Source organism: Lactuca saligna, chromosome 7, assembly GCF_052625555.1.
Source record: "Lactuca saligna cultivar CGN05327 chromosome 7, ASM5262555v1, whole genome shotgun sequence".
Taxonomy (NCBI): Eukaryota; Viridiplantae; Streptophyta; class Magnoliopsida; order Asterales; family Asteraceae; genus Lactuca; species Lactuca saligna.
This window is the reverse complement of record NC_136423.1, coordinates 47,043,546-47,187,724: the sequence shown is the minus strand read 5'-3', so window position 1 is coordinate 47,187,724 and position 144,179 is coordinate 47,043,546. Positions and strand designations below refer to the sequence as shown.

General features: G+C 35.5%; 9 protein-coding genes, 1 long non-coding RNA gene, 1 other non-coding gene and 1 pseudogene across 17 annotated transcripts; 5 read left to right on the top strand and 7 right to left on the bottom strand.

The window, feature by feature from the left end:
- Positions 1–51,780: 51,780 nt before the first annotated feature.
- On the bottom strand, positions 51,781–54,175 carry LOC145006398 (uncharacterized). Its single transcript, XM_078965482.1, has 3 exons — positions 53,869–54,175; positions 53,173–53,283; positions 51,781–53,051 (listed from the first exon to the last, which is right to left on the bottom strand). The coding sequence occupies exons 1-3, from the start codon at positions 53,941–53,943 to the stop codon at positions 51,981–51,983; spliced, it is 1,257 nt and encodes a 418-aa protein (XP_078821608.1). The 5' UTR covers positions 53,944–54,175; the 3' UTR covers positions 51,781–51,980.
- Positions 54,176–80,036: 25,861 nt separating this feature from the next.
- Positions 80,037–82,588, bottom strand: LOC145005306 (nudix hydrolase 19, chloroplastic-like). Its single transcript, XM_078964386.1, has 7 exons — positions 81,975–82,588; positions 81,351–81,491; positions 81,179–81,283; positions 80,835–80,934; positions 80,619–80,711; positions 80,308–80,534; positions 80,037–80,226 (listed from the first exon to the last, which is right to left on the bottom strand). Exons 1-7 carry the CDS (start codon positions 82,467–82,469, stop codon positions 80,221–80,223), a joined length of 1,167 nt encoding a protein of 388 aa, XP_078820512.1. The 5' UTR covers positions 82,470–82,588; the 3' UTR covers positions 80,037–80,220.
- A 3,197-nt stretch (positions 82,589–85,785) lies between these two features.
- LOC145007656 (U6 spliceosomal RNA) lies at positions 85,786–85,888 on the bottom strand. Its single transcript, XR_013663030.1, has one exon. It is a non-coding gene; the product is annotated as a U6 spliceosomal RNA (small nuclear RNA).
- Positions 85,889–86,753: 865 nt separating this feature from the next.
- On the top strand, positions 86,754–89,005 carry OTP82 (Tetratricopeptide repeat (TPR)-like superfamily protein). 2 transcript variants are annotated; one of them, XM_078964850.1, is made up of 2 exons: positions 86,917–87,062; positions 87,178–89,005. In XM_078964850.1, exons 1-2 carry the CDS (start codon positions 87,043–87,045, stop codon positions 88,961–88,963), a joined length of 1,806 nt encoding a protein of 601 aa, XP_078820976.1. In that variant the 5' UTR covers positions 86,917–87,042; the 3' UTR covers positions 88,964–89,005. The 2 variants fall into 2 exon arrangements, with proteins under 2 accessions (XP_078820975.1, XP_078820976.1); XM_078964849.1 differs by having other exon boundaries at positions 86,754–89,005.
- Positions 89,006–90,156: 1,151 nt separating this feature from the next.
- LOC145004003 (uncharacterized) lies at positions 90,157–91,515 on the top strand. Its single transcript, XM_078962908.1, has 2 exons — positions 90,157–90,338; positions 90,626–91,515. Exon 2 carries the CDS (start codon positions 90,632–90,634, stop codon positions 91,313–91,315), a length of 684 nt encoding a protein of 227 aa, XP_078819034.1. The 5' UTR covers positions 90,157–90,338; positions 90,626–90,631; the 3' UTR covers positions 91,316–91,515.
- Positions 91,516–92,001: 486 nt separating this feature from the next.
- LOC145006903 (uncharacterized) lies at positions 92,002–93,442 on the top strand (annotated as a pseudogene).
- Positions 93,443–95,938: 2,496 nt separating this feature from the next.
- On the top strand, positions 95,939–96,406 carry LOC145006902 (uncharacterized). The gene has a single exon (XM_078965925.1). It carries the CDS (start codon positions 95,939–95,941, stop codon positions 96,404–96,406), a length of 468 nt encoding a protein of 155 aa, XP_078822051.1.
- A 9,450-nt stretch (positions 96,407–105,856) lies between these two features.
- On the top strand, positions 105,857–108,068 carry LOC145004432 (deSI-like protein At4g17486). The gene is made up of 4 exons (XM_078963347.1): positions 105,857–106,357; positions 107,099–107,386; positions 107,508–107,585; positions 107,724–108,068. Exons 1-4 carry the CDS (start codon positions 106,204–106,206, stop codon positions 107,870–107,872), a joined length of 669 nt encoding a protein of 222 aa, XP_078819473.1. The 5' UTR covers positions 105,857–106,203; the 3' UTR covers positions 107,873–108,068.
- Positions 108,022–110,446, bottom strand: LOC145004431 (uncharacterized). 2 transcript variants are annotated; one of them, XM_078963345.1, is made up of 10 exons: positions 110,325–110,446; positions 109,642–109,726; positions 109,439–109,553; positions 109,286–109,322; positions 109,101–109,170; positions 108,910–109,014; positions 108,685–108,835; positions 108,532–108,611; positions 108,353–108,446; positions 108,022–108,263 (listed from the first exon to the last, which is right to left on the bottom strand). In XM_078963345.1, the coding sequence occupies exons 2-10, from the start codon at positions 109,670–109,672 to the stop codon at positions 108,179–108,181; spliced, it is 768 nt and encodes a 255-aa protein (XP_078819471.1). In that variant the 5' UTR covers positions 109,673–109,726; positions 110,325–110,446; the 3' UTR covers positions 108,022–108,178. The 2 variants fall into 2 exon arrangements, with proteins under 2 accessions (XP_078819471.1, XP_078819472.1); XM_078963346.1 differs by having other exon boundaries at positions 110,241–110,366.
- A 7,135-nt stretch (positions 110,447–117,581) lies between these two features.
- Positions 117,582–119,625, bottom strand: LOC145004128 (Protein kinase superfamily protein). The gene has a single exon (XM_078963023.1). It carries the CDS (start codon positions 119,231–119,233, stop codon positions 117,812–117,814), a length of 1,422 nt encoding a protein of 473 aa, XP_078819149.1. The 5' UTR covers positions 119,234–119,625; the 3' UTR covers positions 117,582–117,811.
- A 1,539-nt stretch (positions 119,626–121,164) lies between these two features.
- On the bottom strand, positions 121,165–123,539 carry LOC145004130 (uncharacterized). 4 transcript variants are annotated; one of them, XR_013662283.1, is made up of 6 exons: positions 123,218–123,539; positions 122,883–122,975; positions 122,721–122,757; positions 122,096–122,559; positions 121,683–121,762; positions 121,165–121,464 (listed from the first exon to the last, which is right to left on the bottom strand). It is a non-coding gene; the product is annotated as an uncharacterized LOC145004130 (long non-coding RNA). The 4 variants fall into 4 exon arrangements; XR_013662282.1 differs by having other exon boundaries at positions 121,683–122,559; XR_013662281.1 differs by having other exon boundaries at positions 121,165–121,762.
- Positions 123,540–136,262: 12,723 nt separating this feature from the next.
- LOC145003928 (Plant Tudor-like RNA-binding protein) lies at positions 136,263–138,804 on the bottom strand. Of its 2 annotated transcripts, none has more exons than XM_078962833.1 (4): positions 138,611–138,804; positions 136,928–137,704; positions 136,496–136,637; positions 136,263–136,393 (listed from the first exon to the last, which is right to left on the bottom strand). In XM_078962833.1, exons 1-3 carry the CDS (start codon positions 138,791–138,793, stop codon positions 136,539–136,541), a joined length of 1,059 nt encoding a protein of 352 aa, XP_078818959.1. In that variant the 5' UTR covers positions 138,794–138,804; the 3' UTR covers positions 136,263–136,393; positions 136,496–136,538. The 2 variants fall into 2 exon arrangements, with proteins under 2 accessions (XP_078818959.1, XP_078818958.1); XM_078962832.1 differs by having other exon boundaries at positions 136,557–136,637.
- Positions 138,805–144,179: the final 5,375 nt, after the last annotated feature.

Genomic DNA, 144,179 nt, shown 5'->3' with positions numbered 1-144,179 from the left:
GGACCCCGCAGTTGTGACCGGTACGTTCCTACTAAACCACGCTTATGCATGCATCTTATTTGATACCGGAGCGGAGCGGAGTTTCGTAAGCGAGAAGTTTAAACACTTATTAAAACAACAACCCCAAAAGCTAAATGAAACCTATACGGTGGAAATGGCCAATGGGAAGACCGAATCCACTAGGGAAATTTACACTGGATGTACCCTAACCCTTAACCAACACGTCTTACGAATAGATCTGATGCCAGTGTCAATTAGGAGTTTCGATGTGATTATCGGCATGGATTGGTTAAGCCCCCACCATGCTGAGGTTTTGTGCCACGAGAAGGCCGTTCGCCTTCGTCTCCCGAATCACGAAACCCTAGTAATTTACGGAGACAAGCCTAGCACGAATCTTCGTCTTATCTCGTGCATCAAAGCACAAAAACATCTGCGAAAGAACAACTTAGCGTTCTTGGCCCACATAGTGGACAAGACCAAAGAAGAAATTAACATCCAAGACATTCCAGTAGCGTGTGAATTCCCGGACGTGTTTCCTGAAGATCTCCCAGGAGTACCCCCAGAGAGACAGGTTGAGTTCCGAATCGACCTCGTCCCAGGAGCAACTCCTCTCGCTAAATCACCATATCGTTGGCACCTGCTGAAATGCAGGAATTGTCCAGTCAACTCAGTGAGCTTCTGGACAAGGGATTTATCCGACCTAGCTACTCGCCATGGGGAGCTCCAGTGCTCTTTGTCAAAAAGAAGGACAGATCTTTCAGAATGTGCATCGATTACAGAGAGTTGAATAAACTCACTGTTAAAAACCGCTACCCACTCCCTCGGATCGATGATCTATTCGACCAGCTCCAAGGAGCTAGCTATTTTTCTAAAATTGATCTACGATCCGGATACCATCAACTCAAGGTCCGAGAAGAAGATATCCCTAAAACCGCTTTCCGAACCCGCTATGGACATTATGAATTCGTCGTAATGCCCTTCGGTCTAACAAATGCACCCGCCGCATTTATGGACCTAATGAACCGAATCTGTCGACCGTTCTTGGACAACTTCGTCATTGTGTTCATCGATGACATCCTCGTCTATTCTCGAAGCAAAGAGGAACATGGCCAACATCTCCGACAAGTCCTAGAGACGCTGCGATCGGAAAGGCTTTACGCCAAACTCTCTAAGTGTGAGTTTTGGCTACGGAGCGTGAATTTTCTCGGTCACGTAGTTAGCCAAGATGGAATTCATGTGGATCCCTCTAAGGTCAAAGCTGTGAAAGGATGGGCAACTCCGACTACGCCCACAGAAATTCGTCAGTTCTTAGGCCTAGCAGGCTACTATAGGAGATTCATCCAAAACTTCTCTAAAATCGCCAAGCCACTTACCTTGCTTATGCAAAAGAGTGTGCCATTCAAGTGGACAGACCGACAAGAGTTTGCGTTTCGAGCCCTGAAGCAAGCTCTTTGTAGCGCTCTTGTACTATCTCTACCCGAAGGAACGGAAGATTTTGTAGTTTACTGTGACGCGTCAAATCAAGGCTTAGGTTGCGTTCTCATGCAACGTGGAAAAGTGATAGCATATGCGTCCCGCCAACTAAAGACGCACGAAGTAAATTACACAACCCACGACCTAGAACTGGGAGCTGTGGTCTTCGCCCTAAAAATTTGGAGGCACTACCTGTACGGTACGAAGTGCACCATCTTCACAGACCACAAGAGCGTCCAACACATCTTGAATCAGAAGGAGCTGAACATGAGACAACGAAGATGGGTGGAGTTGTTAAACGACTACGAATGCGAGATCAAGTACCATCCCGGCAAGGCCAATGTGGTAGCTGACGCATTAAGTCGGAAGGAGCACACCAATCGCCGTACGAAAACGCACTCGATAACCATTCAGTCTCATCTGACCACTCAAATTGCATCAGTCCAGGCAGAGGCTATGAAAGCGGAAAATAGAACTAGCGAGGCATTACGCGGAATGGAGAAGAACCTGGAAGTCAAAGAGAATGGGGTATACTACTTCATGAACCGTATTTGGGTTCCAAAGATCGGAGGATTCAGGGAGATCGTTATGAAGGAAGCCCACAAGACACGATACTCCATTCATCCTGGTTCGGACAAGATGTATTTGGACATTAAGCAGCACTATTGGTGGCCTAACATGAAGGCGGAAATCGCAACTTATGTTAGTAAGTGCCTCACGTGTGCCAAGGTAAAAGTGGAATACCAGAAACCTTCCGGATTGTTACAGCAACCGGCAATCCCTGAGTGGAAATGGGAGGGGATTTCTATGGACTTCGTGACCAAGCTGCCCAAGACGCCGGGCGGTTTGGACACCATATGGGTAATCATCGATCGACTGACGAAATCTGCCCATTTCCTGCCCATCAAAGAGTCCTACAAGATGGAGAGGCTGACGCGTTTATACCTACGAGAGATTGTAAGACTTCATGGAGTGCCAAAATCTATCATCTCGGATAGGGACAGTAGGTTCACGTCACGCTTTTGGCAGTCGCTCCACAAGGCAATGGGAACTCATCTTGATATGAGCACAGCGTATCACCCACAAACGGACGGACAAAGCGAACGAACCATTCAGACGCTTGAAGACATGCTTCGTGCATGTGTGATAGACTTCGGAAAGTCTTGGGATACCCACCTACCGTTGATCGAGTTTTCATATAACAATAGTTATCATTCGAGCATTAAGGTGGCCCCTTTCGAAGCACTGTACGGGCGTAAATGTAGATCACCGTTATGTTGGGCTGAAGTAGGTGACACCCAGCTAGCAGGAACACATGCGTCGAACAGAGCATTAACGGGACCGGAAATCATTCGCGAGACCACAGAAAAGATTGTCCAGATCAAAGCTCGATTACAGGCATCGCGTGACCGGCAAAAGAGCTACGCTGATAAACGGCGAAAGCCCTTAGAATTCCAGGTCGGTGATCGAGTAATGTTGAAAGTCTCACCCTGGAAAGGGGTTATACGTTTTGGAAAACGGGGAAAGCTGAACCCGCGATACGTTGGACCTTTCGAAATCGTCGCCCGAATAGGTCCAGTGGCATACAGACTACAACTACCCGCAGAGCTAAACGGTGTACACCCCGTGTTCCATGTTTCTAATCTGAAAAAGTGCCTGTCAGACGAAACCCTAGTCATTCCTCTTGACGAAATCGAAATCAATGAGAATCTCCTGTTCGTCGAAGAGCCAATCGAAATCATGGACAGGGAGGTGAAGCGTACTAAGCAGAGTCGCATCCCGATCGTGAAGGTACGGTGGAACGCAAAGCGTGGGCCAGAATTCACGTGGGAACGCGAAGATCAAATGAAGCAAAAGTACCCTCACCTATTCTAGTTTTCTCGAATCTAGCTTCCAAACAGAATTTCGGGACGAAATTCCCTCTAACGGGGGGATGATGTCACAACTGTAAATTTTGAGCCATGTAATCTATATATTCAAGTTAATGTGAATCAAAAACTTCAATCAAATACAACATGCTACTACCACAAATAGTCATCAAACAATTGGAGACCCTAGAAGCTCTTGTTAAGTCTATTTTAGACTAGAACTTCCTTATTGGATCCCAATGGACCAATAAGCTTCCAATTGGACTATCATGGGCTTAGGACCCTAATTGGGCTCTAATTGGACCCACATTCGTTTATTTCAATATTTTGGGCTAGGTAGAACCTAGAATGAAATAAATCACAAGTTTTGATCCATAATTTAACCTAACCTAGCTTAATAAAGCATAAAAATCACAATTTTATTTTATAAGGCCAATAAATACCCTAAACTACCTCTAATGTTGGGCTTAGGGGCAAAAAAGCCCAATTTTTCCTTCTTCCCTTCACATTCTCGGCCCAAGGCCCAAATCCAAGAGAGAGTTGACTTGTTGTGCCACCTCATTATTGTCCATTGGACATCCATGCATCTTTCTCATTCTTCCATGCACATCACCTCAAATATCACCTCTTCTTCTCTTCCCTCTCTCATTCTCGGCCGAACACCCACTCACACACACCAAAACTCTCTCAAAATCCTCTCTAGAACACTCAAGAACATCTCTCCATCTCCACTCAAAATCTCGAGTTCTAGGAAGCATTCAAGGGGAAATTTCCACAAAATTCTTCATCTAAGGTAAGATTATGCATAGATCCATGGTTTAAATTCTTTTGTTATCAAAATCCTTTCCTAATCTATGCAAAAATCGTGATCTTGCATCCTAGAACCATCTCAAAACTCGAGATCTTCATCAAAGGGAGCTAAGGCCAAAAACACTTCATTTTTCCTTCCATTTTTCTTGCAAAAAAACCGAACCAACACCCCAAGGTGAGCTTCATACCCCTATTTTCTGTTTTTATGAGTTTTGTGGGGGGGGGGGGAATACAAGTGAAAGTGTAGATCTATATGTGTTTGTATGCCTTGTATGATTTCCATGCTTATATGTATGCTTTTATGTGTTTTTATGTTGGATCTAGCCTCAAAACTCATCAAAACCGAGATATAACTTGTGCTACATGATTTTTACTTCAAATATATTTCTAAACACAAAGTACTTCAAGAAAAATGGCTAAGTAGTTTAGTAATAATTTCTTTGGGTTAAAAACACAAATTTTGGGCCTAAAATGTGAAAAATGCAAAAATAAGGGCCCAAATCGTCATTTCACAGATTCTGATGGATGAAGTGTGCCAAAACAGTTTTCATAAGTAAATTTCTGGAAATATACTCATTTAGGGGACTAAAATCATAAATTTTAAGCTTAATGGGCTAAAAATGTAACTTTCGGCCCAATAAGGCCCATTATGCGAATTTTTCTGTTTTGGAGGGCCAAAACTGTAACTTTCTGTAAAACAGTGGACTATAAGTGTTCCAACCCCTTTTCAAAGGTTAAAAATGCTTTTTAAATTTAAAAAGGACCAAAGTTGCAAAAATTTTCCAAATTGGGCCAAAATTGTAAAAGTTGCGAAAAGAAGGGGTTAAAACCGCGAAAACTGCATTTTTAAGAACTTAAACTGCTTTTTTTGAAAAACATGTTGAAAAATATTAATTTCAATAATTTTTGGTGTTAAAATGTCAAGAAAAATAGTTTAAGGACTAAACCGGGAAGTATTTAATATAAAGGGTTAAAAATGTAAATTTTACAAATGATGAGGGGCTGAAAACAGGAATATTTCAAGGCTAGTTCAATATACACAATTTGATCGAACGATGGCACCACGACTATCAACGAAATACAATACATTACAATACCAAAAGTCGTTGTTAAACGAATTGGCTCGGTCTCGAGCCAATAAAAATCTACAACTACTAACACTACGATTCATACAAGTAACGTTTGGTTATACATACACATGCGAGTGTGCACAGACGTCTATGCACCATCTTTGGGCCCCACAAGTGTAAAATCTTGTTCGTTGAGCCTAGCTAGCCCAATGACCTGATCTTAAGGCCCGAAGACATTTTTTTTACGGAGTGTTGGGTTTTACCGATCCGACACAACGTAAATGGACTTTCAATGGCTTGTATACCACCGGTCCCCAAGGGTCCTTTGGTCTTGCTAGTAAGGTCTACATTTCATGCGAGGCGGGTCTGGGACCCCTCGTACATTTTATCCCCAACCGGCTAATGGAGTTACCGGGGTCTTCGTGATCTCTTTCTCTTCGGATGTGGGACTACACCTAGTCAGGGCGATTGGATAACGCGATTAGTACTGACGACGCCTTCGGAGTCGTTAGTATAACTATAAACTGGGCGTTTGTGTAACGCGGGTTTGTAGTAAATAATCCTGCTCGAAAACCTTCCAACGTCGCCCGGGACTGACACTATACGCTATGCAATGGTTTCAATGTAACAACACGTAATTCAAGGAACTAGGAGAACATCGGGTTTTCCTAGGGTTTTCAATACACACAAATTCGAAAAGTATACAACTTCAATGAACATTTTTTTTAGTATAGAAACAAGCAAAGCATACCTATGGATCTTCACAAACTTTTTTTTTAGCTTTCCTTTTTAGAAAATATCGGATTTTCTGGTGGTTTTTCAAACAATACAAACATTCGATTTCAAACACTACTTATGAACTCACCAACATTTCATATGTTGACGTTTTTTTTCAAAATACTTGTATTCTCAGGGAGCCGGTGAATCAAGGGAAATCATATCCAGTGACGGTTGCGGTTTATTTTGTATGAATTAAACAACTTAATTTTTGGGAATGTAATGTTTAAACAATGTTTGATATGTAAACACTACTGGTTGTACTATGTTGATGAATGGTAACGAATGTTGTTATGTTTCATATATAATCAATGTTATGGTATACAATTGAGTCACGACAGCCCCCGGACGTTTCCGCCGTCTGGTTCGGGGGTGTGACAGAAAAGGGACTAGAATCGGTTTTGATTAAAATAATTAAACAACTATCAAAGAACAATCCAAAGTTCGACGATGATTGGTTGCTTGTGAGTAGTTGGAAGCATGGTATTGAATGGACAATATTGACATTATTATGAATAGATAAGATTCTATTAAGAATAAGTTGTCATATGGAAAATATGGAAGCGTGTCCATATTGGGAAGTAAATATTGAAAAATCTATGACTAGATTAGAAACTTTTATGCATAAGGATGTTCAAAGGAATGTACTTTGAGTGAGAGACATCATATCTAAGGAATTGTCTTGTAACAATCTCCGTTAGAGAACTTTGCAATATCATTGGCAATAGTCTTTGTGACTTTGATGCAGTGATGTTACGAAAGGATCGTTGCATAAAGTGTTAGAATCTAGCATATTCTATAAGTAGCGAGAATTTGATATTCTTTCACTTATGAAAAATGGATTTGGAGTTGTGAAATGAGAATGATTGGAAATGTGTCCAATGTGATCCATTTCACAAAGTAAGAACCATAGGTAAACATTGTGTGCATGCTAGGAGCATGGGACAAGTGTAATAATTCAAGTAAGAAGTTGATCACCCGAAAGGAAAAATAATAAGTAATCGATATGGTGATAAATAAAAGGTGTTTTATTTATGCTCAAAGGGTTGAGGCCATATGGGATTAGTATTATTATTGTGTTTCACCTTGCATGTTTTGACTTCCAGAATAATTGAATTTATTAAGAATAATCGAATTATTCAAACGGGCCACAGTCGTTCATATGTTGGAAGTAGATATGAATGAAGAATGTCGTGAATTGGTGTGTGGATTGTCTAAAAGAGTATTAGACATAAGCAAATGTTTGCTGCAACGTTCATGAGTGCTTATGAATATGAATTTGAGCATTGGATTAAACCCACGCTCGCTTGGATCACTCTATGAATTGTATCACGAGTGATTAGTGAGACGATAACATCTTATATTCTTGAAACCGAGATGTGTGAGTTGTATCTTGCTAATCGGTTGCACATTGATAATATGTAAACGCACTAGTAACTTGGTGTTATAAAACATATTGTTGTGTGTGATTTGGTTAGTAAGTGCAAGCAAGCATTGTATCAAACTTTATCCGTTCCTTTTATCCAAAGAAGGATAAAAGCGATATCTTTGGGCCCCTCGATGGTTTAGTGATGACAAACGTAAATGCTCAGCCGGGCTAGGGCTAATTTGATTTGTTCAATTAGTCTGTCATCATAAATCGGAAATCGAGATATAGTACAAAGAGAATGATTAGAAATCATATCTCAGACGATATCTAGAATGGAGGAATATATGATCCCTTATCTAAGGACACGCGTATCTGATAAGATCAGAGTTGACAGCGGCTTTGGAAAGCTATGATTGCAGATCAGGATCTGAAGTCATACGCATAATAGTTATTAGACTTATCCAAGTGGGAGACTGTTGGATTAGTGTCTAAGTCCATAACTATTTTGGTATGTACTTGACCCGATGGTGCATGGTCCTTTTGGGTTGCCTTCACCAAAGCAACTTGATTGGAGAAATAACTAAAGAGAGAAAGGTTCTTATGATTTATTAATATGTTATAAGAATAATATATTAAAGGAGAAATCATATTTGTTTAATTAATATTGGTCAATAATTAATTAGGAATTAATTTTGTGATCAAGTGTAATTAATTAAACTAGAGGGGCTGATTTGTAATTATGTGATAGTTACAAAATAAGGTAAGGATTATCTTAAATATAGGGTGAACGAATTTGAGGTGATAAGGCCTTAGAATTCGACTATGATAAGGATTCAAGGATTATCTTATGGGTTGCTTTGTGGATAAGCAACTAGATAAGGATAATGACTGAAACCCTATCTCTACACATATATAAACACCCCTTGGCTCATGAATTCGTGTATCCCTTCCCAAGGAGTCCTAAGGATGAATTCTAACCTCTCTCCTCTCTCTTTATACCTTCTCCATTTGCTCTTGGTGTTTGTAAGCCATTAGAGGAGTGACACTTGTGACTCTAAGAATTCCAAAGTCAATTCAAGGAGGAATTAGGATTGATATTACTCTATAACAATCAAGGTATGTTCTTAAACCCATTCATATGTTAATATCGATTTCATATACTATAATTAGGGTTTATAGTCTTGGATTCAAAGCATGTACAATAGAGAAACCTAGATCCAAGCATTAGGGTTTGTATGAGCACATATGATGTCTTATGACCAAAACCCATCAAGTATAGCATGCACTAGTCCATTCTAGTTATCCTTTCAAATATTTTGAGGGGTTTAGAAGCATAAAAATAGGGTCTTGGCTCTTAATCCTTTTCCATGCATGTGTTTGATTGTTTTAATGGGTTAAGAGGATGGAGATTTTAGCATTTAGCACTTATTCGACATGCAAGACCATAAAGTTGGAAACTTTATGGTCAAGTATGATATTTGGGACTTCGATATGCATTTTGGTCATTATAGCTCAAGTATTAAGCTCTTAACTCATTAAATGGAAGACCAGTTTCGTACGACGGGCGTACCAACTGGTACGATGTGTGTATGCAGCTTGAGCCCAAACTCCTCGGACAATGAGTACGCCCCGCGTATGAGGGTTGAGTTGAATCGACTGAGTTGACTCGGTTGGGTTGACTCGACTGATTTCTTTGATTTTGACCAATTTTGACCAAGGTTATTTTGTGAAATTGATATTAATTTAGATTGGGAAATATTTTGATTATTAGGAGTCGGGTAGAGCCGGTAATCGGAGCAGAGATTCATTCGGATTGTATCCGGACTGAGAGGTGAGTTTTCTTTACTGTACTTATGGGTCGAAGGAACCAAGACTGACCCATTGAATTAGATATCTTGTTTTGTTGTATGTTGTTATGTTGCGATATGTGTTTATTGGTTATGTGATTAGACTGGTAGATCTGTAGGACTACATGTGTTAATGAGTATTACGATAATGTTTATATCAATATATTTTGGTTATGGTTTACTGGGTTGAGTCGGACCAGCTGATACTGAAGGCCAAGACACCCAGGGTGGTCTGGATAGACTAAAGGCTTGTGAGGCAGTCCAATCAAGCAAAAGGCCCACATAGTGGTCCAGATAGGCTGAAGGCCCGGTGAGGCAGTCCAGTCATGTTGAAGGCTCTGTATGCATGTTGTTGTTTGTTATGATTATATGGTGGCACTTTGGGAGAACTCACTCAGCATTGGCTTACAGTTTTAGTTTTGTTTTAAGTACATGAGTATTGTGGCAAGGCGAAGGCTTGACTGCACATATCCTTGATTTTATGTTGTTGGATCTTGGGAAACTATGATTTTAAATTATGTTTTTAAGAATAATGGTTATGTAAACACTTTTTAAGTAAATGAGTTGTTTTTGAAAGTTTAAATTTGTTGTAATTTTTGAACGTTACACACTTATCGGTTTACTTTAAGTTATATTATTCAACATTGTAACATCCCAACCATACGGTTCAAAATTTTCATTTTTAATTTTTAATAAAACCATAGTTATCAAATATAACATGAAAAGCATAAGTCATTGTTTCTCAAAACATCATAAACATATGTTAAACATATCAGAGTAAAAACATCCCAGGCTAAAATCATGGTGTGTGCACTGCAGTCATCCCGAGCTCTTCCCCTTGCTACCGTAAGTACCTGAAACCAAAACTGAAAATTGTAAGAACAAAGCTTAGTAAGTCTCCCCAAACTACCACATACCATACACATAATCACATAATAACATAACTTAGGCCTTGCCCGCTACATCGGGCCCCGCCCGACATCGAGCAAAGCTCGGTATACATATAAACATATCAAGAAACACATATAAACATATTCACATAACATAAGCATATAAACATTCCTCGAGCTTTTCCTAACATCGGGTCAAATTCCGAAAACATATAAAACAAGTACATGCAAGAATCACTAAGACATCAAGCATATAAATGTTCCTCGGGCTTTCCGCAACATCGGACCGAAGTCCGGAAACATGTAAACAAGTACATGTAAGAATCACTAAGACATCAACCATACTGTTACATCCCCAAATTTATCGGCCATAAAAGACCAAATTAATTTATGCTTTTGAAACAAAATCAGAGTAATCTTTTAAAAGATGTTGTGGAATTTGTCCCCAAAAAAACATGATAAAAATTTATCAAAACATTTCTTAAAGAAATATGTATTTTCATTATATATCAAAACCTCGAGATGTCATGTTCTGATACATACCAAAAGCATAGATATTACATCTTAAGCCTTACATCAGTTATTTACAACTACTGCCTATGATCCAAAAATCGCTCTTCATCATCCAAACTATGATCTTGGTCCACTACCTGTAATATAAAAAGTTGAGTGGGTCAAACTTGGGAGCCTGATGAGCATATAAGGTTTTCAACGTACAAATAATAATAAATTTATTAATTTCATTAACCAACAATAAATTTATTAATTTCATCAACCAATAATAACCTTGATTACTTGTTCCCGTTATCCTCACTTTACGTCCCTAAACATCTATCACAGGGGACCTAGCCTAAGGATCATCATCGGGATGGACACTACTGCTAAGGGGATTCCTCAGCCATATATGTCCTTAAGGAAACCATGAGCGGGTGGAGTACACCAATGAACATATAGCTCACCAACACCTACAGGTTGCAAGCCTGCTAGCATTCCACTGGAATGTCTAGAAAGGTCCGTGATCGTCATCTATATTCCACTAGATGACAACAACAACATCGAGGCCTCTCATCATTTTAACACACATCAACTATTTCATCTACCAATGTTTTACCCAACATATTTGTAGATAAAAATACATATACAGTTTAAACTTGTATAAATCATCCATTCAACATCCATATCATATATAAAACCAATATATACACATAGCACGTATTTTATAGAAAATACTTCATATCTATGTGTAAGATGAAAGTAACTACACACTCACTTGATAAGACGGTGGTTGGACAACACTTCGTCTCTTAAAACAATCTTTTTCGATGAAATCGGGATGTTTCCTAAAAAAAACGGGTTTCACGCGAGCAGAGTTTCAGCTCGAAAAACTCTTTTTCTTGAAGACTTCGGGGCTTCGGGCTTTCTTTAGGTTTTGGGGGTGTTCCCGAGGCTTTGGTGTGTTTTAAGAGGACTAGAGAGGGTATAGAGAGTGAAAGAGTGAGAGAATTAGCAACCATTTCCGAAAAGCCTCTCATGCTATTTATAGGGTGATTTTTGGTCGCTCACGTCGTGAGCTCGATCCTGCTCACTTCGTAGACCCGCCATGTGTTCCTAGCTTCGAAATGTGGCGTTTTGACTCCCCACGTCGTGAGAAATCCTTGCTCACGTTGTGAGCTTTTGACTTATCACTTCCTAGACGTGTCATGCGTCTTCTATCTTCGAAATGTGGCGTTTTGACTCCTCACGTCGTGAGAATTAGTGCTCACATCGTGAGCCCAGTCAGATTAGGGTTTTCTGACTCATGTCATGCTCTTAGATAGTCGTATCTTCGGAATGCCATAACTTTTGCATACGAGCTCTGTTTTTGACGTTCTCTATATCCACACGAAGGTGGAGATGTAGTCTACAACTTTCATTTAGAACCCTAACGCTATAAAGTACTATGTCGTAAACTCACTTTTACGATTCCAGGTGTCGTGTCGGTTTTGTGGTGAAACTTCGACAGGTCATAATATAACTTGGATTTCGGTATTCTTTATATCTCTGGAATCCTTATTTCAACCACTGCAACTTTCTTCATAGATATCGGCTTTATCTAACATTTATTTTTAATGCTTATTTTTATCCTTAACTCATTAAATTATAATAATTAAGCATAAAACACATAATAATCAAATAATACATCTTTGTTATTTCAAAACAAGTTACCAAGGTTGGCCTAGACTATTAAATCGTTATTAGTGCCTAGCCCATAAACACGGGCGTTATACATACAAATTTTTCTCTGGCTTTCCCCGGCATTTGACCGAAGTCCGGAAACATATAAACCTACATTGGGCCTTGCCCGACATCGGACCTTAGCCCAACATATACTAACATACATAAACGGGCCGGCATTGGTGCCTTTGACCCGTTCCTACAAGTGGAAACTCACCTCACAAAGCTAAATGTTCTCACGGTAAGGAATCTCTAATGATTGCTCCAATGACTCCCTGACTATTATTACCACAATAACACTAAGTCAAAATCCAATAATCTTTTTTAGGGTAAAATGACCATTTTACCCCTGGTCAAAGTCAACATTCTGGGTTGACTTAACTCGCCGAGTTGACCCATCAACTCGCCAAATTCCATAAATCAGAAAACCCTGAAATCTTGATCTAACTCGTCGAGTTTCTCAGAATCGGGACTTTCCAACTCCACTCGTCGAGTCCGCCCTGGAACTCATCGAGTCTTACCTTTTACAGATTCGGGGCATTTCAACCCAACACGTCGAGTTCCTTTATGAACTCGTCGAGTTCTTCCGTCTGTTAAGCTATCTTAATAGATTAAGCTCCTATCTTTCAGATGTAAGTTCCATACTTCATATACATACTGAAATTTTCCTTTTATGGGTAAAGTTTCCAACTTTACCTATTAATGACCTTCCTTAATGGATTTAGCTCAAACCCTAACTCTTTAAGACCTATATCTTGATCCATAAGCCATTAATATTTCAAGCTAAGGCATAGAAACTGAGATATAGACGCTAGACACTACATGAACACGTAAAGTCTCTGACTTTCTCTCCATTGTCACACCCCCAAACCGGAACAATGGAAATGTTCGGGGGCGGATGATGTCATGAACAGTATCACAACAATTGTATAATAGTAATCAAAGCAAAGATAACCATTACATTGATAAGTAAAGTATTTACACCTGTTCGATACATAGTTTGTATGACATCCAAAAATGTATAACAAAGTTATAAAATACGCGACTCTAAAAGCTCCGTCTTCTCAAAACATGTAGGTGTACCTATCTACCGGTTCCCTGAGAATACAAGTGGTTTTGAAAGTGTATCAACATTTAAGTTGGTGAGTTCATAAGTATGTTTTGTGATGGAAAGCTTGTCTTTGTTCCTTGAAAATGTTATAGTGTATTTCCAGAAAATCCAATATTTTCTTTAGTGATGAAAAGTAGTCTTAGGCCTTAAGACCAAAATGTATGTTTGTTAATGTATTCTGTAATAGTATAAATCTATACGGGATTGAAAACCTCGCACCTAAACTGTTAGCTACAGTTAGGCCAGCAGGCCTGGCCTGACAAACGTTATAACATTCTGACGTCTGAAGAACGTCGTAGAGGCCACTAGTCAGTTTTGTATGGTTATATGAAACTCACAACAATATTAACTAAAATATTTGTTTACGAGACTAACACTACTTCAATGGTTTTATTTTAATTAATAAAACTATAGTACACTACTATACACTACGACTGGTGGTATCCATGTATACATACAAAAGGTTTTCATACAGTACACTACTATACATTGCAGTTTGAGGTATCCAGGCACACATACAAAAGATTTACATACAATACACTACTATACATTACAATTGGTGGTATCTAGGCTTTCATACAAAGGTTTTCATCACAAACACTACTATGATACACTATTTTCCTAGTATAGAGTACACTAGTACTACATATAGTTTAGGGAAAACATACATGATATGGTTTTATTCATTAATAAGACTACATATACTATTACAGAATACATTAACAAACATACACTACTTTTCATCACTAAAGAAAATATTGGATTTTCTAGAAGTACACTATAACATTTTCAAGGAACAAAGACAAGATTTCCATCACAAAAACATACTTATGAACTCACAAACTTAAATGTTGATACACTTTCAAAACCACTTGTATTCTCAGGGAACCAATAGATAGGTACACCCGCATGTTTTGAGAAGATGGAGCTTTTAGAGTCGCGTCTTTTATAACTTTGTTATACATTTTTGGATGCCATACAAACTATGTATCGAATAGATGTAAATACTTTACTTATCAATGTAATGGTTGTCTTTGCTTTGATTACTATTATACAATTGTTGTGATATTGCTCATGATGTCCCCCGCTCCCGAACATTTCCGCCGTTCCTGTTTGGAGGTGTGACAGATGGGTATCAGAGCATTGTTTATAGTGAACTAAGTATGTCAAACCTTACATGATATAAAACTATAAGCACTATGGGGCCGAAGTGCTCTAAACTAAAAGCATACTTTTAAAATCTAAGTATTTTATAAGAAGTATACAAGCATACATACTTGCTAGAAACAGTATCACAAGAAGAACAAAACAAAAGTATTTAGATATTGGACACTACGGTTAAACATGGATAGTTATGTAATCATATCTGGGATAAATATAGCCTGATCATCTATATTTATTTGAGATACGACCAACATGTGTTTGAGAGTGACTGTGGTGTTGCAACAAGTATAAAACTTACTGAACTCCATACAAAGGTAACACTAGAACCGAACATATAGTTAAAATACTATAGGAGTATTTTATAGCACTATAACACTAGAATCAAGCACGTAAAAACAAAGAACCTTTGCGAATAGATCTATAGTTGCTAAGTGTATACACATAAGTTATATATAAATAAGATTATATATACTTACAATAGGTTATTTAGCTTTACTTCATGTTCCTTGTTTGGTTGTGGACTTAGAGTAGGATCACTTAATCGAAGGCCTATTTGGTTTTAGTTATATATAATTTGTGTACACTATGTGATTATAGGGGGATCAGGCACAAATCACATCATATAAATTCATTCTGAGTGTTGCTATAAATTTCATGGCGATTGTTTACTTGTATTAGTAGACTTCCACTGTAAATCGCTTAATAGAACACTATAACTGTCATGATAAGATATACCTTGTTCAGTATCGCCTGAATGATGACTATTATAGAGGACTTATCATCATTTTCTCTTAAATCATTATAGAGAGAGATGCCTCCAAAGAAGTCCAATAGAAAGAACAAGAACCCACCATCGAATCCACCACCGCCACCACCTCCTCAGTATGGTCCTGTTGTCTTCCAAGCAGCAGTAACAACCGCCGTGGCTACCGCCATGTCACAAATTAATGCAGGTGGCACTAACGAGGCGGGTAGTGGTGCCAATCCATCTAACCACAGAGATAGTTGTGGACACCCGAGAGAGTGTTCCTATAAGGACTTCACGAACACTAAACCTAAGTCCTTCGATGGATTGGAGGTGTTATTGCCTTAACACATTGGTTCGAGAAGATCGAATCAATTTTCAAAATCTGTGTGTGCCCCGAGTCTAACAAGGTGAAATTTGTTGCATGCACTTTCACAGACGGAGCCCTCATTTGGTGGAACAACCAATTCAAGTCCCTGACTCTTCCGATAGCCAATGCTATGAATTGGATGATTTGAAAGAACTAATGCTAGCAGAATACTGCCCGAGGGGCAAGATGCAAAAACTAGATCAGGAGCTTTGGAGTCTGAAGATGAAGGGCTCAGATATCACTGCTTACACTGCTAGGTTCAGTTACATGGCTCTTCGGTGTCTCGGGATGGTCACCCCAGAGAACAAGAAGGTGGAAAGATACATATGGGGATTTACATCCTCTGCCCCCAAATGTTTCCGCCGTTTCGGTTTGGGGGTGTGACATCCATGCATGGCCTTTTAGAGCTTAAAAGGCCAAAATGACATCCTAAAGCTTGGATGGGGCTTCAATGGCCATAAAGTTTGCACCTTCATGCCATGAAAGCCCTTCAAGGTCCTAGATCTATAAGTATACTCACTTAGGACGTCCATTTCCCAAGGACCATGCTACTTGTACCAAAACCCAATAAAAGTGAAAATGAAGAGATCCAAGAAATCATTAAGCAAGTTTGAGACTTGGTTACCAGAAAATGCTGCAAATGGAGTGAAGTTTCTAGACCTGAAAGCTTTCTCTTAGGCCCTCAAGCTTCTCCTTCTTTCACAAGCTTCAATACATAATTTTCTCTCAAAAATGACTCACAAGCTCACACAAGGAATTAGGGTTTTGAAGTTTAGGGTTTGAGACTTGGAGGTTGTAAATGACGCCAGCCTATGGAGGTTAATGCGTTTAAATATGATGCAAAACCCGGAAATTAGGGTTTTATTTTGTCGGTCCTACTCGTCGAGTTGAGGTTCTCAACTCGTCGAGTAGACTTCACCACCCGCGTTCAAGTCCATTCCCTACTCGACGAGTTTGGGGCCTCCAACTCATCGAGCTTATATGCAAAAGTGAATAAATCTTTAATTAAATACATACTGGGAACTAGGCGTTACAAACATATATCTGTTTTAATTTTTTTTCAACAATATATTTACTATTTAAATAACATTATAAAGAATATTATAAACAATTCAAGTATATTTTACATAATTTCAAAACCATTTGGTAAATTTCGTATAAATATTTTTTTGTGTTACATTTTCTATAACCAAATATTAATAAATTATAAAGTCAATAACTAAAATTACCATATTTCTAGAAACTAACCGGAAAAATAATCATCATCTTCGAAAATTTAACAAAAATAAACATATTTTTTACTAAATTAACATTTTTATTTATTATTATTTAGCAAATATTATGTTCAATTATTTTATATAAACATCTTTAAAAATCATATCATCACAATGATATTTATATTTCATTTGTATATGATTAAACCGAATAAATTTTTGATTTAGAATTATTTTTAACTACTGTATAGTTAATTTCAGTTTATTGCAGCAGTCTGCAAACGTTAAAAAACAAATAGACTTCTTATTACAGACTGCAGTCGTTTGGTCCAAATCTTCGACTACAGAATGTTACAGATTTGGTCTGCAGACTTCAAACATTTTCACTTTGAAAAAAACAAACATCACCAAAAAAAAAAAAAAAACCTCTAAATCTTAAAGGTACAATCTATACATTCCCTTCCTATGTATCTACTCTTTATAAATTTTAAATTGAAAATGTATACATTCTATGTTGTATTCTATATTTACAACAACTAAAGTAATTTTATATTAGCAATTTAGATAATTATCGTTATTAATTACATAAAAAAATATTAAATATATAATTATCATATCAACAATATTTATAAGATAATATATTTTAACATAATAATATTTATAAGATAATGTATATTAACAAGTCTATATATGAAAAGAAATTTAATTTAAGATCATGCAGTATACTTATCATGTGGTTTGGTGTTGATTCGATACAGTAACCATACGAAGAAAATGTCCCCACCACAATGGTGGTGACGTGGCATGGAGGTATGTGGTGGTGGTTATGCAGTTACTGAAAAATTTATATGCATGTCTAAGAGTTATTATATAATGATATTTGCTAATGATATATGATTATATTATAGCAAGTTACTACTTATTGATTATTTATTAAAGTAATTTGATTATTAATAAATATAATCAGCTATTGTATTTTATTGGAGAATTATTATTTTATGAAAATAATATTTTAATAGAAAAACTATTGTTATATGAAATAATATTTTCTAGAGATAAATAATAGTTATTAATCACATGGTTGATTAATATGTTGTGTACATTTATTTTGGACCTTTGAAAGTTCATTTTATAACATGTAGATATAAGGAAATGACTTAGAGTATTTTGCACTCTTTCCTTCTCTTGCTTGTAAAAGTCATAGATGGCAATAAATGTGTAAACTTGCTTCTTTGCCTTGTATCTTATACACGATACCTCCTTACATTACCTTCCTTGGGGTTAAATAAATGCATGAACTTTCATACATGCATGTAAGTATATAAACAGAAGATAGGCTTGCAAGTTGGCTAATCTTCTTCTCTTTTTCCCTCTCCATAATCGAGAATTCCTCCTCTCTCCATCTCTAGTTGACTTTTGAAGAACACTTGGGCTTTTGGTGAATTAATGGGTACTTCTACCTAAGATTTATTTGGTATAAGTTCTTTAAGGCATTAGAAGCTTATTTATAAGAGAAGACGAACATCTTGAAGTGGTTTATTATTGTTTGGTGAATACATTATATGCTTGATGAATACATTATAGAGAGCTTCTACTTTTGAGTTTTTATCTCACTTCATTAACTTTCAATCTCCCATGAGAATCAAAGTTTTCAAACGTTGTAGTTCTTTTTCCTTCTATAATTGATTTAATCTTTCTATAATTTGCAAAATGATCATTGTTGAGTTAAAATGGTTTTAACTTTAATCATTTTAAAACCCTTCCTTTGTTAAACTCGTAGTTTTTATAGACTATTTTTGAATAAAACATAATAGTTACTTGATACGCATGGTCAAACAGAAACACAATCCCTTATCTCATTTTAAAACTCATACACATACTTCTCAAACTACACTCATTTTTTTCTTATATGCTAACTTATTTTCTTAAACAAGTGGAACAAAACACAAAGCACCACCACCCAACCAAAAACACAATTTGTTTTATTTTTCGAGATATAAATAAGGAAATCTCTGATAAAATCTCAGTATTTTTGGCCAATTTACGTTTTAATCTCAATATTTATTTTTTGAACAGAAAAAATCTCATTTATCTGATTTTATACGGTAACCTATCACTTTGTGAACAAAATATATATATATATATATATATATATATATATATATATATATATATATATATATATATATATATATATATATATATATAATAGCATTATTATTATTACTTTTTGGGATCAACATTATGTATAAACTATTGTCATTATTGTTTCTGTCCTTAGATATTTGTTTCCATTTGCTGCTTTGGTTTATTATCATCAACAGTACGGCCCCCCACACTCTCTAGTATTATATTTTTGAACACATTTCCTCTTCTTATGTTTTTATAAAAATATCAATAAAAATTTAGGTCTCAGGAACATGACAAGACTATAATTTTCAGAAAAAATATATATATTTACACAAATTTAAATGATTTAAGACCATTCACAAAAATAAAAAAAACAAAACCAGTTAAAGAAAAGGATAATGATAAAAGATCTTAAGTTTGATAGAAATGTATTAATTTACCTTTTTTATGGTCTTAAAATTCATTAAAATCGGATGTTTACAACTTTTCTTTTTCTAATTTTACCTTATTTGCAGATTTACCCAATAAAAACTGAATATTTATGTCAAATTTAAAAGATTTAATAAATTAGAAACTTAAACACAATAGCTTTTATGAACCAAAGAAATGATAAAACTGGATATTTTTGTCAAACATAAGGGTTTTAATAAACTAGAAATAAACAAAACAGTAAAAAAAAAAAAAAAAAAAAAAAAAAAAAAAAAAAAAAGCTACAAGCATTCCGTTTTAATGACCCTAAACCCAGAAAAAGATAAATTCTTAAATTTGTGTAATTTGTAATTATCCAAGAAAAGGTAAATGAAATGTCGTGTTAAATATTATTAGACATGTGTATGGCATCTAACAAGTTATTTGGTAACATGGCATATGACACAAAAGCCCTTAACTTTTCAAACAAAAAAATATTGGCTTTACTATTGGACATGTTTAGGTTCGGTAAAAGCGAATGTTTTATTTAATTTGTTTATTTATACTTTTTTAGTCGGTTTTCAGGTAACCTGTTGCTTACCTATTGTTAGTAAAGCCCTTAAGTTTACAAAAATGTTCGGATTTACCCTTACGTTTTAAAAAATGTACGGATTTACCCTTAAGTTTTAAAAAATGTTCGGATTTACCATTGTTATTATTATATATATTAAAGTTATTAAAGATTTTAACAGTAAAGTAGTTATTTTTTTTGGCAATTTTGGTCTTCCAAATTATAACATTGACCATTTATCGTTATGCTTTTGTTCATAAACAACCCTTTCACTTTGGTTTGAATTTTTCAAAACCCTCACATTTTAGTAGTTAGTCTTTTGGCAGAAATGGTCCCTCATTATTATTATTATTAGATAAAATTACACGATTGGTCCCTGTGGTTTATCATATTTAACATTCTCCTGTTGATTTTAAATTAATGTTTTATTTATTAGAAAATACTCACCCAATACCATAAACCCACCCACCATCTGTCATCACCACCACCACCACCGCCGCCAAAATTACATAAATGGTCCATATGGTTTATCCACGGTGACAAATTCACTTCCTACTACCTGAAAATGCCAAATTATCCTCACATTAACGGACAAAAAGCAACCGTCTATATTTCCGGGATGACATTGTTTATCTTCCTTTACTAGATTATCTCAATGCAATTCAAGATGCTACTTTACTTTACAAAGCAATATCTTCCGACCCCGGTAACGACGGGGAATCTTTTCTAGTTATTAAAGCACAAACATAATTGAATAAACATTAAAAAACAATCAACTTATTTATTGTGTTGTGCATGTGGTATAAGTTAATTCAACCATTTTACTTAAATTAAGTTTTAATAAGACATAAATTTTTAAACACTTTTATTAAAGAAAAATGGCAAATGACATAAAAGCGTTTGAGTTTTCAAAAAAAAAAAATATGGACGTGTTTTAGGTCCAGTAAAGCTAATTATTTTGTTTATTTATACCATTTTATCCTGTTTCCAGGTCACCTACCAGTTACCTGATGCCAGTAAATCCCTTAAGTTTTAAAAACGTTCGGATTTATCCTTAAATTTTCAAAAATATTCAGATTTACAATTACTTTGATTTTTATTATTATTATAGTTTTTATAATAATAATAATAATAATAATAATAATAATAATAATAATAATTATTATTATTATTATTATTATTATTATTATTATTATGTATTTTACCATATAGATATGTATAAATACATATCGTGTACATATATATATATATATATATATATATATATATATATATATATATATATATATATTTCTATCTTTTATACAATATAAAAAATATGTATTTTACATTTATATCTATGTAATATGTTTTTATATGAAATAAATATATATATTTATACACACTAAATAAAAATAAATACATTTTTAATATATAAATACGTTTTAAAAGGAATACATGGGCTTTCAAATGTATATTAATACTAAATACAAGTACATTTAAAAATATATGTATAACATATTTGTATACATTTAAAAATGTATTAAAAATATATAATAATAATAATAATAGTAATTCTAATAATAATAATAATAATAATAATAATAATAATAATAATAATAATAATAAATATGACTAAAAATAAATATCTTCTATATAATTGGTTTATTTTTTAAGATATAACAATTACTTTCTTTGTCGTCCATAATAATATTTTTGAAAAACTTTCTATCAATAAGATTAAAAAATACGTTTTATAACTCTAATAATTATACATATAATATATATTTATAGCAATCGGTATTTGCTTTTTTTAGAAGCAACCACTTATAAAAAAGAACACTAGTAAAGAGCTATAGCAAAGAACCAATTACAAAATATTTAAAGGTTGTTACAACCAACAAACTCAATTACTTGGGCATTTCAAATTCCTATTACTATACCAAAAAAAACGATAAATATTTAATAGAATCGAAAATCTCGTCCTTTATCAACTCCTTATCTGTAAACAATAAAGCTTTCATATATTTTTAAATATACGAGATTGTGGTACCAATAATAGCATCGACCAATAACTTCTTTTTATTTGCAACATTCCACCTGTTAATCAAAGAATATTATCCTCAGATTGTAATATGCTCTGTTGGTTGAATACCCAACCATCTATAAACTAAGTCCATGTTCTAGCTGCAATCTCGGATCTTAAAAACAGATGATCAAGTTGCTCCAGCCCTACCGTACAAATCGAGCAAAGAATAGAAGATACATCTAACCCACGATATGACATGCTCAGTCTAGTATGGATCCTATCATGTAATATCCTTCAAATCAACATGTTCACTTTTCTTGGCAAAAACGAATTCCACCTAGTATGAATATTTGACCTCGGCAAAGTGGTATCATCAATCCATTGACAAGTTTCACTAATAGTATACTCACATGTAGTACTAATGTCCCACCACCATTTGTCCTCATTATTTGTGAATAGAAATCCTCCAATATAATTCAAAAGTGTCAAAAATTGCAATATATCTTCACCCCCATGAATCGGACGTCTCCAACTCCAACGTCATTCTCCTTCCTATCTTCGTTGGGCAATAAAACAATCCCTATTAGTTTCCAATGTAAAAAATTTAGGGTATTGAGTCTTTAAAATCCGATGTAACGCCCGGTTCCTGGTACGTATTTTAAATATGTGTTTTGCATTTTTATACTGGGACTCAACGAGTTGAGGCCCAAACTCATCGAGTAGGGGCGAATCTTGGACGTGGGTGGAAGGGTATACTCGACGAGTTGGAGGCCCTGAATCGAGCAGTAGATCTGTCTGAATGAAACCCTAAATCTTAAGGTTTCCAGCATGTTTAAACAACTTATATGGCCTCCACTCCAGCCTCCATCACCCTCAGACCCTATTCTGGAAATCCTAATCAGTTGTGAGTGTTCATGAGCTATTTTGTGCTATTTTAGTGTTTTTGAAGCTTGGGAGATCAAGGGGAAACAAGTAGATCTAGATATTTTGTCACATTCCCAGCTCATTTGAGGTATAAAGTATGTACCTTGTTCATTCATTCATTAAATCTCTCCATGAGGTAGTTTAGGGCCATTTGGAGCTCATTATGGAATCAATCATGGATGCAAGGTTGTTTTGGTGTTAGGACTTCGGATCCAGAGTCTTAGAGGGACTCCATGCCATAAAGGTGCCAAATTTATGGCCATAGGAGTCCCATGCATCTTATGGAACAATTTTTAGGACTTTATAGACTAATTAATCCATGCATGCACGTAAAGTTTGTAACTTTACGTGCTATATCGATCCTAGGAAGTCAGATCTAGGTTCTAGATACATTAAGCCCTACTGAAATCGAATGGATAGACTTGGACTTTGGGGGACTCGACGAGTCGTTCATAGGACTCGGTGAGTTGGGTCATGGTTCCCCAACCATTTCTGAACAATCTGGTTGAGTCTAGAAGAGGACTCAACAAGATGGATGTGAATATGGACTTGAAGATCAAAGAACTCGACGAGTTCAAGGATGAACTCGGCGAGTTCAAGGCAATGTCCCAACTGATATGAAGAAGAACTCGATGAGTTCAAGGAAGAACTTGGCGAGTCAAGGGCTAAACGTCCCAACTAATATGAAGCAGGACTCGGCGAGTTCAAGGATGAACTCGGCGAGTCATAAGCAAAAGGTCTCGATTTTGTATGAAAGAGAACTTGGAAAGTTCTTGAAAGACTCGATGAGTAGGATCGAAGTTCCAGTATTTTGTGGATTATGGAACCCGACGAGTTGGTGGACCAACTCAGCGAGTTGAGTCGACCAAAAGTTGACTTTGACCAGGGTGTTGATCTTAACTTTTACTTTGACCTGATTTGACCCTTGAAAGGGTTATGAGTAAGAAATGGTAATTAAGGAAGGTTGTTATGTGTAGGAGTTTGAGGAGTTAACGAGGAATTGATCCCAGCACCGAGGATAGTTCAGATACTACATGTCATTGATGTAAGTTACCTTCCAGTAGAAGTAGGTCTAAGGCACCAAGGTCGGCCCACTAGTAAGAGTTATGGTAGAGATACTTGTCTTCGTGATAATTATCTGGTATGTTGTTATCTGTTATGATTATGTGCTAGCCTGATATGATATTATGTAATAGTAGGTAGTATAGGGAATAATCCCCGTGTTACGATCGTAAGGACTGAAGGGTAGGTCGGGCATCCCAGATATGATTGATAGTATGTTTATACTATGTTATTATGCGGTAGTAGTAAGGGGTGAAATAATCCCCGTAGCCAGATAAGATAAACCGGAGGGTCAGTCGGCGCCCTAGAATTGCCAGACAGGGTAGGTAGGCACCCCAGAAATGTCAGACAGGGTAGGTCGGCACCCCAAAATTACCAGACAGGGTAGGTCGAGCACCCCATAATTTCCCGGTAGGATGTTAGACATGTGGTATGTGGTATGATGGTGGAACTCACTAAGCGTCGTGCTTACAGTTTTCAGTTTTGTTTTTAGGTACCTCTTCATCGAAGGGGAATGAGCCGGCACGGTATCAGCGTATCACACACAGGATTTCCGCATTATGAGATTCTTGGGATTGTACTATGAAATTGTTACTATTTTTATGAGATGGTTTTGAGGCGTGTGATTATGGTTTTATGAAATGATGTGACTCGATGATGTTTTCTTATAATTGTTTTTCTAAATTATTATATAAAAATGAAATTTTTGGTCTTGAAAATTGGGATATTACATCTGATTACCTACCAAGCAATCTGTCCAAAACTTTGAAGTATCTCTATTTCCAATTCGTTTCTTCAAGGCCTACCTGTGAATAATCCCACGATCATCAATTCTCTTGATAGCCCCTAAAATACGAGCCCACAAGCCTAAACCACACTTGGCACCCACTTAACTTAGCCCACCATGAGCTCCATACTTAGCCTTGATCACTTGAACCCATAAGCAACTTGATTATGTAAAAAATGCCAACACCACTTGTATAATAAAGCAAGGTTAAAAGCAAACATACTACCAATGTCCAACCCTCCTTGGTTTCTAGCAGAAAGAGCCAAATCCCACTTTATCCAAGAATTTTTCGGTTTTCATTGTTAGCACCCCAGAGTAGCTTCAATTTGATCTGTAATCATTATCGGCATAAAAAAAGTGACAAAAAATAAACTCCAAGAGCTCCTAAAACCGATTTAATTAACATAGTCATGCATCTAATAGATAGGGTAGCACATTTCCAATCGGAAAGTTTCTTTTATAAATTCTATCAACAATCGGTTTCCAACCACTTATCCTTGTCATGTTTTGTCCCACTAGAAACCCCAAATATGTAAAAAGTTATTTTATCAGGTTTACACCCAATAACAAATGCGAAATTGACCACCTACGCATAAGAAACTCCAACACCAAACAAATTGGACTTGTGTATATTAATTTTTAGACCGGAAACTAAATAGAAGAAATGCAATATGTGGAAAATATTTGGACATTTCGTTTCTTCCATTGTCCTAAAATAATTACATCATCAACATAAAACAAGTGTGAAAACACCAAGTTATCAATACTAATCTACACCCCCGAAAACAAATTAGTTGCAATAGCATCTTCTATAGCAACATGTAAACCCTCCATAATTTTTTAGCTGTTTGTTTGAACGGTATATTACTTTGAACTTTGAAGATATTATGCAAATTTATTAAATTAAATTTTAAACATGTTCGAGTTTACCATAATGGTTTACTCTTAGACTTTTTTTAATGGAATTTTCCCAAACAAGGATTATCGGGTTAGCTTTCGTACACCGATTAATTATCCGTTGCGAACATTAAAATATGCAATATGTCTTAGAGTTACTGCAGACAAACTTCTATAACCACAATAATAACTTCAATTTTCTTCTTTATTAAAAAATTATGAAATTATGCAACATAAATAAATTGATGATTGCGTCGATGTATATATAAACATACTTTTAGATTAAAATAAGGGTAAAAAGAGAAATATTCTCCCATATGTTATAAGGAGATGCAATTATAAACATACGATCAATAATGCACAAGCTATAACATATAATAGTTTAGATGTTGGTTTTTTAAGAGAATGTACATGTAGACAAAACCTTAGAAACTCTATGCTGGGCATTATTGAGAGGATGACTATGCATTAACATGTAAATTAATTCATCAAAACTATTATTATATCTATTCTATAGCTGGACAAAACCTTCACTTCCATATCTTGAAAACAACAAATATTAGAGTTGCAAATATTAAAAGCTAACTTGATGCATGTATCTATTAGGTTTGATTTATTTTGAAGCATGTGAAATTACCAACTAGTTTGGAATTGTTTCGAACCATAGGAATCATCTTAATATTTTGAAACATGTTAAATCACCAACTAGTTTGAAACATCAAGGAATTTTTTGTAACATAAAAACCTTATATTTTGTATTTTTTTCGGATTAAATCTAAATTTTATTTTTTTCTTGAAGATACATTGTATTTTTTTTTTTCATGTGACAAATTTAGTTTTCATTTTAGGAAAAAACTTATATAATATGAGAGGTTTTTGGAAAAAAAAAAAACTAATAACGTTGAACATTTTTTCGGAAATGGTTAGAAGGTTGACGGGTTTGTCGGAAAAAAAAAAAAAAAACACAAAGTTGAAGGTTTTTTCAAAAAAAAAATAAGGAAAAATATAAAGTTCAGATTTAATTAAAAAAAAACACAAAATATAAAGTATTTTATTAGATAATCCATAATTTTATATTAGTCCTTGGTCTTCTCCTATTTACTTAACAGACAAAAAATTAACTGACAAAATCATGGATTAAATATTGTTTCAAAAGTATATTAAGGGCGTGTTCGGCAAGAAACGTTTATGAGCGTTTGAGAGCTTCTAGCTTCCAACGTTTGATAAAACGATCCATTTTAAACAGATTGTCTCGTTTGACACTATAAACTTCTAGCGTTTAGTTTAAACAAAACTCTACAAATCTGAAAGCTATTTCACGTAGCGTTTAACAAAACACTACAAGCTATAAGTTACATGTTACCAGCTAGTTTTGCCAAACACACCATAAGATGATTCGGAAGGTTTTACAACATTATCGGAAAATATCTAACCACTTACTTGAACGCAATCAAAACATCATATTTAGGTAGATCACTGCTACATCATCGGTTTTTTTCAAGATAATATCAACATATCCGTTATTATCATATAAAAATTTCCCCATTTTACAAGAAAATTATGTTTTTCAAATTAATAGGACGAGACTATCCAAAGATTTGTGTGCTCACTTTCATTGAAAGTGGTATATTATATCTTTAGTCTTTAGAGTTTAAACTACTGAATAATACATGAGACAAAGCTTTTATTGGACCATGGTCCATAATAGATCTTGGAGTACGGCAGCACCCCCCTAATCCTACACCTCCAAACTCCAAATTAAGCCATGGTTGGCTTAGCTACCCTACCGGCCACCACGCGACGCACCCTCAAGCTTTAGTTAGACCACGGTCCATGATAGACTAGGAATTTTGGCATCATTAAAAGCTTGAAAATAATAATATTCCTAATTGATTTATTATCATAGGTTATATTTGTTTCTTTCAATTATTATTTCCTATTTTAAACATTCTATCATTATAGCAATGGCATCTAACTATATAATAATTTTTATTATTATAACAAGATATGTTTTTCAAATCTAATGAATAAAAGAGAAATCTATAAAAAGAAAAGTCATTATATTTTAGCCTATCAATAAAAACAATCATCTTTGTTGTTGTTGTTATTTTTGTTTTTTTTTTTTTTTTTTTTTTGCAATTTAATTACTGGAACCGGCTATTACTTGCAATTTGACTCAGTTTGCAGGTTAACGCTAACAATAGCATATTTCCATGGTTAAACTGTAAACAAAGTATCAAGAATGATTTTTTGTCAATAGGCGAAAATATAAGTACTTTTTTTCAATGCATAATAATTTGTAAGCTCAAGTCTTATATATTTTAAAATTAAAAGAGTATTTGGGATTTCATTTTGAACCTAAAAATGATTTATAGAAAAAGTGACTTACTAACTTATAGTGGTAAGAAAATGGATTTTTTTAAAGTGTTTGGATTAATTTTCTTGTGGTGGGGAAAGTCATAAGTTAAAAAAAATTGTCTTAAGCTATACATGTTTTAAGAGGTATTTGATTTCTACAAACCAAAAAGTTATAAAGAGTTTGAAAAGTAAAAAATCCTAACGTATTGAAATCTTTTTTTTTTTGTTGAACCACTCTCTAAATTATAATATATTTTTGTTGAAACAACCATTACAATTTGTTTGATTTTTAATATATGATTATAAATAAATTATACTTCTATTTTGATGAAAAATAAAAGCCAATTAAAATGTAAAAATATATTATTATGAAATGTATCTGTCATGATGATGAAACCAAATCAAAATTTGATACGAAATATACATCCACATATTAAGTACTTAGTTGAAATCGGTGCATCAATTCATTCATAGATTGATAGAAAAGATGCAAAATAATCTCGTCTGCATGATATAGAAGTTCTATTCTTGCGATAATGCAGCAATAAGTATTCTTAATTTATATATAATATAAATTAAAGTATACCACATTGATACCAATATGCCTACGATTTTAAAAATTCAAACAATAAACGTCATACGATATTCTTTCTCTCTTGAATCTTCATATTGGTTATCAATGTCAATAATGGTTTTATAATTGTCTAAAAACCTATTTATGCAACCGGAAAAAAATTTATTTGTATATCATCTTCATTTTAATCGTGTTTTTGATACACACCAACTCACATAAAGATTTTTCAACCAAGTACTTAGTATGTAGATGTATTTCGTATCAAATTTTAATTTAGTTCTATCATTAAAAATTAACGATATATTTCATAACAATATGTTTTTACATTTTAATTGGCTTTTATATTTTATTAAATAGAAGTATAAATAAAAAATTGAATTTATTTATTATCATTTATTAAAAATCAAACAAATTGTAATGGTTGTTTTAGCAAAAATAGATTATAAATTAATCTTAAAATATAAGACTTGAGGTTAAAAATTCTTATGCATTGAAAACAAAAAAATATTCATATTTTAACCTATTGACAAAAAAGTTTACCCTTAATACTTTGTTTTACTATTTAACCATCAAAATTTGTTATTGGTTGCAGTAACCTAAAAATTGAGTCGAACTACAAGTAATAACCAATTACAATTGTTTAATATAATAATAATAATAATAATAATAATAATAATAATAAATTGAGCCAAACTTCAAGTAATAGCAGGTTCCAATGGTTAAGTAATAGCAGGTTCCAATGGTTAATCAAAACACCAAACCCTTGATTTCTTGTCACTAAGGATGAAGAGGAAAGGTAGGGGAGGAGATAGGTCTGGTGGGGAAGAAAAAGGGTTGGGGGTTAGGTTTAATATATTTATTTTTATTTTTTTAAAATAAGACAAAACACCATAAATGATCCCCTGTGGTAGTGAAATGGCGAAAATATCTTTCAGTTAAAGGACAAAACTTAACGGAGTTTGCATTAAGGATCAAACATCAAAAGTTTTATAAGTATAGGGACCATCTATGAAATTTTTTTAAACTTAAGAACTAAACTTTAGATATGGGAAAAAGACAAGGACCAAAAATGATGTTTTTTTTTCTAATAATAATAATAATAATAATAATAAGAAGAAGAAGGGATGATTTTTTTTATCAATAGAACAAAAATATAAATATATTTTTTTGTAGATTTTCCAAAATAAAAAATAAAAATGCAATATTATTCTTACATTTTTTTTAACAGTGGACCACTTCAAGATTGAAGTTTTTGAAATTCTAATATAAATCAACTATATTTTTGAGTGTTTTATAACGGGTGATCACCACTAGGCCATATTAATGGTAGTAAAGTAAGACAACGTTTATTTCTTACATTTAACCATGGTATAAAGACTTTTGCATCACCCTACTACAAATTAAACAATGGCTAGTCACCCCACCCACCCCTAAGCCTCTCACCAAAAGCTTTAGTTAAACCATGGTCCATGAAATATAATGAACTTGGCACCATTGCTCCTCCAAATTAAGCCATGGCTAGCCACTCAACCGACCCCATCCCAACCCTATCCTAACTTTGGCATCAACCCTCCAAATTAAGCCCTAATTTACTCCTACACCTTTCGCGGGCTCTTATAAACCATGGGCCATATTTGATAATGAAATTTGGCACCACCCATACCTTTGAACCAAGGACTATTTATTCAACATCAAGAGGAATGATAGGTTTTGGTGGCTTGGTTGTCAACTATAAAGAGTGGGGCTGGAATGTATTTGGAAAGAGATGTATGATGGCATTTGTTGGATTTCTTGGATCATTCCTTTAGTTGTTTGATATTTAATTGGTATTAATATTATTTGTCTTGTAGGGTTTGTAATTGATTTGTCAATATCCTATTTGAGGTTGACTCACAGTCTTACATTCTAAAACATGCATTGTGTGTATGTTTTTTTGTGTCTTAAAAATGGACAATTATATATTTAGGTGGCTGGTCATCATCAAAAAAATTCTTCTTGCATGCAAAAATTAGAAGAAAAAAAACAAAAAAACAAAAACAAAAAGTTTGATTGAATATAGATGTATTTTGTTTTTCTTTTATTTCATACAAAAGTAGTTTAGTTAACTGAATAATAAATAAATATATATATATATATATATATATATATATATATATATATATATATATATATATATATATATATATATATATATATATATATATATATATATATATATGAAAAAGTAAAAACAAGTTATTCTGTACGAAATTTATTTTTGACAAATAACTATTTATTTCAGTAGATTAAGTAACAAAAAAAAAACAATAATTTGTAGCTTTTAATTTCATACATTAATATTGTATTTGCTAGCTAAATAGAAGTCTTCTTACACAAAAACTTTAATTAAAATTAAAATTATATTATTATTATTATTGGAACGGCTGAATTTTATAAACACAAGCTAGCATGAGACTAACAAATAATAATTAGATTATGAGTGAGTTTTGCATCCATTCATTCTAGTTTTTTTTTTTTTTTTTTTCCTTGAGTTACGGGTTTTAGAATTAAACCAATTAAACCGGAGAAAACCAACAGAATCACATAACATATGATCATTTATTGATTTTCCGAATAAATATATTAAACTAGAGAAAACAAAGCAATTACCAGAGCATGTTTTTTTATTGAAGAGTGGAATATATCATTAAGAAAAAAGCTAAACAACCAAGTATAGGAACAACCAAACCATTACAAAATAGTCATCAGAGGATTATGAAGCCAACCATCAATCGGCGTCTTAGACCGTTTAACACACTAAGAGTATGCATGCATGCATGATTATATTATAAAAAAATAATTTTCTTAGGTTGCTTTTTATCAAACAAACGATTGTTCCTAAACACAAAATATGTCACCACATAACACATAAAACATCCTTTGAGAACAGCAAAGGAACCGTTTGCAAAACAGAGTTACATTACCCACTTTAACCGAGTTTTATAACCCATTGTAATGTGTACAAATTTATGTTCATAATTTCATTGATTTTTTTTATATTTGTCGTTATATTAAGGTCATTCATAATATTCACCACTAATCATTATAGTAGTTGGTGTCACTTCATCACCACATCTTACCACTAAAACCATGAGATACATATCACTGACACAACTCCACATCGTTTTTTAATTAAAACTAAATGAAAAATACAATAAAACATAGATTTTGTTTTTTTAACTATTTTTTATTTAACAAAAAAAGACGTTACATTAATTTTTTTAAACAAAAACAACAATTCAAAATAAAATGCAAGAAAACATAAAAAGTTCAAACATAAAATAAACTACCCCTACAATCCTAGTTTATTGTGGGCAAACATAAAAATTCAAACATAAAATAAACTATTGTTTTCATTTTGGATAATCCTTCAACTTTAGCTAAGCTTTGAAGTGTGAAAAAAGGTCTATTTATTGTGTTTTCATAGTGCTAAATTCTCTTTTTTCTCTTCCGACCAATTCATCATTTTGGAAATCATGATTTTTGAAAGAATAACACAAATGTATGAATGTGAATAGAGGGAGAGAAGAAGTGTGTGAAATATAAGGTTTGTAGTAGAATTTATATAGGTAAAAATTAAATAAACAAATCAAATAGTCGTAGAAAGAAAGGTCAAGCGGTCAAAAGAATATTTAAAAATGATTGGTCGTTGTTGTTCGTGGTTGGCATCACCATTGAGCCCAACCACAAAGGTCCGGGCTGGTGAGCACAAATCACAGTCGTGGCCACCTAGATCATGAAACCTTTCGTGGTATGCATTGCAAAAGGCCTAAGCAAGAAAGTGAGGTGTTGAAAAGAATGGTATGGACAGAAGGATTTTGCTTTTAGGGTGGAATCGAGGAGACAAAACGAGAGAATTTTCATGAAGGAATTTGATAATGCTATGATATCATGTAATCAGAATATTTTCTCATAAATATTTCCTCATATCCTCTTTAATAAATTAAAATATTTTTGTCACATATCATCCACTCGTTCATCTTCACACTACATTTTCAAATATTTTTGAATAAATGTTTTTCCATGTGTCATCTTCTATTTTTTTTTATCTTTTCTTAATTAACTAATACATTATATTTATACCTCAATTAATAATTATCTTAACTGAAAATAATCAAAAAAATTACAATATAACTGCTTATATATTGTATTTAATATGCATCCTTTTAATTTAAAATTTAAATATATTTTTATTTAAACCTTTATATTTTAACAAATCCATACACTATATAGGTTTCACAACTAATAAATTAATAATGCAATATATTTAGTTGTTACAAGATATGATTAGCTGAACTAACACATACGTATTGGCTGAGATAGATGAGGTCGGACTACGACAATATATGTAACATCCCGAAATATCAAGAGTAGAGTTGAAGGGCTAAAAGAGTAAATTGGAAAAGAGTGACTCGGCGAGTCCATGTGCGGACTCGGCGAGTAGAGTCGCGACTTGGTCGCGTGTTAAGTGGCCGACTCGGCGAGTCAGGGTAATGGACTCGGCGAGTAGGCGCTGAGTGGAGAAAACCCTAATTCTCGGGGTTGAGCCTTATATAAAGATCATTATGTTTCCCTCCCAGCCTCTTTATCACCCCTTGAGCCCCAGAAACCCCTAAATCACGAAGAAGCACCATTGTTGGATGGAGTGGAGCTTGGAGAATGTATTTGTGAAGGAATTTTGGGAGATTGAAGGCTTAGAGCAAGGGGCTTTGTTTGAATTCGAGTCTCATTTCAATTAAGGCATTCCTTTGAGGTAATATCTCGTTTTTTTTTAGCTGCTATTTCTTAGATGCATCATTTTGGGGATGTTGGAGATCATATCTTTGGATGTATTGGAGTTTAGAGGTTAGATCTGAGGTTGCTACCTCAGATCTGGAAGGGAGAAGGTCTAGAGTGCATGAAAGTCCCTGTTTGTGAGTGGTTGATGGAGTCATCTTGTCCCAAATCCTAGCCCAATGTGCAAACGGCTTAGATCTCTTTGGATTCACGTAAAGTTTGCCACTTTACGTGATGGATGGGTTGTAGGAGGCTAGATCTATGTTTTGGATCAATTGCATGGCCTGGAGTGCTTCTGAATGGATTCAGAACGGTGGTACTCGGCGAGTCACATGGGTCGACTCGACGAGTTGCTTGCAGATGGCCTGGAACTCGACGAGTTGGAAGAACAACTCGGCGAGTAGGTTGAAGATAGCCTTGGACTCGACGAGTCCATTTGGACTCGGCGAGTCTTGTCGAAGAGTCCCAAATATTCTCTGGTAGAGTCGAGAATCGGTGAGTTGAGGGATGACTCGGTGAGTCGAGTGCGAGTGGACTCAGAGTTGTTGGACTCGGCGAGTCTTGGGGTGACTCGGCGAGTTAGGTCGCAGATTGAATGAAGTTCTGATTATGGGAACTCGACGAGTCACAGAGTTGACTCGACGAGTAGGGTCAGTCAGGGGTTGACTTAGACTGAGGACTTTGATTTCGACCAAGGGTTGGTCGTTGACTTTTAGGGTTTGGTCAGCGATGTGGACTTTGGGCCAAGAGAGAGGTAAACTAGCCTTTTACCCATGAGAGGGTGTTATGAGAGGATTTATTCTAGTCTCGAGAGTTATATTCATGAGAATATTTGCTTTACGTGTTAGGCGGTGGCGAGTTTGAGATTCCAGTGTGGGGATATCTGCTTTCTGCTTGCCAGGTGAGTCTTCTCATTATACTTTACCTTGAGTAGGTAACCAGAGTTATGTGATAGAGTATTGGTATGCTATGTATGTTACGTGTTGTACTGCATTATTTCTATGTGATTTATGTGGTGCATATTTATCAGAGCTAGAACCTGAGGGTTCACAGAGTTTGGGTGCACGGACCCACAGAGTTATAGCCTCGAGTGGCTAATATGTGCCATATGTGGTATTTTGGGGAACTCACTAAGCTTCGTGCTTACAGTGTTTTGTGTGATGTTTTTTTTCAGGTTTCTTTCAGTATCACGGGACGGCACCGGCTTGATTGTACACACCAGAGAAAGAGTCATATTTTGGAGGATCCTGGTTTTCTATGCAAGTGAAAATGGAGTCATGTTTTGTAAATCGACTATGAATGAGATTTTAAACAAGTGTTTCTAAGAATAAAATGATTATTTTAAATGAAAAATTTGTCTTGAAATTTACGGTATTACAAGTTGGTATCAGAGCCTTGGTTTGAGGGATTCGGATGCGCCTTCGGGTAAATCTGGACTCAAACTGAGGAAGTAAGAAAAGTTTTAAGGAAATAATTTTCTAAAAATGAATAAGGGTTCAAAGAGGAAGCAAGAAAGAGCAGTGTGTACAATCAGCCTGAGCCCGAACGGTGATTTCCCAAAATACCCTTATTCTTTTTTTTGTGTTATGAGATATTTATGATGCACCTTATGAGATAATATTGCATGCTAGAGACAGTCTAGGTATTTCATATGTTAGGACTAGAGTGGCCTGATTTGTGATGCCTTAGTCTAGGACTCGTTGTTATATGTGTTATGCTTTTGAGTATGTGATGAGTGAGAGTATCCAGTTAGAACCCATGAGGGGTAGAGTTACAGAGTTTGGTGGTACTTTCGAGGATGAGCCGAGAAGGTGGAGTTATCACAGAGAGGGAGTCCTATGTATTCTTCGATGCTCGAATGCTGCTTGCTTTGTGCTTTGTGGAACTCTCGATGATGGGAGTCAGCTACCAAGTGAATATGACGATATTCAGGAGGTAGATGGCTGGCATCATTAGGAGCTCTTCAGCAGCTGATAGCAAAGAAGTGGGAGGACAACGAAAGAGCTTAGGGAGTAACCCGATCCAAGTGAGTGCGCTTGTAGAATAGAGAATTTCGCTGGGGAGCGAGCACGCGCGATGGGATTGGTGAAAGAGCAGGTCGAGCAGCTATTTAGAAGCTCTGGGATGGTTCGTGTGGAAAGTATGGGTAGATGTGGCAGGTAGTATGGGCCCGTACTACTAAAAGCAGAGGACCCATACTTGATACAGGGAGCATTCTGAAGGTTCTAAGGAGCGGATTGAGGAGTGATGTTATGGTTCGGGTACCATACATCAGAGCAGATTGAGGAAGTGATGTTATGGTTCGAGTACCATACATCAGAGCCGATTGAGGAGTGATGTTATGGTTCGGGTACCATACATCAGAGCAGATTGAGGAAGTGATGTTATGGTTCGGGTACCATACATCAGAGCCGATTGAGGAGTGATGTTATGGTTCGGGTACCATACATCAGAGCAGATTGAGGAGTGATGTTATGGTTCGGGTACCATACATCAGAGCAGATTGAGGAAGTGATGTTATGGTTCGAGTACCATACATCAGAGCCGATCGAGGAGTGATGTTATGGTTCGGGTACCATACATCAGAGCAGATTGAGGAAGTGATGTTATGGTTCGGGTACCATACATCAGAGCAGATTGAGGAAGTGATGTTATGGTTCGAGTACCATACATCAGAGCCGATCGAGGAGTGATGTTATGGTTCGGGTACCATACATCAGAGCAGATTGAGGAAGTGATGTTATGGTTCGGGTACCATACATCAGAGCAGATTGAGGAGTGATGTTATGGTCCGGGTTCCATACATCGGAGCGGATGGAGGAGTGATGTTATGGTCCGAGTACCATACATCGGAACGAATTGAGGAGTGATGTTATGGTCCGGGTACCATACATCGGAGCGGATTGGGGAGTGATGTTATGGTTAGGGTACCATACACCGGGGCATATTGAGAAGAGATGTCATGAAATGAGTACCATGGGTCGTAGTGAAGTATGTTTGTGGTTCTCCGGTTATTCGGTCATGAGTAAGTTCGTTGAGGCGTCCCTTGAGAGGGAGATCGAGAGTCCCTCAGAGTATTTTAGTAAGGAGTCAGTGAGAAGGGAGAATTTCGATCTGTGTTGGGCAATCAGTCGATAAAGGAGATGTCACCTCCTATGATCTGGGAGGTACTGATTATGCTCGTGTGAAATATGAGAAGCATGATGTTTTGGTTTTGGGTTTAGGGGTAAACCCTGCAGGTCGTCATTGATGATGATTTCCCACCAGAGTATCAGGTAGCAGGTGTACCGCGAGGCAGTGATTTATCATGAGCAGATAGTCAGTTGGGACTAAGATGTGTGAGGACCACACTACACCTATTTGAGCATAGTAGGAGGTATTGTAGTGGTATCAGTGGGGAGTTCAGTCGAGTTCAGCGGTGCAGAGAGTTTTCTATCCATGGGGTGTTGAATCTGGGAGTGAGTACCTGTTCTTGGGATGAACACGGTGTTGGAGTGTTGGTTGATGAGTTGAGGTGAGGGGTACGATGATTTTATGGTTCAGTCTATGAGCCAAGGATGTTATCGAGCAGTTGAGCTGTTTGGTACTAAATTGGTACGAGATTTGGAACGACTAGAGGCAGACGTGACGAGAAGTTCTTGAGGAGTTCACCAGAGGTTCAGAGTATATGAGGTCGATTCATTTCCTTAAGGGGGGATTATCGGGCGTTGTGTAGCACCTTCCGGGGGCCGGTGCGATTTTGCTGGAGAATATAGTTATGGGTTAGTTGCGTGCTATTTGGTGATGGTTCGAACCCTAAGTGGGGGAGAACCGGGTGCCGTATGTAAGAAAGCAGAGATTTGTCAAGAGCAGTTATAAGTGGAGTATAGAGATATGCGGTAAGAAATCATGAGATCAGAGATGTCGGTGATCGAGGAAAGGGGTCAGAGTGAGTTAATGCGGGAAGTACTTGTTTGAGAAGGATGAATGTCTCCACGACAGGTGTTTTTTTTAGTCAGGAATCTGGTATTGGTCAGTGTTGGGGCAAGTAGATAAAGAATGATTGGGCAGCCAACTCCTGGGTCAGTATGCGTATCCTTGTTTGGATTTTGAGCGGCGGGAAAAACGGTTTCAGAGAATTATCAGCGTATTTCGTAGTGTTAGCGTTTCTTCGTATTGCAATTGAGAAATTGAATACACCGAAGTTGCAACTTGAGAAAAATGAAGATCTAGTTATGGGGTTCAGAGGGAATGTATTATTGCATCTATATGGTGCTTGGGGCAGGAGATCTGTGGTTGTGGCGGGATCTTGTGATGTTCGGTGGGGGTGTTCCGAGGTATCCGGGTATTGATATCTTTATTTTGAAGTTATTCGTGAATCTTGAGTTGAGACGACTTGTGGTATATCAGGTATCTATGGATCTAGTGAGAGCCTTCGAGTATGGGCATCCAGGGAGATTACTTGGGAGAGTGGATCTTCGTAAGGGTGGACATCTGTTATGACGATTGCCTCCAGAGTCTGTGATGAATATTCGAGACGAGTATGGGTAGCCGCATATGATAGTCTGTGGAGCACGACTAGTGGAGTCAGAGGGTGTTGTGATACTGCGGGGAGCCGTAGTACTCACTAGTCAGAGAGTGTTGTGATACTGCGGGGAGCCGTAGTACTTGTTGGATAAGGTGTCTAAGTCCATAACTATTTCTGGTATGTACTTTACCCGACCCGGCATGGTCCATTTGGGTTGCATGGCACCATGCAATTGGATAGACTAAATGAGAGAAATAACACTTGGAGATTATTAATATATTATAAGTTCTAATATATTAATAATATTATTTGATTAGTTTGATCAAGAATTAATTTAGAATTAATTAAGTGATCAAAAGATAACTAATTAAATATATGGGTTGATTATGTAAATCATCCATATCTTGTATAGTGGGCTAAAAGGCTCCATGGACTATCAAGTTGGGTTCCACCCATAGGATGCTCCATGGATGCTCCATGGGAGTTACAAACCCATGGGTCATGGAAATGAAGAGTCATGACACATTAGGGTTTAACCCTAGATGTGTCAACACTATATAAGTAACATGTTCTCCACCTAAAATCGGCTACACTAAGAAACAAGAGTGCTTGGCCGATTTTGAAGAGTGTGTGTTCTCTCATAAGTTCTTCCAAGAGCATTTGGTGTTGTGTGAAGCATTTGAGGCATCACACTTGGGGTGCTAGGCTCACAAGGTTTCAAGGAACACAAACAACAACAAGGTAAGTTATTCTATCTATACTTTATGTTAAAATTGTTCCCCATGTATGCTAGATAGGAATATAACCTTGGAATTCAACTTTGCATGGCAATTAGACAAATATAGATCCAAAGTTATTAGGGTTGCATGTACACTTAGGAAGTGTTAGAATGCTCAAAACCCATCAGTGGTATCAGAGCCTAGGCTTGTTTGCTCTTATTTGTGCTTAAAAGTTGAAAACAGAATCGGAAATCTTGCTGTCTGCGAATGGACTCGTCAAGTCTATAAGGGGGACTCGTCGAGTTCATGAGTATCTTCAACCAACTCGGCGAGTCAGTTCATGCACTCGGCGAGTAGGGTCGACTGAGTGCAGAATTTCGATTCAGTTGCTGGAAATGAATTAGAAACATTACCCTAAACTGTTTTGGTAATTGAAAACTTGTTTTTGGTGGTGTAATGTCTTTGCTAATTCATTTACAACAACTAGTTATCAAAAATTACAAAGTTTTAAATGTAATTTTTGATTGTGTTCATATCCATGTTCTTGTTCTTATGATGTTTTAGATGATCATAGGAATTATTTGTAACCTATGTGGTAGATTAATTCTTGATCATAAGTTGTTTTAATGGAGTCCATAACTTATCCTTAAGTTATGGAAAACCAAGAGTCACACTTGAGTTAAAACCATTAAAACAAATACAAGAGTTAGAAAAATGAAGAGTCTTCATTTTATTACTCTATTAAACTCATAAGTTACAAGAAATGAAAAGTTTTGAAAGTTACAAAACTTGCCCTCAAGTTTTGGAACAAGTAAAGTTAAGTTAAAACTTTAAGTTCCAACCCCTAGAATTTTAAAAGTTAAAATTCAACCCTTATACTTATATTATGATGATTTAATAATTATATATATATGTATAAGAATAAAGTCGTCTTACCGCTAGTACGCCTCATTCACGAAGCCGGTCTATAAGGTGGGTATAAGGTTGTTGCCTATAAAATGGTGACTTAATGGGTGTATATTCTCACCCACCGCTTGCTTGACTGGTGGAGGGTCGTTAGCCGAACGGGTAAGACAAGGACTTATAAATTCTCATTCAAAGTATGATGAATATAATAAAGTAACTAAATGTTTATAAAATTCCCAATCTTAGTTACTTTAGGAAAATGTGAATAAGGTGCTAATCCATGAAATTACACTTTACACTTTGTCTAAGTCGTTGGTGGAGCGTGTGTGGTTAACCGGCACACTAACTTGGACATAACAAGGTAGGTAAAGGGTGACTTAAGGTTTATTATAGTATCGGTGGAGCGTGTGTGGTTTACCGGCACATCGATTGAGTGATAAACTTTAAGGGTACCAAGTGATTTGCATGGTTACTTCACACCTCGTTTTGTGATCCTCAGCACCCCGGTCACAAAACTTGGAGGGCACTCTCGAGATTGAAACATGCCTTTGAAAAAGTTCATTGGATCTCAAAGAATCTAGGAATTTCTAAAACCAATAAAAACTAAATATCTAATATTTCGGTTTTCGTGGTGGAAATTGGTGAATCGTCATTCACCTACCTTTCAAATATGGTATAGCTTAGATTACGGCATACCTCTTCTAAGTTATATTATATTGTGATTGGATCCTAGCCTTAATATTACATTTGGGTGTTTTATTAAGGACTCTCTTAAATCTAAACTAAACTTGTTCTTCTCTTTCAGATGTCTTCAAATAATGCTTCTGGCTCGAATCCTAATGGCTCCTTTACTCTTATGAGTTTGTGTGGGAAAGTCACCTTTGATGGATCCAACTTCAATAAATGGATCAGAAACATCAGGATGATTACCCGCTACGAGGACAAAGAATATGTCCTTGACAAGGAGCTTAAGGAAATTGATAAGTCCACTACAACTCCACAGGAGATCGATGACTTTCATACTCATGAAAGAGATGCAACCAAGGTGGCTTGCATCATGTTGGCCACCATGACAGCTGAACTCCAAAAGTCTTATGAAGATTTCTACCCTTATGAAATGCACCAAGATTTGATGGAAAGATACCATCAAAGTGCACGACAAGAGAGGTACGAAGTCATCTGATCCATGATAACAACCATGATGAAGGACGGAGAGTCCGTCACGAGCCACATGCAGAAAATGCAAAGGTATGTGGATCGTTTGCTGAAGCTCAATGTGAACTTCCCTGAGGAGCTTGCAATAGATATCATTTTGCACTCCTTACCATCGTGCTATGATCAATTCCGCATGACATATCACATGAACAAGGAAGAGGTCACCCTCAGCAAACTTCAGGGACTTCTCAAGACCGCAGAAACAGGTCTTAAGGGGAAGTCGGTTGCTATCACTCCTACTCCAGACTCAACTCCGGTCTTGGCAATCGGGAAAAGTCGAGGGAGGAAGAGAAAGAGATCTTCGAAGGGTACCAAGGCTCAGACCCTTGATGGCTCTTCTTCAAGTGGAACCAAGAAAGGTTTCATTACTCCTTCTTCTGACCCAAAAGAGGTTGAATGCTTCTATTGCCATGAAAAAGCTCATTGGAAGCGGAACTGCCCAAAGTACCAGCAGGATGTGAAGGATGGGAAAGTCAAACCCAACCATGCAGGTATTTACACTATCATTTCTAATAACTCACCCCATTCGAAATCTTGGGTCCTTGATACCGGTTGCGGTATTCATATTTGTTGTGACTTGCAGGGACTAGGAAGAAGTGAGAATGTGGAGCAAGGAAGAATAAACTTAATCATGGGGAATAGGAAAGTTACACCTGTCACCAAGATTGGAGTTTATACTTTATCGCTAAGTAGTGGGTTAAATTTAGATTTGAATAAATGTTGTTATTCGCCAGAAATGGCAAGAAATATTATTTCCTTTCATGCATTGTACAAACAAGGTTTCACCTTTTCGTTTGATAATGAAGTTGGTTCGATTAATGCTTTCTTTAATAATGTTCTTTATTTTAAAGCATTACCTTGTGATGGTGTGTATGAAGTTGTATCTGTTGTAGATAACTTAGGAAATAATGTTTTGTGTATTGATTCTATTAATAATAATAACTTGGATAAAGCATCATTATGGCATTGTCGTCTTGGACATATAAGCAAGAAACGCATAGGCCAACTCCAAAAGGATGGAGTCTTGGAGTCGTTTGACCTAAAGTCAAATGATAGTTGCAAATCATGCTTACTTGGAAAAATGACAAAGTCACCCTTCACATGCTCGTGTGAAAGGGGTGAAGGTTTGTTGGACCTTATACACACGGATGTGTGTGGACCATTCAAACATGCCACAAGGGATGCTAATCGTTATTATTTGACTTTTACTGATGATTACAGTAGATATGGATATGTCTATTTAATCAAGCATAAGTCAGAGACTTTCGAGAAGTTTAAGGAATTTAAACAGGAAGTCGAGAATCAATTGGGCCGGAACATTAAGATGCTTCGATCCGATCGAGGTGGTGAGTATCTTAGTTCAGAGTTCCTCGACTATCTAAGGGAATGTGGGATTGTCTCACAATTGACACCTCCCAGGACACCATAGTTGAATGGTGTGGCTGAGAGGCGTAATCGAACCTTGTTGGACATGGTTCGTTCCATGATGAGTCGAGCTTCGCTACCAATCTCATTCTGGGGGTATGCCTTAGAGACTGCCGCCCATATCCTTAATCTAGTCCCTACAAAGAAAGTTGCCAAAACTCCTTACGAGATGTGGACCGGTAAAGTACCTAAACTAGACCACATCAAGATTTGGGGATGCGAGGCTTTCGTGAGACGCGAGACTCATGATAAGCTCGAACCCCAAAGCGAGAGGTGTATTTTCATCGGCTACCCACAGCAATCCTTTGGTTACCTCTTCTACAGACCTAGTGACAATGTGGTCTTTGTAGCAAGAAGAGGAGTCTTTCGAGAAAGAGAGTTTATAAGCCAAGGAGACAGTGGGAGGCAAGTTGATCTTGAAGAAATTCAAGAGTCAAGTGGTGAAGGAACTTCAAACTCTAGCCCTCAACTTGAGGAGGAAACTCCTGTTGAGCCAATTGACGAATCTGTACCTCTGAGGCGTTCCACGAGAGTTAGGAGTGTACCTGAGCATTACTATGGATTCCATATTACTGCAGAAGGTGAGACACTTATTAGTGATGGGACACTAGTAAGTCAAGATGACCCTAACAGCTACGAGGAAGCCATGGCAGGCCCCGAGTCTGCTAAATGGAAAGAGGCTATGGATAGCGAGATACAATCCATGTATGACAATCAAGTTTGGAACTTGGTTGAGAATGTACCAGGTCGAAAGACTGTAGGGTGCAAATGGGTCTTCAAGAAGAAGACCAACATGGATGGTAAAGTACACACTTATAAGGCTAGACTGGTTTCAAAGGGCTTCTCTCAAATTCCTGGAGTGGATTATGATGAGACCTTTTCTCCGGTAGCCAAGATTAAGTCTATTCGGGTTCTGTTAGCCATAGCCGCATTTCATGACTATGAAATTTGGCAAATGGATGTCAAAACTGCTTTCCTTAATGGGAAGTTGGCTGAAGATGTTTACATGAGTCAGCCAGAGGGTTTTGTCAGCAACGAGTACCCTAATAGAGTGTGTAAGCTTGAGAAATCCATTTATGGATTAAAGCAAGCACCTCGCAGATGGAATCTTTGCTTTGATGAAAAGGTCAAGGAATTTGGTTTTTCTAGGAGTGAAGATGAATCTTGTGTATATGTCAAGGCTAGTGGGAGTATAGTTAGCTTTTTGGTATTGTATGTGGATGACATACTACTCATAGGAAATGACATTCCAACCCTGCAGGAAGTAAAGTCCTGGCTTGGAAAGTGTTTCGCTATGAAGGACCTTGGTGAAGCTGCCTATATTTTGGGGATAAGGATCTTGAGAGATCGGAGTAAAAGACTAATTGGACTTAGTCAAAGTACCTACTTGGAGAAGGTTCTAAAGAGATTCAGAATGCAAGACTCCAAGAAAGGAGAGTTGCCCATCCAGAGTAACGCCAAACTGAGTAAGACACAAAGCCCTAGCATTGAGGCTGAGATAGCACAAATGAGTCGAGTACCTTATGCTTTGGCTGTAGGATCGATCATGTATGCTATGACGTGTACTCGACCTGATGTAGCTTTTGCCCTGAGCATGGTTAGTAGGTTTCAGGGGAACCCTGGCAAGGCACACTGGACTGCGGTAAAGAATATTCTCAAGTACCTACGAAGGACTAAGGACTGGGTCCTTACCCTCGGTGGGAGTGATGACTTGAGAGTTGTAGGGTATAGTGATGCTAGCTTCCAAACTGATAGGGATAACTTCCGCTCTCAGTCGGGCTGGGTCTTTACCCTAAATGGAGGAGCAATTTCTTGGAAGAGTTCCAAGCAAGAGACAGTGGCAGATTCTACTTGTGAATCAGAGTATATTGCAGCTAGCGAAGCGGCAAAGGAGGCGTTATGGCTGAGGAACATCATTGGAGACCTTGGAGTTGTACCAGCTATTAAAGAGCCAATGGAAATTTTCTATGATAGTGAAAGTGCTGTTGCCTTAGCCAAGGAACCAAGGGATCACGGGAGATCCAGACACATCAACAAAAAATACCATTTCATCAGACATCGGATCGAAGAAGGACTCCTCGTGGCAAAGAGGGTATCATCAGATGAGAATCCGGCAGATCCCCTCACGGGACTGACTCGGGTTAAGCATCTCCAGCATGCTCGGAGCATAGGGCTGAAGGATGATATTAGATTTAGTAGTTAGATAACCTCGAAATTTGTAAAGTGTAATTGACATTTGATGATGAATAAAAGTGTTTTATTTATGAGTAAAGTGTTGCTATCTCTTGTCGATCGTTTACTATATTTCTTTTGCATGTTTTGACTTCCAGAATAATTTTGTTTGGTATAACATATTATTTAAACCTCCACAGTCGGTCATATGTCGGAAGTAGGTATGAATCAAGACTGTCATGTTTGGTTGTAGAGGTCTTGGACAAGACTACAACAATCATGAGTGCTCATAAGTTCTGAGCATTGGACTCAACCCACGCTCACTGGAATCACTTCATGGAATTCTATCTCGGGTGATCGTGAGACGGTAATATCATATAAGTCTTTAAACCTAGAGATATGATTTGTTACTTACAAGTTGGTTATGCATTGATTGTACGAAAAACGCATTGGTAACTCAATGTTATAAATCGCGCTCTTGTGTGTAATCCAATGAGTAGTAGAACAAACATATGAGTCGAAGTTTATCTGTTCCTTCTTGGATTAGAAGCTGATATCTGGGCCCCTCGATGATTTTGTTTTGACCTATGTACCGGGCCCGGTCAGAACTAAAATTGATGTGTTCAATGAAGTTCTTTGTCAAACAAATCGTAAATCGGGAAACAAATTGTTGGACAATAAGTAAGACATTGCTCCATGTATTTGTCCGACTGATATCTAGAACAGAGGATTATATGATCACTTATCTTAAATGGCGTACCATCATCTTCTCAGTTTCGAGAAACCTTGAAAAGAGCTACGATTGTCGATCGGTTCCTGAAGTCATACTTGCAGTAATAGTTATTAGACTTATCCAAGTGGGAGACTGTTGGATAAGGTGTCTAAGTCCATAACTATTTCTAGTATGTACTTGACCCGACCCGGCATGGTCCATTTGGGTTGCATGGCACCATGCAATTGGATAGACTAAATGAGAGAAATAACACTTGGAGATTATTAATATATTATAAGTTCTAATATATTAATAATATTATTTGATTAGTTTGATCAAGAATTAATTTAGAATTAATTAAGTGATCAAAAGATAACTAATTAAATATATGGGTTGATTATGTAAATCATCCATATCTTGTATAGTGGGCTAAAAGGCTCCATGGACTATCAAGTTGGGTTCCACCCATAGGATGCTCCATGGATGCTCCATGGGAGTTACAAACCCATGGGTCATGGAAATGAAGAGTCATGACACATTAGGGTTTAACCCTAGATGTGTCAACACTATATAAGTAACATGTTCTCCACCTAAAATCGGCTACACTAAGAAACAAGAGGGCTTGGCCGATTTTGAAGAGTGTGTGTTCTCTCATAAGTTCTTCCAAGAGCATTTGGTGTTGTGTGAAGCATTTGAGGCATCACACTTGGGGTGCTAGGCTCACAAGGTTTCAAGGAACACAAACAACAACAAGGTAAGTTATTCTATCTATACTTTATGTTAAAATTGTTCCCCATGTATGCTAGATAGGAATATAACCTTGGAATTCAACTTTGCATGACAATTAGACAAACATAGATCCAAGGTTATTAGGGTTGCATGTACACTTAGGAAGTGTTAGAATGCTCAAAACCCATCAGTACTCACTAGTCAGAGGGTGTTGTGATATTGCGGGGAGCCTTAGTACTCACTAGTCAGAGGGTGCTGTGATACTGCGGGGAGTCGTAGTGCTCACTAGATGGCAAGAGAGTGTGATGATGGAATGTTCTCCGATCAGTGTATGATGTGGAAGAGTTTTGGGCTTGAGTAGCCCTAGTATTGAGTTTTTGGAGCCTGGATGTTAGACCGGGGGCGAGACTGGGGTCCCCGTCTCTGTCGGGGAATGTGGTGAGATGCGCAAGGGATATGCGTAGCTAAAACCAGAGATCAGAGTGGAGACGATCCTCGGTTGGATTGTACTTTCTTGCATAAGGAAAAGAGAATTTCGTGACTTGCGTGTCACGAGGCCGGGATAGTGGTCACGGGGAGGAAGTTAGTGGGATATTTGGATCATGATTTGGGTGACCTTTGGAGGCTCAGTTGTGGAGTCAAAAGCTGACCTGGTGACCAGTCTCGAAGAGGGATATGAGATGAGCTAGAGCCTATCATGATGATGTCTGAGAACACCTCAGAGGGAATGAACGATTCAGACGCTCAAAGACATGCTTCGGGCATGTGTATTAGATTTCGGAGGGTGTTGCAGCACGTATTTATCCTTGGTTGAGTTATCCTATTTCAACAGCCATCATTAGTGCATCAATATGCCACCCTTTGTGTTGTTGTATGGGAGGAAGTGTCGGACCCTCATTTGCTGAGGAGAGTGTCGATTCGCGGAAGTGGAAGTTGTAGTGAGAATGGATGATTTGGAGTATGATGGTCGAACATTGTGTCTGTGGCAGTGGTATGGAATGACATTATGATGGGGTGTATGCTGAGGATGCGGAAGGGATTCCGCGGGTGTAGAGCCAAGAGTCTCAGGATGGATGTAGGGATGGAGTCTGGGACTCCCAGCTTGATTCTGATCAAGGGTCGTGTGCGTAGTGGTGGTGTCTCCTGGGGATGTTAAAGATGTCATCAGTGCGACGGGTTCTCCTAACCCAAGAATGCAAAGGTTGGTGCGCCTTGGGTGCTTGATTGCAAGAAGAGGACTCATGAGAGTTGCTCTGGGATTGAAGAGTGGGCCTTTCTGTCGTCACGGATTGGATAGGATAGGATTCGGATCGGGGATCCGATGGTTCATGGCTTCTAACCCTTAAGGGTCAAGTGATTGTTGAGATTTGGGTCAATGATGCTTCATGGGTAATTCTCGGATCGTTGAGTGTGGTTATCAGAGGGTACATCCGGTGCCCGGTTCGAGACAGTGGTCAGGACACCGTAAGGAAAGGGAAAGTGTGTTCGAGTTTCGATGGGTATGTCTTGTGAGATCCGGTCCGATTAAGGCCAGGTGGCACGTTGTGGGAGTATTTCTGGAGTTGAGTTGCTGTAGGCTTCGAGGGCGAAGCCTAATTTAAGTGGGGGAGAATTGTAACATCCCGAAATATCAAGAGTAGAGTTGAAGGGCTAAAAGAGTAAATTAGGAAAGAGTGACTCGGCGAGTCCATGTGCGGACTCGGTGAGTAGAGTCGCGACTTGGTCGCGTGTTAAGTGGCCGACTCGGCGAGTCAGGGTAATGGACTCGGCGAGTAGGCGCTGAGTGGAGAAAACCCTAATTCTCGGGGTTGAGCCTTATATAAAGATCATTATGTTTCCCTCCCAGCCTCTTTATCACCCCTTGAGCCCCAGAAACCCCTAAATCACGAAGAAGCACCATTGTTGGATGGAGTGGAGCTTGGAGAATGTATTTGTGAAGGAATTTTGGGAGATTGAAGGCTTAGAGCAAGGGCCTTTGTTTGAATTCGAGTCTCATTTCAATTAAGGCATTCCTTTGAGGTAATATCTCGTTTTTTTTTTAGCTGCTATTTCTTAGATGCATTATTTTGGGGATGTTGGAGATCATATCTTTGGATGTATTGGAGTTTAGAGGTTAGATCTGAGGTTGCTACCTCAGATCTGGAAGGGAGAAGGTCTAGAGTGCATGAAAGTCCCTGTTTGTGAGTGGTTGATGGAGTCATCTTGTCCCAAATCCTAGCCCAATGTGCAAACGGCTTAGATCTCTTTGGATTCACGTAAAGTTTGCCACTTTACGTGATGGATGGGTTGTAGGAGGCTAGATCTATGTTTTGGATCAATTGCATGGCCTGGAGTGCTTCTGAATGGATTCAGAACGGTGGTACTCGGCGAGTCACATGGGTCGACTCGACGAGTTGCTTGCAGATGGCCTGGAACTCGACGAGTTGGAAGAACAACTCGGCGAGTAGGTTGAAGATAGCCTTGGACTCAACGAGTCCATTTGGACTCGGCGAGTCTTGTCGAAGAGTCCCAAATATTCTCTGGTAGAGTCGAGAATCGGTGAGTTGAGGGATGACTCGGTGAGTCGAGGCGAGTGGACTCAGAGTTGTTGGACTCGGCGAGTCTTGGGGTGACTCGGCGAGTTAGGTCGCAGATTGAATGAAGTTCTGATTATGGGAACTCGACGAGTCACAGAGTTGACTCGACGAGTCACAGAGTTGACTCGACGAGTAGGGTCAGTCAGGGGTTGACTTAGACTGAGGACTTTGATTTCGACCAAGGGTTGGTCGTTGACTTTTAGGGTTTGGTCAGCGATGTGGCCTTTGGGCCAAGAGAGAGGTAAACTAGTCTTTTACCCATGAGAGGGTGTTATGAGAGGATTTATTCTAGTCTCGAGAGTTATATTCATGAGAATATTTGCTTTACATGTTAGGCGGTGGCGAGTTTGAGATTCCAGTGTGGGGATATCTGTTTTCTGCTTGCCAGGTGAGTCTTCTCATTATACTTTACCTTGAGTAGGTAACCAGAGTTATGTGATAAAGTATTGGTATGCTATTTATGTTACGTGTTGTACTGCATTATTTCTATGTGATTTATGTGGTGCATATTTATCAGAGCTTAACCTGAGGGTTCACAGAGTTTGGGTGCACGGACCCACAGAGTTATAGCCTCGAGTGGCTAATATGTGCCATATGTGGTATTTTGGGGAACTCACTAAGCTTCGTGCTTACAGTGTTTTGTGTGATGTTTTTTTTTCAGGTTTCTTTCAGTATCACGGGACGACACCTGCTTGATTGTACACACCAGAGAAAGAGTCATATTTTGGAGGATCCTGGTTTTCTATGCAAGTGAAAATGGAGTCATGTTTTGTAAATCGACTATGAATGAGATTTTAAACAAGTGTTTCTAAGAATAAAATGATTATTTTAAATGAAAAATTTGTCTTGAAATTTACGGTGTTACAATATAACATACGAACTAACACACATTAAAATATACTAAAAATTATTTTATAGGGAGATTACAACAAAATCTCACTCAAATATAAAAATTATTTGGTTCCTAATAAATTAGATAGCTATCACTATTTATAAACATAATTCTACAGGACGAAATTAAATTTATTGAACATATAACGGAAAGTTTTAAAAAAATACGTCTCGTGATTTTATTTTGCAATAGTAACCTTACATATTAAACCTTCTAATTAAATGTCATGTCACATATCAACCTATTAAACCTTATATATTTCTATTATAATAAAAGAATAGGTTGATTATTTTTGGGTCGTGTATCATCCTATTAAACCTTCTAATTAAATGTCATGTCACATGTCAACCTATTAAACCTTACATATTTCTATTATAATAAAAGAATAGGTTGATTATTTTTGTATCGTGTGTCATCCTATTGGTTCTTTATTTTAAATTTCAAATTTTAAATTTTTCATTCTAATTTATTAAATTAAATAACATTAAAATAAAAATTAAATAAAATTAATACATATTATAATATCATGTATTTATTTAAATCAATGATTATAATTTTATATAATTAAAAAATATCTTTTAATTAATAATTTATTTAAAATAATTCATTAATAATTTTAAATTTTTATTATGAAAATTTAATTAATTATACTACCATATTTCATTGTAAACTAATAGGTACATAAAATTGTAAATTAGGATCTACTTCCAAGTTAAATGTGTAGCTAAGGTCCATTTGTTAAACGCACATTTATTGGATTACAACTAATCAATTGGATCAAAACTTTGTAATATTTTATTTTGTACATTACTCATTATTCAGGCTAGAGTTCAGGCCCCAAAAAAGTAATCTCCCAAATCGTGTATTAAAACATAAACAAAATATAGTAACTAAATAGCCACATTGGATGAGTTGGAATAGGCAAAAAGAGAACTTCTATGTATATTGAAACGGGTCAGTTGACCCGACTCTTTTTCTAATATAGTTTTTTTCTTAATAACTAGTGTATTAATTTACAAATATATTATTATTATTACTCCATTATAATAACAATTTAACTTTAACGGGTTATAAACAAATAAATCAAAATTACCACCCCCATCATGGATCTAATATAATTCACTACGTTTCACCTGAATGGAGTTGGAATTTAATAATTAATTTACTTTGAATGAATTATCACAAAATCAACCAAAAAGTCGCAAATATTTTTTACTGAATTCAAACCCTAGATTTTCTGATAATCGTTTTGTTTGACACTTAAAATTAACATATCAAATAAATAAATAGAAAAACGATCATATATTTGTGGACACACTATCGTTCGATCACATATTTACAACAAATCCTAAGTTTTTATAGCCAAATACTTTTCCTCCTATTGTTACACTTAATGCATATAATCGTGTATACATCAAAATGTCATTTGGCATACAAGCCATTTCAATATTTATAGTGGGGTCAAACACATCCATAAACTTCCAAAGCCACAAAAACGTCCATATCTAATATAATGACAAAAAGATAAACATTGCAATATTACATTAAAATTGTGAACTAAAAATATCACATATTAAATAATTCTCAAAACTGATCGTCACAAGTCACAACTTCAAAATAACAAACAATAATAATAAATAAATCCAATATTTCTCACAAAAGAACACTATTTTGACAATATTTATAAATATTAATAACTTACAATATCTATATATCGGAAAAGCTAAGAGACTGATCGGAAAATATCAAAAAGTTTTCGGTGATCAAGACTTCCGGTGACCTCTTTTGTTTGGTTTCCTGGTGGTGGTTTTACTGAACATAGCACAGCAGCCGGAGACTTTTGGTGAGGGAGGGTCCACGGTGGGTTCAACCACCTGAGTCCGATATGGTTTTGGGTCTGACTCGGTTTTCACTTTTGGCTTAATAAGTTCCCCGGATGATAATTTATCTTCCCAAACTATCCCTGAAGAACCTATTCTTCTAAATGACACATCTGACCTTGGTAATACTATTCCACCCATCTAAATATTTCTATGTGGCTTCTTAACCGTTGGGTTTTGGGTATAAATAGCCCAAGAGGAAGGAGAATATGACAAAAGAAGCATAAAAATGGTAAAAAGTCAGAAGATGACATCTATTCGGGGTGTGAAATTACATTGTTGCCCTACGCCTATACAACTAAAATACAAGTCGGTGTAGAATGTTTCATAGTTATGAAGAGGATGAAGTCAAACGAAGACCAAGGTTTTAACATGTAGTATGTGGGTTTAAGTATGTACTTTATAATTTTTTTTTTCAATAATATTATAAGCAGCTACTCTTGAGTTTTTCCAATCGACATTATACAAATCTAGAGAATTTAATCAGAATATAATTTTTTTTTTTTTGTAATATTAACATGTGATCTTGAATTTGTCTCCGATAACTTTATAAGAATAAAAAAAACTTACCAAAGATATTAAGCATCCACATTGCAGTCAACCTATGATCATGTGAATTAAACAGAGCTTACAGAAACCATGTCAATAAAAACATTTAATTCACAAAATAAACTCAATTTCAAAACCCCAAAAATGGAAGGAAAAAAAAAACTTTCATCCCATGAAAGTAGACATGCATAACAAAAACTAAAACTGTACATCAAGAGCACAACACCCTCCCCCCTACCCCACTACCCAAACTTCCTTTTGTTCTTGAGAATCTCACTGAAAGGTCTAGGACCCTGAAAACCATATTTTCTTTCATTCAAATGTCTAGAACCCTGAAAATCATCATTTCTTTGAAGGGTATTCTTCTTTTGTTCTTTTATTTCATCAAGGCTCTTTGGTCCTGTGAAAATAGCATCTTTTTCCTTAAATCTTCTCTTGTGTTGCATCAACTGTGGCTTCCTGTATCTGTTCATAGGGACAGCTTTTCTTTGAGGATATCTTCTAAAATTACGATCATACCCTTGAGAAAAACAGTATGGAAAAGGAAAACCATCATTAAAAACCTTTCGTTTCTTCAAATGCTCACGAAGATCATGACCTTTTCTGCCATTAAATAACGGAGCTTCTGATTGTAAGTTTCTTTTCTTGAAAGAAAGCCGATAAAATATACTCTTTCTTGATTCCCCTTTATCTAAACATTCATAAACATCACATCTATCTTTTCCAATTCCATTTCCCAATTCAGGGTAAGTTTGATCATACTCAATAGGCTCTTTTTCACCTTCTTCTTCTTCTTCATGAACAGAAAAATACTCAACATCTTGTTCATATTCATACCTTTCAGATTCACCTTCAACAACAACATCAAAACCAGAACTTTGATCATTAAAAACATCAGATCCACTTTGAACAAATTCTTCCGGAAGATCCAATGAGTTTGATATATCAGGAGACTCGCTTCTTTCTTGCTTGGGATTGGGATCCTGTGTGGCCGTCCTCACATTGTTTGTGTGGTCATCTTTTACAGGTTCAGATGGAGTGGGGTGGATGTTGACTGGTGTTGACCTGGTTTTACTTTCTGTAGATAATTTTTCTACACAGGGGACTGGATTGTTGACCATGGATATGGGTTTAGAGGGTTTCAAAGCAAGGCTGACATCAGCAGATCCATGGAGAAATGAACAGTGTTCTCCTTTGTTACAAAACCCTTTTGAGTAAAAGTAACAAGGGATGTTTGTTTTCTCCACAGGTAAAGCAGGAGCATTGTTAAGGTTAGAAGATTCTAGATAGGCTTCCTTTAGTGCTTCTAATGGCTACAAAAGTAGCAGAAAATAAGTTCAGAATGCATATTGGTGAAATAACTAATAAGTAATAAGTAATAACACCTGATAGTATAGAAGAAGATAGAATATTGATTAAGAAGTAGGAGCTTACAGGATGTCTGAAAGCACAATCAGGGTTAAAACAGCACCCTCCCAACCAATACCAGCAATCTCTAGGGTTCAGTCTTGCAATCTCACTGTGTCGGTATTCACATTCAATTCCCTTGAAACACCACAATTGAAATGGGAGGGAAGCACAAAAAAGTCGATTAAAATGCAGAAAACAAGAACTGAATCAGCTACATTCTACAATCCAACTTGGTTTTGGAAGAATGCAATGTTTGAAAGCAATGGAAATGAGAAAGCAATATAGCACGAACAGAATGTGAAAGAAAACTGAGATAAATTTCAAAAAGAAAGATAGAGAGATACATAAACCCTAACTGGAACCAGTGGCAAATCCTCCAGAACATGGAAATAGATTTCGAGAAAAATGTTTGGAGGAAAGAAATTAACAGCAATCATCCTGAATCCCTAATTTAAGTATATCGATACGTAACATTATCTCTCTATAAACAGTCTAAGAAAAGGAAAACCAAAATAGTTTACAATGAAATAATCAGATTCGTAAAACCCTATGAACTATAGCCTCGTAAACCAGATAGTTGCAAAAGAACAGATTACAGAAAACCTAAAACAAATTTCCAAGAACGATAATCGCTACATTACGCAAACGCAATCGAAAGCATAAATTATAAACAAACAAATAAAGCGAAATTAAAAACACATTCGAAAACGGAGATTATACCTTCTTGCAAGTGAGCGGAGAGGCTAAGAAATAGACGCAATCAGTGAATCGCTTCTGTAATTCTTCTTCGTCCATTTCTTAAGACACACAAAGCGCAGGAATCAATGAAATCTGTAAGAAAGTTGCTTGAGATAAATGCTATGTTTCGTCGATATGGAAATGATCATATAATACTTGATTGAAAAAGAAATCGATAAATTTCTTAGAAATTAGGTTTCCATTTGATCTTTGTGGTGAACAAATTGGGTTTTCGGATTCTGAGTTTATGCCACTGTGTGTGTGTGTGTTTACGAGAGGGGGATTCTGTTCGTCTCAATCTTTATTTAACTTCGAGACACTAAATTTTCTTATTATAATAAAATATAGCTTAGTTTACAATAAATGGTCCCTAGAAAACTTGACTACTTTCAATTTCTTCCACTTCAAATTTATATTTTCACTAATAGTCTTTATTGCAACTATGGTTTATGGTTTCCCAAGTGTTCAACTTTAATGGTTCCTACTTATCTTAGCTACGTGAACTATGTGACTAGGGGTGTAAACGAGCCGAAATGAGCCCAAACCTAATGTTTCAAACCTTATTTGTCGTGTTCGAGATTGGCTCGTGAAAAAATACACAAGTTCGAGCTTGATTTGTTTTGACTATTGAACCTAGTCAAGTAAGTTTAAACTTGGTTTGAGCTCATTAAGAAGCTTATTTATAAATTCATTCATGAAAAATAAACATTAAATCTACTTAAATTTCAACCAAGATGAAGATGCAAAAATAAAAACTTCAAATTACATAATTTTTAAACTCCAAAATAAAAACCTAAACTGTAATTAAATCATCCAAAAACAAGTCTTTTATTATGGAAGTTCAAATTACAAAAATACTATAAAAGATCAAATTTTAACGTAACATATTATCAAAATATGTCTTCCTTAAAGCAAATTCTTATCAAAATATGTCTTCCTTAAAGCAAATTCAATCAAGCGAAGTCTACAAATTAAAACATTTTTTGAAATGTGCAATATATTGTAATTAAACCAACAAGATTACATATATATTAAAAAAGGCATACCTTTAACTATCATTTGTTCATGTAGGTAATAAAACCTCGGTAGGTATTTCATCCTTCGGTGAAAAGAAAAAGATCAAATATTAATAAATTTGAATAATCAATTGATAGTTCATGTGTTTTAAGTTTATCAAATGTGCTTTTAATTTTTTTTTTCTTAATTTCATAACGATATCTTATCCAATCTCCTACACAAATCAATTTTTGAACGGTGTCCGGTACCAATGACTGAAACTAAAGAATTACAAGCATATACCTTACACTTATGGTTGATGGTGATTGATTGAAGGTTGTTATTCCAATCTAAAGACCTTTGAAAATGGTATGTATTAACCTAATTTTGCCTTCAAAATCTCCATGTATTGTCCAAAACATAGATGATAGATCTTTTCCTATCAAATAGAACTAAACTTCCACTGACTTGGTAAGCGTACGTTGAGCATAAAGTGTGATGTAGTTTGCATGGACCTCGCAATGGAGCCATATAAAAAGTCATAAAATCTTTTTGCTTTTCATCATGCATGGATCCCACTTGGTGTGCTAAGGTCGAATTAAATACTAAATTTTATCGATTTTGACATAACTTTTATATCTCATGTGCAAATCACTTGGTTTTTATATACACTTTGTTTTGACTTTATATACACACAAATTAACTAGAACATTCAAATCCTACACTAGACTTGATTTTATAAAAGGAGCCAACGTAAGACATAAGACTTAAGACACTTGTAACATTTTAGTTTCAATACTTTAACAATATTACTTATATAATACCATATTACTATAACTGATAGTTGTTCTACATCTAAAACATGATTTTGCATAACGAAAACAAACACATATTCTTATGTGTTCATACAACTTAGAGGATCTAAGTTTCATACTATTACTGCCACAACTAAAGAAAATAAAGAAAACACATACCTCTTTTGATGTTAACGATCTCCTTGCTTGTGACATTGTTCTTGCCACCTTGTTTGGATTAAATGATCCAAAACATAATCTCTTTTTTGGTTCACACCAAAGATCAGAACAATATTAATTAGGAGAGAGGATGTTGGGTAAAAAATATGGTTTATACTTTGCTTTTCTAGGAAAATATATTTTTCTATAATTTTGTGGTTGTGTACGGCTGCACATGTGTGTGCGGCTGTACACTCGTGTGCAGCTGGTGGCCCATGTCTCATATATATAGGGTGAGGAGAGAGAATGAGAGCAGGAGCATATTGTAGAGAGAGAAAGTTAGAGAGAAGAAGAATGTGTGTGAGAGAATCTATGTATATGGAGCATCAATCATATTATTGAATACATCATTAGATTCATCTTAATTATTCTTCTCATTCTCTTCTAATTGATCTGACATCATCCAATTGATTGGAATTCCGTACCATCAATTGGATCTGATTGATACACAAACAATTTTGGGGACTTACAAGTGGTATCAGAGCAAGGTTGTATCAATCAATTTTGTCATATCTGGAGCTTATTTGAACTTATTTTGCGTTTTTGGATAGATCTTTGAAAAATAAGGAGGGTTTGTTCTTTTCATTTTTCATAAAAACAAGTTTTGATCGAGTTTTGGAGCAAAAATGGGTGAAAACGTCATTTTTCGCGAATCTATTGAAGGTGTGCGGCTCGGGTGTGGGGCTAGTGAGTGTGCGGTCGGCTCGGTGTGTGCGGCGTGCGACTCAGCAACTTCTCACGTATGCGGCTTCGAACGGTGTGTTGATCAGCTCACGTCTTCGCAACGTTCATTAAAAAAATTCAAGGGAGTTTTGGGGTTGCCGAGGATCAAACCATGGTCCCCTGGTTTATAATCCCTCCACCTTACCAGTTGGACTAGCAAGTCTTTTGTGACACTTCTTCCGTAATTAATTCATAAAGTGTTTTAACCCCAAAAATCAATTTCTTTCATTTTTAAATTACATTTTCAACAAAAAAATTTAGTTCTTAAATTTTGACTTATATTTTTGACTCTTTACTTAAAATTTTGACTTTGACTTTTAAAACTTGACCTTTGACTTTAAATTTTGACTTTCTCGTTTGACTTTAAAATTTTTAAATTTAGCTTTTCGATTTGACTTTGAAGTTTGACTTTTAAGTTTGATTTTTTAAATTTGAATTTTAAGGTTGACTTTCTCGTTTTGTTTTTTAATCAAAGGGCAATTAAAAAAATTATTAAAAAAAAATGAGTTCCACATCAATTCCGGTAAATGAAGTTTTATGTACTCTATCTTGTGTTAAAACTATTAAATTTTTACGAGAATCAATAAATCTATCAAGAGAGATAATGAGGACTTCAAATACGAAGGATATCAACTCAAGAAATGACAGAAACCCCTAAAAGCTCAATTAGAAACCAAAATTAATGATTTCCGAAAACTCCAATAAGATTACAGTAACAAATGTGAAAATTATGATTACATTAAGAAAAAACTTGTTGCTGTAACTGAAGAACTTGTCGCTTTGAAAATTAAATGTGGAAAAACATATATTAGTTTCAAAAGTTACAACGCGTTAAGTAAGACAGTCGAGTCCTTATTTGAAAACCAATTAAAATTCAAAGATAATCAAAACAAGGGTTTAGGGTATGATTGTGTTCCTCCACCTTTCAATCATAACTACACATCCATCCCTATGATACAGGAAGAAATTCACAAGGAGACACATCTCCAATATGGGAAACCTTGTGACATCCCCAAAATCTCGACCAGAAAAGACCAATTTTTCATTTATGCTTTTAAAATAATTTCAAAGTAAATCCTTTTGATTTGAAAGAGTTGCGGAATTTGTTCCCAAAAACAAAACATGATAAAGCAATGTTTACCAAAGCATTTCATAAAAGAAATGTATTTTCATTATATAATCAAAACTCGGGATGTCATGTTCCGATACAGACCATAAAGCATAAACGCTAACATTACAAGTCATTCAACAAATATATACATACACAGACTTGTAAACAAAACAACTTGATGGTTCATCCATCTTATGCCCTTGCGCCACTTCCTGTAATACAAATAAAACTGAGTGGGTCAGGCTTGGGAGCCTGGTGAGCATATAAGGTTTTCAACCCACAATAAATAATTAAATTAATTTTCATCAACCAATAGTAACCCAATTACCCATTCCCGTTATTCTCACTTTATGTCCCTAAAACTAAAATAACTAACACAAGGGACCTAGTCTAAGAATATTTCATCGGGGTGACAACACATGCTTCGGGGGTTCCTCAACAATATAAGTCAAACAAGGCAACCATGAGGGGGATGGAATACAACGAATGAACACCCAAGTTCATTAACACCTACATGTTATGAGCCGGCTAGCGTTCCACTGGACTGTCTAGAAAAGTCCGTGGTCGTCATCTAAATTCCGCTAAATGACTGGATCAAAACAACATCGAGACCTCTCATCTGTTTATTACACACCAACTATCTACCCATGTTCTACCCAACATATTAGTAGATAAAACATACATTTTTATACATAGTTTCAAAACCTGTATAGCATGCTCAATCAATACATTTTCCACATAACAGATGAGGCACACCCACATAACACGTATTTCATAGAGAAATAATCAGATCTATAAGATAGAAGAAAGTGAATATACATTCACACACATAATAACAAAATATACACATAACACGTATTTCGTATAAAATACTGCATAATTATGCGTTAGAAGAAAGTAACTACACACTCACCTGATCAGAAGATGATCGGACAGCACTACGGCTTGTAGAAGTAGTAATCCTCAGCAGATCTGGAAGATCTCTACAAAAATCAAACTTCTCGCGGGCAGAGCTTCGGCTCGGGAACCGCACTTCTCGGGATCTTCGGGATCTCGGGACTTGCTTCGAGACTCGGGAATATTATCGGGGCTTCGGGGTACTTCTGGCGTGCAAATCGATACAAAACACATAATACTCAAATAATAAACTTCTATTATTTCAAAACGGGTCACAAAGGTTAACCTAAACTATTTCATTGCTAAAAATGGCAAACCCGGAAACACAGGCGTTACAATTCTCTCCACCTTAGAATGATTCCGTCCCCGGAATCACACATTAACAAACAAATGCGGATAGCGACCCATCATGTCAATCTCCATCTCCCAGGTGAGATTCGGCCCATTCGTGTGTTTCCATCGGACAAGCACTAACTCGACTATCTTGCGTCCAACTTCTTAGTCTTTCGCTCCTCTGGTTCTTCAATCAACCTTTTTTTTCTCATCGATTCTCAACTCCGAAAGTGGAATCACGTCGGGAACTTCCCCCGTGAACTTCCGTAAATAACACACATGAAAAGTGTTATGAATTCCATTCAGTTCTTCTGGTAGTTCGAGCTTGTAAGCTTGGTTCCCAATCCTCTGAAGAACTTTAAACGGTCCAATAAACCTTGGACTTAATTTTCCCTTTTTCCAAATCTTATAAGTCCCACGGCGAGACTTTAAGCAAAACCGAATCCCCAACTTCAAAAGTCATCGGTCTTCACTTTTTGTCAGCATAGCTCTTTTGACGATCCTGAGCCGCTAACATTCTTTCCCTAATTATTTTCAACTTTTCAGCAGTTTGATGAACCAACTCCGGTCCCATTAACTGCTTTTCCCCAGCCTCAAGCCAACAAGACGGCGTACGACACTTTTGTCCATACAAAGCTTGGTAAGGTTCCATCTTAATGCTCGAGTGAAAACTATTATTATAGGAAAATTCTACCAATGGTAAATGTTCATCCCAATTACCTAGGAATTCCAAGGCACATGCTCTCAGCATATCTTCAAGTGTTTGTATCGTTCTTTCACTCTGACCATCAGTCTGCGTATGGTAAGTTGTACTTAAACATAACTTGGTACCCATTTCCTCTTGTAGACTTTTCCAAAACCTTGAGGTGAAACGGCTATCACGATCTGATACAATCGTTAACAGAACACCGTGAAGCCTCACAATTTCTTTCACGTAAGAATTTGCAAGCTTCTCCATAGACCATTTCTCCTTGGCTGCTATGAAATGCGCACTCTTAGTGAATCGATCAACGACCACCCAAATCATGTTGTGACCATTCTTTGTTCTGGGCAGTTTAGTGACAAAATCCATAGCAATGTCTTCCCACTTACCCATAGGCACATGAAATGGTTCTAAACTCCCGTACGGTTTCTGATGCTGTGTCTTGACTCTTGCACACGTCACACACTCAGCCACATACTTTGCAACGTCAAGCTTCATCGTCGGCCACCAGTAGTAGGGTTTCAGGTCCCTATACATTTTAGTGCTACCGGGATGAATCGAGTACATGGTTTTGTGAGCTTCTTCCATCAGAAGATCTCTGATTCCTCCTGTCTTAGGTATCCAAATCCTATCTTGGAACACCATCAATCCATGACTGTTTACACCGAACACCAACGTTTTGCCCAAACATTCCTCCTTTCGGTCATTCTTTTCAGAAGCTTCCTCTTGAGCTTTCTTTATACTTTCCACAATGGTCGAGACAACTTCAATTCTCAACGCTCTTGGCCTTTTCCTTTCAAGATTGACTTTCTGACTGAGAGCATCAACAACTACATTAGCTTTACCGGGATGGTAAAGTATCTCACAGTCGTAGTCCTTGAGTAATTCCAGCCAGCGTCGTTGCCTCATATTCAATTCCTTCTGATTAAAGAGATATTGGAGACTCTTATGATCAGTAAAAATTTTGCACTTCGTGCCATAGAGGTAATGTCTCCATATTTTCAGAGCGAAAACTACCGCTGCCAACTCCAAATCATGAGTCGGGTAATTCTTTTCATGCTCCTTCAGCTTTCGAGATGCATATGCTATCACCTTTTCTCTTTGGGTTAAATCACAACCCAATCCAACACCAGACGCATCGCTATAAACAACAAAGACTTCAACTCCATCAGGTAGAGAAACTATCGGTGTCTCTCATAGTTTCTTCTTTAGCTTCTCGAATGCTTCTTTATGCTTATCATTCCAAGCATAAGTAGCTCCTTTGTGGGTCAAAGCTGTCAATGGACTAGCAATCGAAGAAAAACCTTGGATAAACCTTTGGTAACATCCGACTAATCCTAAAAAGCTTCGGATCTCTGTGGGACTTTTCGGTTGTTCCCACTTCATTACAACTTCAATCTTTGCTGGATCAACCATTATCCCTTCTTGGTTGACCACGTGACCCAAGAATTGGACTTCACGAATCCAAAAATCACATTTGGAGAACTTAGCATACAACTTCTCCTTCTTCAAGACTTCTAACACTTCTCGCAGGTGTCTGTCATGCTCCTCCTGGATTTTCGAGTAAATCAGAATGTCATCTATGAACACTATCACAGATTTATCAAGGAACGGATTACAAACTCTGTTCATTAAATCCATGAATGCTGCTGGAGCATTGGTTAGTCGAAACGACATAACCAAAAACTTGTAGTGTCCATATCAGGTTCTGAATGCAGTCTTCTCTATATCCTGCTCTCTTACTTTCAGCTGATGATATCCTGACCTTAGGTCGATCTTCGAGAAATAGCTCGAACCTTGCAATTGATCAAACAGGTCATCAATCCTTGGCAACGGATATCTATTCTTTATTGTTGCCTTGTTCAGCTCTTTGTAATCAATGCACATCCTCATGCTTCCATCTTTTTTCTTCACGAATAACACCGGAGCTCCCCAGGGTGATGAACTAGGTCTAATTAAACCTTTGTCCAATAACTCCTGAAGTTGCATCATCAGCTCGTTCATCTCTGTCGGTGCTAATCGATAAGGTGCTTTTGCTATTGGCGTGGTTCCTGGTAACAAGTCAATTCTGAACTCCACTTGTGTATCAGGTGGTAATCCAGGAAGATCTTCGGGAAATACTTCCGGATAATCACACACCTCAAGAATAGTTTGCATTACCTTCTTTTCCTTCTTAGCATCAATCACGAATGCTAAGTATGATGTACACCCCTTGTTCAAACATTTCATGGCTTTCATTAGAGAAATGATTCCAGAATTTACTCTTCGTTTATCTCCATACACCATAAACGATTCCTTCCCTGGCGGGTTTACCTTTACTATCTTCTTCTTGCATAAAATTTCGACATCATTGGCGCTAAGCCAATCCATTCCCAACACGATGTCGAAACCATTAAGTTTGATAGGTAATAATTCTTTGTGAAACTTATTCCCATTAAGGTCGATTAAGATGTTTTTCATACGATGGCTAACAGGTACAAACTTGCCACTAGCAACTTCGACTAATAAAGCATTATCTAGTCTATCAATAGGCAAAGCTAGTTTTCTACCAAATTCATGCGATATAAAGGAGTAGTTGGCTCCATAATCAAATAAAATCTGGGCAGGAAATGTGTTTACGAGAAAGGTACCTGAAGCGACATCAGCTTCATCTTTCGCAGCCTCAAGTCTCATCTGGAAGGCTCTCGCCTTCGGCTTTGGTGGAATGTTGGGCTTAGCTGCCTCCTTCTTCTTCGGATAGTCTTTAAAAATATACCCCTCTTCATTTCAACCAAAACACATTCTTTTGTTGTTCGGACACTCATTGGCAAAATGCCCAATCTTTCCACACTTGTAGCAGGTCACATCCTCGCTACATTTCCCAGAGTGCTTTTTCTTACACTTATCACACCACTTCGCTTCGCCTCCTTTTCCTCCAAACTTTTTCGAATCGGATTTCGAAAATTTGCTTTTCTTACTGGAACCAGATGTTCCCTCAAACTTTCTCTTCTCACCAACCTCAACCTTGTCGGTGGTTCTCCCCTTAATCATGTTCTCAACAGACTTGGCAGCCCAGATAACTGCCTCTAGAGTAGGTGCCTGATGAACTGGCACTGCGTACTCCCATGAGAGTCCCTTTGCATACCGGTCAACCTTTGTCAACTCATCTGGAACGATGCACAAAGCAAACTCCATCTTATCGGTAAAGTTATTAGTGTATTCATCAACTGACATGCTGCCTTTCGTTAATGTCAGAAACTTGTTCTCCAATTCCAACAGATTTTGAGTCGAGCAGAACTTGCGCTTGAACTGCACCAAGAACTCTGCCCATGTCAATTGCAGTGGCTCATTTGGGCTTAAAGTCTTCCCTAGAGTGTTCCACCAACGAACAGCTCCACCTCGGAACTGACGCACTGCATAGATAGTCTGCAACTTGCCTCTGCAGCCACAAGTCATGAAGGCTAACTCCATTTTAGAGATCCAATCCATCACTCCTATCGGGTCCTCCTTTCCATTGAAGGTCGATGGTTTGCAAGTTAGAAATTCCTTGTACTTGCATCCCATTCCATCATTCCTTCCATCATGGTTGTTTTTCCTAACTATCGGTGGGTTGGCTTGACCAACTGATCCACTGAAGTTTCCACCTTCCGAGTACCCTTCATTTAATTCGGGCTCTTCCTCATGAATTGACAGTTCTTCATGATTCTGTTGAAGCAACCGCCTAGTCTCCTCCATTTGACGATCCAACATTGTTTGAATCATCATTTGCACACCAACCATGGTTATTGGCTCAGGTGTTGCTGCTACGGCAGGTCTTTGCTCTCACTGGTGGTTGATTCCTGTTTTCATCAGCATTTCCAACTCCACTTCTTGTTCTCACAATTTGTGATCTACACACCGAATAAGGTGAAATTAGATCCCCATTCACGATAGATATTCAAATCATCCTGATCACTCCAAAACGTTTACATGCTAATTCTAATATCGTAGACGTACGCTTAGAATCCTACACACATAAAGTTTCTAGATCCGGTTGGCAACAGACCATAGATCCTAACAAATAATATCATATATGGCAACATATAACATTTAGCACATAAAGCATTTTAGACAACTTTCCTAAAATAAACTAGTGCTCGTGTCTAAAATATAACAGACACACATCTCAAAATTCTACTTAGCATTCTAAGTTTAAGTCTAGAAATCCTACAAATTCCTAGTTCGCTTAAACTAATGTTCTGATACCAACTATGACATCCCCAAAATCTCGGCCAGAAAAGACCGATTTTTCATTTATGCTTTTAAAATAATTTCAGAGTAAATCCTTTTGATTTGAAAGAGTTGCGGAATTTTTTCCGAAAAACAAAACATGATAAAACAATGTTTACCAAAGCATTTCATAAAAGAAATGTATTTTCATTATATAATCAAAACTCGGGATGTCATGTTCCGATACAGACCATAAAGCATAAACGATAACATTACAAGTAATTCAACAAATATATACATACACAGACTTGTAAACAAAACAACTTGATGGTTCATCCATCTTATGCTCTTGAGCCACTTCCTGTAATACAAATAAAACTGAGTGGGTCAGGCTTGGGAGTCTGGTGAGCATATAGGGTTTTCAACCCACAATAAATAATTAAATTAATTTTCATCAACCAATAGTAACCCAATTACCCATTCCCGTTATTCTCACTTTATGTCCCTAAAACTAAAATAACTAACACAAGGGACCTAGTCTAAGAATATTTCATCGGGGTGACAACACATGCTTCGGGGGTTCCTCAACAATATAAGTCAAACAAGGCAACCATGAGGGGGATGGAATACAACGAATGAACACCCAAGTTCATTAACACCTACATGTTATGAGCCGGCTAGCGTTCCACTGGACTGTCTAGAAAAGTCCGTGGTCGTCATCTAAATTCCGCTAAATGACTGGATCAAAACAACATCGAGACCTCTCATCTGTTTATTACACACCAACTATCTACCCATGTTCTACCCAACATATTAGTAGATAAAACATACATTGTTATACATAGTTTCAAAACCTGTATAGCATGCTCAATCAATACATTTTCCACATAACAGATGAGGCACACCCACATAACACGTATTTCATAGAGAAATAATCAGATCTATAAGATAGAAGAAAGTGAATATACATTCACACACATAATAACAAAATATACACATAACACGTATTTCGTATAAAATACTTCATAATTATGCGTTAGAAGAAAGTAACTACACACTCACCTGATCAGAAGATGATCGGACAACACTACGGCTTGTAGAAGTAGTAATCCTCAGCAGATCTGGAAGATCTCTACAAAAATCGAACTTCTAGCGGGCAGAACTTCGGCTCGGGAACCGCACTTCTCGGGATCTTCGGGATCACGAGACTTGCTTCGGGACTCGGGAATATTACCGAGGCTTCGGGGTACTTCTGGCACGCAAATCGATGGAAAAGGGGAGAGAGAAGAGAGAAAAATAGCAAAGGAACTCGGCAGCCTCGCATCCTATTTATAGGAGGCTGGAGCCTCGGAGTACGCAGGGCGTAAGCCTCCGAATTCGTCACTGCATGCGTCATCCGAAGAACTCGAGTGCGAGGCGTGTCATGCTTCGTTGTACGCGGGGCGTACGCTAGTACGTTGGGCGTACTTCGGATCAGATCGATGACTCCCCTTCGGATAAGGCCGGTTTTAATAATTAAATTTAATTATTAATTATTTAGTAAACTTCGAAAATTCATATCTTCTTCATACGAACTCCGTTTTCGACGTTCTTTATATCCACGCGAAGGTGAGACTACGCTCTACAACTTTTGTTTAGACTCCGTCGGCTAATTTTGACTTTATTGTTTTATTATTTATTTTTAATAGGCCGGGACAGAAAATTTCGTTATAAATTCATAACTTCTTCGTTTGACGTCTGTTCTCGCCTAACTTTTTATCGCTTCGATACTAACAACAAGATCTTCGATTCTCGTTAAGATCACTAAGGATAAATATCGCTCTAACGTAAATTTCACTTTTTACGTCATTCAGCGTTGTCGGTTCTGTCGCGAAACTTCGACAGGTCATAACTTCTTCGTTATAACTCGGATTTCGGCATTCTTTATATCTTCGGAAACCTTGTTTCAACTACTACAACATTATCCAAAGATATCAAGTTTATTTTATACTTAAATTTTGATGCTTATTTTTATTCTTAATTAATCAAACCACATAATTAAGCAATTAAGCACAAAACACATAATACTCAAATAATACACTTCTATTATTTCAAAACGGGTCACAAAGGTTAACCTAGACTATTTCATTGCTAAAAATGACAAGCCCGGAAACACAGGCGTTACAAACCTGTTGTAATTGTGCCAGAAAAGGATGAAGTAAACGTTTCTAATGATTTTGTTACATGTGCAGGTAAAGTAGCAGAATATGAAAACAAGGAGAAAACTATTGAGCAATCCAATGACTCCTTGAACTCTGAATCTGTTGCTTCCAACTCAGTTGCTTCTGATCAACATAATGTTGAGAAATACAAGCCTCCAAAAACAAGCGAAGTCGACGGCCTGTTGCAATTATGCTTGTAAGAACAATCAGAAACGAGGCAAGGATACGCCACCAGGGGCAGGAAGAAACAACTTCACAGTGAAGAAAAAAGACTTGTTTCATTGTGGAAGACCTAGACACATTGCCAGAAATTGTCCTAATCGAGCATACGTTCCCTACTATGCACAAGGCTGACAGAACGCGCCAAGAGGGAGATTTTCTATAAGAAACCCCTCAAGGTCACGTTCAAAAAATGGTGACTGGAACTCACAGAAGGCCTAGAATCAAACCCACAAGGCCAAGAATCTGAATCCCAAAGGCATGAAGGGAATGTCGGCCAAGAAGCAAAATCCAATAGATGCTCCCGTGAAGCCAAAATCAAAATCCAATAGAAGATTTGGGAGAGAAGGCCAAGAATCAAATTCATTTCAATGGACGACATCAAGATCAAAAGCAAGTACTGAGCCACCCATCAGATCGAAAAAGAAATGGGTTAAACCCAACTACAAATGGGTTCCAAAGGCTCACTCTCCCAAATCTTCTAACGATTCTAATATTTCTACATCTTCTGTTTGTGATAAGCAGGACATGTCATGGGAGAGAGTATCATGCAAAGATGAAAAATGTCAACCCAGTTTCAAAATGGACTAGGTTCCAAAGACCAATTGATCCCGCTCTGTGTCGGAGCAGCTATGGAGGCATATCATCATATTTCAGTTTGTTGATAGTGGTTGTTCCAGGCACATGATAGGGGACATCTCTCAACTGTGCAACACTCGAAACTTTGTTTGAGAGTATGTGTCCTTTGTTGGATAGGAAGAAAGGAAGGGATCACACATTGGGGTTTGTGCTTAACGATGTGAAGAATTTTCGGATCTGTTTTGAGTTTATGCGTGTTGTTCTCAGACCTTCTGGATGCAAATTCAATCAGTGACTTACGATTTGAGTTTTCTTCTCTATAATCCTGAGTTTATCTTACTCTGATTCGTTTTAAAGACAATTCTTCATTATCTTAATAGTTTTTCGTTAGTAGTTATTATTGGGAAGTAATATCAACAAGTGATAACGGGCAATCTGAGTCTGTGTAAAGTACCAAAGCTGAATTGTCTAGGCTATATGTTCGATGCGTTGGTAGGCACGAAGAATTTAATGGTCTTGACTAGGTGCAGATGAATTTAAGGAATCTAGAGACTTGATAAATCTTGAACTAGATAGATCCGTTTAGCCTGACAATACAACGCTTGGATAGGTTGAGCAAAGAGATATACATGAGAATCCACCAGTCACATTAAAGAACTCGTATCTAGAACTGTGGTTTTACTTTTCCTCGATGTACGGATTCTATCCTTAATTTCGGTATTGATGGAGCGACTGGGGAGTTCCGATAAAGTAGGTCTGTAGAAAATTATTTTCTTTCTTTGTTACTGTTAGTCATATGTTGCCTCATTTACGTGATTGGAAGAGATCCGACCTGGACTGCAACATATGCAAATCTATTTCTCTGCATATTATATATATGAAAATCTTCTTATCTGTTAGCCATATGATGTCTCATTTGTGTGATTAACAATCCGACCTGGTACACAGCATATGCAACCTTCTACTTCTCAATCCCTCTAAAAACTATAATTAATAATAATCTGAATCTATCCTCTATATGAATAATAGTCCGCTCACCTAAAGTAAAGAGTATCTCGGAAGTTCTTGATTATTGGGGTATATCAGGAAGCGGGAAACATGTTCTAGTACATCTAAAATTCAACAATTCTAAATTGTCTGTAGATCTCGCTGCTTAACTTAGGTGGACAACGATATCCTTGGTTGTCGTCAAATGAATGGTCCTTAGGGAGTTTTATCTAGGAACTTAGGATCAATCTGTCCTGTCACTGATAGCATTCCTAAAACTTGTCACAATTTTTCGTGCCTAAGTGGACCATAATACCGGCGATCGACCAAATCTATTCATGACGGAGAAGGTACTGACAAACAGATTATGGGGCTAAAAAGAACAAAATTCCACATCTAACAAGATCACCAACAAGTTCATAGCTTTATACCTCGAAATGAAGCTTGAGGGTACGATGCTTCTGTATCCAAAAAGGTCAAGCTTCTAAGGTGAATCCACTTCCTCCTTCCTCTTTCAAGAACACCAACAACACACTCTAAGGCTTAAAATGCTCTCAAAGGTGGATTAGGGTTTGCAACATACGAAATGGTGTTGAAGGTTGATGAGAGAAGGAGACTTGGTGAGTTCATGATGCTTAAATAGGGTCTAAATGCTAAAATTTAGGGTTTGGCCTTCAACCACGTACGCCCAACGTACAAAGGGTACGCCCAGCTTACTAGGCAAAAAGGCGCCTTCCTCATTAATCCACCATGGGTCAATTTTGTAATAACTTTCATGCATAAAGGTCAAAAATGTAATTTACCTAGATTATGAATGTTACACTCCACCTATCACACGTGGCCAAATTGCATTGACTCCAAGAACGACTCCCTTACAAAATACCCGTAGCCTTAAACCATCATTTTTTTAAAAGATAAGTTTCTTCTAGATTCTAAAGCATTTTAATCTACCATTTTTTTAACTTTTTCTTGGTTTTGTACATTGTCTAACATAAAAACTGGCATTTGGAACCTCTCCACATGAATATTTTTCTCTTTTCCCATTGCTTCCAACAACACTCTTCTTTTTCTTTCATAATTAGAATACTCTCCCATTAAGTCTCATTCTTCATTATTAGTTACTTCAAAATCTTCCATCTCGTCATTTGCGTCATGTACATCTACTATATGCAACCATTCCATATGCATTCAACATCTTTAAGTCAACCATGTCCACATCAATATCACCCACTTCAATATCTTCATCCACTAGAAAATCACTATCACTAGAGTCTGAGTTACTTTCATCTTCATCATCACATATTGTACTATAGATTGTTGCATTATCATTATTACATTCATCTCCATCAAATGGATCAAAGTGCTCAAATTCGTGCAAAAAGTCTAAAACCACCCAATGATCAAGCTCTCTTTCCACTTTACCTTGTATTAAGTTTTTTTTTTTTTGAAAGAGTTTACCATGTATTAAGTTAGTTCCATTGGTATATACCTATTTGCAACAACATCACGGTGTTCTACTACCTTGTCATTAACATACACTATTTCATAATACATTACATTAACTGGAACATCCTTTATAATAACATTTGTCATGTGAACACCTCATGCCCTTGTCCACTTAAAGAACCATCATGTAATTCTTGTTGGGGTTCATTTTCCACATCAACACAATCATTCAATTCCTCAATCATAACTCTAGCCTTGTCATTAGAGACATGAAATATGTTAAAAAGTTAATGTTACCATGATCAATATATGTGACATCCCCAAAATCTCGGCCAGAAAAGACCGATTTTCATTTATGCTTTTAAAATAAATTCAGAGTAAATCCTTTTGATTTGAAAGAGTTGCGGAATTTGTTCCCAAAAACAAAATATGATAAAACAATGTTTACCAAAGCATTTCATAAAATAAATGTATTTTTCATTATATAATCAAAACTCGGGGTGTCATGTTCCGATATAGATCAATAAGCATAAACGATAACATTACAAGTCATTCAACAAATATATACATATACAGACTTGTAAACAAAACAACTTGATGTTTCATCCATCTTACGCCCTTGCGCCACTTCCTGTAATACAAATAAAACTGAGTGGGTCAGGCTTGGGAGCCTGGTGAGCATATAGGGTTTTCAACCCACAATAAGTAATTAAATTAATTATTATCAACCAACAATAACCCAGTTACCCATTCCCGTTATTCTCACTTTACATCCCTAAAATAACTAACACAAGGGACCTAATCTAAGAATATTTTCATCGGGGTGACAACACATGCTGCGGGGTTTCCTCAGCAATATAAGTCAAATAAGGCAACCATGAGGGGGATGGAATACAGCGAATGAACACCCAAGTTCATTAACACCTACAGGTTATGAGCCTGCTAGCGTTCCACTGGACTGTCTAGAAAAGTCCGTGGTCGTCATCTAAATTCCGCTAGATGACTGGATCAAAACAACAACGAGGTCTCTCATCTGTTTATTACACACCGACTATCTACCCATGTTCTACCCAACATATTAGTAGATAAAAACATACATTTTTATACCTATTTTCAAAACCTGTATAGCATGCTTGATCAATACATTTTCCATATAACATATGAGGCACACACACATAACACGTATTTCATATAGAAATAATCATATCTGTAAGATAGAAGAAGGTGAATATACATTCATACACATAACAACAAAATATACACATAACACGTATCTCGTATAAAATACTTTATAGTTATACGTTAGGAGAAAGTAACAACGCCTTCGCACGTATAAACGACGATAAACTTAATACACTCAAACCATACTTGTATTATTATTGCGTTTATGAAAGGTAGTATACACTCACTTGATCAGAAGATGATCAGACAGCACTACGGCTTGCAAAAGTAGTAATCCGCAGCAGATCTGGAAGATCTCTACAAAAATCAAACTTCTCGCGGGCAGAGCTTCGGCTCGGAAACCGTACTTCTTGGGATCTTCGGGATCTCGGGACTTGCTTCGGGACTCGGGAATATTACCGGGGCTTCGGGGTACTTCTGGCACGCAAATCGATGCAAAACGGGAGAGAGAAGAGAGAAAATAGCAACCCTAAACGGCTGGCCCTTCAAATCTATTTATAGGGCAATTTTGGCCCTTGCCACGTCGTGGCAACCTTTTTCCACGTGGTGGGCTTGGTCGTCACTGCATGTGTCATCCCAAGTTGCATCTGGGGGCCTCCCGGAGGTGTCAGGATATTTTCCACGTCGTGGCACTGCTTTCCACGTCGTGGTCTCTGACAGTTTTGGGGTTTCGCGCCCCGAACTTCAGAAATTCATAACTTTCGCATACGAATTCCGTTTTCGACGTTCTTTATATCGCCGCGAAGGTGAGATTATGATCTACAACTCTAGTTTAGAATCCATTGACTAATTTTGACTTTATTTTTAATATATTATAAGTATATTACTTATATATTATTTTTAGTAGGCCGGGACAGAAAAACTCCGTTCGAAATTCATAACTCCTTCATCTGAACTCCGATTCCGTCCGTCATTCCGTCGTTGCACTACTATCGATGAGATATTCAATTCTCATTTAGATCACTAAGGATAGATATCTATCTACCTTAAATTCACTATTTACATCGCGTTGGGTCGTGCTGGTTCTGTCGCGAAACTTCGACAGGTCATAACTTCTTCGTTATAACTCGGATTTCGGCATTCTATATATCTTCGGAAACCTTGTTTCAACTACTACAACATTATCTAAAGATATCGAGTTTATTTTACACTTAACTTTTGACGCTTATTTTTATTCTTAATTAATCAAACCACATAATTAAGTAATTAAGCACAAAACACATAATACTCAAATAATACACTTCTATTATTTCAAAACGGGTTACAAAGGTTAACCTAGACCATTACATTGATAAAAATGGCTAGCCCAGAAACACAGGCGTTACAATTCTCCCCACCTTAGAATGATTCCGTCCCCGGAATCACACCTCAACAAACAAATGCGGATAGCGACCCATCATGTCACTCTCTGTCTCCCAGGTGAGATTCGGCCCATTCGTGTGTTTCAATCGGACAAGCACTAACTCGACCATCTTGCGTCGCAACTCCTTAGTCTTTCGGTCAACAATTGCCTCTGGTTCTTCAATCAACCTTTTGTTCTTATCGATTCTCAACTCCGAAAGTGGAATCATGTCGGGAACTTCCCCCGTGAACTTTCGTAAATAACACACATGAAAAGTGTTATGAATTCCATTCAGTTCTTCTGGTGGTTCGAGCTTGTAAGCTTGGTTCCCAATCCTCTGAAGAACTTTAAATGGTCCAATAAACCTTGGACTCAACTTTCCCCTTTTACCAAATCTTATAAGTCCCTTCCACGGCGAGACTTTAAGCAAAACCGAATCCCCAACTTCAAAAGTCATCGGTCTTCGCTTTTTGTCAGCATAGCTCTTTTGACGATCCTGAGCTGCTAACATTCTTTCCCTAATTATTTTCAACTTTTCAGCAGTTTGATGAACCATCTCCGGTCCCATAAACTGCTTTTCCCCAGCCTCAAGCCAACAAGACGGCGTACGACACTTTTGTCCGTACAAAGCTTGGTAAGGTGCCATCTTAATGCTCGAGTGAAAACTATTATTATAGGAAAATTCTACCAAAGGTAAATGTTCATCCCAATTACCTAGGAATTCCAAGGTACATGCTCTCAGCATATCTTCAAGTGTTTGTATCGTTCTTTCACTCTGACCATCAGTCTGCGGATGGTAAGCTGTACTTAAACATAACTTGGTACCCATTTCCTCTTGTAGACATTTCCAAAACCTTGAGGTGAAACGACTATCACGATCCGACACAATTGTTAGCGGAACACCGTGAAGTCTCACAATTTCCTTCACATAAGAATTCGCAAGCTTTTCCATAGACCATTTCTCCCTGGCTGCTATGAAATGCGCACTCTTAGTGAATCGATCAACGACCACCCAAATCATGTCGTGACCATTCTTTGTTCTGGGTAGTTTAGTGACAAAATTCATAGCAATGTCTTCCCACTTACCCATAGGCACAGGTAAAGGTTCTAAACTCCCATACGGTTTCTGGTGTTGTGACTTGACTCTCGCACAAGTCACACACTTGACCACATACTTTGCAACATCAAGCTTCATCGTCGGCCACCAATAGTAGGGTTTCAGGTCCCTATACATTTTAGTGCTACCAGGATGAATCGAATACATGGTCTTGTGAGCTTCTTCCATCAGAAGATCTCTAATTCCTCCTGACTTAGGTACCCAAATACGATCTTGGAATACCTTCAATCCATGACCGTTTGTACCAAACACCAACGTTTTACCCAAACGTTCCTCCTTTCGGTCATTTTTCTCAGAAGCTTCCTCTTGAGCTTTCTTTATACTTTCCACAATGGTCGAGACAACTTCAATTCTCAACGCTCTTGGCCTTTTCCTTTCAAGATTGACTTTCCGACTGAGAGCATCAGCAACAACATTAGCCTTACCGGGATGGTAAAGTATCTCACAGTCGTAGTCCTTGAGTAATTCCAGCCGGCGTCGTTGCCTCATATTCAATTCCTTCTGATTAAAGAGATATTGGAGACTCTTATGATCAGTGAAAAGTTTGCACTTTGTGCCATAGAGGTAATGCCTCCATATTTTCAGAGCGAAAACTACCGCTGCCAACTCCAAATCATGAGTCGGGTAATTCTTTTCATGCTCCTTCAGCTGTCGAGACGCATATGCTATCACCTTTTGTCTTGGGGTCAAAACACAACCCAATCCAACCCCAGACGCATCGCTATAAACGGCAAAGTCTTCAACTCCATCGGGTAGAGAAAGTATCGGTGCCTCGCATAGCTTCTTCTTTAGCTTCTCGAATGCTTCTTTATGCTTCTCACTCCAAGCATAAGTAGCTCCTTTGTGGGTCAAAGCTATCAATGGAGTAGCAATCGAAGAAAAGCCTTGGATAAACCTTCGGTAATATCCGGCTAATCCTAAAAAGCTTCGGATCTCCGTGGGACTTTTCGGTTGTTCCCACTTCATCACAGCTTCGATCTTCGCTGGATCAACCATTATCCCTTCTTGGTTGACCACGTGACCCAAGAATTGGACTTCACGAATCCAAAAATCACATTTGGAGAACTTAGCATACAACTTCTCCTTCTTTAAGACTTCTAACACTTCTCGCAAGTGTCTGCCATGCTCCTCCTGGCTTTTTGAGTAAATCAGAATGTCGTCTATGAACACTATCACAGATTTATCAAGGAACGGATTACAAACTCTGTTCATTAAATCTATGAATGCTGCCGGAGCATTGGTTAGTCCAAACGACATAACCAAGAACTCGTAGTGTCCATATCTAGTTCTGAATGCAGTCTTCTCTATATCCTGCTCTCTTACTTTCAGCTGATGATATCCTGACCTAAGATCGATCTTCGAGAAATAGCTCGAACCTTGCAATTGATCAAACAGGTCATCAATCCTTGGCAACGGATATCTATTCTTTATTGTTGCCTTGTTCAGCTCTCTGTAATCGATGCACATTCTCATACTTCCATCTTTCTTCTTCACGAATAACACCGGAGCTCCCCAGGGTGATGAACTAGGTTTAATGAAACCTTTTTCCAACAACTACTGAAGTTGCATCATTAGCTCCTTCATCTCCGTCGGTGCTAATCGATAAGGTGCTTTTCCTATTGCGTGGTTCCTGGTAACAAGTCAATTCTAAACTCTACTTGTCTATCAGGAGGTAATCCAGCAAGATCTTCGGGAAATACTTCCGGATAATCACACACCACTGGAATACTCCGCATCACCTTCTTCTCCTTCTTAGCATCAATCACGAATGCTAAATATGATGTACATCCCTTGGTCAAAAACTTTCTGGCTTTCATTAGGGAAATGATTCCAGAATTCATTCGACGTTTGTCTCCATACACCATAAACGAATCTTTTCCAGGCGGGTTTACTTTAACTATCTTCTTCTTGCATAAAATTTCGGCATCATTGGCACTGAGCCAATCCATTCCCAACACGATGTCGAAACCATTAAGTTCGATGGGCAATAATTCCTCGCGGAACTTATTCCCATTCAACTCGATTAAGATGTTTTTCATACGATGGCTAACAGGTACAAACTTGCCACTAGCAACTTCGACTAATAAAGCATTATCTAGTCTATCAATAGGCAAAGCTAGTTTTCTACCAAATTCATGCGATATAAAGGAGTAGTTGGCTCCATAATCAAATAAAATTTGGGCAGGCAAATTGTTAACGAGAAAGGTACCTGAAGCGACATCAGCTTCATCCTTAGCGGCTTCCAGTGTCATCTGGAATGCTCTCGCCTTCGGCTTTGGTGGAATGTTGGGCTTAGCTGTCTCCTTCTTCTTCAGACAATCTTTCAAAATGTGCCCCTCTTCATTACAACCAAAACACATCCTTTTGTTGTTCGGACATTTATTGGCAAAATGTCCAACCTTCCCACACTTGTAGCAGGTCACATCCTCGCTATATTTCCCAAAGTGCTTTTTCTTACACTTTTCACACCACTTCGCTTCTCCTCCTTTTCCCCCACCAAACCTTTTCGAATCAGATTTCAAAAATTTACTTTTCTTACCGGAACCAGATGTTCCCTCAAACTTCCTCTTCTCACCAACCTCAACCTTGTTGGTGGTTCTCCCCTTTATCATGTTCTCAACAAACTTGGCAGCCCAGATAGCTGCCTCTAAAGTATGTGCCAGACGTACTGGCACCTCGTACTCCCATGGGAGTCCCTTCGCATACCGGTCCACCTTCGTCAGCTCGTCTGGAACGATACGCAAGGCAAACTCCATCTTATCGGTGAAGTTATTGGTGTATTCATCAACTAACATGTTGCCTTTCGTTAGTGTCAGAAACTTGTTCTCCAATTCCAACAGATTTTGAGCCGAGCAGAACTTGCGCTTGAACTGCACCAAGAATTCTGCCCATGACAATTGCAGTGGCTCACTTGGGCTTAAAGTCTTCCCTAGAGTGTTCCACCAACGAACGGCTCCACCTCGGAATTGACGCACTGCATAGATGGTCTGCAACTTGCCTCTGCAGCCACAAGTTATGAAGGCCAGTTCCATTTCTGAGATCCAATCCATAACTCCAATCGGATCCTCCTTTCCATTGAAGGTCGATGGTTTGCAAGTTAGAAAGTCCTTGTACTTGCATCCCATTCCATCATTCCTTCCATTATGGTTGTCTCGCCTAACTATCGGTGGGTTGGCTTGACCAACAGACCTACTGAAGTTTCCACCTTCCGAGTGCCCTTCATTTAATTCGAGCTCTTCCTCATGAATTGACAGTTCTTCATGATTCTGTTGAAGCAACCGCCTAGTCTCCTCCATTTGACGATCCAACATTGTTTGAATCATCATTTGCACACCAACCATGGTTATTGGCTCAGGTGCTGCTGCTACGGCAGGTCTTTGCTCAAGTGGTTGATTCCTGTTTTCATCAGCATTTCCAACTCCACTTCTTGTTCTCACCATTTTTGATCTACACACCGAATAAGGTGAAATTAGATCCTCATTCACGATAGATATTCAAATCATCCTTATCACTCCGGAACGTTTACATGCTAGTTCTAATATCGTAGACGTACGCTTAGAATCCTACACACATAAAGTTTCTAGATCCGGTCGGCAACAGACTATAGATCCGAACAAATAATATCATATATGGCAACATATAACATTTAGCACATAAAGCATTTTAGGCAACTTTCCTAAAATAAACTAGTGCTCGTGTCTAAAATATAACAGACACACATCTCAAAATTTCACTTAGCATTCTAAGTTTAAGTCTACAAATCCTAAAAATTCCTAGTTCGCTTAAACTAATGCTCTGATACCAACTGTGACATCCCCAAAATCTCGGCCAGAAAAGACCGATTTTCATTTATGCTTTTAAAATAAATTCAGAGTAAATCCTTTTGATTTGAAAGAGTTGCGGAATTTGTTCCCAAAAACAAAATATGATAAAACAATGTTTACCAAAGCATTTCATAAAAGAAATGTATTTTTCATTATATAATCAAAACTCGGGGTGTCATGTTCCGATATAGATCAATAAGCATAAACGATAACATTACAAGTCATTCAACAAATATATATATATATATATATATATATATATATATATATATATATATATATATATATATATATATATATATATATATATATATACAGACTTGTAAACAAAACAACTTGATGGTTCATCCATCTTACGCCCTTGCGCCACTTCCTGTAATACAAATAAAACTGAGTGGGTCAGGCTTGGGAGCCTGGTGAGCATATAGGGTTTTCAACCCACAATAAGTAATTAAATTAATTATTATCAACCAACAATAACCCAGTTACCCATTCCCGTTATTCTCACTTTACGTCCCTAAAATAACTAACACAAGGGACCTAATCTAAAAATATTTTCATCAGGGTGACAACACATGCTGCGGGGTTTCCTCAGCAATATAAGTCAAATAAGGCAACCATGAGGGGGATGGAATACAGCGAATGAACACCCAAGTTCATTAACACCTACAGGTTATGAGCCTGCTAGCGTTCCACTGGACTGTCTAGAAAAGTCTGTGGTTGTCATCTAAATTCCGCTAGATGACTGGATCAAAACAACAACGAGGTCTCTCATCTGTTTATTACACACCGACTATCTACCCATGTTCTACCCAACATATTAGTAGATAAAAACATACATTTTTATACCTATTTTCAAAACATGTATAGCATGCTTGATCAATACATTTTCCATATAACAGATGAGGCACACACACATAACACGTATTTCATATAGAAATAATCATATCTGTAAGATAGAAGAAGGTGAATATACATTCACACACATAACAACAAAATATACACATAACACGTATCTCGTATAAAATACTTTATAGTTATACTTTAGGAGAAAGTAACAACGCCTTCGCACGTATAAACGACGATAAACTTAATACACTCAAACCATACTTGTATTATTATTGCGTTTATGAAAGGTAGTATACACTCACTTGATCAGAAGATGATCAGACAGCACTACGGCTTGCAAAAGTAGTAATCCGCAGCAGATCTGGAAGATCTCTACAAAAATCAAACTTCTCGCGGGCAGAGCTTCGGCTCGGAAACTGTACTTCTCGGGATCTTCGGGATCTCGGGACTTGCTTCGGGACTCGGGAATATTACCGGGGCTTCGGGGTACTTCTGGCACGCAAATCGATGCAAAACGGGAGAGAGAAGAGAGAAAATAGCAACCCTAAACGGCTGGCCCTTCAAATCTATTTATAGGGCAATTTTGGTCCTTGCCACGTCGTGGCAACCTTTTTCCACGTCGTGGGCTTGGTCGTCACTGCATGCGTCATCCCAAGTTGCATCCGGGGGCCTCCCGGAGGTGTCAGGATATTTTCCACGTCGTGGCACTGCTTGCCACGTCGTGGTCTCTGATAGTTTTGGGGTTTCGCGCCCCGAACTTCAGAAATTCATAACTTTCGCATACGAACTCCGTTTTCGACGTTCTTTATATCGCCGCGAAGGTGAGATTATGATCTACAACTCTCGTTTAGACTCCATTGGCTAATTTTGACTTTATTTTTAATATATTATAAGTATATTACTTATATATTATTTTTAGTAGGCCGGGTCAGAAAAACTCCGTTCGAAATTCATAACTCCTTCATCTGAACTCCGATTCCGTCCGTCATTCCGTCGTTGCACTACTATCGATGAGATATTCAATTCTCATTTAGATCACTAAGGATAGATATCTATCTACCTTAAATTCACTATTTACATCGCGTTGGGTCGCGCTGGGTCGTGCCGGTTCTGTCGCGAAACTTCGACAGGTCATAACTTCTTCGTTATAACTCGGATTTCGGCATTCTTTATATCTTCGGAAACCTTGTTTCAACTACTACAACATTATCTAAAGATATCGAGTTTATTTTACACTTAAATTTTGATGCTTATTTTTATTCTTAATTAATCAAACCACATAATTAAGCAATTAAGCACAAAACACATAATACTCAAATAATACACTTCTATTATTTCAAAATGGGTTACAAAGGTTAACCTAGACCATTACATTGATAAAAATGGCTAGCCCAGAAACACAGGCGTTACAATATAAACCTTGATCACCTTGTTAGACCTGATATACTTAGATAGCATACTAACATCATCATCATTACCAAGAGCTCTAAGACAAAAATCCAAGTTTTCTTTGGGTATTCTAATATGGTAATACATTACAAGGAGCACCACATATCCTGGTTGTTCATCACACTGTCTAACTAATACACTGGGAACTCGTCTATGACAATCAAGTCTACATATCTCACTTGCCCATGCACATACCTTATTCTTAGAAAACGTGTGGACTTCCCACCATGGTGCAGTTCAACTGTGAACAACGTGGATTACATCTACACACAAACACAAAACAAAAAAAAACAAAAAACAAAAACAAAACAACAACAAACCAGTCAAAAACCACAAATCAACTTAGCAATTTGCTTAATCATCCAAAAACGAGACAATGATACTCACCATACATAGTCATTGCATCAAAGAAACAGTCAACATGTCTTATCGTCCACATTGTAAGTACAATATTCTATTATATTCAAGCAATCGAGAGTTTAGCTCTATGATGGATTAGGGTTCTCTTATGATTGTGCACTCAATAAAGGAGGGAGGATGCTAAGGGTTGATGACATTTAGGACTAATTATGTCATTAATGACAAGGTTTAAGGTTGGCGGTAAATATATTGACGTGTCGTTCAACATGAAAAGATGAAAATACACTCATGTAAGGGGAATGTGCTTAAGAAAACGATGGCATTTTAATGGTTGTTATAGTTAGGGACTAAATCCACAATGAAACTCTCACATAAAAACACCCTTGTGCAAAATAAATTTTTTTGGACCTTTGTCAAAGAAAATTGCAAACCACACTAACCACTTTTGCAATTTTCTCGGATGAATCATATTGTATTCAGTGGTTTCTTTTGCAATTTTCTCGGATGAATCATATTTATTGTATTCAGTGGTTTCAAAATTATTCGTAAAAATATCTTCTAGTATTTTTTGGAAACAGATAGTCTCATTGCAACAACTGGGAGTACCATGTTCCAAAAAATGCACACCCAATTGCCCAAACAACCCTTTATTGGAAACTTTTCTCAAAATATGACCAATGAGGAACAAGTAATATACATGTTAAACTAGAATCCAAATATTACATACCAAATATAACTCACAACATAAACTTTAAACCTAAAGTTCATAAGTTTAAACACCAATACCATCAAAACCAACTTGCTAATCAAAGCAATCAAACCTGTGAAAAAATAATAAAACAAATTGATAAGTTTAAATAATCTTTCTTTTTGTTGAGTGTGATAAAATTAAGAAAACTAACCTGATTAGCCCATGATGATATGAGATGATGAGCGATTGCAAAAGGTCCAGGAACAACCATCGATGCAAGTTCCCCACTTTCAACACTAAAATCCGCAGCAAGATTTTGACCTTTTTCAACCCCTTTGCATATCTTGTCAACCTTAATTGCAGTTGTTTTTTGTGCCTTTCCATATTCAGCAAAAGTCAACGCTCTCTTCACTTCTTCTCTACTTTTCCATTCCGCATCTATGCAAAAACAAGAAACCTCAACATCATTTGCATTTCACAATATAAATATGATTAAAAAAATTTGTAAAAATCTAGACTTACCATCTAACTCTTTTTTGTCCACATTTATTTCAAGTGATGATGCGTATGCGAAGAACCCTACCATTAGTTGGCATGGCATGCTACTACTTCCAACTGCAAACAAACCCAATAAACAACTTTTAATTCTCTAAAATTATGAGTTGTAAAAAATTCTCTTTTGCAATTTTGCTACTACTTCCTTTTTTACTACAATTAACCATAGTAAAAAAATATTACCTGGCCATGGTTGAGAACTATGATAAACAACGTCATCAACTTCAACGCCTGTCTCCTCCCATGTTTCTCTCCTTACTGCCTCTTCTAAGCTTTCTCCAGGCTAACCAATATTTAAATAAAAATAAAAACAAAATCCACATTGGATTTAATCCGATAAGCTAGGGAATAGAGGTTTTACATTTTACAAAATTTCCCTGGTTTTATTTAATCTTTCCACGTGTGCTTTTATTTTCTCAAATGCTTTTTAAACAACATATTCTTTAGAATGGAGCGATTATCAATTACTATAAATAGCAACGTTAGATTTTTTGAAATGAAAATTGTACTAAAAGTCTAAAACGTACCTCAAGAAAACCAGCAAGACAAGTCCACATTCTAGGCACAAATCTTGTTTGTTTACTAAAAAGTGCACGATCGTTTTCTTTATCTATCACCAACATAATGACAACCTATAGAACACGTAAAATGATAATAAGATTAAAAATCGATAGAATTTTAAGAATGATTTTAGCATACCGGATCGATTCGTGGGTAGATCTTCTTTTTGCAAGATTCATTTACACATTGCTTCCTTCTCCCAGCTTCAATGGGAATTAATTTTCCACCACAAGATCCGCAAAAACGTGATGTATTATGCCATTCTAGTAACGCTCTCGCCTAAATAATTCCCCAAAAATTAATAATATAAATTTTTGTTTAAAAAATCAATAAAAATAACTACCACTTATAATTCTAAGAATTACTTTTTCTAGTAAAAATATCTATATATTAGTTTACTGGAACTAGAAAGTGTTTAATTTTGGGTTGGAAAGATCGGTAATATAGTAATTTTTGTTTTTATCAAAAACGAATTATTTGATCTCCAATCAGAATCAAAATCATTTTTTACCCAAACCATAAGAGGTTAAATATCCTCTTAAGTACACGATCATCACAAGTGTCAAAATCAAAGGATAAAACGAGGAAAGAGAATTAGTGTTTTACACATGAAAATCTTTAATTTGAAATCACAATAGTAAGATATTCGGGTCAAAATTGCACGTCCAAACACCAGTTAAAATTCAAAACATGTCAAAGAAGATTCAATCGTGAAGATGATCATCAAATGGAAATGGGGTTTAATCTGAATTACGAACTTACATGACCAGCAATAGCAAGTTGGCCCATTGCAGTATCATCAGCCCAATCAGTCGCCACCATTAAAGTCGTCAACTGCACAAAACAAAGCTGCTGACTACCAAATTTCTCCACCAAACTCTCCCCTTCACTCACATCGATTCCCCAATACACAACATTCGCGTCTTCTCCTTCACTTTCATAACCCAAATAAACCAACAAATCTTCACTCAATTTAACCTCTGAACCCTCCAAAACATCTCGAAAATCAACCAAATTAAACCAACCCAGATGCCATTTCTTGACCAAATCACCAGTTGATCCAGCTAAAGGTCTCCCTTTTCTAAAAGGCAAGATCTTGAAAGTTAGGGAAGATGGTTCTTGGATTTGGGTTTGCCCTACAAGAAGAGTCTTGAGGGTTTCAAAGGCTGATGTGTGTGAAAATGGATCCGTTGATTTCGGGGTTTTGGATTTTATCGGATTGCCTGCAAAAACTGGAGATTTTAGGCTTATTGACATGGTGGTGAACTGGTTTTTTGTAAAAATGATAGATTTCGAGGGAAATTTTATTGGAGAACAAAGAGGATAGTAAAGCGGTGATGGAACATGGGAGTGTTTCTCGGGTACCCATTTTTAGGTTTTATACGAGAAAAGTCTCGTGGGAAGCTCCGAGGATCTGTGTAGGTGAACAGTGACGACGACTAAATAATTATGCTCGTGCTCTTTTTGAGATTATGCCTAGTAAAAGGGCCAAGATTACTAAACCAAAAGATATGTACAAGTTGTGAAGAAATAGGTATAAGCTATAATGCATTTGTTACTTCGTGTTGGAATATTACAAGCTCTGAGTTAAATGAAATGGATGAGTTTTTATGAAAAAATTTCTAATAAAAATGAAAATTTTGAAAACTTGGTTTTAATGATTTTTTTTTAGATTGTATGTAAATTAAAAAAATGATTTTTACAGTTTTTTAAAAAATTTTAAATTTTTAAAATAGAAAATAAAAATTCCACCGATTTTAACCAAATACATTTCTGAAATTTTCATTGAAAAATGAAAATAAAAACTCTATTTTATTTTCTAAAAAAAATGAAAACAGTTTTCCACAACCAAACGCATTTTAAATGTCTGATTTTTTTTTTTTTAATTACCAGTGTAAATGAAGTTGTTTGAAAAACCAGATACTAAAGAATATGGTTTTGGTCCTTTTGGACTTTGGAGCCGTTTAAGAGGTGGAATATTGAGCAATTATGAAACAGTGTGGCCGACAACTTTAGAAAAAATTGCCAAAAACACATTTGGGATGTCTACATGGTCAATGAGAATAAAGAATCGTGGTGGCGGAATGAATATGTCGAAACTAAGATCAAGATTTAAAAAAAAAAAAAAAAACAACTTAGATTAAAGGAGTTGTTATTGAGTAGGTCAGAGCAAAGGAAAGATAATGTGATGTGAAGACTAAAGGAAATAATATGGTACATGAAGAGGTGTACATGATGTTGGATGCAAAGGGTGGAGAAAATGGAATCTACAAGCTTCAAAAGTCATAAAAAAGAAGGAAATATGACATAGGATATTTAAAGTATATTAAGGATGACAACAACATAATCATAATGAAAGATGAAGATTTTAAAAAGAAATGACGTAGTTTTATCCATTTTTATTCAATGATGTCACTCCATTGGTGAGGGATAGGAATGTGGAGGACATTCAAGGATTGTGTAGTCGGTGGAGATGAGGGAGCATGGTAGCTGACAAACCTTTTAACATATCTAGAAGGCACTTATGAATGCATACTTAATTAGTATGCCAATTATAGATTATTAAACTAATTAGTCATACGATAAAGGTTTGGGAGAGGTGTTGGAGGCTAGGTTAAGACTTGAAACAAATTAAAGATGAATTCCACTTTATGTCTAGGATGTCAACAACTAAGGCGATCCACCTCTCGAGATGCCTTATCAAAAAATATAGAGAAAAACATAAGACCTCTACATTATGCTCATTGACTTTAAGAAGGCGTATGCTAGTGTACCGTAAGAGACGATCTAGAGGGGTCATGGAAGCGAGAAGGGTTCCATAAAGTTACGACATGACAAGCTATCATGATATGTAATGTCGTTATAACATGTGTTTGAGCTATAGTAAATTGATAACAAACCCTTTTCGATCTATTGTAATTAGGAATACATCACATATTGTCTGTTAGCTTATAATATTCCTTATGATTATGGATTGCATTTCTCGTAAGATTTAAAGAGATGAACCATGTTTTTTTGTTATCGATTTTTTTTTTGGTTTTTGTTTTAGGAGAGACTAGGACTTAGTTGATACTATGTTATATAGAGGCTATAGGGGGTTATTGGAAGGAAAAATTGCTATCAATCAACACAATTAAAATGAAATATCTCTTGTGCAATTTAAACGGAGAGGGAAATGGTATGGATAGAATTATATACATGTGAGCAAGTTCTACATCCAAATGAGAGTTTCAAAGTAATTGGTTTTGTGATTCATAAGAAACGGGTGACGCCATCAATGGTAAACTAGGTAAAAAAAGTTGTGGCGGCTTGGACAGGTCAATAGGAAACAACCGAAAGTTGTAGTTAGGATGATGGATATGGTTAATGTTGATGATACGAGAAGGAGTTGATGTCCAAGAAGGATATATATATATATATATATATATATATATATATATATATATATATATATAAGACAACGTAAGGTTAGACTCAAAGGAGTTAACTTTTATCGAAAATATTTTCTTAAATATTGAAAGCGTAGAGGCTTAAAATCAAGGTAGTTAAGTATATTATACGAGTAATCTAGGTACAACTTCTTCTTTTACAATATTTACCGTCTCATTTTATTGTCTATACGATTTAAACTTTCATTACTAGTACATAATGACTTAGGAGGGTAATTAGGTTTTCAGTTTGTCCATATTAGGTCATTAAGGTTTTTTTGTGCGTATTAAACTGATATGGTTGTTATTACCGTTTAAAATGGTCATTTTTACTGGTTATACAGGAAGAAACCGGTAAAAATAACTATTTCTAAACGGTAATAACAACCATATTGGTCTAATACGCACAAAAAACCTTAGTGACCTAATACGGACAAACTGGAAACCTAATTACCCTCCTAAATCATTAACCCTAATTATTTGGAAAACATGCGTATTAATCAATGTGACTGACTTGTTTGATTGAAAATAGCTGCTTCCATTTAAACTTATTAAACAACCATTCCAGAATTTTCAAGTCCAAAAACTCATATGATTGATGATCTTCATTACATAAATATGCAACATTTTATCAATAACTTCTTTTTTGTCATTTAAATGTTTACATGAACACATCCATATGTACAAAAACAATCTCACTTTGATACCTCCCATCAATGTCTACATTTGATAACAAAGAGAAATGTAAAACCAACAGGGACTTACAAAGGATGCCTATTATCAATTATTTTATAAATAGCAAAATCACAACATGAACTAAGAAATTGAAGTTGCAAAATGAATAAAAAAATCAGTACATAAACAAACACATACTATATACAACACATAAACGAAAGTTTATAAAACATGAAACTTAATGATAGGAAAAGTAAAAAAACTTAAAGAAGACTTTATAGAAAGAAAGATCACCCTTACTTGCCACAAATGGTTGAAGACATCAATAAGAAGATCAATCTGACAATGTAATCCACATGTTGTCTGATCATGACTTTAGTAGTTCTTCTACTGAAACATAAGAATTGCAATTGAACTCTATTAGCATTTGAAAAATGAATTAGGGTTTCAGAGAAGACGACGAAGGGTTTAAAAAAATGGATCATTTCTCGATTTGTGCGTGTCATCCTTGCCTAGGGGTCATGTTAATCTTCTCTGTATCGTTCCAATTTTATCGGATGCCCCCGAAAGGACGACTATAGATGAAGAGTTTTGTCATATAGAGGAATAGCAGGTTCTTCTTCTGGTCGATATGGGACGACGCGAGTTCTAAACGAACTAGTTTATTGTTGATGGTCATATATTCTCAATGTCTTTAAAATTAAGGTTAATGACTTAGGATGGTAATTAGGTTTCCAGTTTGCCATATTAGGTTACTATTTTTTTTTTGTGCGTATTAGACCAATATGGTTGTTATTACCGTTTAGAAATAGTCATTTATATCGGTTAAACAGGAAGAAACCGGTAAAAAAGATTATTTCTAAACGATACTATCAACCATATTAGTCTAATATGCAAAAAAAAAAAAAAAAAAAAAAAAAAAAAAAAAAAAAACTTTAGTGACCTAATACGGATAAACTAGAAACCTAATTACCCTCCTAAGTCATTATCCCTTCTTGTAATTAAAATCGCTCGGTAGCAATATGTGCATGTGTTATGTGTAGTCTTGATGTTAGATATGTCATAAAACTAATGTCAATTAGGTCACTGAAATTACATGTTTACGCCAAACTAACATATTTAATCCAATTAGGTCATTAAACCATACATGTTTATGCCAAACACTCGATTCCCACATGAACCAATCAACCAAACAATAGACTTAGTATCTTTTTATTGAGATAGGCAAGAATGAAATATTTTATTTGACCAAAATCAAAATTAGTCGGTAGACACTTAACTTATTTCAAAATTTAAAAGACCATGTAACTTGTTAATTTTACTAATGGAGTCGAGCAATGACAAAAGTTTTTATGTTTATTGAACTTATAATATATAAAAACAAGTTTGACTAACTTATGTAGGACTTATGTAAAATAAACCTGGTGAAATTTTTTGTAGTTGACATTTTATAGCGAAGCACAAAACGCAATGATACTCTCTTCCTCTTCCCTTATCACTTCATCCATTACTCCACCACAAAACCACCAATCTCTGAATCTTCTTTCAAAATGCAAGAACATGGAAGAATTCAAACAAATTCATGCTCAAATGATAAAAAACGGCCTCCACAAGTCCCAGTTTGCCTTAAGCAAGATTCTCCATTTTTGTGCTATCAACAGTTATGGCGACCTTTCATACGCCCTTTCAGTATTTGACACCATTGAAGACCAGCCTGATCCGATCATATGGAACACAATTATAAGAGGTTATTCATTAAATTCATCACCGTTTTCAGCAATTGATTTTTACAAGTTCATGCTTTTATCCGATGTCGAACCAAACTCTTATACTTTTCCTTCTCTTTTGAAATCTTGTGCAAGAATCGACGGGATAAACGAAGGGAAACAGATTCATGGACATGTTTTGAAGCTTGGACTTAGTTACGATGTGTTCATCCACACCTCTTTGATTAATTTCTATTCTCAAAGTGGAGAATTGGATGATGCCAGATTAGTGTTCGATAAAAGTCCTCTGAGAGACCCTGTTTCCTTCACAGCATTAATCACAGGGTACATAAGTCGAGAGCGTTTCAAAGACGCTCGTAAACTGTTCGATGAAATGCCTCTTAGAGATGTAGTGTCATGGAACTCTATCATAGCTGGTCATACTAAAATCCAACGCTTCCAAGAGGCAATAGATCTGTTCAAAGAGATGCAAATCGCCAAAATCAAACCCAATGAGAGCACACTAGTGACAGTTCTTTCTGCTTGTGCTCAATCAGGTTGTCTTACAACAGGTGAACACATCAAAACTTGGATCTTTAACAATAAACTTGATTCAAACCTTCGCCTTGTGAATGCCCTAATCGATATGTACTCAAAATGCAATGAGCTACACAAAGCTAGAAGCTTATTTGATAGCATAAACAATAAGAATATAATTACATGGAATGTTATGATAGGTGGGTATGCACATACACACCATTATAAAGAATCCATGGACCTCTTTAGAATCATGTTGCAATCAAACCATAAACCTAATGAAGTCACATTGTTGATGATTCTTCCCACTTGTGCTCACATGGGTGCACTTGATCTTGGCAAATGGATCCATGCTTATATCAACAAGAACATTCCAGAATCTTCTAACCCTTCTCTTTCCACTAGTCTAATCGATATGTATGCTAAATGTGGAGACATTGAAGCTGCAAAATCAGTCTTTGAGAGTTTAAAACACAAAAGTTTAGCTTCATGGAACGCGATGATTTCAGGGTTAGCCATGCATAGACAAGCCCACAAAGCCATTGAACTTTTCAAGAAAATGGTAAATGACGGTTTCACCCCCGATGACATAACTTTTGTTGGTGTTCTATCCGCATGTAGCCATGGCGGACTAGTCAACTCAGGTCGCCACCTTTTTCACTCCATGATCCAAGATTTCAAGATTTTACCCAAACTACAACACTACGGATGCATGATTGATCTTTTAGGTAGAGCTGGTTTGTTTGAAGAAGCCATGGATATGATCAAGAAAATGGAAGTGAACCCAGATGGTGCGATTTGGGGTTCACTTCTCGGGGCGTGTACATTTTACCAAAATACCCTTTTGGGTGAATTCTTTTTCAAGAAAGTTGTAGAATTGGACCCCGAAAGTTCGGGTGCTCATGTGATGTTATCAAATCTTTATGCTGCAAATGGACAATGGGATGATGTGGCAAGAATAAGAACTAAATTTAAAGATGATGGATCAAAGAAAATTCCTGGGTGTACTTCGATTGAAATAGATGGTATTGTTCATGAGTTTCTTGCAAGTGATAGAACACATCCCATGAGTGATCAAATCTATGCAATGTTGGAAGAAACTAATCGGGTTCTTGAAAAGAGTGGATATGTTTTGGATACATCTTTAGTGCTTTATGACATGGATGATGAATGGAAGGAAGGGCAATTATGTCAACATAGTGAGAGATTAGCAATTGCTTTTGGGTTGATTAGTACTAAGCCAGGGACAACGATTAGGATAATGAAGAATTTGCGTGTTTGTAGTAATTGTCATTCAGCTACGAAGTTGATTTCCAAGATTTTTGAGAGGGAGATTATTGCTAGGGATAGGAATAGGTTTCATCATTTCAAAAATGGGATTTGTACTTGTATGGATCAATGGTGATGAATGATGTTCTTGAACTTGAAAGGATGTTAATTTATTTGAGTTGGGTTGTTAAAATAGTTTGGAGAATTTGTTAAGGAAACCCTTGAAGTAGTTAGTGCAAAAAGAAATCTTGATAGGGTATTTAACTCGCTTATGTAAAATGGTAGAGGTGAAATATGATTAATGATAAATATAGTATAAACTTGCAAGTAAAACAAAATTAGAAGGTTATAGATTTTTATCCCTAATGAAGACTCCTAATGAGTTAAGGAGACTAGGAGAGTATTAATAAAAGGAAATAAAGTAAACTTTTAAATAAATAAAATAAACACTAATTAATTTTATCAAGATTCGTAACCAAAAAACCACCAAATGCGATACTCTAAGTCCATTTCCTCTGTGTTGTTAGGTTTCATGTATCATCCTCTCGTTTGGAAAGGCTCGTTTATGTCCAAAGATTTTTCTTAGCTATAACAACCTTTTTCCGATGCTTGATTCATGCCTAATTCGATATTCTTGTTGAATTCTTGGATTTGTTTATATACCTTGTTACAATGGCGATTTTAGAACTTAAACTCATGTATGTCCAACTTAATTTGATAATTTGAGTAATGAATACATGGATCTAAAAAATTTGGTTATTGCCTTATTGAGTCAATTTTTGCAATTACAACTACAATCACAGTTTTATAATTCAATATAATTTTTAATGATATTCATAATGGTAATTACAAACCTAATTTATACAACTCAAAACAATTATCAACAAACAAACAAATTCAGATTATTCTAAATTTCTAATACACATGTGAAACTAACTCAATTAATAATGACAGTCAAACAACATGTTCTTGTCTTTTTGACAAATGACAACTTACCCCCAAATGTTTCATTCTAGATTTGATCTTTAAATTTCGGATGTTTTTTTTTTTTTTTTTCTTTTCGGTTTTTTCTAGAAAGAATTTTCAAGGATCTCTATTTATGTCCGAAATATCTATTTTAAAGTGTTTAATATCATTGTTTTTCAATCAAAATGTCTGATTTTATATCATAATATTGTATATAGTTCACAATTAAATTACTATGTTTATTTAAGTTTTGTTGAAAAGGGTCTATGGTTGAAAATGTTAATGGTCGAAATGGGAAAAAGCAATTACCACAAAACAATAAGGCGCGGACTCAAAAGCGAATTAAAATTCAAATAATCGGGGCCAGAAACGACAGTGCTCCTCCACGTTAGCACACAGCCACACCTCTTCTTCTTCCGTACATAATCTGAATCCCTTCCCCAATGTATAATTCCTCCACCTACAAAAAGCTGTCCTAATCGCTCTGAATTTCTTTAACCCACATTGCGTTCTTCGTTGATTCAAGGGACATCACTGCTGTAGAGGTAAAATTCCTACGAAAAACTGCATGATTGCTTCTGCGATGTTCGATTACTACTCTGATGTATTAGTTATGTGTAAGCTTGCTTGTGAGCTTTTCTAGGGTTTGTGATCTGATTTTAGGTTTTGTAATTATTTGAGTAAAACGAGATCATTCCGATTCTTCTCCTGGAAGTAACTTTGGATTCAGGGTTTCGTTAATGGGTTTTTGATTTTGTCGTTCCCGATTCCTTTAATGTAATTAGGGCTTTTTATATGCTTCAAGAAAGTTTTCATGTCGATGTATTTACAGATAACCATGCCAAAGAAGAGACGAGATCACTCAGCCTCCACCGATAAGTCCCGGCGTTCTCCATACAAATGCAACACCAAAAACAAAAACCCATCAGAAAAAGATCAAAATCTAAAAGAATGGGAAGAAGCTAAATGCCCTGTATGTATGGAACACCCTCACAACGCCATCCTTCTCTTATGCTCTTCACACAGCAACAATTGTCGCCCTTACATGTGTGATACAAGCCGCCGCCACTCCAATTGCTTCAACCAGTTCCGCAAGTCCTTTGTAACTCCTGCCACCACATCGGAGCCACCGTCCACCGCCACATTCCAGGAGTCAAAAATGGTATGTCCGCTCTGTCGGGGGCAGGTAAAAGGGTGGGTGGTGGTGGAAGCCGCCCGTGAATTCATGAACGCGAAATCAAGAAGCTGCTCAAGTGGAACGTGTGAGTTTTCCGGGACGTATTCGGATCTAAGGAGGCACGCGAGGGTTGTGCACCCTCTGGTAAGACCATCGGAGGCGGATCCTGGGCGGCAGCAGGACTGGCGGCGGCTGGAAAGCGAGAGGAATCTTGGGGATTTGTTGAGTATACTTGAATCATCAATGGAATCTTGGGGATTTTCTATGACTACAATTTTAAGACCGGGAAACGGTTCAGGCGTGGTTGAGGTGACAGTTCGGAGGCGGCTCGGGACACGGTTGTAGGGTGAGGGTTATGATGATAACGGGTCGCCCGATGGTGATTCGGGTTTTGGCTCGGATAGTTTGTTTCAGTTGAGTCGGCCAAGATCGGGTCATGATGATGAATCTTGAAAGATGTGAAATATTAATATATTGTAAAAAGATATTATCGGTTAAGTGGTATAGGGTTTTGTTTAATGTCTGAAGGTTTGATTGACGGTTTATTTGTTATTTGTTTATCACATTTTGCGATTCGGTGAAGAGAAAAGAAGGTAATTGAAAAAAATTAGGGCTAGTGTTTATTTAAGATGAAAATGACATTTTATGATGTTTTAATTGAGTAAATTAACCACTATATAGAGTGTTTTAATTAAAATAACTATTTTTAATTTTTTTTTTTTTGAAAATATGATAACTTTCGATCGTTGATGGGTTGGTATGACTGTGGCCAAGATGCCATCTAAGCCTCTGGCTATTCTGTAAGACGTATACCCTTTGTAAATAGTGAAAATAATACTGTAACACATTAAAATTTCATCATTTGTTTGATTTAGTCACTAAAGTAATTTTCTTGCGCATTAGACCACTAAACTCGTATTTGACCTGTCAATTAAGCAATTTTTGTCAAAATTAACCGGTTACCAGGTTACAAAGTTAACGTGACATTTAATAATTGATTTATGTTTATTATTTGGTAGCCACATCATTTAATGGAAGCAAATTACTTATCCCCCGAAATCTTAAATTTAACAATTCCTGATTTATCTAACCTTTCCACCTTGAATTACTTGAACTTTCATGGAAACCGGTTGACCGGCGAAATCCCGCCGGAGCTACTCCGGCTTCTGAGCTCCAGAATCTTGATCTTTCAAGTCACAATCTTTCAGGAAACATTACCCGTTTCAATTTAGAAAATGGTAACCTCAAAGCTTTAGTTTTGTCTAGCAATTCTTTCACTGGTGGGTTCCCGGAGAAACTGTGCTCGAGGGACTCGAATTTACGCCATTTGTTTATCTCCAGCAACCGTCTTTCCGGCGATTTCCCTTTTCTGGTGCTAATCTGTTCTTCAATCGAAGTGGTGGGCATTTCTGGTAATAACTTTGGAAACGAAATACCATCTGGGATTCACTATCTAAAGAACCTCATTGATCTTTTACTCAACAATAATAGTTTTTCCGGTAGTTTACCTTCTGAAATCGGAAACTTGAGTAATCTGGTGAATCTTTATCTATTTGGGAACATGATTATAGGTGAAATTCCGATTGAAATACGGAAATTAGAGAAGCTAAGTGTATTATATCTTTACAATAATCAGATTTTAGGAAACATTCCAATTGAGTTCAAGAATTGCTCGATGTTAAATGAATTGTTTTTTTTTTGAATCATTTCACGGGTCAGATTTTGGGTACAATTGGGAAGCTCAAGAATCTGGTTTTCCTTCAGTTGAGTCAAAAAGATTTATTGGGTCGGGTTCCATTGAGTTTGGGTTACTACATAAAGCTTCAAACTTTATCGTTGTGTGATAACAAGCTTTCAGGATCACTTTCAAATACATTTAGGTATCTTTTGAGCTTTCATTTCTTAGTCTTTATAATAATTCTTTCGAAGGTCCTCTTCTTGAAACATTCTCTCATTTGAAGAATCTCACCATTGTTAATATTTCTCAAAATCGATTCTCGGGTTCGATTTCGCCTCTTATGGGGTCCGATTTGTTGTTGTTGTTCGATTCGACTAATAACAGTTTCTCCGGGTTTATTCCTTCAAAATTAGCGAGGTTGACCAGGCTTTCCGGTGGGATGCCAGAAGAGATTGAGAATCTAACTGGCTTGAATGTTCCGAAGTTTTTCAAAGAAACAATCTCTCCGGGGAAATTCCTTGAACACTTGGCGAGTGTAAGAAACTGTTCGAGCTTAGGCTATCAAAGAACTTGTTCACAGAGAGCAATCAGAGAAGAGATCATGGGAAATGAGATTTTGAAGTTAAGGGAAAGCAAAAGAGAGATGGAGATGGGGTAAACAAGAAGGATCGATGGAGACCGGTGGATTAATGACGTGGCCACCAAATAATAAACATAAATTAATTATAAAATGCCACATCAGCTTTGTGACTTTGTAACCGGTTAATTTTGATAAAAATGGTTTAATTGACAGGTCAAATACGAGTTTAGTGGTCTAATGTGTAAAAATTACTTTAGTGATCAAATCAGACAAATGACAAAACTTTAATGTGTTATAGTGTTATTTTCCCTTGTAAATATTGCTAGATTTCATTCATATTAGTTTTATTACATTAATTTATTTGGTAATGCTAAATCCTTTTTATTAGTTGCACGTATTTTATATTACATTACGACTTTGTAATGTATTTGTTAAGGAGTACGTTTGATAGCTCTTTTGTATCTATATTTCTTGAGAATATATAGTAAATTAATTTTAGTTGTGAATTAAGATTTATGGTTAAGACTTGTAATTGTGACTGTAAAAATACTATGTAATGTGTTTATTCTTCCGAATTGTCCTTACTTGTGAATTTTATGATTAAAACTCGAAATTATGATTAATATTTTATTAGGATAAGCATCTCTTATTCTAAAAAAAATCTATACATGAGACTTCCATTCATTACAAGTGAAGCTCAAGAAGAGTGCACACACACAATCTCTTCACTTCTGGACAAAACCTAAAAACACACAATCTGATCCATGTACCCACAAATCAAGATGTTTTAGGCTTTTTCAAGACTAACTTCAAAGATCGTGAGCTTCTACTTTTTCATTTTTTTTATTATTATTTTTAAAATCTAAAAACTCATAAAAGCTTTCAAGGAACATACCCTCAGTTGATAACTTGATATACATTTTAATTATTGGGTCATTCAGTAGTGCAATTTTAAAGTACATAGTCATATATTTAAGTGACTCAAATTAAGTTAAAGATAATTAGGTACTATTATCTTTATTCAAACATTCAGTTTTTTTTTTTTTTTTTTTTTTTTTTTTTTTTTTTTTTTAATTTTTTTAATTTTTTAATGATCATAATAACGAGAAAGTGATACACGCATCCAAATACCCGTTAATGGTTTTTATATTATAGTTTGGACATCAATTATATTTGGATCGAGAAAAGTTATTAAATTTGATACTACTATTCAAATTGTAGATATGTTAATCAATACGTTTTTTTATCAAATAAATTAATTTTAATAGAACCTTTTCAACAGTCACATCGAGGGAGGATGTTGAATCGTGTCCTATTAACTCAATCGTGCAAGTAATTGTTAGAAAGGACTGAATATGACAAGTTAAACAAACATTGCTGAAATGTTGCTGAGGGCATAAAGTGTTTTAGCTACGAGATTTCAGGACTGGGGCTCAATTTATTAAACTTGCAAAACGACGCGGATCTTCTGATCCATGGGTTTTACCCGGATTACATCCTTTGAAGTTTGAATGTAATTTGTATTTTCTGGGTAAATTCATATAATACACACAAGTTAGATCTTAGGGTTTTGTATCTTCTTGAGTGATTTGTAATTGAGTGTAGAATAGATAGCATTCTTCGTTGATTCAAGGGAGATCAATGTTGTAGAGGTAAAATTCCCACGAAAAAAATGTTCGATTACTTCTCCGATCATGTTTAAGCTTGCTTATATTTTGAATGTGAGCTTTTCTAGGGTTTGTGCTTCAATGTTTTGATCTGATTTTAGCTTTCATAATCTATTTGAAGTAAACGATATCATTTCTGGATTCAGGGTCTTGTTAATGGAATTTTGATTTTGTCATTCCCTATTTCTTTAATGTAATTAGGTTTTTTTTTTTTTTTTTTTTTTTTTTTTTTTTTTTTTTTTTTTTACAGATAACAATGCCAAAGGTGAGACGAGACAACTCAGTGTCCACCGATAAGTCCCGGCATTCTCCATACAAATGCAACACCAACACCGGTCATTCAAAGCGATTAGAAAAAGATCAAAATCTGAAAGAATGGGAAGAAGCTCGATGCCCTGTATGTATGGAACACCCTCACAATGTTTGATTTTCTAAAGCAAAAATTCATGAAGTCTGTTGACCACCTCTGTAAGCCTCTGTAGTAGAAGAGGTGGACCAAACAGCTGCAGACTATAATAAGAAGCGTGTTTGTTTTTTTAATATCTGCATACTGCTGCGGATATTAAAAAATTAAAATAAACTAATTTTATAAACCAAAAATAGCTTTTTAATACGTAAAATTTAATAATGTATAACATTTCGGTAAAAATTAATGATATTTCAACAAAAAATAAAGATATTTTAGTAAAAAATAATGATATTTCATCAAGAAATTATCATTATTGAATATAAAAAAATGAAAAAATAAAATCAATAAGAAAAAACGAAAAAAAAAAATGTGAAATAAAAATTTAATAACATAATCAAAATTTCAGCAGTAAAAAAGAAGAAAAAGAGGTTGGAAGAGGCAGTACAAGTGCTGCACCAAACAGAGCACGCGCAGAGGTTTTTGATTCAGAAGACTTCTAAAAAACAAATAGCTGCGAGATGAAAAGTGTTGCGCGTGTGCTGCGTCACGCAGCAGTAAGAGGTTTGGAGAGGTTTTTTTCCGAAAAACAAACAGCACCTTATGTTCTTCACACGACAACAATTGTCGCCCTTACATGTGTGACACAAGCCTCCGCCACTCCAATTGCTTCAACCAGTTCCGTAAGTCCTTTGAAACTCCGGCCACCACCGGTGAACCACCGTCCATCGCCACCGTCCAGGAATCAAAAGTGGTATGTCCGCTCTGTCGGGGACAGGTGAAAGGGTGGGTGGTGGTGGAAGCCGCCCGTGAGTTCATGAACACGAAATCAAGAAGCTGTACAAGTGAAACGTGTCAGTTTTCAGGGGTGTATTCAGAGTTAAGGAGGCACGCGAGGGTGGTGCACCCTCTGGTAAGACCATCGGAGGTGGATCTTAGGCAACGGCAGGAGTGGCGGTGGCTGGAAGGAGAGAGCGATCTTTTGGATTTTTTGCGTACACTTGAATCAACATTGAGGGCTTATGTGGTTAATATGTCTAGACCGGGAAACGGTTCGAGAAGATCTCGAGCGAGGGCTCGGGACGCGGTTGTTGGTGAGAGTTAGGATGATAATGGGTTGTCCGATGGTGTTGATGATGATTTATCTTGAAAGATGTGAAATATATTGTAAAAAGACATTATCAGTAGTTAATTGAAATGGTGTTTTGTTTAATCTTTCATGCGAATATGAATTTTTATCATATTTTGCAATTTACTGATGAGAAAATTAAGGCTCATTATAAAAAATAGGGGTAATGTCACAAAAGGGATAATGTCATAAAAAACCTTAAGTTTGGCAGAAAATGTCGGTTTTACCCTTCGGCAGATTTTTGGTTCGTTTATACCGCAAACTTATCATTTTTTTGTCGGTTTTGCCCTTGTTACCTGCAATAACAGGTTTCCAGGTTACTATGAATTATTTTTTGCGAAAAAACCCTTATGTTTACAAATATTTTGCAAAAAAACCCTTAATATTATAAACATATAAAATATAAATATATATTCAAAATTTGATAAAACTAAATAGTTTTCTACTGAAACATATTTTTAGCTTTACATATGGTAACTTTTATATTGGTTTGATATAAACTTTTTATATTTAAATTTTAAAAAAGTTACATAGTTTTATCAAAATTTGAATATGTTTCTTAATTAATACTTCAACTTTTCAAAACAAAATTAAAAAACATTTGTTAGTTAATAATTAATTATGCTAAAATAGTTAATATGAATAATATGACATCAAATACATTCAATTAATTTTTTTAAAAGGTAAATAAAAATATTTTATATGTTTAAAAAGTTTGTATTTCAGAAATACTAACATATCATATTTTTCTATGTTTAAATACATAATAATATTATCATATTTTTTTTATAAAAATATAATAAACACTTTAAACATCATAAATAAATATAAACATTTTAAACATATAAAATATAAATATATTTGTCTAATTTATTATATAATTATATTTATTTTTATAAAAAATATGATAGTTTATTATTTCTGAAATACAAACCTTTTAAAAAAATAAAATAATTTTATTTTTCTTTTAAAAAAATTAATTGAATGTAACTAATGTCATATTATTATTAGCTAACAGACGTTTTTTAATGTTGCTTTGAAAAGTTTAAGTATTAATTAATAAATATATTTAAATTTTGATAAAACTACGTATTTTTTAAAATTTAAATATAAAAACTTTGTATCGAACAAATATATAATTTACCATACATAAAAATAAAAATATGTTTCAGTAGAAAACTATTTAGTTTTATAAAATTTTGAATATATATTTATATTTTATATGTTTATAATCTTAAGGGTTTTTTTTGCAAAATATTTGTAAACTTAAGGGTTTTTTCGCAAAAAATAATTAATAGTAACCTGGAAACCTGCTATTGCAGGTAACAAGGGCATAACCGACAAAAAAATGACAAGTTTGCGGTATAAATGAACCAAAAATCTGCCGAAGGGTAAAACCGATATTTTCTGCCAAACTTCAGGTTTTTTATGACATTATCCCTGTCACAAAACAAGATACAAATATGACATTTTATGATTTAGGCTCGGTTAATAGGTTAATGTCATTTAATCCAACTAAGAGGATCCACAATCGTGAAACTATAACATAATTGTGAAACTCTATGATAGTGAGATGCACCTTGAGATTCAATAGATTTGAAATTCATTGACTATTGAACTCTTCAATGGAAAAATGAAAGTTTTCTAATCTTAAATACATATTATAAACTAACTTTTATAATTTTCTATTGAACTTTGTAGAGTTGAATGCATTGTAGGAAAAAATTGATTGAGTTGTATGGAACGTAGAAAAATATAGATTTGAAATTCATTGACTATTGAACTCTTCAATGGAAAAATGAAAGTTTTCTAATCTTAAATACATATTATAAACTAACTTTTATAATTTTCTATTGAACTTTGTAGAGTTGAATGCATTGTAGGAAAAAATTGATTGAATTGTATGGAACGTAGAAAAATGATGTGGCAATCCATTGGATTTTATGGAGTTTGGTGCATTATGGATGTCCTAACTATCATTTTTTTGTGTGTGTATTTCAGAAATATAAAATCCATTTTTATCTATTAAAAATGACACTGACTTATAATTGACGGTTTTTTTGATATGATTTATTTTTTCACTAAAAAAAATTAAACTAAAATTCACCTCACATCACCCATTAATATCTTGATTATCTTATAGAAAATGTGTCTTACTTTTTTTACTATTCCACTCATGTCTAATCTATGATCCTAAACACTAACACCTACACATCTCCACCACTCTGGTATATTTATATTGAAAATCGTTGAATGTCATCCTCTCCATCAATCTAAATGTCGGAATATATCATCTCTATCGATGTGTGTTTTTTATGTGTTAGAGGAACAAAACAATCTTATGTTCTAATTTATATGTACTTTTGTTCAAGGTTCTCCACGTTCTCACTATCATTTGCTTCTTTAATCTAGTTTACTGGAATCAATACTTAAAGCCAACAACATTCAATCATATTTTAACAATTTATATGTAATCAAAGTACATGTCTTTCAACAAGATTTGCAAAATGGGGAATGGTTTTGAATTAATTAATTTGTAAGGTTTTCGAACGGGTCACCATTTGGTGAACATAATGTGATGGATCCATCATTGTAGAAAGTTGTCTTTTAAGTAGCAATGAACAATATTCTAGCGATTGGACTTGCATTGGTTGATAAGTAGCATTGAGAAGCTTTTAACAATTTCTTTCCTTCAATTTCCCCAAATACTTCATTGAATATGTTTTCTCTTCTTATTTTTTGTATGGTTTTCACTCTTAATTTCAGTTTCCCCTTCATTTGTTCTGAAAATTTTATCCCCATCTTCACTGCAAACGTTAACGACCTTGTTTTTCTCAGTCACTCAATAGACCTGGAAACCATAGGATTTACATTTCAAACTAGCCTTAAAATATGTGCGGAGATGCAATCATGAATATAAAAATTATGGTAGTCGTGATTATCTTAAAGCAGGAACATAAAAATGACAGGATATTTTTTTTACATAAAATCTTATCGTGATCTCGAACTATGTATGCGAAGCTACTTGTTTTTCTTCAATGATATTTATTAGTTCTACAACTCTTCACGAGGCCTCCATCTACAGTCTTTTGGATAAATCAATAAACAAAAATGGGTAAGTATATACAGAAAAAAGGTGTGAAAAGCTCGAGAGTACCTGTAGTGGAGAAATTGAAGCGTTCATGCGAGGCATCTATGAAAGAATGACATAAGAGAAGTGTAACATCCCAAAAAACACTATGTAAAAATTTCCTTATAAAACCAACAAAAACATCACTTCATTTAATGAAAATCCATCAAAATGTTATAATGTATAAAATAGTTATTAGACTACAAATCATGACATAAAATACAAGATGTTGGTTGATGCGGTGCGATCATACCGGACCCTTCTCTTTCGAACTGGAAGTACCTAAAACCATAAATATAAAACTATAAGCACAAAACTTAGTGAGTTCCCCCAAAATACCTCATACCAAACATACATAACAGTTCGAAACTAAAACTGGGTCTACTTCACCCCCTTCGGTATCTTTCAACCGGTACTGGGTCTATTTCACCCCCTTCGGTATCTTTCAATCAGTTCTGGGTCTATTTTACCCTTACAACTAAGCATATAATCATATCAGCAAGATTTACAAAGACAACAAGCACATACATGCATATTAGCAAGTGTCACAAAAGGCTATATCATCCTACAAATATAATCCAGTGGGCCGATATTGGTGCCTTCGACTCGCGAGTATAGTAAAGAGAGTCACCTAGTAAACGATGATTAACTGCTACTATTCCTACTTCCACAAATACAGATGCTACAAACCATATATACAATCATACAAAGTACAACCTTAATTTCCCTTCCAAAACTAGGGGTTTGACCAAAAGTCAAGGGTCAAGGTTGACCCTCCACGTCGTCGTCATCCTTGGCCATGTCGTGGCCTTCAAACAACAAAACACACACATTTCCCCCAGTAGCCACGTCGTGGGAACCTAGGCTACGTCGTGGGCACTGGGTTTAAAGTGTCTTAATGGGTTAAGATGAATCCTCCAATTGCAGAAGTTCCATGGTCAAGATCTGATCATCATTATGATATTAATGGATAATGTTTCAAAATAAGTTCAACATTAGAAAATTCCCAAAATCGTGAAATAAAAACATGAGGAGGTACAGGATCACGCCTGCGCCTTCCCACGATCCTGGGAAGTACCTAAAACATAATCCAAAACTGTAAACCCAAAGCTTAGCAAGTTTCCCCAAAATACCAATACACAACAAAACCAGAACAATACAATAAACAACCCCAAAAATGAGCCTAATATGACAATAAACTTCCAAGGAATATATCTAAGCAACAGATAAGCAAGTTGTCGACTTTTTACCTCAAAAGAACTACAATACTCGAAAAGTTTGTCACAACTGGAAAATTTTAGACCCAACAAAGTCTAAACCCTAACCTAGTATAAGCGAAACCACATTGCAATCCTTGTTGCATTGTATCCTTTATAGCCTTTAAGGCAAGTTTATAAAGCTAATAACTAAGTGTGGTTAGAAAACTAAGTTGATTTACACTAATATATGTCAACATATGTTAAAAGTGTAAAGTGTTAAACATGAAATAACCTCCCATATATGTGTTTTCGGCCAATAATTCATGAAACAAAGAGAATTCGGTCCATATATTCTAGAAACAACATGAATTCTATCATGGAAATCAAAAGCAACAAGAATTCGGTATTTGGAATCTAATGTAAATGATGTTTTCGGCCATAACAATTAAGCAAAGGTGTTTTCAGTCTTGCTATGACCGAACACGCAAAGAAAAGGCCCATTAAGACTGAACAAACTAATGGCCTATCCCATTAAGACCGAATTCTACTTCCTATATATATTTACTCAGCCGAACACCCAATTTATTTTCCCACTTTTCCACCGAATACACTTCCATTTTGCTCTCAAAACTCATAAGATTCGGCCTAGATTTCCTTCGAATCTTCATAAATTTACCAAGAAGACACCTAGAACACCAAGAACACCAAGAACATTCAACAAGATCTTCAAATCTTCAAGCTCCAACCGAAATCACCCAAACCCCCACCGAAAACTCTATTTGTTCACCGAAAACCCATTTCAACATTTCAGATAATTCAAAATAATTATTGTAGATATTCATTACATAATTAAAGTGTTGTTTAACACTTTAATTATTATTTACAACATTATTTAATTTATTATTTAAATTAATATCTTATTAATTTAAATACGACGTCGGGGATAATTATTTTTAGGATACGACTACTGTCACGTATTCTAATTTGAGAACCACTGTTAGCACTTCACAACTCAATCGAGTATACACATTTGAGTTGAGTTCATACCCCCATATTTTTCCAAGTTTTATCAATGTTTTTAAAAGAGGGGGGGGGGGGGGGGGGGGGGAGGGGATACAAGTAAAACACAAGTAACCTTGTGTTTAAGAATATAATTTTGTTTATTATATTTTCGTACCGTTAGCATGCATTTAAATGTGAAGTTACTAAATACGTCAAACATCATTGGGGTTAAACTACAAAATATCATAATTCGTAATATTTTTACATGAACGAAAACTAGTTTAGAAGTTCAGATTTTAACACTGAAAAACAAACTTATAAACTATAATAAGTATAATTTATGGAACAAAGAGAATATTTTACAGGCTTAGATCATAATACAGAAAAACAAATTTATAAATTATAATAAGTATAGTTTATGGAACAAAGGGAACTATTTTACAGGCTCAGGTTATAACACGGAAAAACAAACTTATAAACTATAATAATTATAGTTTATGGAACAAATGCAACTATTTTACAGGCTTAGGTCATAACACGGAAAAACCAACTTATAAACTATAATAGGTATAGTTTATGGAACGAACTATTTTACAAAGCTACATGTTATTTACAAAAAAAAAAAAAAAAATTCTTTGTTCTACATTTAACTGTCAGCATAGCTTTGTGAGATAACGTCTTCAAGTACTTATGTAAGTGCCAACAAAAGCCATGACCTTAATAACCAGAGTCTCCTGGCGGAAGAGCGTGAGTTTGTGTATAGATCTATATGGAACTGACAATCCCGCACCTTAACTATTAGCTAGAGTTAGGCTGGCAGGCCTGGGGTAACAAATATCATGAACGATTTCAACTCCAGTCAGGCCATCCGTCGTATTAGTATGGTTATGAGAACTCACAATTTGGTATCATCAGTACGATTAGTGTATGAATATGTAAACAAACTTCACTTAGTTTTATTTAATTATAAAACCACAACAAAGGACTTTACAAACCAGTAGGATCTAAAGGTATCTTATTGTAAATTCTAGGATTGTCTTGGTTTATACGCCAAAGTTATAATTAGACAATATTCGATAAGCAGTGGAATGCGTGTTTTCCGCCTTACTTCCTGTTCCTTGTTTGGTTGTGGGCTTAGAGTGGAATCACCCAATCAACAGTTCATTCAATCTTACCTATATATAACTCTGATTCACTAAGTAATCATAGGAGGAACAGATATGGGTCATACCAACACGTACTTGTATAGCAAATCACTTTCTAGAACCGAACTTACAACATTGGGGAAACATACATCAAACCAATTTTTATCAAGTAACAAAACATCAAGTATACAAACTTAACGCACATCAACATCCAAACACTTTTGTCTTAGGGTTTAAGACTACTTTGCAAATAAATTAAGTATGGTATTTATACTTGAACCTTTCAGTCTTGGAACGTTTAACATTTCAACTCGTTTTCTATGGAAAATATAGGATTTTCTAGGATTACCGTCATTCTTTTACAAGTAAACAAATTACAACTTAACTTTCTGAAAACAAAAAGGCGATTACTTATAAAAAAAATGATTTGCAGTAGAGCAGATGCAACTAGTAACGTATTTACAAAAGATCCAACTTTAACTTACAAGTCACCTTATTTATCATTCATCACATCAGAAAATATTGGATTTTCTAGAGGAAAACATTAACATTTTCAAAGAACGAAGAACATATTTTCTAAAACAAAATGCTTATGAACTCACCAACTTTAATGTTGATACTTTTTTCAAACCACTTGTATTCTAAGGATAACTAGTATACAGGTACCTTATCAGGATTTATGAAGACGGAGCATAGTAACTTTACGTCTTGTCTTCTGGTTATTGTTTAATGTTAATCATGCAATATTTTGGACAGAATGTAAAACTAGATATTAATTAATACAATGGTTGTTGCTTTGATTACTTTTATTCAGCTGTTGTCTGTACATGATGTCCTCCACCCCTGAATGTTTCCGCCGTTCTGGTTTGGGGGTGTGACAGAGTTTCTGGATCCGAAGACTTCCCTTAAATCTAGACACTTCCAACCTCAAGTTCCTTCAAAAGAACACCAAAAGGACCAACTGTTCAAGCTTACACACTTAACTTGAGAGAGTATGCACAAAAATTAGGGTTTCTGGACAGAGGAGGCAATTAGGGAGGCCATAAATGGGACTTAAGGCCTTTAGATAGGGTTTAACACCCTAAAAATTAGGGTTTCATAATCAACCACCAACTCGTCGACTTGGTCCAAAAAGATGTGTGGCCCAAGGCCTTTCAACACGTTGAATTGAGGCCATCATCTTGACGAGTTCCAAGGGAATTTTGACTTTTAAAATAATAAATCTCATACTTGGAAAACGGGATGTTACACAAGACCAAGAAAAAAATGGGACAAAATACAGGATCTAACACTCTATAATAAAAAAGATGGAACCTTGAACACTTACAAGTGTCCAAAATTGAGCTAGGAAAGGAGATAGGGACTCTCTTGTTGATCCTTAGCTTACTTCTTCTTGCTTCTTCCTTCAAGACCTCTCAAAAGCACTTAAGAAAGCTTCAAAAATGGAGGAAAATGAGTTAGGATTTCTTCTAAGTTTAAGAGGGCGGTGGAGGCTGAGGGTGGGCAAACCCTAGCCTCCTTATTCCTTTAAATAGATGTAAAACCTGAAAAATTAGAGTTTAAGACATCAGCGGCGGCCACGCCGTGACCTTCCTTGCCACATCGTGGCGAGGCAAAAAGACCCGCGGCTGGAAAATGTCTCGCCATGTCATGGCGGCCATCCTTCCCACGCCGTAGTGACTCTCCAAAATCAAATCTTAAATTAAAGTAAAACATACCTCAAAACCGGATGTTACAAGAAGACTAGAATTTGAAAGATTCATGTAGGGCATCTAGGAAAGAGGGATGTAAGAGAAGATTATTGGACGACAATGACGATGACACAGAGCCGGTTAGCATCCCTGCACTCCAACGATTTTCATCACAAAATTTGTCTACGTTGATCTTCATCGAAAAAAAAGTGTTGATTCGGTGGTTATATTCATAAAAAAAAAAGTGTTGCTTTATGGCACAAGAGTTAGCAAAATTCATTTAATGACATGACAATGTATCTTGCCAACTAGATAGGGGTTTATCGGTAGACCCTTTCATTATCTATAAAAGAACATTTTAAAACTAAAACCCGAAGTTAATACTTCTAAGATACCAAAAAAAAAACTTGAGGGACTATTTAATATAAAAATTGATAGTTGATTGAGTTACAGTAATATTAACTCAAAGTAAAAATTGATGTTTGTAAATTTTTTTGATAAGCATTAGTAGAAAAAAGTTTTAAAAAGTATATATATATATATATATATATATATATATATATATATATATATATATATATATAATAAAAATAGTTAAAAAACATAAAATTATAAATTTTTAAAAATACACCATTTATTAAATATTTTCAAAACCATACCTATTCGATAGTTTATAAAAAACACTCTTTTGATAAAAAAAACACTCATTAATCATAGATACATTGATTGAATTATATTGTTATAGTAAAAAACTGAATATCTATAAAAATATAAAAATTTAAAACTTTAATTATTTGATAAAATATTTGGGCTAATTACAAAAAAAACTATACTTAATCTTTTTTTTTTTTTTTTTTTTTTTATATTTTTTTATTTAACCATCCAATATTTATTTGTATTAAAAAAACCTCAGTTTTTTCGTAAATGTTCCATCGTGACCATTATGATTCGAAATAATGTTAAAAAAAACACTAATTTTTATTTGTTTTAAAATAACTAACCATAAATTAATGGTTAAACTAAAATTTTGAAAAAATATTAATGTTTTTTCTCATAATTCACCTATCATATAACATGTAAGAGTGGTCATATTGAAACATTTTATCAAAAATTGATGTTTTTTTTAAATGTTTTAAATATTTTAAAATTTTATATTCTATAAAAAAAATACATTTTCTTTTCGGTCAAAAACTCAACCCTACCTGATGAAACTTTGATGATTGATCCCAATCTGTCATATTTTATCAAAGGGCCCAAATGAGCTGAGCGACACAGCGAGTCCTGACTCGTTCACTTCCATGATTGATCCCACGATCCAAATTGAACTTATACAGCTTTCTGAAAATCCCTCTTCCCACTTTACCCTTTCTCCTTTTCCTTTTTCCTTTTCCCAATTGTACACTCGAAAAGAGTTCCGATCAATTTTGCCTCTTCCCCGAACAGGAAAATCAACCCTTTTCGATTGGAGTGTGTGTTTGTATCTCACAGCAAAAAGTATGATCCCAGAAACGAAAAATCGTTCATAAAATCATACGAAGCCCCTTTTCTCTTCTTCAGAAAGATAGATCACTTTTAATTTTAGAGACAAGCAAACTAAAATCAGCAAATGGGACGACACAGTACCTCATCAAACTCAACAAGCCCAGAAAGGAATTACAGCAACATGGACACACAAGTTTTCCTGAATGTATATGATCTTACCCCTATCAATTCGTACAGCATCTGGTTTGGATTTGGTATTTTTCATTCGGGTATTCAAGGTGAGCAAAAATCCAACCTGATCTAATTCCATTTTAGGCGATTTTGTATATGGTGATGTGGGTTTAGTCGACTGATTTGAAACGTTAATGGGTTTTTGTTTTAGTTCAAAGTTTTATGAGGTTTTTGGGTAGGGGTTCTTGAGCCTTACACTCATGTCTTCTTGATGAATAGAATCATTTGGGCTCTTACTTTTCTTTCGTAATTGGTTTTGTAGAATGATCTGTAACTGCAATGGGTTTATGTTTTAACTTAATGATTTATGAGGTTTTGGATTACAGTTAAATGGTGATCACGACTTAACTTTTCATGGGTGTTTATGTTCAATTCCAAATTGTACAAATTAAATCATTTGGGTTTTCTTTGATTTGTATTTGGTGATATGGGTTTTGTAGAATATAAAACATTAATTGTTTTATGAGCTCTTTGTGGTTCTTGCGCCATAAAAGATGTCTTCTTAATCAATGAATCGGGATCTTTCAAAAATGCAAAGATTTTTGATTGGTTATTTTGGGATTTTACTACATGTCATTCTTCATGGGATAGATTTTTTTTTAGGCTTTAAGATAAATCAAGTTTCTTTAGTTGTAAAAGATGCTATGTAATGTTGATTGAGTTTTATTCATGAACACAGAAATGACAGATAAAAAGCTATGCTTACTCGTTTTTTCTGTATCAACTAAGATTTGCAAGTCAATTGAGATAAATGTGAAATTACGTAATTACCCTTTCATTTGTTACAGTGTATGGTATGGAATACGGATACGGGGCTCATGATTTTCCAATTAGTGGTGTGTTTGAAGTTGAACCCAAGAGTTGCCCTGGTTTTGTTTACAGATGTTCAATCCCATTAGGGCATGTAACCAAATCACCATCCGAATTTAGGGAATTTATTGAGAATGTGGCTTCAGAGTATCATGGAGACACATATCACCTCATTTCCAAAAACTGCAACCATTTTACAGATGACATTTCCCAAAGATTAACTGGCAAAAGTATCCCTGGCTGGGTCAACCGACTCGCCAGATTAGGTGCGTATTTTTTATTTTTTATGAGGGTATTTATGTCTTTTTGCTTTTGTCCTATTCATTCATTAATCAATACATGTCAAAGTCAAACACAGTAGTGATATTTTGGTTTCATAATGTGTAGGTGCTGTTTGCAGTTGTCTACTTCCTGAAAGCCTTCAAGTATCTGCTGTTAAACAGCTTCCTGAGTATCATAATTGTGGTATGTTTTTTATATTCTTTTTGACTTATTATAGATAAAGTATGAGAGATAAGTCCTGTCTTTTTACAAATTTGCCCTTTAATTTAATGTGAAATAGATATATTAGAATAGTAATATTTTGATCTGATGGATTTACAGAAGAAGATGGGAACACATCTGTGTCAACAACCAATGCTCAAGAACCACCTCCACCTACAGAAGAAGAATATGACAATGATGAGCAAGATAAACACCTCCTCCCACCACCCTACAATGATGTATCTTTTATCAAAGAGGTCGCTAGATGAAACCAAAAACCCAATCTTTCTTTCATAGTAATTTGTTGAGATTTCAAGTGATTTTTTATTTTGCTCCTAAGTTTATTATTGTTTTGTTTATCGCTTCCGTTTGTTGTACACAATCGAATGTACTTTTCTGTAGATTGTAAACCCAAGTATTTAAATGATTGATTGTTTGGAACCACAACCAAAGTATCCCATGTAACTTTCACACCCAAATCATCACACTTGTTTAAATGTTTGAGCAAATCATATTTCATATCACATCACAAAATATTGTTTTTGGTTTTGATTTTGATTTTTCAATCGATGAAACTACGACTCGCACTTGAGCTCTAATTTTGAAGTTAGCCACGAACAAACATCGTCCATCTCTTCTGGCATCGTGTAGTGGCCAAGCCTGTAAAAAAAAAAACAACAGTCAGTAGTACTGTGTTTGACATGCATTGGAGTGATTCTGATATTTTATTTGATAGAAAGGTTACATACGAGTCGTAGGTTTTGAAGGTCAAGTTTTTAAAGCCAGTAGAAGTTAATTTCTCTGATGACTTGTCACCATAACGGAAGAGAACCACATCATCAACTGAAATCACATTGCGAAAATAGAGTCAATATCTAAAAATTGGATTTTTAAAAGTGAAATTAATTTAAAAAAAAAAAAAAGTTACCTTTTCCATGACATAGCAAAATGGGCAAAGATGATGCTCGAGCTGCAGCTTCATCTCCTTCTACCTTGCTACTTAGGTCCCTAGTAAAGAATATCATATCACCAAATAAGGTGTTGATTGGGGAAGGAGAAAGGGTAAAATGGTAAATAATACTTGGCACATGGAAGCCAGCCACTAAGGCCAATAACTGCATCCAAATGGGCTGAGTAAGCATTGTCATCCCCAAGTTTTCCATGAGCAAAGCAACTTGCAGAGTATAAAGCAGTGGCTGAACCCATACTAAACCCTCCTACTCCAAGTTTCACTGCCAAAGTGGAAGAAATAACTAGTAAGGGTATTTTGGTCATTTCAGGGGAAGAAAAAAAAAATGAAAGCTACCATCTGGAGGCTCAGCAGAGAGGAGACTCAAAACATGTGCAGCTGAAGCATCAAGTCCATCTACATCTTGTTTTGATTCCTCAGAAAGGTCACTTACATCAAACCCTAAAATCCATCACACCAACTTTTTGATAATTTCATGCATATTTTTATTTTTTAATTTGTTTTTTTACAAGAGCATAAAAACATACATGCATTTGAAGGAAAGCCACCAAATAATGTTAAGGGTTGAGAAGGAGATGTGGGGCATATCCATTTGATCTGCATCATATTCAGTTAAATCAATCTATATGTTTTGTGTAGAAATTATAAAACAGGGGAAATGATTTGTTTTTTTTTTTTTCAATAAATGTTAATAAAGGAATATTGTCCTTACATTTGGAAGAGGAAGGGTCTCCAAGAGCTGGGCCCAGCTGTCAGGAAACAGAACATAGATCTCAGTAGCTAAAGATTAAAAACAAATGAAAAAGATGATAGAAAACAGAGAAAAGAAGTTGAGAATTTGAGATGATGTTAGTATTATTATTACCTTGCACCATTGTCACCAAGACCATGCAACCAAACAATGGTTGCCAGGTGTTTGCCTTTAGGTTTTACCACGTGTGTCTGTCCAAACTCAAATGCCCTTCTAGCAGTTCTACCACCTTTCATTAAAATATCCCATTTTCACATTACATTTTACATAAATATAAAAGGAATTAACATAGAGAAAATGAACAAAAAGAAACTAACCAGAACCAAGAGAAGGGCCACCAAGACTCATATTAATCACCAGAGATGTAATGTAATCGACTTCAGCAGCTAAAGAGAATGAAATCTGCAACAAAATACATCAACATGAAGATACTAAGATCATGCTCATTTTACTTTCTTCCCAACGATGAACTGTTTTCTATCGTAAAGTTCACAAATTAACTTTTCAAGTTCATCATCAGGTTTCAACTTCCTGTTCGTTTTCATTAGCGATAATGAATTGATGATACTACTGGTCATTTCTAAATTCCACGACAAAAAATGATATATAGTCAGCTAAATTGAACAGCAAATTTTGCCACTGACAATTTTCGTCATCTTTAATGTCTCTGAAATTTGATCGCAAAAGCCAATATATATTGCAATTAACAGATAGAAAGGTATCAATGCTAATAGAGCCAATTTTAAACCTAAAACTCTAATAAATTAATAGTTATATAACGAATTCCTTTCAATTTGTTAATTTCGTTGGTCACATAGCGTGATTATAGCTATAGATATAAATAATTCGACTTCATAGAGATTACGAGCCAATAACAGCGACTTTGAGGATCATAATTCGCAAAAAAAAAACTTACAGATCTATAATGTTTAGGGAGTTTTTAGATCAGTATGTATCTTATGATGATAGAAAGGATGCACCAAAGGAGCTTTTGACTTACTTTTCACGCTTTTGCGATCGCTCTTCTTCTCCCACTGTTTTTTAGCGTTGGCTTCGTATTTGATACCCCGCATGAAGGCGACTTCTGCTACCAATGGGATTATTTTAGTAAAGTTTGACATTCAGCTACCTCGAATTTTAGGTTTATTCTACTTTGCTTCTTGGTTACTACTAAACTTTACAATATACCCATGTCATTTTTTTCTTTTACCCATTACCTTATGACTATAGAAATTAAGGGTGGAAAACGTCCGTGTCTGTTGAAACTTAAATGGGTTGATATAGCTTGACTTTAATTAGACCTATTTAAGTATCATGTTGAACTTGTTTATTTCTATGTGAGTTCGTGTCAGATTGTTTAGGGTTTAAACCTTGTAAATATGTTGTGTCGTGTTAGATTGAGACACTATAGGTTGAAAGAGTAGGGTGTGGAGAAGTGGGAAAAAATGAAAAAAGGAAGGAGTAGTAGTTTGGTAGGTGGATGAGCAAAATCCACAATAAGTTTAAAGGAAGCAAGTCATACGAAAAGGGAAGTGGGCGAGTGAGATTGTGGTAGGGTGAGCATTTGGACTAGACCGGTTTTACAAAAATTGATGGACCTTGGACAGTACCTGTTGAGGCTTACTAGGTCCAAGGCCAGGTTCCTAGTTCTTCGATGTAAAATTAAGCATTTGGATTGGATGGAACCGTATCAGACCTATTTTGCAGAAGTTGGTGGACTTTAGTCTGGATTTGTTGATGCTTACCAGGTCCAGATCCAGGTCTGATTCCTGGTACGAAGGCCCAACTGCTCACCCCTAGATTACGAAGTATAAGATATTAATGAAAAAAAAAACTAAAGTTGTTACTACTTTTTTTAAACATAAGATCGTCCAAAGGTTGAAATATATGAGATTTTGTTGGGTTTTTATTCAAAAATTATTTCAAAAACATAAACATGGCAACAATATACTTTAATTTTGAGCAAAATAAAACTAGTTTTATTCCCACCAAAAGATCATTTTGCAAGACTTAGAAATATAAAAACAACCATAGAAATACAAATGTTACAACTTTTGAATACTTTGATTCTCATGGGAGATTGGAAGATGATGACGTGTAACATGAAACTTCAAGGTAGAAGTTCTATAGAGATATCCACCAACAATAAATCAACTTGATAAGATGCTAGTCTTTTTCTTGTAATAAAAGAATCTACTAAGCTCTTAAGACAAAGAAACTAGTTTGCCTTAAAAGAAAGTATTCAAGTATCATCTTCATCTTAATGTTCTTAACACTTTAAGAGACAAAAACTAAAGAGAATATGAAGATGGGAAGCCACAAATTTCGTGGTTTTCACTTAGTGAAAGAAGCGAGAAAACTAGTTTTTTTAAGTCTTTACTTTAAGCCTTTATCCATGGATCTTAGCATTGGTGTGTTGAATAAATTAATCAAAAACAAATCTTCTTTCTTCTTTATGGTCTCTTTGAGTATTTTATAAAAAGAAGAAGCTATTTTTTCTATAAAATTCTTCTATTTTATGTGTTTTTATAACTTATAAAACATAATATAAGACAAAAAACCCTTTTCGTCCAAAACGATGTACATGATATAATAAATCATATATTATGATATATTTTGATACTTAACATTGAAAATTAATATTTCCATGAAATAAATAATTTACAATTAATTATAATATATATATATATATATATATATATATATATATATATATATATATATATATATATATATATATATATATATATATCAAGAATCAGATTCTTATAAATAATATATTTGCATCAATTTGTTGTTAAGGTGACCCTTTAGGATCATATATTATATTGCAATATCATTCTATAATGATTCATGGGCATATAGATCTTTCAATCTCCCACTTGCACAAGACTCGTCATAGATTGATATAGATAGTGGTGAACGTCTAGCAACATTTCACTACCCCAGTAATATATGACTTAATGTTATTCTATCAACATCTAATTCCTAAAAACTCAAAGCCTCAGTTGATTTATAAGGTAAGTTTATCAGTTATCCATTTTCCACATATATCCTGCTAAACATGTAACTTGGATCACATCAATCTCATTTTAAGTTCAAGTTGGGGGTAACGCGCGTTAGATGTCTAGCTCTTAACACATAAGAGGAACAAATCTCATCTCAAATACATAAGCTATTTCCGTAGTTCACACTATACCTGAAAATGGATTTTATAACTACCTGGTTAAGGATCAACATTTAACCATATCAAAGCATAACACTCATTACACTTAAGTCTCACTATGTATCTCAGGTGTTAAGGATACAAAGATAGTACCTTTTAATTAGGGATGTGCATATGTGGGTAGCCGCCCTAATTATCTGGAACCGAAACCGACGATTCCTAAAATGTTGGAACCAGAACCGGAACCTGCGGGTAGTGGTTCCAGTAGCGGGTACCCTATTTGTTAAATTGGTTGAATTTTTAAAACTAATAAAAGTATATCTATTGTAAACATACAAGAAAGTTATCGACAACTGTACTATGTAATTCGTTACGTATACGAGATACCGTATAAAGTATGTGTTTGTGATATATATATATATATATATATATATATATATCGATTCCGGCGGGTACCCAGCGGGTAGCAGTTCCATAAAAATAAGAACCGGAACTGGAACCGCTTCGAGGTGGTTCTGGTTCCGAAAGCGGGTACCGAGTTCTGCTACTCATCCCTACTATTAATCAAGTATCACTCATAACTGTGATGTTATGCTCATCGTAACACATTGCTCTACGCTCATCGTAGAGAAGGCTACACTTAATGTAGGACATTGATGCCCAAAAACTCTATTAAGCTCTTAATACAAAAGCTTAATTCCTCAATCTTTCAGATCTGATCAAAATGAACATCTTAATGGATAAAGTCTCAGACTTTATCCATTTGCATGGCTATAAGGAGCACAAAACCAAACCCAAAGTGCATAAAGCCATATTTTTTTTTTATCAAGAACTCATGAATGAAAGGATGAGAGTGTCCAAGCAATTATTTTTATGATTCTATAACCTTAGAAACATCAGAAAATGACATTCAGAAGGTTTGGAGTAGGCCATGCTCACATGGATCAATATTATGGGGGAAAAGCTTATAATCTCAAGATCAAACTAGATCTAACATGAAAAGGCATCAAGATAGAAGCTTTATACCTTCTGGAGATGGATAAGAGGATGCAATTTCCAGATCTACACTGATTTGAGCTCCTAAGTGGTTCTACGATACTCTTCTTCATTCAAAAGTGAACACAAAACACTCCAAAAGCTTAAAACTCACAAATGACGGCTAGGGTTTCAAGGAGGTCATTTGAGAGGGTGGAGGCTGGGCATTGGGATTATCTCAAGGAGTTAGAGCCTTTAAATAGGGCTTACAACCATAAATTTAGGGTTTTGTTCCAACAAGACTACACTCAGCGTAGCCTAACCAACATTTAACATAGTTCACTAAAACCCCGTCCAACATTCCCACCTACGCTCAACGTAGAGGACTATCATACGCTCAACATAGGGCATAACTTCCAAGATCTAGTATTTAAACAACCGTAACTTCTTTATTTCAAATCCGTTTTCGGTGATCTTTATATCCACACGAAGGTATTGACAAGCCCCACAATTATATTTAGTTACTTTTGACATAATACATGACGAACTAAAACCACAATTCATGCAATAATCCTAAAATATTACTTTTACCATTTTACCCCTGTCACTTCAAAGCATAATTCGAGGGCTTTAATCACTTAACCAACATTATCAATATCCTGATAAGGTCTATAATCAATTCCTTTGAAGTCCAAGACCTTTACTTGATCAAATTACAATCCTCTATCTTCAAATTAGAAATATCATGGAAACTAGGTGTTACATTTCTGATCTCCATTTTATCAGCATCAAAATTCCTCTTACACTTCACTATTCATAGCAAAAGGTTTGTTAGATTAGTTGTAGAATACATATTCTTCAAGTCAATGTAAAAGAAATGTTTCTTATGCACTCCCTTAACCTTATTTCCTTGAACAACAACACCCAAAGGCTTTAAAAGTATTTCTCCATATTTATGCTATTCTATATCAACACCCTCGAACTCCGTATTGGGTTTTTTCCTAGGCTCGTTGTAAGCTTTAGCAATCTCGAAGTCAGTTAATCCTAGGTGTGTAAGATAACAGTTAATAAAATTCTTCACATGAGCATACCCTATAATGTAAGCTCTTTTGTCGGTGACTTGTTTATCATTAAGTGTTTTCACAAGCGGAGCCAAGGTGATAAGATCATTCAGATTCATCAACAAAAATTCAACAATGGTGAATTCACAGATACTGTTGTCTGCTCGAAGTACCTTGTATCGATAGTTCTGGAGAATTCTTTCAAACTCAACATTTATAATCTTCTTTAAGGACCAAATTTTTTATTCATTATGGTGATGGAATAGCTTCAATTATCTTTTTCTTGGGTGATAGAACAAGGTGATTTCTTTGGTAGTATGATATACTCTTCTTTGCATATAGACACTATTTTTATTGGAGAATGTAGAGATTATAATTTCTTAAATATTGTTGGGATATTCTCTGATGTTTTTTCTTGGATTCTATTCTGAAGCTCAATATCCATAAATATAGGCTTCTCGGGGTAGGATTTAATTTTTATAAAGTTGAAAGTATTGCTTCTTTTAATGACTATGCGGCTACTGGGTGTTCAGATGGCTAACATGTATTCTTGATGGCTACTGGCTACTGGGTGTCCAACTAGAAGGTTAAATCTCTTTCTGTTGGTGGTCATTTATTTAACTCTCTTGAAATCACTATTAGGTTCTCTTCTGATGTATTGTATGTCGAATTTAAAAGTTTCTATGGGTATTCTGGCAAAGCTTGAATCTTTGAGAAGAAATTTCTTTTTGGGTGTTGATAAGGATGAGAAGAAGATAGCTTGGGTTAGTTAGGAAAATGTCTTGTCTTCCAAATATATAGTCGAGGCCTTAGGGTTAACAATTTTTTTTGCTCTTAATAGGGTTGTTCAAGTAGACTCTTCCTGATGCTCTTTGGGTTCGAGTTGTTAAATCTATTCATGGTTCTCATGGTTTCCTTGATCACGAGCCTCCTAGGAATAAAAATTCTACTTGGTTAGACATTATTTATATCGATATCTTCTTCACCAAGAGGTGTGAATTTAATGTCTAAATGCAAGAAGGTTTTGGGTGATGGTTCCCAGTTTTCTTTTTGGAAGGAGTCATGGATGGGGGTACCCCTTTTGATCACCTTTTCCCAAGAATGTTTGACTTGGAGATGAATAAGGAAGTGGAAATTGTTGAAAAATGAGTCATCCTTCTTGGTTTTGGTCTTTTCGTAGACCTCTTTTGGGTTTGTGGCGAAGGCGTGCAAAGTGAACTTCTCCATTCTTTGCTTCAAGTGGTTTCCTTGTCTTCTTTGTTGTTAGTTGGGTATGGAATTTAAATCATTCTAGTGTCTTCTTGATTTTCCTCTACTCGCCTTATACTGATTCAATTTTGCTCGAGTCTAGTTCGTTATAGACTAAATAGGTTAAATTGGTCCCCATCAAGGTTAATACGTTTGCTTGGAAGTTGATGTTTGATTAGTCCCTACCAGATCGAATATTTCGAGGAAGGGTATGGATATTCCTTAGTTGAATTGTGTGGTTTGTAGGAATGTGGTGGAATCGGTAAATCATCCTTTTATTTCCTGCCATCTTGCTTCTTTGTTATTGGGAAATATCATGCAATGATGGGGACAGATGTGCCTTTAACTCTCTCTCTCTCTCTCTCTCTCTCTCTCTCTCTCTCTCTTAAATATATATTGGAGCTCTTGGTTTGATGGTCTTCATCTTAGGAAACCAAGAAATAAGATTCTAGAAGGAGTGCTTTTTGTAATGTGGTATCATATTTGGATGTTTCGGAACAAGGCTTTATTTGATAAAGATAAGCTGAAGAAGAACCATCTATGTGATAATATAGTGGTTAAGTCTTTTCATTGGTTTTTTACTAGGTCTAAAAACGGTTTAAATTGAATTGGTTGACTTCAAAATCCTATTTTGTCCATGATGTAATTTTCTAGTCATTTTGTGTTTTGTTGTTTTGGATGTTTGGTTGGTTGTCTCTTGGCCTTGCGGCTTGCTAACTCCTTTGTAATATAATTATGTCGTTAAAAAAATAAAATGGATTTTGAAATCAGTTCATAGTCCAATCGGCACAAGTCTATCCGATTTAGAGCAAAACTAATGGTTAGTACCTATTTTAATTTATGGTCGTTGGTTGCGGTTTGATAAAAATTGGTTTGAGATTCAGTTCACAAGAACTAGCCGTTAAATACATTTTTATTTTGTTCCAAGAAGTAATCAAGTGGAGTTTTTTTTTGGCATAAATGACCACTTTTCCCCTCCTTTCCTAGTATAAATAAGTATTGTCTATGTTAGTTTTATCACACCATTGAAAAACGCTCTCTAACATCTCAAACATAATGACACTCACTACTTCCTACCTTTTTTACTTCTCTTTGCAAGTATAACATATGAATGAGGCAAATCACAATCTTTCCTTGGTGTTGAAGCTTTGTCAAACATTTTAATGGTTACGATCAAACTTGCAAAAAGAAATTCTTCGCTTTGGCGACAATGTCACTTATGTTTAATGTCGAACGGTCTAAATAAAACTTGATGCAAGAAATGCGGTTAATTCTTTAAAAGATGAGATATGTTTCCTCTCTTTTTTCATTGAAGTGTTGACGTGGCTATTCACATCAACCAAAAATTCAAGTCAACAACTACACGATATGCCATATCAAATGGTAACCCTACCTACAAAATATTAGCGACAATGACATTTTTTTGAAATTATTTGTAAGATTATTTGTAATTGTGTACAAAAAATGTTAAAATCTTATATAAAGACTAATATTACAACATAAAGAAGCAGCTCTTTTGTGAATTTTGATTTGAGATTGATTTTGTACTTTTCCAAAGCCTTTGTATATGTGGAGGGTTGTGAAAACAATGAATGAAATGACAACATTATGTAGGAGCGCGTTTGTTTTGTACGACGTTGCATAGTTTTTGCATGTTGGGAGTTTCATATATGTATGGTGGTTATGGTATATGTATCTTAAAATTAAGCCAAACATCACAATATAATAAAATTCAGTTAAATTACACTAAATAAAACCTATTATAGCTAATCAGAAATTTTGGATAAGAATGTTTCAACCAGAAAACTAGCAACATGAAACCCGTTATCTTTTCTTTGTATTACTTTACATATACACTTTAATTGAGCTGTTGTTATACTAGTTTTTCAGTTTTCACACCAAAAAAATAATATAAAAATGATGATCAAAAACCCAGAAAACCTAAAACCGAAAGGGGTTTCTTTTACTCAAAAACGACACGTTTCGGTTTTACTTTTACTCAAAATGAAATAAAATAATAAAATGAAAAATAAGTATCTATCTAGGAGTAATTATAGACATTGTATAGGTGAACGATTTTGACCTGTATGCCGACGTTGTTGAAATTGGTGCCAACGGTAGGCAGCCAGTTATTTGTGAAGCTACTCTAGCAACAACCCCTGGCTTTCTTCTTTTATTACGATTCTGCCATCCCCCTTCGTCACCATGTTCATCGTTTCCTATAGCAAGTAGGTCAACCACCATCATCGTAGTCTCCGGTGGCTGCTCCACCGCCGCCAGCCCTTCCAACCACTTCACCACTTGCACCATGCTCGGCCTCCGTCTCGCCTTGTGTTGTATGCACCATAACGCTACGTGCACCATTTTTCTTACTTCGTTTTCATCAATGTCGCCGAGAACTAACAACCGTTGATCAACCACCTCCATGATCTTTCCTGCTTTTAATTTCTCCGTCACCATCTTCGGAAAATACTCAAACTTCCTCTTTGATCTGTTACCGTCGACGACGTCAATCGACCTCACGCTCCTCCTCCCGCCGATGAGCTCTAGTAAGACTATACCGTAGCTGAACACGTCTGATTTCTCCGAGATTCCTAGGCCGAGCAACCATTCCGGAGCTATGTAGCCTCTTGTACCTCTCATTGATGCTAGGACTCTACTGTCGTCTGGATTCATGAGCTTTGATATTCCGAAGTCGGAGACGATCGCGTTGTAGTTTTTGTCAAGGAGGATGTTCTCCGGCTTGACGTCGAGGTGGAGGACTTTCGACCGGCAATCGTGATGTAGGTAGGATAGGGCTTTTGCTACGTCGGTTGCGACTTTCAATCGCTGTTGCCACGACAAGCATCCGCCACAATTGTTGTTAATCACGGCGGAGGAAGAGCGTGGGAAAATCCAGTTCGATAAGGCGCCATTTGGAATGAAATCGTATACGAGAAAATGGAGATTGTTACTCTGAATGCAGTATCCAAAGAGGCGTACTAGGTTTACGTGTTGTACGCTAGCTATGGCGGAAATTTCAGATCTGAATTCATTTCCCCCTCTTTCCTCTCCATGTTGGATCCTCTTCACCGCAACAGCCGTACCATCCTTTAAGCTTCCTTTGAAAACAGATCCCGAAGCTCCTTGTCCGATCATCGACTTCCAGTTGTCGGTGGCTTCTTCAAGCTCCTTTGACCGGAATTTCGTCGGAAGTCCGGCTACCTTCCGGAGAAAACTATACTCGATTCGCAGCTCTTTACCTTCGGAAGCAATTATAGTCTCCAGATTCCGCCTCCTGCTTTGAAAACGGCGCCTGATGAAGTAGAAAACGATGATGGCGAGGATAGCAGCGATACAGGCTCCGAGTATCAAGAAAAACGGTTCGGTGAGTTTGAGAATGATTCTGGCAATTATGATGAATACAATGAGATTGATGATAGATATACCGCCGATTATGTTAGCATTTCTGTCCTCCATTGATGAAGATTTCGTAGCTAGTTTGAACTTTGAAGTTATCAAGACTGGTGTGTTTGAAGTTTGAACTTATTGAGAGTTGACTTTGACCCTTGTAAAGTCTTTATTTAATATAATAGAAATAGATATATAAAAACCTTCATTGGTTTGAGTTTATAGCCGATTAGCCGTGGTGACTTTTACTCGTAAAAAAAATTAATTAAAAGATGTATGCAAAAGTGTTAACGTACCATATATAGTAAATTTAAAGGCCGTCCTGAGGATGGCCCAGACAGCTATGTAGGGACAAGACATTTCTTATTTATTCCAAAAAAAAATCGTTGTTTAGATTTAATTTTCTATAGTATATACATATTGCAAAATGAACATATTTATATTAAATAATTTTTGATGCATAAAAGCAAACAAACGTGAGAGTTCAAACCTCAAATTAGATAGTTTAGTTAATAAGATAAATATATTTAAGGGTTATTATCACTGTAGCCCAACAATGTTTCGTATATTTGTTTAAATGGTTCAGCATGATTTATTTTTGCTTTTAAAGGGTACGAATTCATGTTTTTAGAGTTTAAAAAGTCCTTTTAAAAAAAATGAAGGGGTCACCCGGTGAACCCCTTCCTAGTCAGCAGGTTTAAAGTTAATAAAATGTCACCTCATCAAAAGTCTCTTATCAATTAAGCGCGCTCTCTCTCTCTCTCTCTCTCTCTCTCACACACACACACACATCCCTACATCGCCGGAAAGCCCTAATTCCCCATTTCCTTCTACCGATGGCTGCCTATATTATTCCCTTTAACCTGTGTTCCAACACCGCCACTAATCCACCATCATTTGTCACAAAAATCGTCCAACATCTGCAATTAACGATTATGTGGTGATACAAGAAATTGAAATCGAAGATAGATTTATGTAGACTAATGGAGTTCTGTTGAGAACCCCCACTGAAGAAGATGAACACACCACCACTATCGTCGCTAATAGAAAAGGGTGAACCACCACTTCCGACACCTCCTCCAAATGAATTACTAGAAAACTTGATGCCTCTCATGTCGGATTAATCTGCACTGCCTCCCACTCCCCTAAACATCAAAGGTGTGAAAGTTTCATCGTCACTGAACTTGGATACTCCAATTAGATGGGCGATTGGTTCCCGGTGTTGTCGGTGGAAGTGTTCAATGCTTTGGTTCTCACCGCAGGAGAAACGGGAAGTTTCAAGAGGGTGGTTGCCCGTTTTCTCACTGAATCGCCTTCAATTGGGTCACAAACTTCATGTCAACCTTCGATTGGTCATAACCTGAATCCGAGCATGTTGAGCTAAATCGCTCTGAATCTGATCATGTTGAGCTGAATTGAAGACCCCTCCCTTTTCTTGCTGAATCGCCTCTATGTTTCTTTTATTTTTAGCACAGACAACAGTTGGTGATGATGGTTGTGTATTCAATGGTTTTACGGCGATGAATTGAAGTTCTAATTAGGATATCAGTAAGGGGGGATCAGGTGTCTTTGGGGATTTTGATGTTGGGTTTGGATTAATAGGTATGAAGGTTGTGTTAGTCAGGTGTCTTTTGGGTTCCGATTAAGAACACAAAGGAACCAAAAGTTTGGGTATTTTTGCTTTTCTCTTAGATGAAGAAGACGAAGTTCGGTTGTGTGCTTAGACTCTTGGCTTATGTGGCAACGATGAGTCGACTCACCACCGAATCATTGTTGACACCTGCTTAGTTGGCAGGTGACAAAGGCAGTGTAACCTTCAAAAATAGGTAAAGATACGAAATTAACCGGTAAAACACAAGTTCGTACCCTTTAAACGCAAAAAAAAAAAAAAAAAAAAAAAAAAAAAAAAATCAAGAGGAACCATTTAAACCAATATACGAAACATTATTGGGCTACAGTGACAATAACCCTATATTTAATTCAACACTCCCATAGGTACGTTTAGAGGAATTAACTTTGATTCTTTCCATACTGCATCCACAAGATGTACATCATACAAGTATACCAACTCATAATTGCTTTGACCAACGACCTTTAATTCATTTACAACATCAGAAGAAAAAAGAAACCGCTCCCTTAACGAATGGAAAAGCAGTGGCATTCAGACACAATCATAGGAACACATGATAAAACTAACAAATCAAAAGATTATAGATATTACTCATGGGCTTGATGCCAATGCTGTCAACAGGAGCTAGGACATCAATAAGTCATTCAGTATGCATTCCTGACGAGCAGTCCTATATTTGTAGTTTAACTGTTTTCCATCAAGCTCAATGTTCCTTGTCTTAAACTAAAATACTATTTTAAGTGTCACGAGCACACAAATCAAACTTTAATGTTATAGTTAGGTAGATTTCTCAATGTATAACGTTCGAATAAGAAAAACATTTGAAAGTACAATGCTATAGTTAGACAGAATCTACATAGTATAATACATTAATTACAAAATATTTACCTTCATAATCATGAGAAGGTCTTCATCAACCACTGGTGAATAAGTAACTTGAGAAGAATCATGAGGTTCCAAATTTCTTCCTATTAAAACAATAAGAAAGGGTCGTGAAATATGGTATCACAAAGTTACATCTAAAACCAAATATAACAACACAAAATGGCTAATTTGAAAAAAAGATTGAAGCTTTTTTTGTTTGATTGGAAAAAAAATACTTAATGTTTACTACTAAGAAAGAATTGCTTATGGTCAAGAACCTGTCGGAAATTTGAGATAGAAAAACCTAATATGTATGTATTTGTTATGAATATATCATCATTACTTGTTTCTACAACCAATCCAGTATAGAGTTTTCATCTTTACTTACTAAACAAATATTACCATATAAAAATTTGAGATAGAAAAAAATTAAGAACCTTGACATAGCTAGAAGAGAAATGTATACGGTTCAATTGAAACTATGGTAGAGTTTGAGTGAGAGCAAGAGGAAGAAGGTTAAAAGTTGGACTTTTGGTGGACTTTAAACATTAAAGGCCATTATCTTCAACCTGATCTCCATTCTCCTCAATTAATGGATATGAAGTTATGCTATGGTTAGGATTATATGTCAACTGCAAAAGAGGCACTGTAAATCCATCATGAGAGTGGCAATCAACCATTAGAAATTTAACATTTCTAATATAATTTGTGGGTTTGATCCAACTTGAACCTAAATTAAATTCACAATGCCAAACACAAAAAGAGAATCCCATGTTAAAGTAGAGAGAGAAGGGATTGAATAATGATTTACCGAAATCGTAAATAAGTAAATACTTACATACAACATTAGAACCCTTTGATCCCATCTCTTCATGTATCTCAATCCATGACACAATTGTACCTTTAATAAAGGAAAGAAGACACTAAAAAAGGTAAATAGGATGCTGACCAGCCAAAATGGCAGATATGTCGAATCTACAGCTTGATTATAGTCAGTGGCAAGTGTTCTTTCAAATTAGTTGGAGGTGGCGATGCAGAGGGAAAGAAAAGCACGAAGTCTACCTTTTTTCAAATCTTGACGATGTACTTGGGAGCATTCCTAATTGGGGAAAACAACATCAGAGAAATGAGATGCTAAAATCCTCAATCGATGCATCAGAAAAGAACAAAATTTAAGGGAAAAAAACAAAAAAAAAACATTGGAATTGAAAGAAGAATTATTACCTTTAATCGGTAACCAAGAACCAAAAAGCCCTAAAATCAAAACCATAGATCATTTGGAAATCGGTCTTAGAACAACACATGCACAACTTCATGCTGCAAAGAAACACCAGTTTCAAAATCAAACAAAGATGATACATGAAGAACTAAAGAAATCAAAGTTTTCTGATGGTAGTATCTAGGAGAGAGAAAAGTAGGTGGTGATGGTTGTGGAGCAGTGCTGGTCGAGAGAGTTGAACATCGACTTTTTAGGGTTAGAGAGGAGAACGTTAGGGTTACTTTCGTGTGTATTTTGTGATAACCAAGCAATAGAGGATATCACTGGAAGAGAGAATTACCTGAAGAAGAAATCCAATGTTTGGAACCACAATCGCTCATTAAGAAATAAATACATAACCAATAACAAAAAAAATGCTAAAAATCCCCAATTTCACATGAATAGAATAGGAATGAGAGAGGGAGGACCAGTTCGAGTGAAAGAGGGAGCTTAATAAACTCGTCGGACAAGTGACCTACTCAAAAATCAAAAACCGAATCGTTTCCAATAGAAAAAGGAAGAACATAGGAGGGGATGTCGCATGAGCTTTAAATTCTAGTTGATTACGAGTGAGGTATAGAAAAATAGAAAAAAGAGGAGTCTTGAAGAAGGAATTAAAAGCGGTGGAAAAGACGTATGGTGGGATACATGTGTTAAAATTTAAAAATATAATGGAGGATTGAGACGGTGGGATACACGCGTGAGATTTAAAAAATCCAGTAGCGACCAAAAAAAGAAAATATGGTGAAATACCTCAAAATTCCAACAAAATTCCTCAAAAATCCAAAGAAAATCTACATTATATATATATATATATATATATATATATATATATATATATATATATATATATATATATATATTAAGTTCAATAGAGAACCATAATTATTGGTTTTTTAAGGAACCAATTTTTTTTTTTAATTTCTAAAGCTTATTCTTTATCGAAAAAAAAATCTAAAAACTATTTAAATTCATATATTAACATTGTGAATGTGAAAAATATTTTTCGGATTCACCGTGTGAATCCGGATTTACGTTGTGAATTTTCAAAAATTCACATTGTGAATTTGACGTAAAAAAAATTGATTTGATATCATTGGAAAAATGATAAAAAGTTATGAATTTCTATATTTTTAGTTTTTTTTTTTATAAAAAATAAGTTCTAAAAGTTGAAAAAATTGGTTCTTTGGTTAATTATAGTTCTCTATTGAACATCATCCTATATATATATATATATATATATATATATATATATATATATATATATATATATATATATATATATATATATGACAAAATTGCAAAAATGGTCCCTGTGGTACGCAAATTTTTGGGGTTTTAGTCCAAACCCTAAACTTTTTGGATTCATGGTCCTTTTGGAGTGATTTGTATGTGAAAATAGTCCCTCCGAAAATTGAAATGACTATAATACCATTGGAGTATTTATTTTTCATTTTTCTTTCATTTTTATGAAAATTTAATATATATTTATTTTAACAATTAAAAAATAATAGAGGACCTCTCTCTCTCTCTCTCTCTCTCTCTCTCTCTCTTTCTCTCTCTCTCCCAAAACCCAAGAACACCTTCATAATCTCAAGAACACTCAAGAACATATTCATGAACTCAAAAATATCTACCACAACCACCACCCTTTGACCACCGTCCGGCACCACCACCACCCTATGACCACCGTCTGCTTCCACCTCCAACAAACACCACAGTTCACCTCCAACAAACCCCACAGTTCACCTCCAACAACAACAATCAATCACGACATCCACTACCATTATTGAACTCTAATTCTAACCTCAAATCAAAACCAAGAGCTTAAACTTAAAATCTAACCTGCAACTTAAATTCTAATTCAAATCTAAGCATGATAACTGAAATTAAAAAGAATCTACCACCTGACTTCAAACCCACCTCGATTTACACGATTAAAATAAGAATAGGCTTGTTGAATCTATTAGAATTTTGAAAACTAGATGATGAAGGTCTTATTTTCCAAACTCAAAAAAACACACATATGGTGTTGTTCTCCATGAGATTGACATTCCCATATCTATTAAGTTAATTTATTTGAATATATTGTGTAACATCCGGATTCTCAGGTCTATTATTTGATTCATTTATTTTGGAGTTTGTGGAGGGACTCGACAAGTTGGTGCTTAGACTCGTCAAGTAGGGTCACGAATTCTCATCCGGATTAATGACCGGACTCGGCGAGTTCATGAGTGGATTCGGCGAGTCCGCGCTATTTTATGAAACCCCAATTTCCCAGGTTTGGGACCTATTTAAAGGCCCTTAGGGCCGTCATTTGCGGCTACCAAACCCCAGAGAGAAAGCCTAAAAGATCTAGAGCGTTCATGAGAAGAAAGGAGCCATTTCTTGATCTTTGTGGTTGATTCTTGCAAGAAGGAGTTGATTCTAGCTTAGAGGAGACCAAAGAGGTTGTGCATCTGGGGATTTCTATCAAAAGACTTCATCTTTGAGGTATTATATCGCCCCTTTATCTGTTTTGTTGAAGGAATCCATATATGTAGGGTTTTATGTCCTTTATTGGAATGAATTGTGAGAATATGGCCCCTATTCGTATTGAGACTTCAGATCTGGGCCCATAATGGTCTAAAGAGCTTATTCCAGCTTGCTTTATGTTGAGTTATAGAGGTAATGAGCTTAGGGTGTTGTTTTTGGGGCTAAATCACCAAGTGAAACCTCCTAGACGTCACATGAGTGTCAAGATCCGAGCTTTACATGAGTATCAGGCTTGGGAAGGTCAGATCTATGGATTAAAGGAACAGATCTGACCTCAGGAGGCCAATTGAGTTTATGCATGGCATGAACTCGCTGAGTCCAAGGGCAGACTTGGCGAGTAGGGCTAGGGTTTCCCGAAAGTCACTCAATGAGTAACTTGCCGAGTTGGGGGAAATGACTCAGTGAGTCAGAAGGGGGATAGAGGACTGGAGTTCAAGGTGGAACTCATTGAGTTGATCTTAAGACTCGGCGAGTTGAGTCGGGGTAGCCCCGCGATTCATGCCAGGTGTAGCTCGTCGAGCAAGTGGAAAGACTCGACGTGCCAAGCAAGACTAGAGAGATAGTGAACACGTGTAGACTCGCCGAGTCGGGTCAAAGTTTGACCGTTGACTTTTGTTGACTTTTAGCGTTTGGTCAACAATGGGGCCGTTGAGCCAAGAGAGGGGTAAAATGGTCTTTTACCCTTCTGAGGATGCCAAGAGAGAGTTGAGTCTAGTCTCGAGAGTTATATTTATGAGAGTATTTACCTTATGTGATCAGGCGGAGGCTAGACCATATTTCTACCGAGTCAGAGATTTACTGAGATATCCGAGGTGAGTCTTCTTACTATACGTTACCTTGAGTGGTAATTAGAGTTATGTGACAGAGTTAATGTATGCTATTTATGTGATGTGTTGCACTGCATTATTTCTATGTGATTTATTCCATGTGTATATCAAAGTATATCAGAGTTAGAACCGGAAGGTTCGCAGAGCTAGGACTAGAGGGTTCACAAAGTTAGGGCCCAGGGGCCCACAGAGTTATAGCCTCGAGTGGCTAGTATGTGTTATGTATGGTATTTTGGGGAACTCACTAAGCTTCGTGCTTACAGTGTTTTGTGCTATGTGTTTTAGGTCTTCTTAGGATCACGGGACGGCACCGGCTTGATTGTATACACCAGAGGAAAAGTTTGTTTGAGGATCCTGGTTTATTAAGTGACTGAAAAAAGAGTCATGTATTATAATTTAAAACAAAAGGAGATTTTTATGAAAAGTGTTAAAGAGATAAACTATTTTAAATTTTGTTTTGAAAATTTCGGTGTTACATCTTGGATGTTCATGTGTAGGGAAACCCCATCAGACCTGGAAAATCTGAAAACACATATTTGGGATGTTCATGGTGGCTAGGGTTTCTCGGTGAATGTTCTCATCTGATGGTGGCGTTATGGTTCAGACAGACGATACAACTAGGGCTTCCAACAGTTGTGATGAAGGTGGGATTTGAAAAGAGCTTGTGTAAGGAGAAGATCAGAAATATAAGCTCGCGACTGAAGACTGACGTTGATGAGAAGAGGTAGAGAGACGGATTTCGTCTTCAGATCTACCATGTTTACGAACATTTGCACCCTAATGTGACTTGGTAATTGGAATGAAACTACGGACAAACATCACCACCGCCATTGAGGAGAACTTGATTCTCAGATTCTGCAACGAGTGGAACTTCGGTTCGTAGAGCAGGATGCTTGAAGATCGAATGATCGATCGTTCATTTCTACTTTTCTTGGGTTTCTTAAATTTGGGGTTGGGGGTATTAAGAGGTCACATGGACATTAAAGTGTTTGTACAGATCTATGGTGCCTTCCTACGAGAGAGAGAGAGAGAGAGAGAGAGAGAGAGAGAGAGAGAGAGGCCCAAATTAGGTAATTATTTTATTTTTCATTTAAATTAAAAAGAAAATGTATAAAAATTTATATCAGAAGGGCATAATTGTCTTTTTAGTTACTGAGGGACCAAAAACGCAAAGAAACTAGCTCAAAAGAACCACCAATCCAAAAAAGTCGTGGTTTGGATGAAAATCCCAAAAATTTGCATACCACAGGGACCATTTTTGCAATTTTGTGTGTGTGTGTATATATATATATATATATATATATATATATATATATATATATATATATATATATATATATATATATATATATATATATAGGGCTAGGTTATAATGTGGATGAACAACTATTATGTGGACATGTGGGTAATGCTATTTTATGAGAATTACTAAGAGAATATGTTGTTTAGTAATGTAAATACGTTAAATCTCATATAACTATTGTTATTTTAATGGATTCTCACAAATTCTAATTTATTTTTGTTATCATTCATCGTTTTTTATTTATTTTAATTCTTACAGAATACGACTCAATAAACATCTCGATAATATTCTGACAGAATGATAATAATTAAAAAAAATATATAATAACCTTATGGAGGATTTAATTGGTGAAAATGCTTAGTAATTAAAATAATTATATAAACTTGAACGTATTCATATTATCAAACAATATATTTTTTTTGTAATTCTCACAGAATAACATTATCCACACATCCACACAATAGATGTCAATCCACATTTGAACCTAGCTCTCTCTCTCTCTCTCTCTGTCTCTGTCTCTGTCTCTCTCTCTATCTCTCTCTCTCTCTCTCTCTCTCTATATATATATATATATATATATATATATATATATATATATATATATATATATATATATATAAGTTAGGTTCAAATGTTTCTACTATCTATTGTGGGCTTGTAGGATTGATTCTGGACCAATCATGTTAGTTATTTTAAGAAAATAATTAATGCATATTAAATGCTGATGGTTTAATTAATATTCATTATATCTCTAACATATAATATGCATTAATTACTTTATTAAAATAACTAAAATGATTGGTTTAGAATCAATCATACATGCATACAATAGATAGTTAGAACACAATAATCAGACTCATATATATATATATATATATATATATATATATATATATATATATATATATATATATATATATATATATATATAAGGTTAGGTTCAAAGTCAGTCCATGCTAATTTTTTTTAATGCAAATGGTCCTTGTGGTTTGCAAAACTTACACGGATGACCCTCCCTTTTTACTAACTTCGTTAGTATTCAGGCGTTAGAGACTAAATTTGTAAGGGCATTTTCATATTTTCAAGTATAAATGAACTGAATTTGTATCATTTCGTAAACCAGATGGATCATTTTTATAATTTGTCTTAAAATCATATAAATGGTGAGAGGATGAGGATTTGAACTTGGGGCCTCCTCACCCTTTCCATAATCAACCAAAACTCTAGCCAACTAGACTAGATCCAAACTTGTTTTATATTTCCGAAAACTAATTAATATTAATACATTAATAAAGAATATATATATATATATATATATATATATATATATATATATATATATATATATATATATATATAAAAATACTTTTTTTAATAAAATAAAATATATTTTTAACATATTATAAAAAAAATTTACATACAGTTTATTTGCTTTTTTTTACGTATCTATTTTACGTAAAATATATTTTTGTTATGTATTTTAAAAAATACGTTTTCGTATAATATGTTATTACATTGCTATTATCCTAAAACATGTTTTTACGTTTTCGTATAAAAATAAGTTTTTCTTTCTTTCGCATTGAAAAAAAAAAGTTTTTTTAACGTGTTTATTTCATGTAAAATATGTTTTTTATATATTTAAAACTACGTTTTCGTACAAAATGTTATTACATTGTTATAATCTTAAAATATATTTTTTCGTTTTCATATGAAAATAAGTTTTTTGTCTTTCACATAGATTTTTTTTACATATTTATTTTATGTAAAATATGTTTTTTTATATATTTAAAATATATGTTTTCGTATAAACTGTTATTACATTGTTATAATCCCAAAATATACTTTTAAATACATAAAAAAACGTAATAACATACTATACAAAAACGTAATACTAAAAAAAAACATAATTTTTTTTGTATATATTTATTTTAAGTGAAGTATGTTTTTTATGTATTTAAAAAATACATTTTCGTATAATATATTATTATGTTATTATAATTCTTAAATATACTTTTACGTTAACTTAACGTCTTTAGTTGATTTAAAACGAATATGCAAGCATTTTTTTACGTAAAAACGTTAACGTGATGATATATTATACGAAAAACGTTAACGTGATAACATATTATACGAAAACGTAAAAAAAAAAAAAAAAAAACTTGCATATTCGCTTCAAATCAACTAAGGTGTCGTTTGTTTTTTGAAGCGAAAATGTCTGAAGTCTGCGGACCACCTCTGCTACTCTCTGTAGTAGAAGAGAGGGACCAAACGACTACAACATGTAATAAAAAGTCTATTTGTTTTTTAATCTCTGCAGACAGCTACAATAAGTTAAAGTAAGGTGTGAAGAGACTTGAAATAGAGGGTCAAGTGATGTGACACGCATCACACACGCAACATATTTTTAATTTAGAAGTCTTATGAAAAACAAACAACTACGAAAGGTCAAGTGTTACGTAGCGCAACAATAAGTGGTCAAATGTGGTTTAAAAAAACAAATAGCACCTAAATACTTGCATATACAAAAAACTTTTTTGTTGTTTTTTTTAGGATTAAGTTTTTATATAATATGTTATTACGTTTTTTACGTATTTAATAGTATATTTTCGGATTATAACAACGTAATATTATTTTATACGAAAATGTATTTTTTTAATATATAAAAAAACATATTTTATATAAAATAAATACGTAAAAAAAACTTTTTTTCCTATGTGAAAGAAAAAAAAAACTTTGTTTTCCTATGTGAAAGAAAAAAAAACTTATTTTTATATGAAAACGTAAAATATGTTTTAAGATCATAGCAATGTAATAATATTTTATACGAAAATGTATTTTTTAAATAAAAAAACATATTTTAATGATTAAACTACGTTAATGATCCATAAATTTTTCTTTTAATTCGGAAGATCCTTATGGTTTGGTTTTGTTGTGTCTTTGGTCCGTATCACTTTTAGAAAGACTATTTTGTCAGTCTTTGTATTTTTTTAAATCTTTTTATTATTATCTAGGTTATTATTATTAAAAAAAAATTGGTAACCAAATATGTGGGTCCCACCTCCTACCCCTTCCACCCAACCCACCCACCCACCCTCCCACTTTTCTTCCAATCTTCTTCCAATGAACCGCCACCACCCCCTTCGTCTTTTTCGGCAAGACTGCCACCAAATTGGATTGAAAAGGAAGTGGTGAAAAGCACAACTGATTGGGACCAGATTTGAAGCCAACTATAAGAAAATCAAATTAGGAACCAAATTTGAAGCAAACTATAAGAAAATCAAATCAGGAACCAGATTTGAAGCAAATTATTATGGAAATCTAAGAAAATTAAACCTATGAAAATATCAAATCTGAAGCAAACCAGGAAAATCAAAACCGAAAGAAATCACCTAAGAAACTAGATCAGGAAACCCTTTACGGGAACCAAAACGTCGGATAAACTAAAGAGTTTGATAGGGTGGTCTAAACCAAATCATGGGGAGACCATAGTTTTTTCGTAGAAGGTAACAATCCAAATGGAAGGATGTAGTTAAAGGCGGCGGTTCCAGTGATTCATAACTTAGATTAGTCATAGAGAAGAAGCTTGATGGTGGCGATGTTGTTAGCTCTAACTGATCCAACCGAAGGATTCTTCACATACCAGTTGATGGCAACGATGATGTTAGTGGTGGTCGAATGAGGCAACTAACTAATCTTTCACATGTCAGCAAGATCACTGATGTTGTCGAAAGCTTCGACAACAGAAGGGGAGGAGGAAGGTGGATTTAAGTGGAAGGTATAAAGGGATATAGGGTTGAATGTATTTTACTTGAGGGGATAAAGAGGTCAGTAGGATCCAAGTTTTTTACTTTAATAAAAATGATTAATTAAAATGAAGTGATAAACACATTTTTACCTGAAAGATCTTTATGTTCAGGAGTAATTATAGATTGATATTTGATAATAAAATATGATTGTATATGGTCATACCTTATAGCAATTTACTAGTAATTGATTATTTATTAGAGTAATAAGATTATTAATAAATATAAACACTTGTATTTAATTGGAAAATTATCATTTTATAAAAATGATATTTTACCAACATATTGAGAATTATTGTTTCTAGGAAATAATAATAAAGAGAATAAAAATTAGTAAATATCGTATGTTATGAATATAAGTGTCATGTACAAATAAGTTGGAAATTTGAGTAACCACTTAGTTAGGCGTGTAACTACTAGTTATGAGTTAGAGTAAGCACACTCCAAACGCTTGGCTTTGTGCATCAAAACCGTAAGGCGCATGAGAGGGAAAGAGTTTAAGTGTTGCCTTGCATCTTACACTACCATACTTTCTTTTAATGCTTGCTTGACTTTGGTACATATTAGTATGTATAAAAGGAGTGCATTGCTAGTACCAAAAATTTGTTCTTTTGTGCTCTTTTTCTCTCTTTATTGGATGCTAATTCCAAGAATATGAAGCTTATTTCACTCTCTTCTCTCTTGAAATTTGGCGCTTGATTTGAAGGTTCATAAGTTGCTTCTCCTTAAGGCTTATTTGGTATAAGTCTTAATGAATTAAGAGCAACTTAATACAAGTGTATGCTAAAATCTTGAAGTAATTTACTCTTGCTTGGTGTATACTTCTAGAGAAGCTCTCATTTGAGTCTTTTTTTCATCTTCATCAACTTCCAACCTCCCAAGAGGAATCAAAGTCTTGAAATGTTGTAAATTTTTTTTCTTCTATGGTTGTGTTAATACTTCAATGATTTGCAAAATAATCATTGATGTGTTAAAAATAGTTTTAAGTTTATTCACATTTTTAAAGCTTTCATTGCTGCTTTTAGCGTTTTTGGGAAAACGGTTTTGAATAAAACCCAACATTACCCAACATCACTTTTAGGTGCTTTATAACCGAAACTTTTCAACTTTTTTTTTTTGCATATATGCCATCTATCATGTTTCACCATTCACAGTCAGTGACCTAACCGATGTGACATCCAATATGTCCATTAAATCTTCATGTATCTCTGTTTAGCTATGTTACGTCTTAACATCAACTTTACATCAAATTTACGTACTTATTAGAATTGGAAACCTTGGGTTTTTGCAAGTAATCATCATGTAAAGTAGAGTTTAAGAGGAAACAAATGGTTACATTGGTGGTATAGTTTTAAGAGTGAGAGAAAAAATTAGGTAATTGAAGGTGTTACGATGAAGAAAATGTGTACATATAAATGTTATTTTGTTATCTAATTTTTGTTTTTTTTCCCTTACATTATGGTATTTGCTGAAGATATTTGATTGGTGATGTAATGTTGTGTAGGAGTTCAAAATTACATCATAGACGAAGAAACCAACAACAAATTTGATGGTTTATATGAGCCTTTTTTGGATTGAACGAAGTTGGAAGTTGATTTGAGCTTCATGGAATTTACATGGATCGTGAACCAAAGGAAGAGTTCATTACGTTACTTAATAAGTGTAAGGACATCTTTATGAATATTATATTGAGTAGTGAAAATCTATGTAATTCTTATATGGATAATGACTTTAGTGTTCAAGTTTATCATGCTAATGATTGGCAAAATAAGGTGAAAATGAGGAGGAAATCATTTCCAAATATAGAATTCATGATCCAACAATCGGATAGAATAAGATGAAACCAAAGGTTGGTGACATGCTTGAGCCCCCTTCTTAACTCAAATTTTGTGCCACAAACTACATATACACAAATGGATAGGGAATTTACTTTGCGAAGTGTGACAATACAATAATGGTGCCATGATTTGAAATAGGATTGAAGAAAACATATGCTAGACTGCATGCATCTTGGATGTACAAAGAGAGATCATTTCAAATCAAAAGTATGACATATACATATGTATGTTCAATAAAGTTTAAATATAGGAAAATTATTTCACTTGAGTGGATTGGAAAACACTATGTGACAGAAGTTGCAAACAAGCCTCTAGATAAACTATTGGAGAATGGTTGGTGATATGAAACAAAAATTCAACCACATGGTGTTACTAGGTTAATGTTATAGGTCCAGAAAAAAAAAGGCCAAAGGGTTAATTGAAGGTAATCTAGGTGACCGTTACGCAAGGACTTCGAACTATGCTCATGAGCAGCTAAGATCAAACCCAAATTGAATATGTAAAGGTGGTGTAATAGTAAACCTCAACCGACTACAATTATTTTCAAAGGCTTTATGTATGTTTCAAAGCATTGAGTGATGGATGTAAGAGAGGTTGTGAGGTAAAGGGTGAATTATTGATAACAGTAGGTAGAGATGCAAATAATCAGGTTTTTCCAATAGAATTTATATTAAAAACTGAACATTCAAACGTTTAACCCTGATTCACGGATGTTGCATTGAACAACTGGGTATGCAACTCACAAATTGAAACTCTCCGATGTCCACATAATTGATGAAGTTCAAACTCTCGTCTATGTATATTAAACAAGTTATCGAAACCATCTACAAAGTGGAACATTGGAAGATTGTGAGTAAATGATGCATAATTGTATTATAATTATGCCATTTAATCATAGCCCTTATCTTTTTAATTCGTATTAATGTTTTATTACACAACTTTTTATGTGAGATAAATTGTAGATGTTATATATTGGAATTATATATCATCAATATTCTTTTTCTTTCTTTCTCTCATCTTTCCATTTATCCATATCCTTTCTTTTTTTATTTTGATTGAAAAGCTAAAAACATATTTTTTTAATAAATAAAGAAAATTAAGTGCTACAACAACATGAATAATATATTAAATTCATTGGATTTAGATAAGAGGAAGTGATGAATTAGATATTACTTCTCTCTCACACATATACATACACAAGAAAGAAAATATGTAAAAAATACAAACAATCATATTTTTTTTTCCTTTCCTAAATTTGAAGAGTTCAATTTTTTATTTTTTATCAGCCCATTCAAAGCACGAACCAAGGTATTGTTTCTTCTCCTGAATAAACTTAATGGTGGCATGACTTAATAACATAATAAAGAAAGTTGAAATAATAGTAATTAGACACTCAGTTACAAATATGGTAAATTGCATGAATTGTCCTTTATGCACGTGTCAAAACACACGTTCAATCACTATTTTTTAAAATTAACTCGGACCGTCCTTTGTTTGTTTAAAACTTGCATGTAAAAATTAAGAGTAAATTACTGAAATCGTCCCTATGGTTTTGTTAAAATTACACGTTTGGTCCCTAATTTTTTTTTTGCACTCGGATCGTCCCTGTGGTTTGATTTTGTTGCGTTTTTCGTCCCCGTGGTTTGATTTTGTTGTATTTTTCGTCCCTTACATATATAAAGTTAGGGACCAAACATGCAACTTTTACCAAACTATAGGGATGAAAAATACAACAAAATCAAACCACAGGAACGATCCGAGTGCAAAAAAGAAGTTAGGGACCAAATGTGCAATTTTGACCAAAACACATGGACGATTTCAGTAATTTACTCAAAAATTAACTCAACGTGTCTCGTTTGTTTAAAAATTGCACGCTTGATCCTTGATATACGGTTTTATTACGAATTTAGTCCATGTCAGATCTGAAATGGCGATAATGCCCTTTGTAATTTATTTTCCAATTATTTTCTATTTATTTATTGCTAGTAATTATATTTTCTATTTATTTATTGTTATTACGAATTTAGTCCATGTCGAATCTGAAATGACGATAATGCTTTTGTTAATTTATTTTCCAATTATTTATTGTTAGTAATTATATTTAGAAAAATGGTTCATACCCTTATTCATCGGTTCTCTCATTATGAACAACAAAACCTAACCCTACAAAAAAAATACTAACACCACCACTGCTTTTCCACCATGAGACCACCGACCACCACCATCGCAGGAGAACTGTCGACCACCATCGTCGGAGCACCATTCACCAACATTTTCATTGTTCAGAACCGAAAGCTCAATCTCCTCCTCCCCATTCTCCAATCAGATACCCCTTCTTCTTTGATCATCTGATATTCCTTCGTCTCAGATCCAAGATGCCCTCCACCTTGCCGGAAACTAATAGCCTCCACATACACACATATTGTAGCGCTTTCAACCACCAACAATCAAGCATAACTTTTTTCGATCGACCACCTTCAACCTAGAACATATGCCAGGTCTAGCTTTCACGAACACCATCACCGCCGCCGCTTAGGGTTTAAAATCGTTGCCTAGGATTTGAAAAAACTAACACAGGAACGGTCCGAGTTAACTTTTGAAAATATGGACTAAACATGCGTTTGACACATGCACGAGAGACCGAAAGATTAATATGCCCTTACAAATACCTCCTTTTTATTTTTTCTGACCACATCATCTTTTTCTCAAACGTTTTTTAAACCTCAATCAATAACTTATATCGTCAAATATGTAAAGTGTTACCCTAGGTATGCCCTATTATTATTTCAAAAAACAAAATCAAGATTACCAATGCAATTCACTCTTTATTTTACACTACAAAAACCAAAATAGTTTTTTTTTTTTTAGGTGTGAACTACATGCCTTTGACACCCTTTGATCCACCCCTAACCCCTTATCTACCAAAAGATTTGCAAGGTTTCATTTAATGTTCAAAATCGAAAATGCATCAATTCCAATCATTGTTATGGCTACGTTTGTGGATATGTTTGATGATGAGCATGTTGAAGACATTCACATCTTTTGCAAATACGAGAGATCCAGGGCAAAGCCTATCCCACCTTTTTGGGTTAAATATGAAATACTCACATCAATCTAGTAACATAGTACAATCTGTTTTGTCTTTGCCTTGTCCCACGTAACAAACATGATCTTCGGGAACGAAAAGAAACCAAAATAAAATAATTTACCAATAAGAAAAATTTACGAAAAAAAAAGCAAGGTAAAGAATCTAAAGTAAAAGCTTTTCCATACCTGAGCATCCTGCGAGATCTTGCTCCTGTATTTTTAAGAAAATCTATAATTTGAGACTTACATGTATTCTCAGATATAATTCTGCATATGTCATATGATCCCTGCTTTCACTAGAAAAGATGTTCAAGCCAGTACTTTGGCCCTGGAAAATCAAGGCTAAACATCAATAATATCCCACAAAATAACCATTTATCATCACATATAATATGCACACAACCATCATATAACTACCCAAATTTATCGAACACCAGTAGTTTTCTTATATAACAATAGAAGCAAAAATGTACAAATGCTTTTTACAATTATGTGAAGGAAAATTGAGTTTTACCAAGAAAATTGTCATCTATTATGACTAGATGCAGAAATTAAGTTTTTAATCTGAATCAAATGCTCATCATTTGATATATGAAGCAACATACGAAGATTTGTTACCATTGTTTCTTTTTCCCATGTTAAAGGTCCCGATGCATGTAATGCCTCCATTGTGCATCGATATGCATTTAACTCAAGTCTATGGATTTCATCCTCCAATGACACACACCCATCATCATCATCATCATCATCATCATATTCCATTTCACAAACAGACTCTGCATCACTATCACGCCATTCAATATCTTCAAAACAATCAGACCCATTATAGCTATTAATGCTACAACTATCACTAGAACTCATGACACTATCATTACTCATAACATCTTCTTTGTACTTCAAAACCTTATCTTTACAAGAATTCAAGTTTATTAATGTCTTGAACTTGTCAATAACAATCCATTCACCATTTTGAAAAGATTGTGGCACACGGAGTTCTGATTTGGTTACTTTGAGTTCATGAGAAGATCCAACTAATCTGACTACAAACTGATCCCAATTAAAAGCCTTCAAAACAATTGCCATCTTCCATGAAAGATTGTGAAAGACTTCAACTACATCACCAGGAACCCAAGATTCTGGGATTTTTAATAAAGGTGGATAAGGTCGAATTGATTCCATGGATATTTGTTCTATGTCTTCTTTGTTGGTAAAACCAGGGTAGATATCATAAGTGACAGTATAATTGTGGCTATTTTTGGAAAGTATCTTGGCACAACGCCAAGAATGGTGACAAAAGTTGTCTTTGGTCAACACCTCCACCATCCTTCCTTTCTTATATTTCATGATGGAAGATTTGTCTTTCACTCTTTTGTCCCAAATTGAAGTCCTTTTAATCTGCTCATGACAAATTTGAAAGTTAAATCAGATTATTATATGATTAGTCAAAAGTAATAACATTAAACATACATATTTTATCAAAGAACATCTGACTTCACCTAATGTGCAATCCTTATGGCCAATAGTAATGGTTGAATAAATCATTAAGTGTCATTATAGAACGAAAATAATCCACTTTTTAACAAAAACAAAATATGCAGTGATTTCTTGATCGTGATTAGGTAAAAACATTTTTAAATCTATAAAATCTGATCAACAAACACACACAAACAAAAGGAACAAATGTAGTTGATAATCTGTGTATACAAAATCATTCTCTGAAGAACTCAAAACAAAAAGCAAGCATCAGTATCAAGTCTTAAGAACAATCAAACGCCACTAATCCGAAGTAAACATTTAAAAAACGAGCATTAAACATCATCAAAACTTTGGCGATGGTATTGGCGCAGTTCATATACCAGTTTAAACAAAAACACGACCAAAATTTCAAAAGAAACTATCATTTAAATCGAAATATGAATTGATACTCTGATGAACTCAAAACTAATCGCACGCATCACTACTAGAAACGATCAATCAAATGTCATTACAGATAATCAAGCGGTGCTCAAGAGAAACGAAGAAGACAATCGAAATCTCAAGATAAACTAATCAGAATCAACAGCACGACGAAGTCTATCAAATAATCAATCAAACGACATTATAGATAATCAAGAGATGAGAATCCTTATAACTAAAAGAAATTTCATTAATGAACATTAAACATTATAAGAAAAAGGTAGGTGTTGGCATCGGTAGAATTGATACATCGATTAAAACGAAGAGCATATAATCGAAATCTGAAAAGAAACTAACGAGAATCCATCAAATCGTAAAGCAAGTTGTTGATTGATGATAGTATACCTCCTGAATGTGAGTTTGATGTTGCTCAGTGTAGCGGTGTTGTTGATGTTCGAGGAAACAGGAATTGTGGGAGGAGGTTTCCAACAGCACAAGAAGTATTGAGGAAATTAATGACTTGTTCGAAGAGGTTAGATTGTTTTTGTTATTGTGCGCTTGGTGTGTTCTCCGCATCTTTCTCTGCATTTATCTTTTTGTAAATATTTTCTTTTGTTTAACTCTCGTACAACTTAGGAAAATAAGAGGGGAATAGGGGTAAATCTAACCCTTATATAATTTTATTTTTTTATTTTTTTTTGGAGAAATGGTCTTTTTTTTTTCCTCCAGAATATCGTATTTCGGAGTACGTAAGGGCATTCTTGACATTGGTTGTTCAAAATATTCCGAAATAGAATATTCCAAAGTATTTATTTTGTTTCGGAGTTAATGGTGGTGGTTGGTAGGAATTCGGCCTGGAATGTGACACCTCGTAAATTCCAGACTAAAATGTTTATTCCAGAATTTACTCCGAAGTGGCCGTACATCCAGAGGGTTGTTCCAGAGAAGTAAATTTAGGGTATTTGTGTGTTTTTGTTCCATATATGCAATATATTGCATATTTTTTTCTTTGATAGTTTTCTTATACGTTCCTGAATGAGTATGTATACGACATTTTTTTTCAAGTGTCAGTTTCTAGTGGAGGGAGTTGGCGGCTATTGAGGGATCTATGCAATATATTGCTCCATACTACACATGTTTTGGTGTGGATGTAAGCAATGATATCAACTTCGTTGGGTTAATTACGTTGTTTGCTTCTATAACACCAGGATCTCGAGGTACTTCATATTTTTTATTTTAGCATTTTAGGGTTTGCTACAGCGTGGGGGAGATGCCATGATGTGGCGAATCAAAATAAGACTGCGGTTTCATTTAAGCCGCCACACTGTGGCAATATATGGCCACTACGTGGCAACTGGCAAATGATAAACCCTATATCCAGGTTTTCTTCCCTATTTAAAGGAATAAGGAAGCTAAGGTTTGCTCATCCTCAGCCTCTATCAGCCTCCTTGAGATATGAGATACCCTAATCCCCCCTCTCCTTTATTTAAGCCCTTTTTGGTGTTCTTTGAAGCCATTAAAGGAAGAAAGAATAAGAATTGAGCTAAGATAAAACAAGCAAGTCCCCATCCTTTGTTATAGCACTATTATGGACCTTTGTAAGTGTTCAAGACTCGATTTTTATCATGTTAGGTTGTTAAATCTTCAGTTTTGTCCCTAAATATTCATGTTCTTGTTGGTTGGAGTGGTGAGATCTCATAAAGTTTGCAACTTTATGAATCTCCAAGCCATCTAAGGTATTTGGTATTTTGGATCTAGATTAGTAATGAGTTTTGGTGTCATACATGGATTTTTGGCCATGAACCCTCATTTTGACGTAGTTGGAGTTCAAGACATGCATTAGACATGCATGTTTGGAAAGCATGTATTTTTATGTTATTTATGATGCTAGAAACCTTTCTGGAAGCGTTGGACTACAGGTCTTCAAGATTAAGTGCTTATTGGATTAAGCCAAGTGGTTTTTTGCCCCATTTGGGACCTAGGAGTGAGATCTCTATCTCTTGGAGAGTCTAAGGGGATAACGTTGGAAACTTTATCCACTTAGACCATAGAATGGACCACATCTGAGCTTTGGAGCCCTTAGAAATGAAGAAAACAGCTTAACCCATTAAGTTGTTAAGAGCCAAGTGCCCACGGCGTGACCTTAGGTCACCACGATGTGGAAATTAGGCTAAGGCTCGTCTGTTTTTTCGATTAGCTGGAGGTTGACTTTTGACCATTGAATTTGACCAAGTTTGATCATAGGTCATTTTGGGTAATTTGAATAGTATATTGAGATTGGGTCCATGTTTATTGTATAGGCGACCTGTAGAAATAGTATTTGGAGCAATGATCTGTTCAGCTATCTTTCAGACTATGAGGTGAGTTTTCCTCAATGTACTTGTTATTCAAAGACACCAATGTTAGACCACTATATTATGTATCCTAGTATATAGGATGTTGCTATGACGTAGTGATTTATTAGATATGTATGACTATTTTTTGTTGGTATATGATATATATGTTGCATATGTCAACATAGTGCAGTTTGGATTGATACTTTAATGCTATGTGTGTAAGCCAACAGACCGGGGCATTCCAGTCCGAAAACTAATTGGATCAAGACAATCTAGTTTGATGACTATTGGCCAAGAGTAATCCAGTCAGATAATTGTGGACCCGAGGGTAATCCATTCCGATGACTATGGAGCCAACATGCATGATTGTATATGTTATGTTGTGTGGGGTGTGTTGGGGGAACTCACTAAGTTTTGGCTTATAGTTTGATTTTATGGTAGGACAAGGGAAAGGCAAAGGCTTAATTGTGCACATCATCTTGGATTTATGTGTTTTTATGATTTTGGGATACTCTGATTCATGATAGTGACTTTTGAGAACTTGTTTTGTAAATTTATGGATTTTTTGGAATGGTTTTAAAAAATGAAAAATTTTGCCTTGATTTTTGGGATGTTAAACAAAGAAGTTATGGTTGTTTGAAGTTGAGCATAATTTTGGAGTTTGGTATTACACATGGCGCACTCTAGGTAAGTTGGGCATACTTGCTTCTTAGGGTACGTTTTTAACAGTTTATGCAGGGTGTAACTGAGTTAGGAAAAAAAAAACTTAATTTATGGGTTTTGACCCCTATTTAAGGACTCTAATGCCTTGAGGTCCTTCTTATCATCATCCTCCATCCTCTTAAGCCTATAACTCGAAACCCTATATCACAACCTGGAAATTTCTAGATCAAGCAAGGTCTAAATTTCAACCAAGCATAAGTGATTACACAGCACACTTGGTGCAATGGAACTTTGAAAACCAAGTTATAATGAACCTTAAAGGGAAAATGGAGTCAACACAAGTCTAATTATAAGTCTATAAGCATACTATGGTATATTATTTAAAGGATTTCAAATTTTAGAACCTTGGAATACTATAGAACCGAAAACAACATCCTAAAACCCCACTATGACCGAAATCATTTGCTTTTAGAGTGTTAGGAACAAAAACCCACTTCTTAAAGCCCATTATGGCCAAAAACCCAATCTTATGGGACCGAAATCCCTTCTTTAAGATCAATTATGAACGAAATCACTCTTTTGTGAGTGATTTGGGATGATTTCAGTCATGGTGGACAGTAAACATATCCTTTGGCCGCAAACACCCTTAAAAATCTTTATATTTTATCCTATTTAGCTTACCAATGTGATACGATACAGTTACCAACGTAAATTTCACATCAACCTCTTATCCTTTCTTCATACTTAAGATACTAAATGGATCACAATTCCAAATTTATTCACAGTGAAACAAAATACTCACTAACTCTCTCAAAACCATTTCTTATTTTCTCTCTGAAGTTCAAGTTCTTCACAAACATCTTCACAAGAAGATTCTTAATTGGTATTACTCCTAAGTATTTTGGTAAGTCTCTTATAGAATTCTAGTGTATTCGCAACCATCTTATTATTTATTGACATCTTAATCACATATTATTACGTGTTTAAAATCATTAGGATTACGATATCCTTCCCGTATTCTACCCGAAGTCACTGTTTTTGTCTTGTTATCAAACCACGACTACACATAAGGTGAGTTCATACCCCTACACTTTTTATAACTTTTTCTATGTTTTAAGAGGGGGGGGGGGGACAAGTAAAACACGAGGAAACTCGTGTAAATATACAAACCATTATTTATGCTTTCTTATCTTTTATAAGCATTTTATGTAAAATTACTAAATATGGGAAACAACGTTATTACCAACTTTATAAATATTTACATGCAAACTATGTTAAAACATAATGGTTTTCATTCTCAACTAAACATATATTTTAAACTATAATAGATATAGTATGGGGAACATTCACATTATTCTACCCTTTCGGGCAAGGAAACAATTATATAAAAGTACGATTATTTTTATATTTTATATGCATAACAAAAAGGGTAAACACTTTCAGTTCAAAAACACGTAAACTCGTTGAATAAGGGTGTGAGTCAATGTCTTCATCGTACCTACCAAGGTATACAAGCACGTATTGTACTATAACCCGAGTCTCCTTCTGGAGAGCGTGATAATTATATATAGATCTATACGGGATTGATGACCCCGCACCCTGGCTAATAGCTACAGCCAAACCGGCAGGTTATGGGTGACAAATATCAAACAATACGACGCTTGAAGTACGTCGAGGCAGCCAAACCATTTGTTAGCACGGTTATAAAAACTCACATGGGGATAAACGACTATACGTGGATTTTTACGTAAAAACACATCTCTTCAAATGGTTTTATATACAAATAAAACTAGTTATAACTATTTTAAGTATTGATAATACTTGTACTTTTCGGTCTTGGATCATATTAGACTACAGTTTAGTTTTATGGAAAATATAAGATTTTCCGGGATAAACACAATTACTTTACAAGAAAAACAGCTCACAATTCAGTTTTATGGAAAATATAGGATTTTCCAGGATAAACACAATTACTTTACAGGCAAAACAGCTCACAAATCATTTTTATGGAGAAATACAACATTTTCTGGATAAACTCACTAACGTTTTTAAGGAGCAAAGAACATACTTTTACATACCAAATGCTTATGAACTCATCAACTTTAATGTTGACACTTTTTCGGAACCACTTGTATTATGAGGAAATTAGTAGACATGTACACGTATAGGGTCCGGAAAGATGGAGCATAGTTTTGCTATTTAATTTTGGAGTCAATGAAGTTGTGATTCGAATACAATGTAAAAACTTTATTATTAATACAATGGTTGTTGTTGTTTTGATTAATATTATTCATTGTTATGATACTGTACATGACGTCATTTGTCCACGAACGTTTCCGTCGTTCCGGTTTGGGGGTATGACACCTAGACCTATTTGTGAGATATTAAGGCACTGGTGTGGTTTTTTGTGTGTTATTGTGAAGAAGGAATTCATTGGAAAAGAATTGGAGAGCTTGGAGCTTGAAGATCCAGAGCTTTCATCTCTTTTCCCAACTTCTGGAGGTATAAAGTTCTCACCTTTATGGTACTATGGCTTGGATCTAGGATAGTATAGAGTTTTGCATGCTTTTGGTCCCATGATTTTGGTTTTTGTGAGTAAAAGCTACTCTAGAGCTTAAGGTTGTTATATCTTGTCAATTTTGAGGATTATATGTCATAAAAATGGGATCTTGATGGTTGCTTTTCACCTATGCAACGGTTCGAGGACATTAAAGGAAGTTGTAACATTTTGTTTTAAAAAAAAATTAATAGATAAAATTAATAAATGAATAGTAGCCCTAAATTCGGAATAACTTAGGAAGACAATGGTTTTGGGGATTAAATGATATAATTTGGACTTTGGGGGTTAAGAGCGTAATATCAACTCGCCGAATTACCCATGTCCAAACTCATCGGGGAAAACCCGACGAGTCAGCTCATTGACTCGGCAAGTCCATTCAGTCTGTATTCTCATACAGACGTTTTAAGTTAGATCC

What these genes read in the sequence shown, in the direction of transcription:
- LOC145006398 (XM_078965482.1), bottom strand. Translation starts at nt 53,943, where the DNA reads ATGGACGAAGAAGAATTACAGAAGCGATTCACTGATTGCGTCTATTTC. An exon ending in CTCCGCTCACTTGCAAGAAG is followed by an intron (nt 53,284 to 53,868) that starts GTATAATCTCCG and finishes TGGTGTTTCAAG; the next exon opens with GGAATTGAATGTGAATACCG. An exon ending in ATTGTGCTTTCAGACATCCT is followed by an intron (nt 53,052 to 53,172) that starts GTAAGCTCCTAC and finishes CTACTTTTGTAG; the next exon opens with CCATTAGAAGCACTAAAGGA.
- LOC145005306 (XM_078964386.1), bottom strand. Translation starts at nt 82,469, where the DNA reads ATGTCAATAAGCCTAAAATCTCCAGTTTTTGCAGGCAATCCGATAAAA. An exon ending in AACTTGCTATTGCTGGTCAT is followed by an intron (nt 81,492 to 81,974) that starts GTAAGTTCGTAA and finishes GGAATTATTTAG; the next exon opens with GCGAGAGCGTTACTAGAATG. An exon ending in GTCTTGCTGGTTTTCTTGAG is followed by an intron (nt 80,935 to 81,178) that starts GTACGTTTTAGA and finishes AATATTGGTTAG; the next exon opens with CCTGGAGAAAGCTTAGAAGA.
- OTP82 (XM_078964849.1), top strand. Translation starts at nt 86,786, where the DNA reads ATGATACTCTCTTCCTCTTCCCTTATCACTTCATCCATTACTCCACCA.
- LOC145004003 (XM_078962908.1), top strand. Translation starts at nt 90,632, where the DNA reads ATGCCAAAGAAGAGACGAGATCACTCAGCCTCCACCGATAAGTCCCGG.
- LOC145006902 (XM_078965925.1), top strand. Translation starts at nt 95,939, where the DNA reads ATGTGTGACACAAGCCTCCGCCACTCCAATTGCTTCAACCAGTTCCGT.
- LOC145004432 (XM_078963347.1), top strand. Translation starts at nt 106,204, where the DNA reads ATGGGACGACACAGTACCTCATCAAACTCAACAAGCCCAGAAAGGAAT. An exon ending in TTTTCATTCGGGTATTCAAG is followed by an intron (nt 106,358 to 107,098) that starts GTGAGCAAAAAT and finishes CATTTGTTACAG; the next exon opens with TGTATGGTATGGAATACGGA. An exon ending in TCCTGAGTATCATAATTGTG is followed by an intron (nt 107,586 to 107,723) that starts GTATGTTTTTTA and finishes ATGGATTTACAG; the next exon opens with AAGAAGATGGGAACACATCT.
- LOC145004431 (XM_078963345.1), bottom strand. Translation starts at nt 109,672, where the DNA reads ATGAGTCTTGGTGGCCCTTCTCTTGGTTCTG. An exon ending in AGACCCTTCCTCTTCCAAAT is followed by an intron (nt 109,171 to 109,285) that starts GTAAGGACAATA and finishes AATATGATGCAG; the next exon opens with ATCAAATGGATATGCCCCAC. An exon ending in TGGCTTTCCTTCAAATGCAT is followed by an intron (nt 109,015 to 109,100) that starts GTATGTTTTTAT and finishes GATGGATTTTAG; the next exon opens with GGTTTGATGTAAGTGACCTT.
- LOC145004128 (XM_078963023.1), bottom strand. Translation starts at nt 119,233, where the DNA reads ATGGAGGACAGAAATGCTAACATAATCGGCGGTATATCTATCATCAAT.
- LOC145003928 (XM_078962832.1), bottom strand. Translation starts at nt 138,793, where the DNA reads ATGCAGAGAAAGATGCGGAGAACACACCAAGCGCACAATAACAAAAAC. An exon ending in CATGGGAAAAAGAAACAATG is followed by an intron (nt 136,638 to 136,927) that starts GTAACAAATCTT and finishes TTGATTTTCCAG; the next exon opens with GGCCAAAGTACTGGCTTGAA. An exon ending in AATTATATCTGAGAATACAT is followed by an intron (nt 136,394 to 136,556) that starts GTAAGTCTCAAA and finishes TCGTTCCCGAAG; the next exon opens with ATCATGTTTGTTACGTGGGA.